The sequence below is a fragment of the Malaclemys terrapin genome, chromosome 6, assembly GCF_027887155.1.
Source record: "Malaclemys terrapin pileata isolate rMalTer1 chromosome 6, rMalTer1.hap1, whole genome shotgun sequence".
Classification (NCBI taxonomy): Eukaryota; Metazoa; Chordata; order Testudines; family Emydidae; genus Malaclemys; species Malaclemys terrapin.
The window spans coordinates 2988220-3132398 of record NC_071510.1 but is presented as its reverse complement, the minus strand read 5'-3'; the positions used below and the strand labels follow the sequence as shown (position 1 = coordinate 3132398).

Genomic DNA, 144179 nt, shown 5'->3' with positions numbered 1-144179 from the left:
AAGTCTTAATAAGTAGATTGGTAATGCTAGAAAATCTGTTATGGGCTTGTCTCAAATTCAAAGGGTAGGAAACATCCCATTCCTATAGGTCTGAAAGAAGATTAATTGATTGGTCTCATATGAACCTGAAAGCCATTAAGAGCATGGAGGATGAAAAGCAATTCAAACTGCTTTATTGCCATTTTCTAGTAAAGTGCCAGTTTAGACTCTGGACTTACTGTGAAGCAGCAGGTTTCCAGATATTGACTGTGCTGGCATGTGCTCCTGGAAAAGAGGAAATGACTAGTTCCTAGAAGCAGAAACATCTGCTCAAATCATATAGGCTTGCTGGCTGAGGCCAGACAGTGGGAACACTAAAAAAGTTCATGTGCTTTGCTAGCCACACCAACTGGTGTCACCACCGTGAGGAAAGGAACATGGGGCCACAGTGGTGGATAGGCCTGTTACTGCGGGGGGAGCTAATGCTCTTTTAGCAAAAATGGACCATTTTATGGAACATATGGTGTCGGGGGGGGTGTTATATGTGAAATAAAGGAAGTATTAATATCCACATCTTATCGCTGGAGAAAAGGGGCATAACGAGACAAAGCAACTTGTCTGAAGAGAAGGCTATGAGAGAGCTGGGGCTTGAGCTCCTGGACTCTCAGTCTTGGGCCTTAAGCACACAGTCGGCCTTCATCTTGGGAATGGTGGGTCCCCCTGTTTTCATTGTAGAAACAAATACAGGCAATGGGGTTGTTGTTTTTTCCCCCTCACTTACACTGGTATAAATGAAGAATAACTCTATTGATGTAAAATGTGGTCCAAATGAGAGGAGAATCAGGTCGCTATGCAATCCCTGTTAAAAATACTTCCGTCTCCCTCTAAGCTCCCCCACATAGTTCAACTTTATTTGTACTACTGAGCAAATCAATCCTGGAGGTGACCACCACTGTTCTACTATAGCTCCATGCTCACAGTGACTGAGTCGCTTAGAAAAACCTCTGCTGCTTTTCATCTTCTGCCTGAAGAGAATACATAGTCTTTTCTTTTTTTCATTTGCACAAGGAAAAATGATGCAAAAAACCAGCAAGAATTCCCAAGAAGATTAAAGGAAATAAAGGCTGAAGACAGAGGGTGAGATGCAATCCTGTGCACAGGCCAACTCAGGGAGGTCCCAATCCTCCACAGACTCATGCCCATGCTGAACTTTACACGCTGTGAGTTCCCCCATGGAAGTCAACAGTGACTAAAGCTAAGCAGGTGCATAAGTCTTTGCAGGGTCAAGGCCATCAGTAGTGCCTGGGCCTTGTGTACAGGAATGAGTCTGACCCAGAGAGAAGGAAAGAGGGTAATGAATTTGTGGGTCTGATTGTGCAGTTGTATTCCTTCCTGTTCAGGATTAAATGTAAATTTTCCTACCTTGGGGCCAGTCCTGCAGCCCTTGATCCTGTGAGTAGTCCCACTGAAGTCACAGGAGCTACTAATATGAGGAAGAGCAACAGGATTATGCCCTACTTTGAGCACTGGTGAAACTGGTTTTAAGGCCCCGATTCATCAAAGCACTCCAGCATATGATTAATTTTAAGGAGATATGGGCCTTAATAATGTGGTTAAAATTAAACAAGTGTTTGAGAGCTTTACTGAATTGGGACATCAGTGAGGGTTGCTATTCGATCAGTCAGATGCGACATACATTGAACTAACTAAAATTAGTCCATCACTATATTTTATTTTTTCCAAAAGTCCTAGACTATGCACTGTATTCAGTCATGGAAATTTTCATTTTCATTTTTTTTTCTAGCCATCTGCAAGTAAATATTGATTTTTAGCTTTGTAAGTATTTGAGTCGATAGTAAGTCTTTTTATTTCCCTCCCTAAAGTTTCTTAACACCTTTTGTGTATTAAGAATACATATTAACTATAAAGAACTTCTGGTGCTTTCAGAGTTCAAGCAAAAATGAAAATCAATTTCTGTTAAAATTTCCAGTTGCTTCAAACCAGGGTTAAAATGAAAAGGAGAAGTTTAGCTTGTGTATGTGATAGAAAAAAGAACAGTTGCTAATCACTTTCACCACAAAGATGTACGTATTGTCCACTTTTTGGCCATTGAGAAATTCAGAAGCATAAGTAATAACAGATTTCTTTTTTTAAATTTCTTTTTTGTTCAGCATTCAGGGTGCATTTCCAAAGAGAAGACTCTGACCATGTATGAGAGAATGAGAAGCAGAGAGAGAGAGAGAGATTTAATTTTGTTCCGCAGATTCAGATCTATGGATTATACCAGTTTATTGCCTTGAAAAAAAAAACCCACCATAAGATCATTTGCATCACTGCTGCTAACAGATTAGCCCAGTGTCAACTGAAAAACTTATCAATGCTTATCCGGTCTTTAATATATGCGGACATGCTCTCTGCTTTATGGTCTTGAACACTGTCAGTCACGTCCATTCATCCAGATGTTCCAACTGCAAAATATTTAACAACCCTTTTGCAATGTACCTATCAATCATAATATAAACAGAAACAGTTGATCTTCCTTCTGATTTTTAATCCTTTCCCCCTTTCTATCCAGAAGCACTGCTTAACCTAAAACCTTAATCTGTAAACTTGAAAAGTCATAGTCACTTGCCTTCATAACCTTGTTAGTTTTATTGCTGGAGCATCAGAAGTACTATTTTTTTAACCATGTGCTAAGCCACAACTTTAGCACTGCAGCCTCCATGTCTTCTCATCCTGAGACTTGTATTGTGGCTTTGGTTAGCTTAGCAACTGGAGCGCTTTCTAATTTTAGATTACCTGTTCATCACCGGGTAAGCCATACCCAGGAAACAAGGGCTAACCAAGAACAAAAGCATGAATTGAACTAACTTTTGGCAAATTATGTTTAAGGAAGAAAAGTAAAGCCATGTACATCAAATGGCCAGTCAAGCATCTGGATGAAATGCTGGCCACAGTGAAGTCAATGGAAGTTTTGCCATTAACTTCAAAGAGGCCAGGATTTCACCTCAGATGTTTAGTGGATTCTTAGGATGGAATATCAGATGCACTTATCATTGGTTTTACTCTGCTCCCAGTGACTTCACCTTAATCTCACCCCTATTTTTGTTTATTAACATAGCTACTCAGTCTCACAGGTACCCAGAAACTTTGAGGGTACATTGTAGTGAAGCGAAGACTCACTGGCGCAGCGCCTCCTGGTGGTCGTCTTGGGAATTAGCTCAACTCCAGCTCCGGTGCGCCCTCTGCTGGCTGGTATCTTGCCCACCTCAGGTCCCTTGTCCCTTCTGGACCCCGGTGCCCCTTTACCTCAGGGTTCTGCCCCAGCAGTACCTCCACTCTCTGGGTCTCCCCTCCCTCTAAGCCCACCTTGCCACAGTGGCTACTGCCAGTCATCATTTAACCCCCCCTTCCCTGGGGCAGACTGCAGTCTGTACTGGCCACTCATCACTGGCAAGGGGGTTGGACCAACTGCCTCTGCCCATCCCTGGGCCACACCTCCGCAGCCCCAGGACCTGTTTAGGCCTTAACAAGGCCTCAGCCTGGGGTTTTATGAGGCTGGAGCTCCCCAGCACCCTTGCCCTATTCCCCAGCACTGCTCCAGTTCACGTACCTTCCTCTCAGGCAGCTAGCCGTTCCCACTTCAGGGCTTGAGTGAGACTCCCCCAGATCCTGGCCCCCAGCCCTCTTATCAGGGCCAGCTGGGCCCTAATTGAGCTGGCCACAGCTGTGGCTGCTTCCCCAATCAGCCTAGCTTGGCTGCTTTAACCAGGAGTGGGGCAACCGCCCCACTACATACATCTACCCTGCAAAAGAAACCCTGTGGCTGTGAGTCTCAGAGCCCAAGTCAGTTGATCATGCTAGGGAGCTAAAAATAGTGGAGTAGACATTCCCAGTGTGGCTCTGAGAGCCATCCCCTTGCCGGGTTTCAGAGCATGAGCTCCAGCCCAATCAGGAATGTCTATACAACTATTTTAGCTCCAAAGCATGAGCCTTGCGAGCCTGAGTCAGTTGACCTGGACTCTGAGACTTGCTGCCATGGTTTTGCTTTTATTTTTTTGCAGTGGAGACATACCCTTTGGGGCATCCTTTTCCCTCCAATTCCCACTTTCCATTCTTGCAGCCCCTTTCTGCTACCATCCATTTGCACTGGATGGATTTCCCTATGGAGTCTTTTAATGCTGCCTCTCAATCAACTGGAAGGATTCCTGTAAAGATTCTCCATCTATGCAGACTAGGTGCCGTCCTTGCAGCATTCCTCACTACCACCAGCTTGTGGAGTGCGAGACAAGGCAGCGGAATAATTCTGTAGAGTGCCATGGAGTGGCTACTAATGAAACACCAGGTTCTAGTATCTTGGGATACTACTTATAAAAAATTGCCATAGTTACTAGAGCTGATCAGAAAAAATCTTTTTTTCTTTGTGGAAAGTTTCATTGAAAATTAATGTTTTGTTTTGTTTTGTTTTAATTGAAATTTTCAGTGGACAATTTCAACTTTTTGTTCAAAAACCAAAAAATTCAGTTGGGGAATTTTAGAGGAAAGTAGACACTTTCCATGAGACTTTTCATTTGTTTGTGTTTTGATGGAACCATTTCTACCAGCCCTAGTAGTCTGGCTTGATAAAGAAATATAATTGAGGAAGAGAATATGGGAAAGGAGGAGTACATCGTGACTTATACTGAAGTCAAAGAGTCTTCATGTGAATATGAGTGTAGGAAGGGCCTACAAATACCATCATCAGCATACAGAAGTTTCTGGAACCATGTGGTATAAGGTGCCACAACCTCATCTCATGTAAATGGATATAGTTCCACTCTAGTTATTGGAGCTGCATCTTTATATATCAGCTGAGGATCTGGCTGTATAAATGCAAATATATATATATATATGTACACATCTACCCCGATATAACGTGACCCGATATAACATGAATTCAGATATAACGCGGTAAAGCAGTGCTCTGGGGGAGGGGGGCTGCGCACTCCGGCAGATTAAAGCAAGTTTGATATAATGCGGTTTCACCTATAACGCGTAAGATTTTTTGGCTCCCGAGGACAGCGTTATATCAGGGTAGAGGTGTATATATATCCCACGACAAATACAGCTGGCTCGGCTTCTCGTTTCATCCAGCATGTGAGAAACCCTTAAATTTGCCCTAAAGATATTTCATTATTAGATGTTCAGTATAGTAATAACTTGAGGGCCTGTCCTGTTAATTTAATCATAAACCATACCATGGGATACTAAAGAACTTGGTATTCAGCTTAAAGGATTTATTTGGGACATAGGAATTTCCTCCTAAATAATGATATATCAACCAAAGTAGAAGACCTGTATTCCTGGTGTTGAGATGTTGCAGTCTGATTTGTATGATTGTGATATTTTTCAGTTTTATACATAAATTGCACTCCTGGTGGGAAATTCACAATACCAACATGTTTTAACTCTGAGATTCTACCAATAAATCCATACCCATTATGATTACTAATACTATTTATTATTTGTATTACAGTAGTGTCAGTCAGGAATGGGGCTCCATTTTGCTAAACAATCAGTTAGAATTCTCTAGCAGTGATATTTGACAAACAATCTAAACCGAAACAAACAAACATTACAATATTATTAAAGAATGTGGGAATACTGTTGGAAATGTTTATATTCATAGAATCCCAGGCGATTGGCTAGAATGGTCCTTTTAGATCAACTGCTCCAGCCTCCCACTTCAAGTAGTAAAGGACTTACAGGACAGTAAATCCATGAAGTATGTATGGCATCTTGCTTCTCATGAAAGATCTAAAAATTTCAGTCCAAAATTTAATATCAGAGAATGGTATCTTATCAGCTTATTGTCCTTTAATTGGACAAATTAGAATTTTCACCCATTCCCAAATCAATTCTTTTCACTCAATGGAATTTGAAATGGAAAACTAAGATTAATTTTTATAGGAATCAAAGTACAGGCCTCCACAACATAAGCAAAACCAACCTGGGATCAAGCTCCTTACTGCATAATAGAAGATCTAAACATGCAGGATTCTGTGGGCCTCAAGGGGTTGAGATGATATTCACTGTCCCAAGTGTTAGTAATACCTATTCCTGAAAACTATTTTGCCAAAATAGAACAGGTGATCTCTTCATTTCTATAGAGCTATCAACACTTTATTGAACATGGATAGAGGACACTTGAGCTTGCCAAAATTCTGACATTATCAAATGGACTTTAGCAATCCTAGCCAAAATCAGTTCATTGGCTGGTTGAAGTTCTAATCTTTTCTATATATGTTTCTGCACCATGCTCATCACTGTAGTATCTGTGCACTTTCCGGTAGTGAATTAAGCAACATGACTAACATGTGTTGCATGTTTGTTCCTTCATCCTCTCCCCAGGGGGAGAAGTGTTTGCAGTGTTTTCTTTTGGAATTTTTATATCTATATCTTTTATACCTATATCTTTCTATCTGTATATATATACACACACACACATGTTGCTATATGTTTATGTTAGAGAATGCAAGGTCAAAGAAATGTGCCTTGCAGTTAGAGCAGAAGATGTTGAGGTTCGTGATGGTCCTGTAGGAATATATTCCACAGCCTTGGGCCAGCCCCTAAGAAAGCTCTGTCTCCTGCCCGGATGAACTTTATTCTTATTATAGAAAGTTTATTTGTGCCAGAAAAGTGGAGTAAATTCTCTATCATGAAAAACAGTGGCGATCATAGGAAAAAGAGACCCTTGAACGTTCCTCTGTGATGATCCAGAGATTGAAGGATCCCTTTTCAAAAAGGCGTAAGTAGAGGCATATAGGGAAGAGAAGGTCGGTCCTAGGATCAGTTTGGAGGTGGAGATGTAGGAGCTAAAATTCTGAAAAGGATTAGAGGGAGGGGCTATACAATGCAGGAATAATCACAGTGGGTGGATGCAACAGAAAGGTCACAGAACTCTGCATGACTCTCTTGCCTTGCATAAATGATAGTTGATTGCAGGGGGGCTGGAAGAGTTTTTATAGTGGGGGGTGCTGAGAGCCATTGAACCAAACTCTAAACCCTGTATATAATGGAAACCACTTCCAGCCACCCCTAGTTCCAGCACCTATGGTTGGGTGACCTGTTAAAGTATGCAGTACAGCAGGCAAGGTTATGATGCGGGTGGGATTACAAGAGGCCTTGTAGAGGTTGGTCACAAAAAGGCTCCTCAATTGTCCAGAATACTGAGTCTCATTGAAATACAGCTCCTTCTCACTGGAACAAGGCAGGAGGTTCGCGCCCCCCCTCCACCGCTGCAGAGATAGTGTGCCAGATGTGGGGGAAACAGGGTAGAAAAGACAGATGCCCACAGGTCAGTAGCCTTGCTGAAAAATAAACGGTGGGTGCTGAAAACAATGCCAGTGGGACTACCCGCAAAATAAGGTACCTCTTAAGAGTAGCAGAATTGGGCCTTTAGAGTCTGATCCAAATCCTAATGTAATCAATGGAAAGACTTCCATTCATTTCAATGGGCGTACCAAATAATGCATTATTCATGAAATACATTACTTAGAGAATAGTATGTGAGCAATTCTATACAATGGGAATGAAATTACAATGGTGCTGCCCCAGAATGCATAGTGAACCTCTTTAAATATAACTCCTATTACAGGAAGTCTTTGAGCTGGGCCCCAACCCTTCCCACAGCAACACAGAACATCTGTGAGCAAACCAGACAATAGTACCCTGCAAGCCACAATATCTGGCATGCTACATTGGTTTCAGTTGCACAACTCAGAAATGAATGAGGAAATCCAGGTTAAGCTATACCTGTTTATTTCTGAGCTGCAATCAGTCTTCTTTGACAAATGAGCCAGATTAATAAATGAGGAATCAAAAGCAGATGGGACACACCAATGGCACTGCAAAAATTATCAACACCATCTCCCAATCAGCCCATCAATATCTGAAAACATTTGGTAGGGAGATGGGATAGTCGATTCATACTTTAAAAAGGTGCATTGCTGCTCAGGCACTTCCCTTATTTGAGTTTGAAAAATGCAAGGCCTTGACCTTCCACAAGAGCAATAGCTATATGGTGGGAGAGCCACAAGGAAGCACTGGTTTCGGAGGGGTAGCCATGTTAGTCTGTATCAGCAAAACCAACGAGGAGTCCTTGTGGCACCTTAGAGACTAGCACATTTATTTGGGCATAAGCTCTCGTGGGCTAAAACCCACTTCATCAGATGCGTGGAGTGGAACATACAGTAGGGAGGTATAAATATACAGCACATGAAAAGACGGGAGTTGCCTTACCAAGTGAGGGGTCAGTGCTAACGAGGCCAATTCAATCAGGGTGGATGTGGCCCATTCCCAACAGTTGACTAGAAGGGGTGAATATCAACAGAGGGGAAAATATTTTTTGTGGTGCTAACCAGGAAGCACTGTTATCCTGTCTCCCCAAATTATGAGTCTGAGCTGGAACTTGGTTTTTTCTCAGCATGGGGGTCTCAGCCTGGCCAAGCACTGCACATTCTGGCCCCGGTTCGGCAAAGCACTTCAACACGGGCTTGCCTTTTTGTGGGTGGGTGTGAAGTCCATGGGACCGCTCACGTGCTTAAAGTTAAGAATCTGCTTAAATGCTTGGTTGGCTCAAGGCCTTGGCGCTTTGCAAGATCGTGTGCAAAATAAGCAGATCCTGCATTAACAGCACGGATCCTTCTCCACTTTGTGCTGCTGATTGCTTCAGGTGCTAAAAGTGTGAGCATTCGAAACTGCAGGAGCCAGTGCAATAATTTGCAGACTACATGATTAACTTCTAATTTATCTTATCTGACCACACCTACATGTGCCTTAAATTGAACCCAGAAACTAGCTTTCCTACTACTCATATCTTTCCTCATGCTAGGTGGTTTGAGCATTGGCCTGCCCAACCTGGGGTTGAGAGTTCAATCCTTGAGGAGGCCATTTAGGTAACTGGGGTAAAAATCTGTCTGGGAATGGGTCCTGCTTTGAACAGGGGGTTGGACTAGATGACCTCCTGATAGTCTAGGATGTTGGAAGGCTAAATTTAGTTTTGGAGAATTTTAACTTTCCTAGTGCACCATTTAACTACAGTGGTTACTTCAGGTTTTTCTTTGTCTGCTCTTTGTACATCCCTTGATGTGGCATTCTGGATTTATTGGTAAGTAAACCAGGTTTGATGATACTCCCTTGAGAAACTTTGTTCAATTAATCTTTGCCTGCTGTTTCTGAATGGCCTACCTATCTTCTCAGGCTTATTCTAAGGAGTGAATTCATTTTATCTTATAGTGATTGTTGTAATACAACACAAATACTTATATCAATGTAACCCTTCTGCCAGGTGCAGCCAGCAGCAACAAGGGCTGGGTTCAGTATTTAGGGGTTCCTTTTCAATAATACAACACAAAACCAGCTCGAGCCCCCACCCAGTGACCTGGGACAATTACACAGCACCCCCTGGGTGCCTCTAAGAAGCAATACTTCCCCTCTCGCAAGCACAGAGTCTGAGTGTAACAAAAACTTTTAATAAAAGGAGAGAAGTAACTCGGCATTAATTTTGGGAAAACACCACAATTAGGGTTCATAAACAAAGACCCACCCCCAAGTAAGTTGGACAGAGTCCTTTTCCCCTCAGGTTCTTAAGTCCAGCAACCCAAAAGTCCCTTCAACGTGCCCGTCCCTTCTCTGTACCCCACTCTCAGTTGCTGTCCTCGGCCAGTACAGCCCCAGAGTTCAGAGGTTCATGCAGATCATCCCCGTAGGGGAGTGTGAATGGGAGGTGAGGCACGATCCTGAAGCTGTTGCAAAGGCCATTGCTGTTATATGGCATGCTCAGCTTGGAAGGATCTGATAGTCAACAGCAGTTTGCAAATACAATTATCTGATATCCCTCAGGTCTGAAGCCGTAACACCAAAGGCCAGCCCAGTGTGACTCGAAGGCCCACACATTACTGAACCCCGAGTCCAGCTGATGGGTTCCTAGGGAACTGGGGTTTGCCTCACTTGTGGGCAACAAGGCCATTTCTGGTGACACTGCCCATTTATGGATTATAGTTATGTACAAGCATGGACTGCAGATAGCCAGGTTCAGAAAAAGGGACCAGGGAAAATGTTAGTCCCGTTATAAGTGGATGGAGTAATCATGAAGGGACTGATGGACTCTGGCTGCAGCCGCACCCTGATCAGGGAAGGCTGATGGGGCTCAGATGGAAGCAAAGAGGGATAAACTACCTACAGTGTATCCACAGAAACATATGGCCCTACCCAACGAGAGAGGTGAGGTTGACATCCAAAACCATACCATGATGGTACAGGCCAGAGTGGCCAAAGACCTGGCCTACCCAGTCATCCTGGGGTCTCACTAGAGGTTTTTTGAAGCGGTTGTCCAGAGATGGGGTGGTGCATCGCTACTGGAGGCAGAATCAAGACCAGAAGACCCTGGAAAGCCGGAGAAGACCGCAGTGACTGAGGAAGAGCGCCACTAGGGGAGTGCCCCAATAGGATTCGAGGAATTAGGGGAAGGACCGTCCTCACAGGTGAATGACCACACAATGGGGCCTAACCAGAGAAATAAGGTCCCATCACCACCCCTCAACAGGGACTTGCTGTCTAGCAAGCCAGACTTTGTAGAAGAACAAAGGAATGATCCAACCTTGGACTGGATTTATGAAAAGAACCCCCAGTCAGATTGCACAATATTAAATCCTTAGCTCTTGAAATAATGGCCCCATTTTATGCCGGTTGAGGAAAGGGCGTATTGGGCCATGAAGGACCCCAAGTTGGGGAAGGTGAGGATGCAGCTGCTTGTGCGGAGGAAGTTCTAAAGGTCCATGTGATATCATGGGGGGGGGCACTTGGGAAGAGAAAAGACACTCAACATAGTGACTATGCAGTTCTCTTGGCCAAGTATCCACTCAGAGATGGGAGACTTTGCGTGATTCAGACGAAAAGCTGAGTGCCAGTGGACAAATCAGAAAAAGGTCCCACTGCTACCACTGTCCCATCATACCTGTTCCCTTTGAAAGGATATGTATGGACCTGGTGAGCCCGTTAGAAAAAGTCCATGGCCATGTACAAAGACCTGAATTATGCCAGCAGGTACCACAAAGTCATCCCACTCCGGTCCGCTACAGCGGTCATAGTTAGCGATGAGTTCCTGAAGGTATTGTCCCAGGTGGGGATCCCCAAATAGATGCTAACAGATCAGGCAACCAACTTCATCTCACAATTAATGAAGGAGCTGTGCAACCTGCAGTGGGTCAAGTCTTTAAAACATTGATACACTACCCTCAAACTGACGGATTAGTGGAGTGGTTCAACAAGACATTGAAGAATGTTGAGTAAATTTCTAGCCACTAATCCCTGGCACTAGGACTGCCTGATCCCATCTCTTCTGTAAGCCATCCACACAAGGTTCTCCAACATCTAGTGGCTTCTCCCCATTCAAGTCATTATCTGGGAGGCAGCTCTAGGGAGTTCTGGATCTCCTCCACAAGATGTCACAAGGCAGTTACAACACCTCGTTGGCAGAGTCCAAGCCCTAGTGGAATGCCCCATCCTCTCCAACAAGAAGCAAGTTCACCATTGCTTGGAATTGGCAGGGTACTATTGGCAATTCATCCCAAACTTCACTACCATTACTCCTCATTGATGGACCTGGTAAAGAGTTTAGTGTCCAAGAAAATCTGTTGGATGAAGAGCTGTGAGAAGGCATTCAAAGCATTGAACGACCAGCTGAGTCAGGAACTGGTGTTGTTCCACCCAGATTTTGTGAAGCTGCTTATTGTACAGGCTGATACATCTGACATTGGGCTCAGAGCAGTACTGTCTCAAGAATTTGGAGGAGATGAGTATCCCATTCTCTTTCTCAGTAGAAAGTTGTTTCCCTGGGAGCTGGCATATGCACTCATTGAGAGAGGGGCCCTGGCAGTAAAATGGGCGGTTGATGCCATGTGATATCACTTGCAGGGGCAGCCCTTCTACCTAGTAACTGACCATGCACCACTCTGATGGCTGAACTCTACAAAAGACCACAACCCATGCATCATGCAGTGGTACCTCTCACTGCAGCCATGTAGTTTCCTGGTGTCCCACCATGCAGGCATGGGAAATAAAAATGTCAATTTCTGGGACCCAGTGGAGAGGGAGGGCCTGGGTCCCCCTATGACACCCCCATAGACCCAGATGTGTGTGGAAATCTGAAGATCCCTGGCTTACAGTCGGGACAGGTATCTCTAATGCTCTGATTGAGATGCAAGGGGATGGAAAACAGGTGCTGTAACTGCTAGGCCACCTGGCTCTCTGAGCCCTCTACCACAGGCATACTTGCCTTTAGGTGTTTTCAAAACGCATGTGTCAGTATAAATTGGAATCATAGAATATCAGGGTTGGAAGGGACCTCAGGAGGTCATCTAGTCCAACCCCTTGCTCAAAGCAGGACCAATCCCCAGACAGATTTTTGCCCCAGATCCTTAAATGGTCCCCTCAAGGATTGAACTCACATCCCTGGGTTTAATAGTCCAATGCTCAAACCACTGAGCTATCCCTCCCCGATTATTAATAACAAACCTGTTATATATTCTAATGCCTTTATGGTCCCCAATTTTGGTAGGACATATTCCTGGAGTTTTCATCATGACATAATATTTAATTAAAGATTAGTCTTTAATTCCTGGAGACTCCAGAATAGTCCTGGAGTCTCCAGGCAACCTAGGTGCTTTTCTTGGTAATTTGATGTCATATTTAAAATTAGCCTAAAGTTAAAAAAGAGAAGTAGAAATAAAATAGAATAGAATACAAAACAAAGTGTATGGTTTCTTGGCAAAAAAAAAAAAAAGAAAAGAAAAAGAAAAAAAAGTTGTGATATCAAAGAAGATTCAGGCATGACCAGGCCATTGATAACATTGGTAGCAACCCGAAGAGAGCAGGCTAAGAAAGCTGTGGTGGGTGTCATCTTTGACTGAAGGCATTTAACATAATTAAGAAGGTGAGGAATTCAATGTCTATTCTCTTGATTGTTCAAGCTATAAAGTATAGTCATTGAATCTCTTGTTTCCATTAGGTAAAATTCCAGAGTCATCTAAGTTCATCAACTTCTTTGCATCACATGATTCTTTGTATTGTGGCCTGACACCATCCATTATTTAGATTGTTCAGTTTTGGGCAGGGTTGGATATCCAGGGTCAGAAGAAGGTAGAAGAATTTAGGAGAGCCTTGCACACAATGGAGAGTGGTGGTAGCTGCATGTGGCTTGGCTGGGCAGTAGTCTTGACTGACAGAGTGTCTGGAAATCAGAAGGGTTCTGAAGTTGAAATGGCCAAATGCCGTGCACAGAATGGAAAGAACAGGGATTCCTCTTGAACTAGAAGAGGAATAAGACTTACCATGTGTCCTGATCAAAAGGTTTGTGCACTTGGGGGCAGGGATCAGACAAGACAACTTGCCTAAGGCCTTGTCTACACAGAGAAATTGACTATAGCGGAATTAATTATTATCAATCTCCCTGTGTAGACCAGCCCTTAGTGAAGCAATGGAATCTCTCCCAGATAGGAGATGTGAGGTTGGCTAAAGCTTTTGGTTAGGGTAGAACTGTGGAAGCTCAGTTGAAGAAGTGAGCGGCAGAAGGGTTTGATTCTTGGCAAAGAAATAGCAAAACTGCTTCTTACAGATGGAAAGAGTTTGAGCTAAGAAATGTGAATATTTCAGACATTGAAGCAGAATTCCACATGTTATATTAGTTGTATTTATCATTTGTTGTTCAGGTTTGTGCCTCTCTCTACGTTGTTACTCTCAAGGAAATCAGAGTGATTGCTTGATTTCAGTAATAAGGGAATGATTATGTAAATTTCCAAAACACTAAAACTTTGTTGGGCTGGTTTTCAGTTCCTACAAATCTTCATGTTCAGTGGAGTACGGCTGATGTACATCAGCTGAGCACATCACCCACCCAGTAGTCCCTGTAAGTATGATAGTATAAGAACAAGACCAATTGAGAAGTTTAGTGTTCTATGCACATGGCTGAGGTCCCATGTACTCACCCGCACGCCAGGCCTAACTTCTGCTGCAAGATTCTTGGATTCCTGTGTCCCACACTCAAAATTATGTGACAACCTGATTTACATTTAAAATATTGAGGCTTCCAATGAATTATATATGAAGATAATTAATATACTTGGTACACAAGTCCCTGTGGTATTTATACGGATATAAAATTAAATTAATGCAGACCCCACAAGTTTTTGTAAGGATGACACCTAACTGCATCATAAAAGTTATCAGGGGATTTTAGTACCTGGAGCCTTTCTCACCTGGAGAAGCATGGAATTATGGAATAAAGCAACTAGCTGGATATTTCTGTGGCAATCCTCAAAAGGGAAATAGTTTAAAATGCTGATTGGAATGCCTTGAAAATGTTCAATTTCTGAAATGTTGATGCAAAAAAGGGGACATATTTTCCAGACACTTTACAAATGTTCCCACTTGTAGACCATCTGTAATGCTGACACTTGAGACTGAAGCCTAATGATGACAACTTAACACCCCATTGAAATGAATGGGGCTGTTCACGCCTCTCAGAGCTTGCCCTACACTTAAAACTTTAGAACAACCTAGGTCTGGTCTACACTACAGACCTATATCAGTATCACTACGTCACCAAGGTGTGTGAAAAATCCACACCCGAGAGCAACATAGTTATACTGACCTAACCCCCATTGTAGAAAGCGCTATGGCAGTGGGAGAGCTTCTCCTGATGACATAGCTACCGCCTCTCATGGAGGTGGATTATCTAAGCCAATGGAAGAGCTCTCTCCTGTCGGCTTAGAGCATCTTCATTAAACCGCTACAGCACTGCAGCTGCATCGGTGTAGACCCGCCTCTAGCTATGTCACTCAGAAATGTGAGCCATGTAGTTAAGCTGACCTAAGCCCTGTTATAGACACCGCTAGGTCAATGGAAGAAGTCTGCCATCGACCTAGCTACCACCTCTTGAGGGGGTGGATTTACTACACTGATGGAAAACACCCTTCCATCGCTGTAGCAAGTGTCTACACTAGAGCTTCAGCACTGCCACTGTGCCACTGGAGCCCTTGTAGTACAGACATAGCTAAAGCAAATCCTGTATCAGTTTACCCTTGAAAATGGGAATAAAGTGTTTCTTTGCAATCATAAAGGCCAAAGGACGAGAAGCAGGGTGATATGGTGTAGGAGAAGAAAAGAAACAGGGGAGTTTAAGGGAAATGGTCACCCTCTTCGAATAAAGATGTATCCTTTGGGATCTAAGGAGGAAAGACTTGTGTACATATCAAGCCTGAATCCATCCTGATAGATGTAAGAGAACAGTAAGCGTTGTTCACACTGCAAGTTGTGATGGGAAGGCTTGGTGACAAGTCAGAGAGTAACGTAAACAGTAGAACTGGGAGGAAAAATTCCAATGGAACCTTTTTTGTGTGGAATTTGCTGATTTGCAGAGACACTTCTCTTTTGGCACAGTTCTGATGTGTTTCCTGCCAGCTTGCCGTCTGAGCTTCTCGACAGCCCACCTGGTGGACTGTTGGGGAGTCTGAGCTTTCAGGCTATGAACTCCTTAGCAGGCCAGGTTTGCAGGGCTCCCTGGCTCCAGTTCCTCGGCACCCCGCCTGGCAGGCTGACGGAGAGCCAGGAAGCCCTGGGAGTCCTGGCTCACAGATCCTTGGCAGCCCAAAATACCAGGATTTCCAGGGTCCAAATCAGAACAAAACCAAATTCTGATACAATTAAATACTCCATGAAACAGAATTCACTTTCTCTACCCAGCTCTCGTAAACAGCCCTGTTGTCCCCATTGTCTCTGTAGCTGAAGGAGACAAAATCCTGGCAAATCTGGTGGGGAGAGAATGGCAGAGAAGGTGGACTCTGCCTTGGGTGTGGATCTAGTTTCTATAAACAGGGACACACTACTCAGAACATGTGCTGTAGTATTCCTTTGACTCAAAGTGGAAAAACCAAAAATGGTTAGGTTGCATGCCAAACGCCTGTGACGTGAACCATGTACTCTTTAGTACATATTAGTTGAAGCCCCTCTAAGGTTTTCCATGGTATTTTTGCTCAGGGATAAGGTCAAACAGCAGTTACTCGTGTACCCTTTTCAGAGGCAACTTTTGTCTTCTGTGCTTGAGAAAATGTGGCTTTCAGTCCGGTTCTAGCCAAGTTGTTCTTAAAACTGTGGACTTAGCCATGACTGCCAAAATATAGCACTTGAGTGGGGATCTCCTCCTCTTCACAATACTGTTCTCCTTAGTGAATGAGGGCGGCAGCGATGGAACCCTCCCCTTATTTTAGCCCAGAATATTGTAACATCAGGGGAATCTGAGGAATGAGGTGAGACCACATTGTCTAAAACTCCAACCAATTTTAATGCAGTCAGAGCATTCACACTGTAGTGCCAGCCTCTCCTAGAGCTGGTGACAGGTGGCACCACCATGTGTTTGCATTCCGCCCCCTCTCACTACACACCCGTAGTGGTGTGGTGTAGATCACTCCCCTATCAAAAGGCTTCAAGATAGACTTATCTCATCTCTCCATTCTTAGAGCAGCTTCCATATCTAATCTCATATCACTGTAGTGCCTGCTGCAGGTTTCAATAGCAAACACTTCTCCTACATAGGCTGGTTGGGACCTTAGAGTAAAACACCTTTTTGTGACGTATCAGAGTATTTACAATATGTTCCTGTGGAAGCACATTGTGTGTCATGAAAACTCATTCAGATACCTCTTGGGAAAAGAAGAGGAAGTTTAATTAAAGTGTATAGTAGCAGATTGAAAGTTGGAGCACCTGGAAGCTAAGGTACTTAAATTAGGTATATGTACCAAACTAAAAAGAAAAGGATAGATACGTTGCTCTAAATTCAGCCTTAGTGTATCTTCACAGGAGCCAATGTGAATCCAATAATAGGTCTTGATAGTAAAGTCACGATCTGCAATGGAAAGTAGCCGTAGGATGAGCTTTATTGCAAATGCTGGCTCATTAAGGGCTGATTTTCTGTCCACTCTAACACCCTCAAAGTCTTCCTGAAGATGACTGATAGTTTTGCATACATATTTAAAGGCGGAATTTGACCCTGAGCTGCCACCTCTCCAGTAAACATGTTGTGAAGGGATTGGCCACCATTCCCAAGCTTCTTGTGTCAATGGGACCTATTAAGCGTTTTGAAACGATATTCATAGAATCATAGAATATCAGGGTTGGAAGGGACCTCAAGAGGTCATCTAGTCCAACCCCCTGCTCAAAGCAGGACCAATTCCCAACGATATTGAGAGGATGTTGCCAAAAACTATTGAGCCTCTTCTGTGGAAACTTCAGTACAGAAAGCCTAGATTTTAGAATCTATCTGCTATAAATTGTGAAGTAGTTCTTGGATACTATATGGCAGCGCCTCTCCTTTTAAATACACTGTACCTATGTGGTGTGGGACTGTCTCGCTATTAGCTAGCCCACATTTCATGAGTAACAATGTAGCGATGGTGCTAATGTTATGAATGGTGTCTTTTTGTTCCACTTCTGTAGGACAGTTATCTTGAGAGATACAACAACACTGCAAACTACAGGTAACTGTAAAGAATAGGACTTGAAACATGTTTCTGCTTTGTGCACAGTATAGAGGTGGTAGGAATAGGATACTATAGAAGAAAGCAGCTTTGAAATGTGGTAGATGAAAATAACTTAATGTGGAGAGAAACACAGTAGTAGGCTATCGTTTAAAAAGTAAGAAAACAAGAATGGCTTCAGACAATTGAATACACTAGGAAAAGAGCAGACTAGGTATGAGAAAAAGAACTTTAATTGACTTTAAAAATAGAGTAAAGGAAACATCAGTGAAGGAGGTATGTGTAACTTCAATGCATAAATGTCTACAAGCAAAAAGAGAAATAAAAGCCTTCTATCTGAAATAGCTGGTAAAGACTCATTAACTCCATTAGAATAATGAGCCAGGCCATCTGGTTTAAAATGGTGGTGTAGCCCTTGAAGTCAATGGAACTAGCCAATTGACACCACGCTGAGGTTGTGTCTGATAATGTGGTGAATTAGAATGGAAAAATATACACCGGAAGTACATAATAATGTAATAGGGACGCAATCGTTAATACAGATAAATGGATAAAAACATGGATGCGCGAGATCTTGGACTTGTGTTGGTTATAAATTTGAGACTTTTTACAACTAGGGCTAAAAGAGGGCTGAGAGAGAACTGCCTTAAGCAATGTTTATAAATGTATTCAGGTAAACAAACAAAACAAAACCCCACAATCAATCAATGACCCACCCCCACCAAAAAGTCTTGGAGGCTGAACTTGTCAGCCCTCAGCAAGCCTCATTGTTGGAAAAACAAGACTCGTCTCACACACCCCTTTGGACTGTGCAGCTTTCTCATGTGGGCATCTTTACGCTTACAAGGGGAAGTGAACTGGAGCTGAGTTGCACTAAGGACGAGATCAAAAGCAAGGGAAGAAATAACATGACTACTAGGAAATCTGACCCATAGGTTGAAGCAGTTCAAAAATAGGTAATAAAATGTACTGGTTCGCAGTACAGCTGCAGAGAGTTAGGGGCTGTGTGATAATCAATGCTGAAAATGTTTCAAAGAAGAGAGGAGCCAGAGCACAAAACAACTGAAACTTGGGATAAAATCATAACCATATATGTATGAATAAAAATATTCTTAAACCCTATATATCCCGACAGTTAATTCAATATTATCAGGTGCATAGCCAAAGTGGGTCTTGCTCATTTTAATAATAGCTTTAAAACCCAAAGATATCTCTAATGGCAGCAATGTTAGATAGGGAGTGGATCTCAAATCTATCGGAGGCTGTATATTATAAGGTAGAATAAGGTTAACAGAATAAAATGGGAGATTTGAATGGCATATGGTCACATACATTAAAAGAAAAAGGGAAATATCAGAGAGTCATATCTCTGATTGTTTGAGGGAGGTGCACATGCAGCATCCAGATCAGAAATTGAGAGAGAACACTGTGCATTGCTTTTCCTATGTTCTGCATGGAAAGGCAAGCAAAGATAACACTGTATTGAATTACATGTGACTTATAAAATTCTCAGTAAGAACTGCCTTTTTAATTTCAGGATAAATGTCATTGGGATATTGATTACTAAATATGGCCAGACAACATAGACTGCACCATAAAATCCAACCATTTCAGAAACTGAATTATTTCACAAATCACTCAGTATTTATTCATACCAAATGGCAAAATCAAACTCTCTCTGAGTCCTCCTGCTAGCGAGTGTAATATAATGTTGCGATATACTGCGAAGATAATGGAATGTTCAGCAAGAAATTGACTGCTGATGTCATGGTCCAGAAGGTCAGATGTTTTAAAGAGTGACCACAATTTCAGTCCTTCTGACACCATCTAAAACCCTTCAGAAAGGTACATTTTACTGAAATGTGAGTAAATCTAGCAGGGTTTGAAAGACTGAATTGCATAATAATTACTTTGAAATCCTTAGATGAAAGATATTCTGTGGGATAGGTACAAAATGCTTGCAAGCTTTAATTAAAGGCTCATGGTCACTGGTGTTTAGATATGCACCTTTACAACTATCTTTTAAAAAAAATCAAGTTGGTCATTAAAAGAGAACACAAGGAAGCTAGGGTACCTGGTGGGAAATTACTTATTTAAAGATCTGGGGCAACTGGTGATTACTGCCTTATCAAGAAAGAGCTCAGCTTTCAGTTAGGTCCCCGTCCAGTTCCCACTAAACCTCACTCCAGGAAGGGCTCTGGTTGGTGATTATTCCTTCAAACCCCACACAGGGGGTTTTGCTGTGGTAATGAGTTCATCACTGCTTCAGCTCTGAACTAGCTCCCAAGTCTTCAGGGACCTCCAAGGGCCAAAGACCTGTCAACCCTTCCCTAAAGATTGTTCCCGCGCTCTTGGACCACAGGTCCTGTCTGTTTGCTGGCTTACAAAGAAGACACAAATCAGTTTTAACTCAGGCTATTTAACCAAAAACCCTTCTTTGTCTGTTGTTCCCCTCCCTGGAGAATCCAGTTTGAAGTAGTATAGGCGAGTCTCCTCAGAAAGTGGTAGCTCTCTGGAGCTGTTACAACCTGAGTGAATGTGTCTAGCTACCTCCCAGTGCTCTTAGCTCCTGGAGGGGCTATCGTCCCCCTTCCCTAAAGCAATATATACAGGTTTAACTTCATTCAATTAGATTTGTCCTGCAGATTGCAGGATCTGTCATGTCTGTCATAAATGTCAACTCTAGGAACATGGCTGGAGATAATACGGTGGCCGCCTAAAACTCAACCAGTGAATGAGCAAGCTCTGTGCCTTTGTTTCACTAAATAAGATGCTCCTGGATCGGTTCTGTGGTATACACTAACTAGGCACAAGATAGGGAACTTTTCTGAACGGAGTCAAAATGAGTGGCCTGGTCAAAATTTTTCTATCAAGCTGGGTTTTGATGGAAAATTGGGTTTTTGACTAAATTAACATTTTCATGGAAAGTGTCTGATTTTCAAGTAAAACTGCGATTTTGTTGAAAAACTGAAAATTTACTGCACAGGGAGGAAATCCCTACTTTTTGGCCTGCACTAGTGATCTGTACATTCGTCAGATAGTGAGCTGATATCAAATGCCAATCCAATACCATTCCCTCCCAACAAGTTTCCTTTACAACATTCCCCATGTCCCAAAGAGCAGATCGTTCTCGATGTCTGTAAAGTATCTAGCAGATGCTGGAGGACTCTGTAAATAATAACCCTTCATTAATCGTATAACTAATCACATGCTTGCAGCAATTATATCTGATATCTTCCAAAAACAATGTTAAAAGAACTAAGGTTTCTGAAAAACTTTTGTAGCTCTCTCAGGAGCAGGAATTCTGGATTATATAGACAAGTTTTTACTTGAAGATGTTAAACAAAGAAAATCCAGTGGGTGTCCCTGTTCCTCACACAGGTGGGTGGAGTCTCTCTGCTTCTTTCCAACCAGTCTTCCAAGTTCTTCATAATAATGAAATCTCTGGATATTAAAGAAGTAAATTCTTTGCCTGGGTAAAAGAACAGTATATTCTAATCTTCTCAGAGATGAGTGTGAAACTCTCTTAATACCTGCAGACTGTGATATTCATAGACTCATAGACTCATAGACATTAAGGTCAGAAGGGACCATTATGATCATCTGGTCTGACCCCCTGCATGCTGCAGGCCGCAAGACCCTTCCCTGGACTCTACCGTTGAAGTCCCCAATCCTGTGTTTTAGTGACTTCAATCGGCTTAGACCCTCCTGCTAGTGATCCCTGCCCCATGCTGCGGAGGAAGGCGAAAAACCTCCAGAGGCTCAGCCAATCTACCCTGGAGGAAAATTCCTTCCCGACCCCAAATATTCAAGAGAAGGGGAATGTTAGTCAGGTCCTCAGTGGAAAAAATGAGAAGCTAGTTTGCCAGGCCTGGTCTACACTAACCAGGTCAACATAGCTACAACAATCAGAGGTGTGAAATATTTTATGCCCCTGGGCACTGTAACTATGCTTGGTGTAGAAGCAGTTAGGTCTATGGAAGAATGCTTCCATCACCCTAGCTACCATCACTCAAGGAGGTGGCATTCCGACAGCAAAGGAAAAACACCTTCCATCATTGTAGGCTGCATATACACCACAGGATTATGACAGCATAGCTACAGCACCGTAGCTATAGTCCCTGTAGTGTAGACATCAGATTAAGGCATTGGAAGCCTCTGTGGTGTAGGATAAAAGGACTCTTAAGGAGAAAAGTATAAATAGAAGTTTCCTGGCACTCCTATCAAATTTATTCTTACCTGATTTGTGAAAAGGGGCATCATCCGCTCTACTGGTAAAGAGTACTAATTAGGGGAACTAATTTCAGAACTACTTGCTACATCAAATTCAGAAAGGAATAACTTCATGGATGTCCAACCAAGACTTGGTCTACACTAACAATTTATGTCTGTATAACTACATGGAAAAGCTACACCCATGAGCGACACAGTTATACTGGCATAACCCCCGGTGTAGACAGCACTATGTCAACAGGAGAGCTTCTCCCGTCATCATAGCTACTGCCTCTCAGGGAGGTGGAGTGCCAAAACCAACAGGAGACATTCTCCCATCTTGACAAAGTGCTACAGCCACACAGCTGCAGCGCTGTAAGTGTAGACGAGCCCTGAGCAACCAAATGATTTAACTCATCAGCAGAGGACTGGCATAACTAAGCTCATTATTTTAACAGTGAAATGTTGGGCTTGATGCAAAAATTATTCTATGAATTCCTGTGGCCTGTGTTATATAGGTGGTCAGACTAGGTGATCAGCATGGTCCCTTCTGGCCTTAAAAATCTATGAATCTATGAAATCAGCAGAATTATGCTGATATCAGAACATGAGGCCCTTCTAGCAACTGAAGCCTTTTTTTGCCAGTTATAAAGTAAAAAGGGGGGTGTATTTCTTCTCTTCATCACAGCACAGGTAGGATTATAGGTGATAATACTGATAGTAACTCCTCCTTGGTCAAGGGAAGTATGATATTTCTGAAATTACAAGTTCTAAAATGTCATTCCACTTTCTTGGCTGGGATACATTACTATGGATTCAGAGATAGTGGCAATATTCCTTCTTTGTCTTCCACTCAGTTCCCTCCTGTTACTTGTTTAAAAGGTTTTTGGAATGTCTCTGTGCTCCCAGATGGTCTTTCATCTGTAGATTTGTCTCTTCTATAAAGTTCCTGGGTTTGGAGTACCAAGCAGACTAATGGAACATCCTAATACTTGTTTTGCTTCTACTTGCATAGCAAGATGAGTGGGTCATATTGGTATGTTACTGTAGTTTTACATATGTATTATCTTACGTAAATAGATCAGTAATCCCAATCTATCCTGTCTACAACAGTAGCCAGCACCAGATATTTCAGAGGAAAATGTAAAACATCTCATATGGACACCTATGCCATAAAAGGCCTTGGGAGATCTGGGTCCCAAAGCAGGAATGTTTATTTTATCCTATTAATGAAACTACTGACATTCTTGTAAATGTCTAATCCTTTCTAAAATTCAACCAAACTCTTTGCATTGATGATATCTTGTGGCAGTGAATTCCACAGATTGACTATGCACTAGGTTTTGAAATGCCCTTTTCTCAGTTTCAAATCTGTTGTCTTCTAACTGAATGCTCCTTTCCTTCCTATTATGAGAGAGGAAAATAGACAGTCACCATTCACTGACAGTCACCATTCATTACCCAACTCCTCCAAATGTAATAGTCCTAAACATTTTAAGCTCTCTTCACTATGAAAGTTTTTGTAAGAATCTAAATACTTTTTTTGTCCTTTCCTTGACTTCTCCCATTTCTGCTCCAGTAATGTTGAGATGGGGTAATGAGAAATAAACATAGCATTGAAGGTGATGGCGTATTGTTGATTTATATATGTGTAATTCCAATATCATCCTTTACCCCTTTCTTAATATCCCCATACATCTTATTTGCACATTTGTTGTTGTTTACTGGTTCTCATGAGCCATTACAGTTAATTTAGAAAAAAGAACAGGAGTACTTGTGGCACCTTAGAGACTAACAAATCAGTGGCTAAGGTGCCACAAGTACTCCTGTTCTTTTTGCAGATACAGACTAACACAGCTGCTACCCTGAAACCAGTTAATTTAGACTTCATCAACGTGCATGAGTGGTTGAAAAACTGGAAGAACAATGTATGGTACCTTGAATTTCCTCTGGTGTTGTGCTTCTTAGCCACCTACCTTGGCCAGGTCTTTCTAGTTCTCATTATTCCTTTATACCAAAAATGAAAAGTTTATTATTTTAATCGGACCTGAACCAATTCCCATCATAGTCCACAGGAAAACTTCCATTGGCTTCAAGAGGAACAAGAGTAATGCTGTAGTGTTAGATAGTAACCGTTCTGGTGAAACAAGATTTCCATTTTAAAAACAAACAAAAACTGAACTAGGTCTGAGCTCCTATGTGGAATGATGGGACAACAAAAATATTACAGGGACAGAAGATGCACATCTACAGAGGATTTAGGTTCTTGTAATAGATTTTGCTGGTTTCCTACAGATTCAGTGCTTTCATTTTTAAAAATTATGCTTCTAGGCCCTTTGGTTGTGAAGGTAACCTTCAGAATGTAAACAAAAGCATTGTTGTCTTGGTGAGTCATCAGAGACCGAAATGCCAGCACCAAGAGAAGTGCAAACTTTCCTCCTTCCTCTTAATGGGCTGATAATTTGAGAGGCTAATTAGGATCACTTACGTGTCAACACAGTTAACCTTTTTATTGCTGATCACCATACCTGAGACTCTCCGTTTATGTGGTCATCTCGGGTGGATGGACCCACCTGTCACATCTTGACACTTCATCCCTTTTACATTCCTAAGAAGAGGGCTGTAAGTTTTGACAGTCAGACACACTTTCATTTACTGTATTGGGCTACTTGATGAACTTGCTATTTTCCTTCTGTAGGTAAACTGCTGCCTCATTAGCTAAAATCTTGGGTCTCCTGACTGCAGTTTGTGTAATTGTGTACATTTCCTATACAGCTCACTTGAACAGTCAATATTTGTGTAATAAGGCTAAGCAGAACAGATAATAGAAACACAGTAGATAACTAAAAATTTGGGGGCATGGCAGTATCTACAGATGTTAATAAAATTCCTCCAGATTTCTATTTTTCATGATTCATTGTTTTCAGGAACATAGGAATTGTCATACAGAACCAGACCAGTGGGTCCATCTAGTCCAGGAGTCTCTCTCCGCAAGTGGCCAGCACCAGTTGCTTCAAAGAAAGATGGGAAGAAACTCTGCAGAAGGAAGTTATGGATTAACCTGTCCACAGGGACAATGTCTTCCTAACTCCCATTAGCCAGGGTTTAGTTTGTGCCTTGAAGCAGGAGGGTTTTATATCCCTTCCACCTCAAGAAACCTTCTGCTAAACTTGACTTCCATTAGTACACGTGTCATCTCTTGTCTTAAAGGGGAACTGATGGGTGGCTCATTCATTTATTTGAGAGGGGATATTTTAGCAAACGCTTCCCCTTTTTAGTCCCCTGAGACATCTGAGGGGGAAACAGCTGCATCTTCCTTGTGTCTTATAGTCAAGACTCGTGCTCTTTGTGGGGAGAGGCCACAAGAAAATGACGGCAGCCCTCTGCCCTGGCGATTGAACTAGATTCTAGGACCGAGAGGCCAGATCCGTTCAAGGGCTGAGATTTTGAGGGGCACCCCAGTGAAAAGAAGCAATCGAGAAACTACCTCACTGAAGATTTTTGTCCCAGGCTTGATGTCGAGCCTCCATCCTGATGTACGGTTGTTATTTTCCTGGAGTGAAGCCTGACAGAGGAGTCAGGGGTTCTTTTCATCCCATTAAAGACAAAGAGGTACATTATCCGCTCCGCCGCCGAAGGGACGTCAAAGATCCTGGAAAAGTCCCGGCGTTCTCTTCAAGCCGAGGGCTGATTTATAGAAACTTGCTGCCAGAACACATGCACATCCTGGCAGCCGGAAAGCCAGTCCCTCCCTTCCCTAATGTTCTTTTATCAGCTTCCTAGGAGGTGTCCGCTTCATTTGTCTGCGTGAAACCACCAGAGTCCGTGTGAATTCCCATGGGATTTTCAGAAAGCGGCTGAGTCCCACAGCGCTCCTTCTGCCCAGCAATTCTCCTTCCTCCCATTTCTACAGCACTTGGTGGGAATTCTCGCTTTCGTGGTTTAAGTGGGAGGAAGAGTTAATGGGAGAATTCTGCTTTTTGCTTTAACTGAGAACGCTGTGAGGGATGAAGGAGCTCATGGGAGACGCTATATTGTTTTCTTATCTGATGGTTACATGGCATGATCTGATTAGCCTTTGTCTCCATTTCTCGCTTGTTCTTTAGCTGTTGAGTTGGGATATTAAAGAGGACGGAGCTGTAATAAACCACCTCCATATCTCGAATAAAACCCTGGCACCTTTAAGATCCTCTCCGTCCCGCCCTCCAACCACAAAAGGTTCTTCCTGTTCGCCCAAACTAAAGCCCGATCAAAAGAACCTTTAATTACAGTTCTACTTCCTCTCCTAGCCATAGGAAGCACAACACAGCTTGAGGACTAGAGAAATGCCAATGATGAATGGTCATGTCCTTGCACTTAGATTGCTGTGGCATCACTACAATGTATTGATTTTGCGAGACGGTACCCCTCCCAGCCCTAGATTACAGCCGGAGGGGTTTCTGATTTGGAATGGAAAGAAGGAGTGGAGGTGGGGTTGGAATTATTTGCAAAAGAGGTGGCTCGGAACGATTTTTGGAAAATTACACTAAACAAAAAATCAGGGTATAGCAACTTCATCTTTGCTTTCATGCCTTCAACATCATGACACCTGATTATTATGAACCTTGATTGTTACTTTCCAAGGTTTAAAATGTTCAGCGACAGACGTGCAGACAACTTGGGGTTGGAAGGTGTAAAAAGTTATTTTAAGTAGGGGATTTTTCCCAGTCAAAACATTTCAGATCTAGAAAGTAATGTTGGTGCTCGGTATTACAAGCTCTCTTTTTCCTACATGCTTATGAGTAATGAAAAACTAGCAATGGCAGAGTCTTTATTTCCGGGAGAAGACTTCAAAATACGTGCCAGCAATGGACAATTCGAGTCTCTTTCCTCCACATCAAATGCAGGCTGGAAGGGGGATTAAAAACCAACCACGTGGTGAATCTGGTTTTATACTTTGCAACCTCCAGCTCCATTATGTTCTTTACCCAGCTCAGGAAAGATTAGCCTCTAGATGGATGTGTCTGAGGGAATCAGCTCAGGGGCACATCTGCATGCAGGAACCGGTTTTTGCCAGGGCTGGTAGAAAGCTATGACCCAGCAGGCGAGATCCATGCGAGCGGGCTGTCTCAGCACCGCCAGGGCTAATGAGCGCTTCTGTGCAGGAGGCGGTGTGAAGGCACCAGCTTGGAATGGGAAGCTCTTTAGATCGCTTCTCCCCCCTCCACGTCCTCGCGCTGGCCTCTCAGTGACTCCATGTCCCAAACCTTAACTTTGTAACCACCTTCCCTCCTCTTAATCTCCTCCAGCTTCACCACCTCCTCTATCAGCATCATCTTCTCCTCCTCCTCCATCTCTTTCTTTTCCTCTCTCCTCCCTCCCTTTCCCCCCTCTTCTTGCCTTTTCCTCCTCTCTCTTTCTCCTTCTCTTTTTTCCTCCTCTTCCCCTCCACGTTGTTGTTGTTGTTAGAAAGGCTTCGTGCACCCCCTGGTGCTCTTGCGTTTTGTGTGGTAGGAGAGGAGATTGTCTTCTTTCTCTCTCTCCCTCTGGTTGCTCATTATTCAGAGAGAGACACAGAGGGTGAGAGAGAGAGGGAGAGAGAGACGGATATCTCAGGTCATCTGCAGCTGCCGCAGCAAGCCAGTGAAGGAGAGGGGGGAAAAAGCAGGGAAAGATGGCGATCCTCCATTGCTGAGACCTGGCAAGGAGCACATGAGACTCACATAACAACTTCCACAACAAACACAAGAAGAAGAGCTAGACACAGAGGAGGAGGAGAAGAAGAAAGCAGCAGCAGCAGCTTCGGGACGCTACGGTAAGTTCTTGCAATTAAAATCCATCTCCGGTTTGGCTTTGGAGAGATCATCTCTCTCTCTCTCGCCCGTATTTTTCTTTCTTTCTTTCTTTCTACCACCCCTTCTTCCTCTGAAATCCATTCATTCGACCAAGGGAGGAAGGCGAGGAGGAAAAGAAAAAAAGGGGGGGTGTTTTGTTTGAAAGAGAGAGAGAAGTCTCCTGCATGGAGAAGGAGGAGGAGGTGCTGGTGCTGGTGGGAGGAGGAAGGCGGTTAATTAATTTTTTGTTGTTGTTGTTGTTGCATTAAGGGGGGGGATATGGGGCGATAAGTGAGAGATCAGCAGAGCTGGGGGGATGGATGGATGTGTGTATGTGTTAGGACTGGATGGTGCCTGGGTGTGTGGACTTGGATCAGAGACGGGAGAGACACAGAGGAGAGAAAAGCTCCGTGCTGGCACGACCCAGGCAATCGGGTGACCTCTTTCTTTTTCTTTCTCTCCTTCCTTCTCTCCTCTTCCTCCTCCCCTGGTGCAACGCTGGTCCCTCGCCCAGGTATTTGCCTCCTCGCCCCCCCCTTCCCTCCGCCTCTCCTGAAGTTGGGATGTGGGGGTCTCCGGCTGGGTCTCCGGGGGGGCTGGTGGTTTCTGAAGGGGGTTGCTTGGAGGAGGACAGCGTTAGCTGGAGAGGAGAAGCCATTACACACGCTCCTGCTCTCCTCTGAGAGGGAGAGAGAGAAGGGAGGAGGAAAGAGCCTCACTTCTTGCTCAGTTCCCCGGGTGTCTCTGTCTTCCAGTCACACAGGGAAGAAAGAGCCTCCCCCCAGCAGCTTTCCCTCCTCTCCCTTTCCCTTCCTTTATCTCCCTGTCCTCCATTTGCAAGCTGTCTGCTTTGGTTCCAGTCCAGACTCCACAACACAAAGCTCCCCCCCCCCCCCCATGCAGACACAGTCTCCAAGCTTTTTATGTCTCCTGGAGTAACCTTTCTTTTCCTCTTAGCATTGTAGTTTCTACCCTACACAGAGTGAGATCCTCCTGAAGCTCCCTATAGATGAGATATGATAGGATCCCTCCCTCCTCTCCTCCTTTTTAAACAAAACAAAAAAAAAGTTTCATTTGTTTTAATGTCAGCAACTGGAAAGACCTTCAAGTTTGGGGGCTTTCTGCTGCTGCTTTTCGTGTGTGTCTGTTTGTCTCATGAAGCGGCTTGCATGTCTAAGAGGAAGTGACTAGTTTGGCAGAGAGCTGTGATCTGAGTCAGGTAAGCCATGTCATGTTCTGTAGCTCCACCAGAAAATGGAGGAGAGAGAGAGAGAGAGCAGGCTCCCAGTAGACAAAGCTGAGATGGGAAGGGCTCATTATGGATGTCTCTCCATTTTTTGAAGCTTTGCTGGCAATGGCTGGCTTAATCCTAGTTTATTTTTTCCCTTAAGGGTTCTTCAGTTTTTCAGTGTGCAACCTTTTGAGGGTTCTTCTCTGTGACTTCATTCTATAAGGAAATGGAAGAAATTTCCATTTCTCATCCACACAGAGAAACACATCCTCAGGTTTTTTTCTCTCCAATTTTTCATATTGAAGTCAACCTTTGAGATTTTTCTTCTGGTTGAACTTCATGGGATTTGAGATGTTGATTCAGTTGGCCAAAGACCTAATTTTTCTTAAGTATTTGGAGGTAAGTGTCTATCACTTGAGGCTGATCAGGTTCTTCTGCAGAACACCATGAAATGTCAGTCATTAAGGTGCTAAGGGGATGTCGGTAGCCTTGTATTGAGCTTTTTCATTTCTGAGGCTCACCAACATTCCTTCTTTTGGATACAGTATACATTAAAATGAAACATTTTTGCCAACTAATTTGGTTACATGTTTACAATGTCACAAAGCTTTTAGAGGTGCCTTGGGGCAGGCTAGGAAGGTGAAGGTTCTTAAGGTACCATAAAAGATACGGTTTCTCATGGAGGTTTCTCTTTTTCTTCATGTTGTCTGACTTAAAAACATCCAACAACTTTCATGTTTTCAGTGTCTTAAAAATGCTTATTTCTGAAACTGTCTAGCAACATTGGTGTTCTGGTTTATTTTTAATGTCATTATGGAAACCTAAGATCTTAAAAAAATATGATGGCATATTTCCTCAAAGCTTATTTCTTTTCACCTTTTTATATGGAATAGTTTAGGATAGCCTTAAAAAGAGGATGGCAGGTGTCCCATCACCCTCTGCCCACCAACCTTTGCAGATTGGTTGCAGAGTTTATGCAGTTCTTCAAAAGTGCAAACTGGAATCCTAAAACATTGCAGCATTTAAAGGAGCTACAATATACAGTTTGAAAGCATGGGTCAGTAGAGAGGTGTGAGTAATGTGCTTTGTACTGCGTTCAGAATATTTGGAAGAGCTCAAGAAAGCAATATGGTGGTCGTAGGATAAAATACACACAAAAGTAGAAATACTTGGAGATGGTAGTTGTTGGAGTAGAACTTGGTGATTGCAGCTGCTAGAAGATTTTAAAAAACACGTTCCTGATCACTTCCAATTTTTTTGACATGGTAGTACCCGTGCAATATGTTCTACGTGTAACATTTTAGGTGGTGTGGTTCCAGAATTTTGGTTGCCAGTGTGTCTGGTTCAGTTTCTGAAAGGCTGCAAACATGTGTGTCTTTCTTTGAAACACCATTTTTGTGGGATGAACTTTGGAACACTAATTTCAGATGTGTTTAAGGTTACACTGAAACTGAATAAAAAACAAGGAAAATCCATTTACTGTCTGATCAGTGGTATGGGCCTGAATCGGTGACCACTGAAGTAAATGAAAAGGCCCTCATTTAATTCCATAAGTTTGGTTTTGGTTCTCATTGTCCTTCTTCCATCCCTGTAACTGTGAAACTATTTTTAGATAGATACATTCCATAGCCAAAAAAGCAGTGAATTTCTAAAATGAGAGAAACCAAAGGGTTTGTTCTGAGCTTAAGTTCATTGCTATAGAATAGTAGTTCTCAAACTTTTGTACTGGTGACCCCTTTCACATAGCAAGCCTCTGAGTGCGACCCCCCCTTATAAATTAAAAACACTTTAATACCATTATAAATGCTGGAGGCAAAGTGGGGTTTGGGGTGGAGGCTGACAACTCGTGACCCCCCATGTAATAACCTCACGACCCCGAGTTTGAGAACCATTGCTATAGAACATGAAAAGTGTTATCCTGCAGTAGATATGAGATTTAAGATGAAGTACCTTAAGGGAGGGCTGACTATACATGTTGTAGTGATGGCAATGTAGAAAATCCTAAATTAGTCACTATGAATGTAAAATACCACACAACACTCTTCATGTTTGGAGGGACATGGCCTTATTCTCACAAGAATGTTCCTTCTAGTGAAGATACTTACCTTGGATATTTCCAAGCAGGAACTGAAATTCACATCACAGTAAATGGACTTGATAAGTATTGAAAAGGTGGTAAACCTTAAAGTAACTTCAGAAAGAATGTCTTATTTTCTAATAGGGGTACCTCACAATTGTTCTCTTGACTTTGATGCTCTGTTCCTTGGTTTACACAATAATTAATTACAAACCTAATAAAAGCACATATCACCATGAGCTGTGCTGTTGAAGAACATGGAATGTAAAAAAAGCTCTATTGAATATTTCAAGTTGGTAGAGAGAAGAGATGCTGTTTCACTATCCAGAAAAAATGAAAAAGTATTAATGTGTATATATAATGAGTTCAGAATGTGAACAATCTGATGTGAGTGCAAAATTGGTTGGTTGATATGGAAACTAGAACAATCACAAGCAGAAGTGTAAGATTTTTGGGGGGTGGATTTATTGTTGTAACTCAATAAAGCTAAAAAGAGATTTAATCATGTTACTGCATTGGTTTGTGACTTAAAGGAAGACTGGTATTTGGAAGCCATTAACTGATTGTGAGGATGGCTGATAAGTATTAGGAGAAAATGCTCCACATAGATACTTAGACATCTGGCAGATGTTATGCTGGGCCCTAAGGAATGGACAGTTTAATTTTAGCTCTAGAAAGGAAATAGGAAGTACTAAAATCTTATTATAGGTCAAGCTACAGTTTGAGGAAGGTTATTCCAAAAAACAAAGATACTTCTTGAAATGCCGAACTCTCAGAAACAGAGTAGTGAGCAAAAAGCTACTCCCATGATAGTTGTGTGGACTTTCTATAGAGCACATGTAGGTTTACAATAAGAATTAAGATTGTTCTATTCTGCTTTAATACTATCTATGTATGTTGTTGCAGGTAATTTCTCAAATTAAGCTAAAGAACACTGCTTTGTAGTTTTTAAACTGCGAAAGAAGGACGTAATCTGTAAAATTGGTAAATAACTATGTAATATTCCTTAACCAGCTTTGTCCTATTATAAATCTATAATTGACCAAACTCAGGGAAGAAAAATACACACCTAGTTGTATACTAACCAAAAATAACAACACTTTGTTAAGCGAAAATGCTGCAAAGAGTAATTTGGGGAGGTGGACTAGTTGTAGGGAAGAAAAGTTTGTAGAGCGCATCAAGTTTTTGTGTAATTTTAAGTTAATTTGTTTTAGTGAACTTGTGCTATCGTTCTGTCACACCAGGGAGGAAGCCTTATAGCAATATTTATCTGGAAGGTTCCAGTAAGCTCTCTTGGACTGAAAGAATACATTTTATAAACTGTTCCAAGTCTTCTACCAGTGACAGAATTCTATAATTTTCATTAATAATGAAGAGAGTGGATTTGTTCTGAACTTCTAGTTGGTGGCTTCCAAAAAGATATCTGTTCCCATTAGTCTAAACATCAGTGTTTCTTCAAACACAGTGGAGCATTGAACTATCCTGCTGGTGACAGGAAATGATTCTTATGGAAATCTTTCAGATAATAGTAAATGTAATATGAGCCCCTGGGATTTGAAGACCAAACCTTGAAAGTATTAACTAAAGAATGTTGGGGGGGAGAGAGGGGAGCCCACTTTACACTTCAATCTGCTAAAGTAATTCTGAAGAAAAAACAGGGCTGAGATAGGAGTTAAGACTGCTTAAATGTTCTAAAATGTTTAAGACCAAGGAACACAAATTCTTTAATCTAAGAGGGTCTGAAGAAGGTGGTGTGATGCAAGTCTTCAGTTGCTGGCAGAGACATAGTTAACATTGTAAACGGTTGAACTTCAGCATGGCACTTCTCCAAACGAGTTGACTGTTGAAAATAAAATGTTCCAGAAGAACTGGGAGAACAGGAAAGAAGTTAAAATAGCGTGGTTTGTATGCCAGTGCTGAAAGAAGAAAAAGGGGGAGGAAGGGAGATAGCTTGACTTATGATAATTATCTTGTTGGTTGTAGTGAAAAGGGTTTAGTGGAAGCTTCCAAATGAGGAGACTTGATTTATAAGAATTCAGACTTCCTTTATGCCTTGTATTTTGGAAGCATTCTTTTGTCTACTCAGCTTATTTTTGGGAGGTTGAAAACACTGGGGGGGAAAAGTCAAATGAGGTTCTTTTTTCTTTTTCTTTTTTTTCTTTTAACTTTGGAAAGAAGACCACAAGATTTAACATTTTGCCATTGTTGTCTTAGAGTTCTGTGAAGCTTCGTGTTGCAGTACAAACACAGCATTAGAGAAGCTTTGAGATTCGGCAAAAGTGGATCTTCGTTTTCCAGGTACTTGCAAGTACCCAGGCTCATTTGTGGATTTTATTTTTACTGTATTCTATCTTCAGCAAGAATACTTTCATTGGTAGAATTGCTTTGTTCAGCTTGGGGCACTGTCTTATTATTGCAATATTCTCAAACCATTCTTGACTAATTGCTAATTGAATAAACTTTTCTTAAGCTATATTTGGAAAGAACTCTCCCCTCCCTCCCCCCATGGTGGAAGGTTAGGACCACTTGGTATTTATTCTCTAGACATAACCCACTCTCTTTTTTCAATTAATTGAATGTCAATCCCGGATAGAGCAACAAAAAGCTGTGTCTTCTGACCTCCCTTTTTCTCCTTGTGCTGAAAACCCCAATGTTTTTGGACAATCTGCATGCAGTTGGTGAAACCATGGAAGATGAACATGCACAGTTGGCCCCTGAAGGGGGTTCATGATGTACCTGGGTGAGGCTGGTGTTGTAAAGGCTTAGTATTTTGTGATAAGGGTGGGCTAGGAAGATCCCTCAAGGAAGCCGAGCTGTTGGGACTATTTTGTGCTAAAAGAGAGTACAGGCAAGAGATCCTGAGGCACATAGCTATTCTCTCAGATGGGGAGTCACATACTTTCCTTCTAAGAATAAAAGCTTGATGATGGAGTCTGGGCAAAGAGCTGTCGTCACAGCAACAATGTCATCAGTGATTAGAAAGGACTTACAGAAAACTTAACTGGGTAATGACTGAGGGTACGTCTTCACTTACCGGAGGGTCCGGCGGCAGGCAATCGATGTTCTGGGATCGATTTATCGCGTCTGGTTATTAACGTAGCTGAATTTGCGTACCTTAGTCCGAAGTAGGGCTTAGTGGGGACAAGGCCTATTTCAAGGCTAATGTAGTGAAAGCCAAATAACTCTAGAAGCACTTGATTGACCTGCATCACCACAAGGGAGTAGGCCTGTCAATTTAAGAATCCAGTTTTCACTGTGGATGATGCTTATATTTTTAATTGGGAAGAAGATAAAACTGAATTGTTAGGTTTGTGCTGAAGTCTATGGGACTCTCCCAGGATCCTGTGGGTATGGGGAACAATTAACCTTCACCCCATACATTGTGGGTCTGCCTTTTCCCTTCTCTGATGAATGCTATATGTTTGCAGTTTAATAATTTACCAATTGTTAAGAAAAGGAATGGGTACCAGCATAATATGGCATGTTTGCAAGAGATCTTACAAGCACATCTTCGATCCTGATCTGAAGATTAAGAAATAGGATATTTAAACCATTGCATTGCTATTGCTAATGAAAAGCTTTGGAAGGGACCTGAGAATTAGAATCCCAGCTGCTGTCAAGGTAGAGGAAATAAGGCCTTCAAAGGATGCAAGGATTAGAGTGTCAGGAAAAGCAAACAGTAGCATAAGCACAAGTAGAAAATAGGCAGGGCTGTGCAGCCAACAGAAAAGTAGGCTAAGGCATGCCGTAATTATGTGTAGTGGAAACTTGCTGGTAATAGAGCAATTGCGTGGGGTAGAGAGGCATTAAAATGATTTGTGAGACAAAACAAAGCAGATGTTAAGAGGCAGAATGATATAGGAAGACTGAGAGAAATCTGTGCTCATGATAAATGAGGGAGAAGACTTTACTGAAATATACTAAAAATGGAATTTTCTGATATATATATATAGAAAGAGAGAGAGAGAGAGAGTATCTCTTTCCAAGATCTACTGGACAGTAAGGGCTTCACTGCACCAGCTGAACGAGCAAACTCTCCTCTCCCCCTCCCCTGGTGTCTTTTTGGGTCAAACTGTTTTACTTTGGGATGACATCACTGATCGTCGGATGAATTACCTTCCGGAACATTCTGGATGGAGATTAAATGGGCCAAAACTGCTGGAATACAACAAAGTGGACATTGATTGCAATGCTAATGGATTCAAACCATGATGGTTTGTTGTAGGGGGCCCATAAAAGACTTCCCTTCCACATATTGCCAAAATGTCTCTGATTATTGGCTAAGATAGAAGTGCGTGCGTATTGGAGGTGGGGGGTCTGGGGAAATGGGAAGAAAAATCCTGTACTTTTGTTGCAAATGAAATTTTTTGAATTATTGCTTAAAAAGGGAAACAAAATAGCTAAGATGCAAGAGTTCATGTGCTTGGAGATTCAGATCAAGAGGGCAGTGCCATTTTACTTGTAGAGCATGGTATATTTACCTTTTAACTACTTGAAAGTTAGTTATCTGTTGAAGACTTTAATTTAGTGTTTAGTTGGGAAAGGGATCATTAATAAAGGGCTCACTGAAGTCTGAATGTCAGAGTTCAGCTGTCTGGTGATGAAACTAAAAGAAAAGTAAACATTTTTTTCCCTTTCTGCCTCCTTCCTCCTGTAGTTAATTTAAAATTGACAGCTCCAAGAATTCCACATTTCCTAACTTGGGCTAAACAAAAGTTCTAGAATAACTCATGAAGTTGATTAATTCACTGAAGGTTTCTGCTAACCAATATATGAAGTGGACATTCCAATGTCTGTTTTTTTTTAAAAAAAGTAGATCAGAAACAGGAATCAAATAATCAGTGGGGTCATTGAGGATCAAGGTGTTAAAGGAGCACTCACAGAAGACAAGGCCATTGCGGAGAAGCTAAATGAATTCTTTGCATCAGTCCTCACTGCTGAGGAACTGTGCCAGATTAAGGTGTCAAAGGAGGAGGTTTTGGAACAAACTGATAAATTAAACAGTAGTAAGGTCTGAGGTACTCACCCAAGAGTTCTGAAGGAACTCAAATATGAAATTGCAGAACTACTAACTGTGGTATGTAACCTATCGCTTAAATTACTTCTGTACCAGATGACTGGAGGATAGCTAATGTAACGCCAATTTTTAAAAAAGGCTCCAGAGGTGATCCTGGCAATTATAGGCCAGTAAATCTAACTTCAGTACCAGGCAAACTGGTTGAAACTATAGTAAAGAACAGAATTATCAGATACATAGATGAATACAATATGTTGGGAAAGAGTCAACAAGCCTTTTGTAAAGGGAAATCATGCCTCACCAATCAGAGTTCTTTGAGGGGGTCAACAAAGGGTGAACAAGGGTGGATAAAGTGTACTTGGACTTTGAGAAAGCCTTTGACAAGGTTCCTCACCAAAGGTTAAGAAGGAAGGTGCTCTCATGGATCAGTAACTGGTTAAAAGACAGGAAACAAAGAATTTCCTTTGTCAGTGGTCAGTTTTCACAGTGGAGAGAGTTAATAGCAGGGTCCCCCAAGGTCTGTTCTGGGACCAGTGCTGTTCAACATATTCATAAATGACCTGGGAAAAGGGGTAAACAGTGATGTGTTAAAGTTTGCAGATGATACAAAATTATTCAATACAGTTAAGTCCAAAGCTGACTGTAAAGTGTTACAAAGGGCTCTCACTAAACTGGGTGATAGGGTGACAAAATGGCAGATGAAATTCAATGTTGATGTATGGAAAGTAATGCACATCAGAAAACATAATCTCAACTATACATACAAAGTGATAGGTTCTAAATTATCTGTTACACTCAAGAAAGAAATTTTGGAGTCATTGTGGATAGTTCTCGGAAAACATCTGCCCAATGTGGAGCAGCAATCAAAAAAGTAAACAAAGTTAGGAACCGTTAGGAAATATCATAATGCCACTATATAAATCCATGTTACGCCCACATCTTGAATACTGTGTGCAGTTCTGTTTGCCCCATTTCAAAAAAGATATGTTAGAATTGGAAAAAGTACAGGGAAAGGCAACAAAAATGATTAGGGGTATGGAGCAGCTTCCATATGAGGAGAGATTATAAAAACTGGGACTGTTCAGCACAGAAAAGAGACAACTGAAGGGATATATATTAAAGATCTATAAAAATCATGAATGGTGTGGAGAAAGTGAATAAGGAAGTGTTATTGATCTCGTCACATAACACAAGAACCCCAGGGGTCAGCTAATGGAATTAATAGCCAGTAGGTTTAAAGCAAACCAAAGGAGGTCCTTCTTCACACAACACAGTCAACCAGCGGAACTCTGCCATGCGATGTTGTGAAGGCCAGAACTATACCAGGGTTCAAAAAAGAACTGGATAAGTTCATGGAGGCTAGGTCCATCAATGGCTACCAGCCAAGATGTTCGGGGATGCGACTGCATGCTCTGGGTGTCCCTAGGCCTCTGACTGACAGGTTCTGGGACTGGATGACAGGGAATGGATCACTTGGTGATTGCCTGTTCTGTTCATTCCCTTTGAAGCATCTGGGCATTGGCCACTGTCGGAAGACACGATACTGGGCTGGCTGGACCATTGGTCTGATCCTGTATGGCCATTCTTATGTTCTTATAAACTTCTGAGATCATACGGAGGAATGATGGTTAAGGCACAGAGCAATAAGTCAAACATGAGTTTTTGTTCCCGGCTCTGCCAGACGCTTCCTGTGTGAAGCTGGACAAATCATTTGTGACCAAAATATCAAAAGTAGCCAGACTTTTTTTTTTCGGTTGAGTGCCTAACTTGAGACCTTTTGGGCCTGGTTTCTTCAGAGGTGCTGAACACTCCTAGCTCTCATCAGCTTCAGCTGGAGTTGTGGTTGCTCAATGCTTCTGAAAATTGGGTTGAAGTGATCTCTGGTGGAACTGAGGAATCCAGTATTAGTGGTTGTTTCTGGAAATTTTGTCCCTAATCACTCTAAAAAACAGGGATAAATAACACTTATCCATGTCAGAAGGGATATTGAGAGGCTAAACTCACAGGGCCAGATTCTGCCACTTTTACTCATTTTGAAATAGAAATAGTTAGCATCCCCTTCAGAGTAAGGAACTATTCACTGTGTGCCAAGAGGAGCAGAATCGGGACCATTGCTTGTTAAGCTCTCTGAGACCCTGGGATGGAAGGTGCTATAGAAGCCCACAAGTTTCATTATTTATCATTTAGCACCACTGGGCTACCACGCAAGTACTCATCCAGTGAACCTTTAGTTGTGCTGACTGATCATCTGTTTTCAGATGTGTATTACTAGCTAGGGTTTGTAAGGAAGAGGAGACTAAAAATATACACACTGTGTCTATGTAACTCTTTATTTGGTAGTGGCTTGGTAGGGCTGAGCAGCTCAGGAAGGGAGCAGCAACAAAGGGGTAGGTGTCAGTAGTCTGCTGTTCTACTAGAATCAGTATTTTCCTCTGTGTTTATTTTGTTTTGCGAAAAGCATGGGGGGAAAATGACAGAGAATTGAAAAACAGAAATACTGATACTGTCTCGTTCTGGTGAACAGAAAGTTCTCATCTTTGCATTTCAGTTTTTCTCTTGCTTGTCTTTGTTTTGGTAATTTGCGCTGGCTACAGGATATAGAGGTACCACTATTGGCAGGTTCTGAAACCCACATGTGTAGTAGGACCAGTTCAGATATTTTGGACAGTCCTCCATTCAGTTTAAGGAAATTAGCGAGTGTTAAATATTACAAGAGTATCCAGAGAGTTCTCAGTCTAATTAATTAGCTCCTGACTGCTAAATGGTTGCTATCCTCTTAGTACAGTTCCAAAGGCCAGAGCTTACAATGAAGCAAGGAAGTGCTTCAGTTCCTGGTCAGAAGTGCATCTGAAAGTTAAATCTTGTAATATCAAGTCTACTTGTATCAATTCCTTTTGGTCTATTGATCTTTTATCTTCTGTTGGGGGGAGGAAATGGGGAGAAAGGATATCAGCTTTCAGCTTTGTCAGGTCATAGAGAGGTCAAGTTCCCTTGTCTACGATGAAGCATATTGTGTGAAACAGCATTGTGTATGATAGTAGTTATGTAGAGAGACTATAACTTTATCAGGCCCCCTGGAGGTAAATATTACTTACAGCCATTAAGTGAATCAACATATACAGTGCCTCTTCTGGCCTCTTGGCCCAGTGGTTGTAGGATAGGAAAAATAAAAAGCATGCCTCTTTGGAGGTTATAGCTGACTAGCTAAGCAATTAGTTTACTGGACACTTTCCGTTAGATAAAGAAAAAGTTCCTTCTCAGAAGTATGTGGACTCTGCCATCAGATGCTCTATTATCAGGTAAGATCTGGTAGACGTTTCATTCAAGGACAGAATATTATTACTTGCTGAAACTGTTGGGAGGAATGAGTCAATATATTGGGGTCTCCCAACTACATGAATAAATAAGTACACCTGAAATGTTCTTTTAAATTAATGTATCAGATCATAGATTACAGAGCAATAACACAAGTGTTAGCATACCATACACCTTTCTTTCCACTCCCCCTTCCTCAATGTACTCCATAGATCTCAATAAGGAGGAATATAAGGCTTTCAATGTGCTATGCTATCAGGAGGTCACAAGGAATCATGTTAAAACTGTTAATATTTTAATTATGGTTTCACAACTAGAAAATGCAATCCAACCTAAAGCCTGGAATCAGAAGTTGCAGTGGCAGGGTGGCACTTGACTTGAAATGAGCAAACCAAATCTTATATGCAAATGAACATGAAACTTTTTCTGCTTTTTACTTGCACCATTTAAACACTTGGCTGTCCTCCCGTTTTCCAGTGCTAAATGGCTCTCCATAGGTTTATTCATGTAGCTTCAGTGATGTACAGTAATGTAGGGTCTGCTTACCCGTGTTCCGATCTTCTCTGTGGAGATGTTTATTTTAAGAGTTCATGTCTACTTAGTTTTGCTAATACTGTACTGTAATATCAGATGGACTGTTGAGACCTCAAGGGGTGAGTAAGCTATTTTTAGTGTGTTTGAAGGGTAGATGATGTTTCAGATTATGGAATGACTTTCTGGAGGGTTCATTACCGTATACTGAAGTTTAGTATGCCATGGCAATGGAGTTCAGTCATATGATTATGATGAGGTAGTATCTTAACTGGGACATAAAAAATGGAGAACATTTACTTTCTTCTATCTGGGAAATTTTAAAGGTAGATGGAGCTAAATTGCTACACTGGATATTCTTACACTTGCCATCTAAATATAGTGAGAACTTCTAGTCTTCTTTACAGGTGAAATAAGCAGCCTGTTGACAGCAATGCTTGCTATTCTGTAGCCCACAAGTTTACCCCCAAAATCAGAGGAAGCTTCATATCCAGATGGCTTTTTAATTGGTCAGACCCCTTTGCTACCTTTCCATGTTCTGGTTACTAGAGTATGATGGAAAACAGCAGATGAGGACTTATCCTGCAAAAGCTTATTTGTGTGTAGCTTATTCATGTGAGCTGTCCCAGTGATTTGATTGAATTTCAGTATGATTACTCATGTGAGTAAATGTGTGGTGGACCAGACCCTTAGTTCCACAGAGTGTGACTCTTGGGGTTTGCAGTGATGCACTTGGAAATGACATCTTAAATGCGAAATGCACTTAATTTTCAACAGCTACCACCTAAATACGTAAGTTGTTCATTGGTGCTTGCGGATGGGGATACTGATGGAGTTCATTTACACTCTCTAACAAGTGCTAATGCAATAGATAATTCTTTCACTTCTATTCATACTGCCCTTGTGTTTTGCATTCCTACACTTTGCATTTTGGTTTGGGGGTAGGGTAGTGCAATTTGGCATTTGTCTGATAAATACTTAAGTTGGATTTCATTTACTGCCTGCATATCCCTGAGGTGTGATTTCATATAAGGATGAAGCTTAAAAGAACTTTTCCTTTGTTCTGTTGAGTGTGCACTCAGTAGATAGTGTTCATATACTTCATATCACCTGTATTTATAATGGTGTTTCTGGAAGCTGGGGGTTTTGACAAGTTACTTTATAAAGAGCTGGTTTTGAATTATAAGTGATTATGATAGATACTAATGTAGTTGTCAATGAAAATTGATCAGGGAAAATGCTACCAGGGCCCTTTGTAATTAGAGGTGTGTGTATGTACATAATATAAGTTGCTATCCATGTGGTTGTACTGCTATGGTACTTAATCTGGCAGATCATTTAAATATTTACTCCAAAAGATCTTGTTCCCTGTTGGTGTGAAGCAGTATTTCCAGTTATTTTTATCTTAGCAACCCTGTTGGAGATGAACCAGACATTCTGCTGTAAACTGTCCCTGCGTTTTGATAGAATTTAATAAAATAAAGTTTAATGGTTTGATCCCAAGGGGAGAACAGACCATCTGGTTAACAGAAGGTTAGGCCGAGTAATGTATTGCTGAGAGTGGCACAAACCAACCAAGAATATCTGGTAATGTGTCCAGTTGCTGCATGTATTAAGCATTGAAATGGTGCTTTCAGATCTGCAGAGCCAGCAGTCCTGTTACCACTGCTGTGACGCAGGAGATAATTCTGTTGGGCAAGCAGCAGCATGGGGGTGGATCTACAGTACAGGATGTGTAATGTCAACATGAAGCATTGGAGCTGGCAGTAAGAAGGAAAGCAGCCATTTCATGCCAGTGCAGGAAGCCTAAATAGATTTTTCCCTCTGCATCTTCTCCTTTTATGTTGCTTTCATTTCAGTATTACATGATTACCTTGTGCTTTGTCATCTGAAAACTTCAGCCCAGCAGGATTTCATTTCTTTCTCTTTTTGAACCTGTCGTTTTAAACAACTGAAGTATACTCCAAAAGCATGTATGATGGGTAAAAAAGGGGGGGTTGAACAAATCTGGAGAATGAGAAGGGTTTAGTCATGTGAGTCTTGAGCTTCAGATGAAGTTTCATTGTAGATCCTTTTGTCTTTAGTGCAGAGACAGTTTGTTCAAAAGCAGCAATCATTTGAGAACATTGTACTGCAGCTGTGAAGTGAAGAAGGGTACAGAATATTGCAAGTGATACTGCATAGACTTTGCAATTATGTAATTGCTAAGTAACCATAGACAACCGTCACAATTGTCTTTGCTTTCCCTCTTAACAGGGAAGTCCTACAGTTTAAGGGTTCTTTTTCCCTTTTTGTAAAAGCCAGAGGCAAATTAACCCTCTAAAAGCCAAATACAATCACTGGAGTGAATAAATTTGCAGGAGGAGACTTCATAAATGAACTTGCCCGGCACTCTCTTGACTCAGACTGCAAAAGCCTAGTGGCTTGCAGTGTTGTGGATTCTTCTGTCAGCTGAATAGGAAATGTCTCTTTCTTTTTTTAAACCGGAGACACCTTCCTGTAGTCACAGCATGGAGTATACCAGAGCTTACTCAGTAATGGGCATGGCAGAGCTGTGCTTCATAACCAGAGCCCTCTCAATTTCTGTTGCCTGTTCAGTGGGATTTTGAAGGAATACTATTACAGCCTAACTTGAATGAATACTTGTCTTGGATGCTGTTTTGTGGTAGCCCTGCAAGGTATGACTAGCTTCAGACGTTCCTGAGAGCTGATGACAGAAGTAATCAACCCACAGGTATGTTTTTCCAGTAGCATTTTGGGGATGGGAGGAGATGTACATAAAACGAGATCGGTCTAGGAAGACTGTTTGTTCTGTGCTCTAATAACTTCATCCCTTCACCCTTCTGCTCACTCCACTGGCTCCATTCAGAAGATTTTTGGTTGAAGTACTGCAAGGCTAGGACTTGTGCTTACAGTATATATTTGTGGTTGTTTTTAAAGCTCAGCTAAAAATGACACTGAACAATTTATCTGGAACTGGAATGGCATTTCCCAATGCAGAACTTCTTCTTAGTTATGTAAAATAATCCCAGGTTGCAGTAGTTATTTCTGTACTAGGCAGTTCAAGGATATATCTGAGCCAAGAGAACTTACTTTAATAATAGAAGATACGGTTCCTTCATCGCATCTTGTATAATTCTCACTCTACAAACCTTTGTTTTCCATTGGCTGGTTGTGTTGTGTTTTCAGTATTATTTGACAACTTCCTAGCACACTTTGGATGAACTCACAATCAGGTGTGTTTTCCCCATCATAAATAAGAAATAATGTTTCATGTTGTTCCCAGATTTTTGCTTGGGATATTTTCCTTCAAACTTCTTTGTGTTGTAGAAATGCTCTAAAGAAATCTTATTTGACTTTTTTTTAAACAAAAAAAGTGATTCACTGAGAGAATGGCTGATTATAAATAACTTCTAAAATAATATCTTACCCATAGCAAAGTTGGCAGTCTTCCATTGAGTTAGCCTGTTTCAGCAAGGAGCTCTGGCTTAAGATATAAAGCAATCTGCAGGGACATATGATCGCACATACTGGCTGTTTTCTGTGTTATCATCACTTGCTCTAGCTGATGACTGGGAATTACAACCATTGTCCGAAAGACCAGTGGAATCCACAGTACATGACACCAGAGGAATGGGCGTGACCTATAAGTATTGAGTAGGTAGGATGCTAGACAGCTTCTTAAGGATTTTGGAGTTCATAGTGAGTCTTCATGGCACAGTGTTGTGGAGCAGTCATCTAAGTGAATGTTCTTAATAGATATCCTTTTTTGTTTCTGGCATTAAATACACAAAACAGGTAACACTAGGCAAAGGATGTCTTGATGATGACTCTGTGATTGCTTGTAGGAATTGTGATCTGTACATAACGACAACATACCTTCCTGGGAGATCTCTCCTCCCTGTGGTTTCTAATGCCTGTGGTGATAGTGTGGGAGATCAAAGTGAAGATTTGTAATGTAGTGACTTTAGAAAGAAGACACTGTGCAGTTACATAAAAATATTACCCAAAAGAAAATAAGGAACGTAGCATAAAAAGAGTCAGTATGCATTATTCTGAAGATATCACAAGACCAACATTAATGTCCTCATATGTTCCACTTTATGCTTTGATTACACTCACATGGCTTGGTAGTGACTTCATCTAAAGCTCTCAAAGTATAATACTTGTTTGTGGTTTATGGCAATCCAGCAGCCATATTATCTCAGCATTTATCTGAGAAGCTTCAGTAACTACCATGTACAAAATTATTTACAGGTTATATACTAGTACATAGAAACTTGGCAAATGATCTTTTTATTTCCATGAGGAGATTGGACTCCTCAACTCATCTCCTACTTTAGCCGGACTAAGTGCTTATATATAGCTACCTAATATTCATCAAAATTTAAACTCATCCTATGGCACCTTCTGAATTTCTGTTCCGTGGCACTTGTAATAATAACTGTAGGTTTCTGATAAAACAGCCTCTCTTTATTGGCCTCTGTGTTGCATGTGGTGTGGCACACAGTATTCTAGTAGGGTAGCACACGTAAAACAGAAGAGCAAAACCTGTTGGGTGAATACAGGTTGAAGATGCCAACGGTGATGTTGGATGGTGGTTTCCTCTCCCTTCCCTCCCCCCTATTTTCAGAAAATGCAATATTTGACAAGTATCAAAGGGGAAGCCGTGTTAGTCTGGATCTTTAAAAGCAGCAAAGAGTGAATATTCACCCACGAAAGCTCATGCTCCTATACGTCTGTTAGTCTATAAGGTGCCACAGGACTCTTTGTTGCCAATATTTGACAGATCACTAACTTTTGTGTCATGCCATTGAGATAGATACATATCACTGAAAAAATAAAACCATGAAGAACTTAGTCAAAAACACTGATCACAAATCCTGAACAAAATTTATATTTTGCAAATGCTGCAATGATTCAGAGGTTGTTTATCTGGGCGATAACTTGTGTGCCTATGAAGGAGAAGTATGGACTAAGACAAGATGGTAACACACCTTCCCCATGGTATTCTATTCTACACTGAGAGATGCATGTTTTCAAAGATGAAATTGTGGGAATGTAGAGTAATGAGGGATGGATGGTATTTCTCCACAAACTGCAGGAACTGTTGGAGCCTGTTCTCTACTGTTCTCTGAGCCAGGCTAAAATGCTCAGATGTGGGGGAGTCCATCATCTCTGTTTCTGAACTGGATGCTTCTGCACTTAAAAATGAGTTTAACCATTCTAAATTGGGCATGACCAGAAGCTTTCAAACGTGGGTGACCTTGCAGCTTTAGCAAAATCCACTGGAACTGTTAGCTTCAACCTTACTGAAGGACACATTCTGAAGAGCTAGCCCATTAAGCAAGCTTTTGAAGGGTGTGCTCCGCAGAGCAGCTTCCTGTTATTTGGTTAATGGTTGACCTAGTTCTATTGCCATATGCTTCCTGGAATGGATTCTAATATAAAGTATGTGCTAAAGCAAGACTGGGATAATAGCAGGAAAGTCAAAGCCTTTATGTAACAGTAATCATGTTACTGCTAGTATATTTTGGAGGATACTGTGGTTGCTAAAAATGGCAATGTATTCTCCAGGAACTGTTTACTGATTCTGATTGCAAACTGTTGAGTATTAATCAAGCCCATTTATAATGTTTCATTTTATGTTTTTTTCAGAATCACCTTTGTACAAAAGGTTTGCATCAGTAATTCTCATGTGCATGTGTATATGTGTGAGGCTGAAGTTAGGGACTGAAGCACTCTGATTGAATTTATAGCTGCAAGGAAAGATTAGATTAGATTTGGTTAAAAGCACGTGATTTTTCCTGTGGTGGGATATTTTTTTTCATTGCAAACCATAGATTAGTAAATCCGTTGTTGTTGTTGTTGTTGTTTAAAGTCTGGCTAGAAGCCAGAATCTGAGAGTTAAGACATTTACCTGGATTCAGCTATACTAGGGCACATAATTTAAAGATAAGTAAATATACAAGAAACCATGGTGGATAGCGTTCAGTCTTTGAGCAGAATTTTTAGTCTGCAACCAAGTGAGGTTCTGAAGAACCTACAGATCTTGCTTTCTGGTTGAAGTGAAGACTCTTTCCATAATGAGGGGGGGCTGTTTTGTTTTAATGGTATTGGTCACCTTCTGTTGTGCAGACTGGCACCAACATAGAATCATAGAATATCAGAGTTGGAAGGGACCTCAAGAGGTCATCATGGCTGTTAGTGCAACTTGATCAAAACAAAGGAAGATGCCACTGCTGCAAGACTTGAGAGGTCTGAAGCAGCTCCTTCCTGAGGAAATGCAGGCGGAAACAATCTGACTTCTCTTTACCATTGTCTTTAAGGTGCAGAAGGGTTAACAAGGAAAGGAGGTTGAGTTCACCTTCTAAAAGGTATTTCCCATCCTCTCCCCTCTCTCATGTTAAATGAGGAAATACAGAGTAAGGAAATAGAGTGGGGGAGAGAGCAAGCAAGCAAATATTCACCAGCAACTACACACCACACCACAGAAACATCAACCCAGGAACCTATCCCTGTAGCAAACCTCGTTGCCTACTCTGTCCCCATATCTACTCTGGAAACAGCATCACAGGACCCAACCACATCAGCCACACCATCAGGGGCTCATTCACCTGCACATCCACTAATGTCATATATGCCATCATGTGCCAGCAATGCCCCTCTGCCATGTACATTGGCCAAACCGGACAGTCCCTCCGCAAAAGAATAAATGGACACAAATCGGACATCAGGAATGGTAACATACATAAGCCAGTAAGTGAACACTTCAATCTCCCTGGTCATTCTATTACAGATTTAAAAGTCACCATCATTGAACAAAAAAACTTCAGAAACAGACTTCAAAGAGAAACAGCAGAACTAAAATTCATTTGCAAATTCAACACCATTAATCTGGGCTTGAATAGGGACTGGGAGTGGCTGGCTCACTACAGAAGCAGCTTTTCCTCTCCTGGAATTGACACCTCCTCATCTATTATTGGGAGTGGACTACATCCACCCTGATTGAATTGGCTCTGTCAACACTGGTTCTCCACTTGTGAAGTAACTCCCTGCTCTCCATGTGTCAGTATATAATGCCTGCATCTGTAACTTTCACTCTATGCATCCGAAGAAGTGAGGTTTTTACTCACGAAAGCTTATGCCCAAATAAATCTGTTAGTCTTTAAGGTGCCACCAGACTCCTTGTTGTTTAAGCAAGCAATAGTTATGAAGTTGTGGAACCTCTCTCTGTTGACACACTTAACTGTATTGTAATAGGGAACTGTGGCAATGGACCAGTAGTATTGAATATGTCCTTGTGTCTCTGTGTATTAATGCTTGTCTAGGACAACATCTATCTGGCATTTTGAGAAGTTGGTGGAAAGAACTAAGCCTGTCTTGAAAGGTTGGGCAGAAAGTGTTATGAGTGAGGAAATCCACTGATCATGACGTGTTACTGAGAAGTGGTTAAGGACTTGCCTACGTGGGGAAAACTGACCGATGTAGGTATTCCACTATAATGTATTGATTCTGGAGTAACTCCCTCATGTGGACATGCTAGTTCAGACTAAAAGTGACCCTGATTCCAGAATAATTACTCCACTCAAAGAATAAAGTAATTTTTATTTAGGCATGGCAGAATTCAGTTTCTATATTTTGTATAATTTCAGTGGATAATATTGATGTTTGTTTATTTTTAAGCATTTTTTTTAGTGATTTTTAAATTTTCACAGTTGCAGGAAATTATGGGTGGGGGAATCAGAAAATAATTTAATGACAGTAGCTATTAATATTCAAAAACCTACAGCTTTATAACCATTCAAATCAATGTCACATGTCAAAATATACAAAGTAAATATCCTTAAATCAAACTCTTAAGTTCTCAAGCAGCATTTTTCTTATTTTGCCTATCTGTAAATTTCTATCATCATCAATGGAAATATTTTTTCGTCAGTTTGTATGTGTAAGGTGAAATTGACTTTTACTGATATTTACAGATAAAAATCTAACTCTTCCCAGCCTAGTTTTATTCCAGAATAGTGTGTCTACATGGGCAGCTATACGGAAGTAGCTATTGCAGAATAGCTACATAAGTCATTTCTCTCCCCTATAGACAAGTCCTTAGGTTGCTGATTAGAAGAGTGGCTATGAACGTCTACTTTGGTTGTCCCAGCAGAGCTGGCCTTGGTTTAAAGCCTGGCTGAGTTTTAGGAGTATGATGTCGTTTATGTTCAAATCCATGCTTTAGAAATAATAATGAAAAAAAATTAAAAGATGAATGTTAAAGTGGGAGTGTGTATAGAATTCAGGGCTGCTGCACATTCCAAAGCCACAATGACTGACTCCCAGCCTCAAGGGGGTTTCTGCTGAAAAATTAGGAGGACTACGTAGTAAGCTCTGGCAGCCCTAGAGTTGTTTAGACTTTTGTGTGTTGCCTCATCTGGAAGGATTGTTGCCTTTATCATTATAAAAGTTTCTGAGCATGGCTTCTCAGACTTAGATGCTTAAGATTATTCTTCCATGGGGAGAACCATTTTCCGTTGGATCCAACTCCACAGACCATTGTGGCTCAAGAAGGCAGAATCAGACTCATCAGTCATGTACTCGGGACCAAGCTCTGTCCCTCCTGAAGAGCTTGCCAGCTTTGCACCAGGGAGCAAGAATCCTTCAAACAAAAATTAAAGACCCTCTTTACCCAAATTTCTAAACTGGACTTTTAAACCAGGCTTCTCTGACCTTGGGGACCTGCAGGAGCATTGCCCCAGGGGATCTTATCCTTATTCTCTCTTTCTCAAGGCCCCTCTGCTTCAGAGGCACTGCTCCAGGGCCTGTCCTCCATCCTACACCATGGCACCAAGTTACCATGGTAAAGGCACCAAAGAAAAGTTCCAAGGCCTTAGATCTAAGAATGTAAGTATGTTGCCTGCCTGTTTCACCTGCTTGAAAACCTGCACTAAGGTCTCAACCCATCGGCACAAGCAGATACTCGGAGGGTTCAGCTTCAGCTACCTTCCTCCAGTTCTGGAACTGGATTCCCAGCAGAATGTTCTGCAGACTCTGCGGCCTCCCTATCTGCCCCTGTTGGAAGTGCAGCCAAAAAATGCCAGGCAAACCTTCAGGAGCCAGCAAAGATGCCTACTTCCCCAGACCATGGCTCTGGCAACAGAAGAAAATAAACACATCCACTTGGCTAAAGTTCAAATACTGGTGTGGGGGCAAGAATAATTCTTCCAGATCAGCCCAAATCTCAGAAACTCAGGATTTTTCTCCAAAACAGCCAGGACTTAAACCTGGAGGCAAAAACACTGAAAAGACAAATATCGGTCTTGTGCTACGTGCAGCCACAGTCAATTGTATCTTCAAGAGACCTTAGTGACCTTCCTATTGACACCTCAGCAAGTATAGAAGCCACCCCAATGTTTTTAAACCATTCACAAAACCATCTTTTTGAGCCAGCACGAGTTGTATTTCCTAACAATTGAAGTAGCAGTTTTTTAAATAGAAGCTCTCCAGACAGAAGAATATCAGAACTAGTGGTTCTTTTCTGTGGAGTCATAATACAGTACCTTCACACAGAAAAAGGCATACCAAGAAAAGACATAGCTTTTATACCAAAATAAATGCCATATTCCATAAATACCAGGAAGTTGTTGCATTCCTTGCATTTTGTCCAGATTGTATTCATGAAAAAGATAAACAACAGCATAGCCTAGACAGCTGGAGAGCCATGAAATATCTATGTTGCACAAAACCATTTACAGAGAGTCCTGTGACACCTTTAAGACTAACAGATGTATTGGAGCATAAGCTTTTGTGGGTAAGTATCCACTTCGTCTGACGAAGGTGCCACAGGACTCTGTTACTTTTTACAGATCCAGACTAACACGGCTACCCCTCTGATACTTAAAACCATTTACAAGAACAATGGCGTTTTGAGCTCTGATTCATCCTCTCAGTCAGAGGAAAGAAGGCATCCACAGTGTCGATTGCCAAATGGTGCTAAGAGGCCTATAAATGTATCCTTGAAAGATTATGGCAAAATTATGGTCAGTTAAGACAATATGCAGCATAAGGCCAACCTGAGGAGAGGGAGGGGGAAGTCAGAAGAGCGTAATGTCTGTCACATGGACCATCTTTATATTATTCACTTTTCATTGGGACTAAGTTGTTGGGTGAATTCCTCAGATGACATACTCAAAGGTTTATCCAAGTGGAACCACCTGCTTTCTTATTCTTGCTGTTTCATTAGAGGAAGGAAAGGGGAGGGAAAGAATTCCTTGTACTCAAAGTACAGATGAGACCTTGAGCTAACCAGCCATTTTGTTCTGGAGCCACGAAGCATTTTTCTGGGTTTGCAGGGCAGAAATAAGCACTGACTTCCTTTCAATAGATCAACCAGATAATGTGAGTGGGATGGCCTAACAGCCTTTAATCCTAAGGAGAATATCAAATATCTCCTTTGAATGCCACCTCAAACCAAAGCATTCTAAAAGGGTTACCGTTACCAAATGTTTAAAGAGATTTCTCCTCTTTTCTTATCTCCTCCCTGGCAATACTTCAGATTTTTTAAAAAAGAGAAATGTATCTAGACATAGGAACTATCATCCCAATACCATCCTCAGAGCGATGACCTAGATGTCTTCTTTAGGTTGTCTCTAGTCCTGTAACAATTCTATCTTCATTCAGTCTATATCTGAAATAGAAATAAGATTTGAAAATATTCACTGACTCATTCAAGAAATTATTCTGCCTTACCTCTTTACATCCTCCATAGAGCTCCATAGAGCTCCCTTTCTCCCCATTATTCTTGCGTATGAATGTAGGCCAGGAGTATCAGTTATTTTTTATCAAGGTATAATCAAGGTCCAGACTCTAGAGAAAATAAAATAATAATAATAATAATAATAATAATAACCCAATTATGATAATAAGTAAATAAAAAGATTTTGGAGTCTGTTCAAAAGCATCTGGCAGTCTGGATTTGGCCCCCGGTCCACCTGTTGACTACCTCTGATGTAGGCCATACTTACAAGTAGGGGGGACTGGGAAGCAGTGGCACTGAAAAGAATGCAGAGATAGATAACCAACTAAACATGAAGGCTAAGTGTGAAGCTCTGGCTAAAAGGGCTATCATAATCTTTGGATGTATGAACAGGGAAATATTCAGTGGGAGATGATACTACCTCTACTGATGAAATCACTACTGAAAAAGTGTATTCAGTTCGGGGGTCAACACTGTGTAATCTAAACAAAGGCATAACAAGATCCTATGGCTGGAAGCTGAAGCTAGAAGACTTAGAATTAGAATTAAGGCACACATTTTTAACAGTGAGGATAACTAACCATTGGAATAGCTCACAAAGGCACTGGCTCAGGAAAGCATTTTAGCACATGCTTAAGTGCTTTCCAGAATCAAGGTCTAAAGGGTGTGTGTGGTACATTCTTCATCACTTTGAGACTTAATATCTTGATTTTTTTTTTAAGGTGCCCCTGTCTTTTTCTAAAATAAGTTTTACGTCAGACACGAGTCCTTCATCTCAATGTAGAAATAGCTGGTTGAAATTCTATGGCCAGCGCACTGCAGGGCACAGGCGCTGGTTTCCAACTTTCCCCAGGCGTGCTCAACCTAGGGTTACCATATTTTAATTTTTAAAAAGGAGGACACTCCATGGGGCCCCGGCCCCGCCCCAACTCCGCCCCTTCCCCACCCCCGCCCCAACTCTGCCCCCTCCCCTGAATACTCCACCCCTGCTCCTCCCCCTCCCCTGCTTCCCACAAATCAAATGTTCGCGGGAAGCCTGAAACAGGGAGGCAGCAGGTAAGCTAGGGCTGGGGCGGGTTGTGGTGCGGCGCGGCCCAGTCCGGCCCCCTTGGCTGAGCGGCTCGCTCTGGCCCCGGCGTCTCCCGCCCGGCTTGGGCCCTGGGGCGCCGGCCCCCGGCCAAGTGCCCGCGGCCCCGGCCCAGCACCGTGCCCCCGGCCCCGGCCCAGCCCCGCCTGCCCCGGCCGAGCACCGCCGGGCCCTCCCTCACTATTTTCCCGGACATGTCTGGCTTTTTGGGATTTCCCCCGGACGGGGATTTGAGGCCCAAAAAGCCGGACATGTCTGGGAAAATCCGGAGGTATGGTAACCCTAGCTCAATCCCCGCTCCACCCCAGGCCCTGCCCCCACTCCAACCCTTTCCCCAAGACCCCACCCTGCCCCATCTCTTCCCAGACTCTTCCCACCCTGTTCCGCTCCCTCCCCTAAGTGCACCCCATTCCTGCTCCTCCCCCTCCCTTCCAGCGCCTCCTGCACGCCATGGAACAGCTAATCCGCAGCAGGCGAGGGCACTGCGGGGGAGGGGAGTTTGGCTGCCGGTGGGTGCTAAGCACCCACTAATTTTTTTGGAGCACCCTCTGAGTTGGTTCCTATGCTGCAAGGGGTCAAACTAGATGATACAGTGGCTCATTCATTCAGCAGATTCCCAGGAATCTCTCTGCATTCCTCATCAAGTGACAGCTGGATAGCAGTGGGCACAGGTCCGCTGCTTCATAGGAACAAAGGAGACAGATCTGGATTACACAGCCACCAGAATCCTCTCTCACTGGAGAGGCGGTGTTTGCCTGCCAGAGCAGCATACACAGGAGGTAAGCAAATCATCAAGGCTGACTAAGCACTGGAACACGTTATCTAGGGAGGTTGTGGAATCCCTGTTGTTGGAGGTTTTTAAGAACCTGTTAGACAAACACCTGTCAGGATGGTCTAAGTTTACTTAATCCTGTCTCAGAGTGGGGCGTGGGGAGAGACCTCTTGAGATCCCTTCCAACCCTACATTTCTATGATTCTAGATCAGAGGTGGGCAAACTATGGCTCCCAGCCGGGGAGGCTCGTCCCCGGCTCCTCCCCTGCTGTCCCCCCTCCCCTGTAGCCTCAGCTCGTCGTGCTGCCAGCACTCTGGGCAGCGGGGCTGTGAGCTCCTGCTGGGCAGCGCGGCGGTGTGGCTGGCTCTAGCTGAGCAGTGCGGCTTCCAAACATGCTGCTCTGAGCTGCATGGTAAGGGGCAGGGGGTCCTGGGGGGCAGTCAGGACAGGAAGCAGGGGGTGGTTCAATGGGGCAGAGGTTTGGGGGGGGTTCAGAGGACAGGGAATGGGGGTTGGATAGGTGTGGGAGTCCCAGGGGGCCTGTCAGGGGGGTGTGGGGGGGTGGATAGGGGTAGGGACAGTCAGGGGACAGGGAGCAAGGGGAGTTGGATAGGGGGTGGGGTCCTGGGGGAGGAGATGGTCAGGGGACAAGGAGCAGGGTGTGTGTGTGTGTGTGTGTGTGTGTGTGAGGGGGGCGGGAAGTGGGAGGGTGCAGATAGGGGGCAGGGGTCAGAATGTTTGGGGAGGCACAGCCTTCCTTACCCAGCCCTCCATACAGTTTTGGAACCCCGATGTGGCCCTCAGGCCAAAAAGTTTGCCCACACCTGTTCTAGATGCCTTCTCCTCCATAGGGACGGATAGTCATGTGTGCTTTGACCCTGTTTCTCCTAATCACCATGAAAATGTGACAGGAGAATCATAGCCATTTCCCCAAACCAGAAACTTAGTTTCTTCAAGAATCTTCTTCACGAGGAATCCGCTCAGTTACCTGCACTTTTGCAGATTTGATTTTTCAGCCTGAAACTGGAGAGTCTGAATCTTCAGTTATCTCTGTGGTGGCTGCGGCATAAAAACTAGCCTGGAATAGAGTTCAGCAACATGGTTGCTCCTGGAAATTGGCTATTAAAGTCTCGGAAACCTATAATGAGAGCATTTCAAGCAGACTTGAGGGACTTGTTCAGTTTGTTTATAGATCTCAGCCTAAATATGTTCCAAATGTCTGTCCGTCATCCCTTGTTGTCTCATGGATGATCTCAATATTGGATTTAAGCTTCAATTACCTAAAGTTTCAGTCTCTGTCCTTCGTCGTTATGAATCAAAGACTACTAGTATCAGGTTTGTCTTCACATCTTCAGTTTCTTTGTAACTGTTGCTCAATCAAATCTCCCAATGGAAGAATGATGCATCAACCTGATTCCATAAGACATCTTTTAATCATCTAGTGAGGCTTTGCTGTACGTGTCTATCTCCTTTCTTACAGCTGTTACTTGTGCAGCCAGAGTAAATGAGTGGGGATTCTCCAGTTGATAGAGCTTCTATTGTAATTTCAGCTTTGGAATTCATCTTTGGGAACCAAAGTGCAATGCTGCAGCAGTCTAGCTGGCTGAGTCAGAATTCAAAGGGGGAAAGAAGGGGAGGAAAAAAGCCTGAGCTGTCTTTGTTTTTGTTTTGGAATGAGCAAATCTAAGCCACGAGTAATATCCTGACCAGTGAATGTCTTTAGTTAAGAAAAGTTAAAATCAAAGGTAGGCGGAAGAACTTTCCACTTGGCTGTGCTTTTAGCACTTCTATGAAAATCCTACTTTCAGATCTGGTTGTGACTGAGAAGATGAAACCTTTGTCTCTGACCTGAATGTTTACTTTCCGATCTTCTACTATTTAGGTCTGCAGATTTAGCTCAACTGAGTTTGTAGAAACCCAACTTAAAAAAAAAATTCGGTGATCTTGCATTGCAGGTGTCTAGATGTGTAAGATATGAGATAAAGTTAGTTAAATTGTCAGCTCTGGGACAAGGCTCATCAGGAGGGATATGGCACCAAGGTTTGGATTACACAGACCTGAAGACCCATTGCAGGCTCTGTGGAGATGGATACTAGACAAATACAGTCAGGTAAGAAATCTTTTTATTTTATTTTCTATTTGCGCCTCTCCTTTCACACACCTCTCCCCTCCCCCACTCTTCCCCCCAGCAACCACCACCACTGTGCCATAAAGGATCTAGTCACTTAAGGTCCGTTCCTTAGCTGGTATAAATTGGCAGAGCTCCATTGAAGTTTCTAAGCTGCACACTGCAGAAATCTCTAAAGGTATAACATGCAACATTCCAAGACTTGCACAAAATTCTGCAGTTAATAAAATAGAGAAATGGGGTGAGGGTGATACATGAATTAGTCAAAACTATCTTGCTGTGATCTTTGTTTTACGGGTGAGGCACAGGGGAGGAAAAGCCTCAAAGCATAAGAGAGGACTTTGCTCCTGTTCTGCTTGGTGGCTTGCATGTGGCTTTGATTTTTTTTTTTTTTTTTTTTAACTGATAGCAGAAGAGTATCCAACCTTCAGGAATGAAGCCCTTCAATGCGGACTATGTGACTGGATCCAAAGTTTAAAAATAAAATACCAGGCTGCCTTTCTGAGGATCCAGACATACATGCACACACACACACAATCTTGATTGACCAAAGTTATGTCAGTTACTAAGTACAAAGGAAAGGACAATGAGAACCAAAAGGGAGTCTTGTTCCTTAAAAAGAAAGAGGAAGTAATTTAATACTTCTGTACCTTCAGATGCCAATGCTCCTCCTCTTCAAGTGAACTGAGAGACAGCAGCGACAGTTGCTTGCTAGACTGAGTTCATTGGTGTTGTCTGTCTGGCTTTCCTTCCCCCCTCCATACATACTCCTCCCCCCCCAAACACATTTCCCCCCCTCACCCCCCCCCCCCCACCCCCGTTTCCTTTGTGTTACTGGGTGATAGGTCTGAGTGGAGCAGCTACTTTTCAAAACATGCTCCTTTGCAAAAGTAAAGTCAAACAATTAAAAGGAAAAAGCAGAAGAGGCTTTGACCTGGTCCTGATCATAGTGGAGCCAGTGCACTAACCATGTTCAGAGGAAGAAGTAGAAGAAATCAAGGAGCCATCTTACTACTCTATGGCTGCCTTACCTGGTAGGAGGTGGCCAACATTTACCCTTTCCACAGATCTAGGAGATGAGAGCACCTTCAGAAAAAAGGACAGATCTCCCCTTAGGGCAACTCTAAATCAGGGAAACCTAAAACTTATTAAACTAATAACAGATGGGGAGGGTAAGAAGAGGGAAGATATGAGCACTCATTTAGAACAGAATCAAGATGTTAAAATTAATCAAGGAACCAAGAGAAGAAATAATTTAATTGCTGTGACAAAGTTCCTCCTCTATCTTGGTGGGTCCTGCGCTTATTGGCGGATTTTCTTGCCTCAGAGATTCACCATGTGCGTTGGGGAACAGCCCAGAGACCTTCCCCTCTGGAAGAACCCACAATCCAGGTCAACTGGGAGGTTTGGGGGGAACCCGGGCCCGCCCTCTACTCCGGGTTCCAGCCCAGGGCCCTGTAGACTGCAGCTGTCTATAGTGCCTCCTGTAACAGCTGCATGACAGCTACAACTCTCTGGGCTACTTCCCCATGGCCTCCTCCAAACACCTTCCTTATTCTCACCACAGGACCTTCCTCCTGGTGTCTGATAACGCTTGTGCTCCTCAGTCCTCCAGCAGCACACCCTCTCAGCTCCTTGCGCCTCTTGCTCCCAACTCCTCACACTCACACCACAAACTGAAGTGAGCTCCTTTTAAAATCCAGGTGCCCTGATTAGCCTGCCTTAATTGATTCTAGCAGCTTCTTCTTAATTGGCTCCAGGAGCCCTAATTAGCCTGCCTGCCTTAACTGGTTCTAGCAGGTTCCTGATTACTCTAGTCAGCCCCTGCTCTGGTCACTCAGGGAACAGAAAACTACTCATCCAGTGACCAGTATATTTGCCCTCTACCAGACTCCTGTACCTCACTGGTCTGGGTCTGTCACATTGCCTATGGACACCAATGCTAGGAACCTGGGTAACAAATAAGGGGAATTGGAATTGCTCATTTTAAAAGCATAAATTCAATCTAGGTGGTAGTAGTAAAACCTGAAATAGTAGTAGTAGTAAAAACAAAGCCCTGGCTGGGATGATTTAGTTGGAAATTGGTCCTGCTTTGAGCAGGGGGTTGAACTAGATGACCTCCTGAGGTCCCTTCCAACCCTGATATTCTATGATTCTAACCTGGTGGAATGTTAAAATCAACGGTTATAAATTATTTCAGAACGATCGAGTAGGCAAAAGGGGAGGGGGAGTTGCACTCTGTCAAAAATGACTTTACCTATTTCTGAGTCAGAAGAAAATGATTTTGAATGCCTATGGATCAGTGTCGTAACAGGTGAAGCACAAGATGAGGTATTAGTTGGTGACTGCTACAAACACCAAATCACACTAGGGAACAGGATGACCGTATGCACCTATCTATAATGTGTAGGGAAGAAAGCTGCATGATCATGGGGGATTTCAATTTGAGTGAAATATGCTGGAGGTCTCATGCTGTCAGTACTAAAACATCATTGAAATTTCTAAGACTGAGAGATGACAATTTCCTAACTCAGAAAGTATAGCCACCAGCAAAGGGGAATTCTATATGACACCTCATCTTGATAGATAAAGATGAACTTATCACAGAACTAAAAATTAATGGTAGCTTAGGTACAAGTGTTCATGACTTCATCACATTTATAATGTGCAAGCAGAATAAAGTCCAGAACAGTCATTATATATACAGTCGATGCTTTAAAAGGGCCAATTTCACAAAGCTGAAAACAATTATGAGCCAAATCAGCTGGGAGGAAGAATTTAATCAGAAATAGGAGAATGATTATAGAGAATTATTTACTTTATTAGATGCCCAAAAAGCCACTGTCAAGGAATAAAGCCGTTTAGTTAAAAAACTAACCTGGTTTAGAGGGGAAGTGAAGGCAGCTATAAAAATAATATATAACAAACACAAGAAAGGGGAAGTTATTAGTGATGAATATAAATTAGAAGCTAGGAAATGTAGGGAAGCAAAGGGACACAAGGAGAAAATCTATGGCCAGCAGAGTTAAGGACAAGGAGAAGGACTTTTTAGGTATGTTAGGAACAAAAAGATTCTTGACAACAGTATTGGTCCATTACTAGATTGAAATTGTAAAATTAATAATAATAACACAGGTCTACAATTTTTGAGAAGTCGTCTGCTTCAGAGATAAAATGTGCTATTTATTATGTATTTTGATGTGATGAATTCAAATATGACAAATAAAACAACTGATTGGCTACTGTTTCTAAGATATTTAAGTTTTTACATTTTATGTCTATGTATATTGTGTAGATAGTAAAGTTTTAATCATAAATTGTAAACCTAGGTCTTTTCATGTGTTTAGGGTTGCTTTACATGATAATATTTTACCTGTCCTGTTTATGGAACACTTTAAAAATCAGCAAAAAGGTTGTATAAATAAAATTTATTATGAAACAAAAGGCAAAAAACTATTCTGTACATAGTTTAGTCCTATTCAGTGTCTACTCAGCGCTTCTTGGCTTGTCTCTTTTATTCATTAAATGGAGCATCTCTTGTCACTGTCCAGCAATAGTCTGCAAGCATTGATGGGCTCCATTTGCCCTGATAGCGTTTCTCCATTGTTGCAATGTCCTGGTGAAATTGCTCACCGTGCTCGTCGCTCACTGCTCCGCAGTTCAGTGGAAAAAAAATCTAGATGAGAGTGCAAAAAATGTATCTTTAGTGACATGTTGCAACCAAGGCTTTTGTATGCCTTGAGTAGGTTTTCCACCAACAACCTGTAGTTGTCTGCCTTGTTGTTTCAGAGAAAATTTATTGCCACTAACTGGAAGGTTTTCCATGCTGTCTTTTCCTTGCCACACAGTGCATGGTCAAATGCATCATCTCGAAGAAGTTCACGAATCTGAGGACCAACAAAGACACCTTCCTTTATCTTAGCTTCACTTAACCTTGGAAATTTTCCATGGAGGTACTTGAAAGCTGCTTGTGTTTTGTTAATGGCCTTGACAAAGTTCTTCATCAGACGCAGCTTGATGTGTAAGGGTGGTAACAAAATCTTCCTTGATTCAACGAGTGGTGGATGCTGAACACTTTTCCTCCCAGGCTCCAATGACTGTCGGAGTGGCCAATCTTTCTTGATGTAGTGGGAATCTCTTGCACGACTATCCCATTCACAGAGAAAACAGCAGTACTTTGTGTATCCAGTCTACAGACCAAGCAAGAGAGCAACAACCTTCAGATCGCTACAAAGTTGCCACTTATGTTGGTCATAGTTTATGCACCTCAAAAGTTGTTTCATGTTGTCATAGGTTTCCTTCATATGGACTGCATGACCAACTGGAATTGATGGCAAAACATGGCCATTATGCAGTAAAACAGCTTTAAGACTTGTCTTCGATGAATCAATGAACAGTCTCCACTCATCTGGATCGTGAACGATGTTGAGGGCTGCCATCACACCATCGATGTTGTTGCCGGCTACAAGATCACCTTCCATGAAGAAGAATGGGACAAGATCCTTTTGACGGTCACGGAACATGGAAACCCTAACATCACCTGCCAGGAGATTCCACTGCTGTAGTCTGGAGCCCAACAGCTCTGCCTTACTCTTGGGTAGTTCCAAATCCCTGACAAGGTCATTCAGTTCACCTTGTGTTATGAGGTGTGGTTCAGAGGAGGAGGATGGGAGAAAATGTGGGTCCTGTGACATTGATGGTTCAGGACCAGAAGTTTCATCCTCTTCCTCTTCCTCATCTGACTCAAGTGAGAATGATTCTGGTGCCTCAGGAACCGGCAGTCCTTCTCCGTGGGGTACTGGGCGTATAGCTGATGGAATGTTTGGATAATGCACAGTCCACTTTTTCTTCTTTGATACACCTTTCCCAACTGGAGGCACCATGCGGAAGTAACAATTGCTGGTATGATCTGTTGGCTCTCTCCAAATCATTGGCACTGCAAAAGGCATAGATTTCCTTTTCCTGTTCAACCACTGGCGAAGATTTGTTGCACAAGTGTTGCAGCATATGTGTGGGGCCCAACTCTTGTCCTGATCTCCAATTTTGCAGCCAAAATAAAGGTGATATGCTTTCTTAACCATAATGGTTATACTGCGCTTTTGTGATGCAAAAGTCACTTTACCACAAACATAGCAGAAGTTATCTGCACTGTTCACACAAGTACGAGGCATCTCTGCTCACTTTGGCTAAACAGAAATGTGTCCCTTTGCAAAATCAAACACTGACAAATAAGAGAGCACGGCACTGTATGATTTCTAGAGCTGATATAGGGCAATTTGTTCAGCAGAGTGATGTAAGCTTCGTTATGATTGCATCATCCATGACTTCTAGGAATAACATGATGCAATTCATATCATGTATGACGTAATACCAGCTTCAGCTTGCATCATTCATTGTTTTGCCTAAAAAGCAAGAACTGTCCAAACCCAGTCATAGATTTATTCATAGATCCAGTCAAAGATGTATTTTAGTCATTTCTGGTTTAAATTGAGATCCCTTCCCTTTATAACTCACTTATCCTCCGCCATTCCCAAGTCAAGGGTCGTTTATACTGACCCAATAGCATATCTTGAAAACTAGAGCCAATCAACAATTTTAAGCATCATTTTCGTTCTCAGTGACCCAGAATTAGTAAAGTTTGACTACATTTATTTCAGAAGCATTTTGGCTGTAGAGCAGTGTAATGCAGAAAATGCAGAAGTGTTCAATAAACATTTCTGTTCTGTATTTGGGAAAAAAAGCAGATGTCTCATCATATCATAACAACACTCTTTTTTTCTTTTCTCCCCCTTCCCCCTTCCATTTCACTAGTATCTCAGAAGGACGTTAAATAGCAACTATGGAAGTTAGACATTTTTAAATTGGCAAGTCCAGATAACTTGTATCCAAGAGTTTGAAAAGAGGAGCTCACTGGCCCATTAATTTTGATATTTCAATAAGTCTTGGAACACTGGGGAAGTTCCAGAAAACTGGAAGAAAGCTAATGTTGTGCAAATACTTAAAAAGGGTAATTATAGGTTTCTCAGTCTGCCATTGATCCTGGGCAAAATAATAGAGCAGCTCATATGGGACTTGATTAATAAAGAATTAAAGGAGGGTAATATAATTTAATGCCAATCAACATGGGTTTATGTAAAACAGATCCTGTCAAACTTGATATCTTTTTTTGATACGATTACAAGTTTGGTTGATAAAGGTAATAGTGTTGATGTAAAACACTTTTATATGATGTTTGACTTGGTACTTCATGGCATTTTGATTTAAAAAAATAGAATGATATAAAATTAACATGGCATAGATTAAATGGATAAAAAGCTGGCTAACAGATAGGTCTCAATGTATCTGTGAATGGGGAATCATAACTGAATGGTGTGTTTCTACTGGGGTCCCACAGATATCTGTTCTTGGCCTGAAACTATTTAATTTTTATATCAGTGACCTGGAAGAAAACATCAAAATCACTGATAAAGTTTGCAGATGACACAAATTAGGGGAGTGATAAATAATGAGGAGGACAGGTTATTAATACTGGGCATGAGCAAACAACATGCATTTTACAATTGCTACATGTAAATGTGTATAGGAACAAAGAATATAGGCCATATTTACAGGATGGGGGACTCTATTATGGGAACAGTGACTCTGAAAAGGATCGTGGTGAATATTCAGCTGAACTGAGCTCCCAGTGTGATGCTGTGGTCAAAAGGGCTAATGCCATCCTTGGATGCATAAAAATGGGAATCTCAAGTACAGGTAGAGAGGTTATTTTATCTCTGTCTTCAGTATTCGACTGCTGCTGGAATACTGTGTCCAGTTCTGGTTTCCACAATACAAGAAGGATGTTGATAAATTGAAGAGGGTTTGGAGAAGAGCCACGAGAATGATTTAAGGATTAGAAAACCTGCCTTACAGTGATAGACTCAAGGAGCTCAATCTATTTAGCTTAACAAAGAGAAGGCGAAGGGGTGACTTGATGACAGTCTAAGTACCTACATGGGGAACAAATATTTAATAATGGAGTCTTCAATCTAGCAGGGAAAGGAATAACACGATCCAATGGCTGGAAGTTAAAACTAGAGAAATACAGACTTGGAATAAGGCATACATTTTTAACTGTGAAAGTAATTGGAACAATTTACGTAGGGTTGTGGTGGATTCTCCACCACTCACAATTTTAAAACCAAGATGGGATGTTTTTCTAAAAGATCTACTCTAGAATTATTTTGGGGAAGTTCTGTGTTCTGTGTTATAAAGGCCGGATGATCACAATGGTCTCTTCTGGCTTTGGAATTGATGAGACTAAAAACTAGAAAAATCTCCCTAACACTGGGATGTGTTGTGTTGTGTGAATAGGTTTCTAATGGAAATGGTAACATCTTTAAAACTGATCTCAAGATAGTGCTAAAAAACTCCAGAGCACAATTCTGTCTTTAGGAGGAAGGCAGGGGAAGAGATGGAAGAGACACAGTAGGTCATTTAGCCTAATTGTTATGATTCTATGAAGTTGCCAGTTCTGTGATGGTCTCCATTCTTCCTGCCAGCTTCCCCCCCGTTCCTCCCCGCCCCCCAGAAGCTGCTGCTCAATCTGCTACTGCCAAACCCTACCTAGCAATTCACTATGAATGGAACTGGCAAAGAGTGGGGAGCCCACTAGCCCCCATGAAGAAACCTGACATCTTTTCCACTCTGACTTCGGCAGTCCAAGAGCCAGTCAGTTGACTTGGCTCAGTGAGAAAGGAGCTAGGCTTGCTACCCACTCACAGTATGATGGTTCCTTCAGGAATGACATCAGCCACACAGAACTTACTCCTAGCTAGGGGTTTAGTGAATGGGAGATGGTCCTCTTCTGGCTGTACCCCTTGCCACCTGGACAGTGAAGATGTAATCTCCCTGTTTGCCTTGTCCACCCCACAGTAAATATAAATTGGAACACCTAACCTTTTAGCTTGCCCCTCTCAGACTGCGGTAGCTGCTGTTGGTGTCTTGATCTGTTGTTGGGTAAAAACCCGAAGAAGTTTTGCCATTTGATGTCTTCTCTCTAGGAAAAATCTCAAATCTGCAGCTCCCAGCAACATACATATACCGTGCTACGTTAATTTTCCTTTGTCAACAATGCAGGGAATGTCTCTGGGGTCTCGGGATCAAGCCTGTCCATTGTTATCCCTTCAGAGAAGTGCTACACCAGTAATGTGTTTGATAAGAAGAGAGAGAGTGGGGTGTGCAAGAGGGGAGGCTGTTGGGAAGTTTGGATTATTCCAGATCTGTGTCTGTGCATAGAACTTGGATTCATAGTGAGCAGACTGCAGAGTCCCAGTTTGAGTTCCATGACTTCTTGCAGGCCTCAATTCAAGTTTGCAGAAAAAGATTTGTGGGATAGCTACCTTTCTACACGATGCGATCTCAGTGGCACCTACACGTGTGGCATGGCATTATGAGCTACAAGAGCTCTGTTGCTTTGGCTATGTTGTGGAAGCAATTGTTCTCCTGGTCAATCCTTGGACCACAAGCCTTTAATGATATTTGAGAACTAAAGGTAGCTGTGAGAAAATCCCAGTGTCCAATGAAAGTGGTAGGAGTGCTTCAAAAATGGAAGCCTTTCTTGAAGATATTCTAGCCTACGCTTTCAAGAGACACGGTTCTCTCTCTCAATGCAATTTGAACCTTTTTGAATGAACAAACCATAAGGGCCTTGCTTTTTGTTTAACAGTGAATGGCAGGTGCAGCCACCAGCATTTGGAAAAAACGAACTGTTGGATTTGTTCCCACACGTTTTTGAGGGGTGCGGGGGGGGGGAAACCCAAGGATATTGGAGATGTCGATGCACAAGCAGCATGGTCTAGTGGACAGGGACCTGGAGTAGGAGTCTGGAAACCAGGATTCTGTTGCAGGCCCTGCCACTGACCTTCTCTGTGACCTTGGGCAAGTCACTTCCCCGTCTCCATCTATTTAGAGTGCAACATCTTCATGGCATGGACTATCTCTTACTTTCTGTTTTTGGATAGGTCCTACCACAATGGGGCCTCAATCTCTGAGGCCTGTAGGCTACTGTAATACAAATAATTAGCAACAGGGTAGGGGAATATTTGTAGCTGTACAGACATTATTTGATAAATTTAACCCTCTCTTTCCATTCCTGTTGTATCCTCAACAGGGTAGGATTTTTGTGGTTCTGTTCACTATTCCAAAATGTAGGCAAATATTTCAGCCTGTGAGCTAGTTGTGAATTGTTAACATGGACTGCATGGCTCGATCTTCAATGAGTTGGTGGTGGTATACGATTAGTCCCGGAGTATTGTTTCTGCTCCTTGGTTGGAAGCTTTATAAATGAGATTTCAACATGTCCCCGTGAACACTTCCGGCATGAACCGCTGAGTCAGTGAATTCACATGAATATGAAACTTTCACTTTCCACATTCTTGCAGACAAACCCAACCTCCCCCCCCCCCCCCCCCCATATGTGTATGAATGCTTTCAGGAAATGAATGAAAGGAGATGCAAATATGTCTAAGCATATTTGTGGTTTTTATTCACACAAATATTCACCAATAATTTCTGGAGTATTAGCCCATGTCTAGAATGAACTCTAAATATTTTAGAGTTTCACTTTTGATTATGCTTTACCTTTGGTATAGTGTTACAGGCTGGGTTGGCATGTAAACAAGAGGGCCCACAAAACAGATTGGTATTTACATTTGGGTCTCATACAGTTCACATAACCATCTTTGCAATGAAAGACCAGTGAATTGGCAGGCCTGAATAGAAAGTGGTGTTACTGAACATTGTGTCTGACTCGCAGTGCAATCAGTTAAGATCTTATTTGAAATGGATGCCCTTGATAATAACACAGAGAGGTCTATTGTCATTTCCTATATGGGATCATCCATTGGTCCATTTTCCCTTGTACTTGTAAGCATGCATCCAGAGCCTTAGCTGCTGTAAATAAATAATCATCAGTCCAGTGGAGTGAGGCTGACTTCCACCAATTGAAGCTCTGGCCCACATGGTTTTTTAATTCTTTATTCCTCAGTTCTTAACATGATTTTTTTAGAAATGCAACGCCATCTTAAATCCTGAGAGAGCCTATGCATAATGCATGTTCTACAGCACAATGTCACAACAATATGTGCATTACAAACCATTGCCATCTCCTCATCTGTGGCCAGTGGAGGTGGAGGGTTCCAGTGCTGTGAAGTGCTATTCAGTCTGCCAAGTGCAAGTGGTGAGGAGGAAAGTTCGGGGATTTGTTTTCCCGTGGGTGGAACATTATTTTATTTTCCAACTAGTTGCATAACCATCAATAAAACCAATCTAAGTCATACCCTTTTTGTGTTGGAATACAGTAGTGTAATTTCTGCAGCACATCCTGTTTACCGTCGTGGAACATTCTCTCTTGTTTAACTGCCTAACCCAAGGATTCTCCTCTTTGTTTTCAGAGCATCTCTCCTGAAGGTTTCAGGTACCCTGAATGGTACCGTGATGTATTATGTACTGTATGTATCTCACTGGGCTTGAAACTTCTGTTGGGTGTCCTAGTCATGGGCGTTTGGTTTGGTTTTGTTAAATGAAGAATTGCAAGTGTCATCTTTGCCATCTGACTACTGTGATCACTGTGTGAGACTTTCCTCATCCTTTTGTACCTATCTATTCTGTCTGCATCTGGTGTGCCCCGAAGACCTGAAGACTGAAGAATATTCTAGAAGAGCGTGCCAAGATAAACTACCCAAGACTGCTGCAGGGATTGTAGGTTGTATGAGACCATGCTGAGAGGGAAGGACTGAGAATGAGAGGAGTGGCCATCTTGCTAATACTAAATGGGTGTTACACATGCACATCCTGCAGAGAATTTGTCTTATTTCTGTCTTGGTGAAGGAGTTTGCTAATACTTTTGGCAGCTAAGAGTGTTTTTTTTCCTCTTCCATTGTTGAACAATGTTACAACAACCCCAGGTAGCTAATAGCACTGTGGTAACTGCAGCAGTTGTTTCACATGGAGAATTAATATTACAGCAGCTGAAAACGAGAAGGATAACCAGCACCTTGTGACCAGGGCCATGGACCAAAGTGAGTGTTCATGGGCCACTGGTGGTCTGCAGAATGATAGCTGGGAAGGTCTGTTCTATGGTGGTCTATTTCTGATTTGCATTTTTAAACTTATGATGGTGTAAAGAGTCAGACTTTCAGGCCAAAACCTTAGAAAATGCTGCTTCTATTCTCTTGGCACTTTGCTTTGTGGCTCTTCTCAGACTTATCTTCATCACTTTTAATAATTACATCTGAAAATAAAATGCAAATACAAATCTAGCGTTTTCCCTCACCGCGCCCTGTAGAGTAGTGGAAGGCAGCACTTTTCTTGGATTGATCTGAATGTCTTGGGACATATATCTTCCGGGCATTTTTTTTTTTCTTTTGGATAAGTTCCCACTGTTGATTAAGCACATTCATGAGAGCTTTCCAAAGAATCCTCTGAGACCCATCAATGCATTTTCTTTTGTTAGGGGAGGAAAAGTGAAAATCTGTTCCTGTGTTCACCTTGCCTTAAAGAAAGCATTCTCACAGGACAGATTTGTTTTTCTTTTTTCCTTAAAAAATAAACATATACATTAAAATTGAGGTAATCTGTATAATCTGAAGATTAACCAGAACACCTAAAATGAAGACAACTGAAATACCTACAGGGCATCTCTCAGATGGGCAGTCCTATAGATTTATTTTCTTTCTTTCTCCCCCCCACCCTCCTAGAGAAGACACGCCTATTTATTTTGAATAGGAGATGTGGGCAAAGTCTGAAATTGATGATGGTCCAAGGTGGCTAATAGAATTAATGAACCATTAGTAAATTATTAGCAGCTGTTTGTCTAATTCACTAGTAATGTAGAAAGATCAGCTGTGGGTGAAACATGTAAGAATAAGGAATCCAGAGTACGGTTACTTCATTGGGATCTGTCTTTCAGTTGTGATAAAATCCTAAGCTCAAGAAGTTTCAATGCAAGTGAGGTAAATAAAATGTAGATCTAGATAGAGATACATATTTAATTTTTAAATTTGTACTAATTTGCATATTTATTGTTAATGGAGTATGGTTTGGGTATCTGACCTCTAGCTTCAAAATGTTTTACCAGCTTCAATCCAGCATCCTGATCATACAAACAAAATTAACCCACTATATTCTCAAAGTAGGAAAAAATTTAAGATGATAGTGGGTCAGCTTTAATCTTGAAATTGATTCTATTTGCTTAATTTAATATTCCAATTCATTTACAGTCTCTTTATTTTTCCTGCTTTTGTATCTTATGGGTTTGTACTCCTACTGTACCTCTGTAGTGTCTACAAACTTGTAGTGATTCTGTCTTTTGTAAGGATGCAGTCAGTAATAATCTCTGATTACCTCCCTTAGCTATGGGCCTCATTTACAAAGAAAGTCTTAGGTATTTTTTCCTTTTTATGGCCTATTTCCTTTTTGGATATTTCTTTGAAGAAAGAAAAAGAAATTGGATCTCAGTGACTGACCCTCAAAGAGCTTATTTAAGGCAGAAAGGAATAAACTGGGACAGAACTCCTCCATTAGAGCTCTGGCATCTTACCTTTTTTGATATAAGTCAGTTTAAAGATGTTCCTCTTCTTAACTTGATTGTGCTTGGAGCAGTTAAGGGAGGAGGACAGGTAGCCTCTATTGGAGTATAGTGATTTGACAGATGAGAAGTGAAGTTGATGGAGATGATTTGTTCTGGAGACTGTTTTGAACAATCACCTGTGTAATGGAATGCACACGTCTTTGGCTGAAGACACCCTTTTTATGGGGCAGGGCAAGGCCATGCTGCTTTTACTTACTTTAATGTGTCCAATGCCTCTCTAGTCAAAAGATTTGCTGGCTGGAGATGTTCCATTAACCTCAGTCAATGAGCTAGTATTGTGAGCTATTACTGGCAATGCTATCATTTTTAATTTTAATTTTTTTTTAATTTAATTTGTTTTAAGTACAGAACAGAGTTTTGTTTAGTTTTGTCTAGACAACATATGGTGCCTGTGTGTTATACAAATTACAAAAGTTGACCCAAAACTTATTGCCCTTTTAAAAACACTTTACGCAGAGTCTTCCTATACCAGCTTGCAGAAACTGGTGCTGATTCACTCCTTTCAGTGAGTGGAGGCAGAAGGAAAAAAAATGAGCTGAATGAGCCAGCAAGATTCTCATGGAGTATGAGGGTCTGATGTCATCAGAACTTAATGTTTCCCTTCTCCAAGAGGTGAAAGCCGCCCCTTTCATTCTAATGCAGATTTCCTTCTCTTGAAGAGTTGAAACTTCTAGTGGGCAGAGAGTAGGGGCCACAAAGAGATCCTGGAGATGCTGTCTTTAGAGTTGGTGGAATGTTCCAACTACAATTGGCATCCACCTCATGGCACTGGGGTCATGAAACGAACCTGTTGCTTTTCACAAAGTCTTTCCTCAAGGGGCAGAGCTTTCTCTTGGACACCAGCAGGGGTTCCTGTTCATGCTAGTTCAATCTACTCAATGGCATTGGTGGTCAGTAGAGTCAAGAGTGAGACTTGATGGCTGTTGGTAACCTCCATCCCCAAAGAGACAAAGGAACGGCCCCTGACTAGATGCAGCAAAGTGGTCTTGAGAGGGCTTTTGTGTAACCCAGTGTTAACACTGGTCCAGGTAAGTGCTAATGGCAGTTTGTCAAATACTCCATCTTTTGAAGTGCACTGGGAAGTAAACTGGCTGAACTGTTTTCTCTGATCCTGCCTGAGACTATGACTAGGAAGAGATCCTTGCTGGTATTTTGCCAGAACTCAATGGGCAAATGATATTGCGTCCTGTGTTTCATTATAAACTGATCAGCAGTATGTTGCATCGACCTCAGGAAACTTGTTGGCCAGTTGGCAGAAGATTCCACTCTTTGTCCAAGGCATGTGGCATTTCAGGAGACTTTAGGATATCAGGAAATAAGCATTGCATTAAAGTAGTAGTGAGAGGAATGCTTGCTAAGATTGTGGTGAAGAGTAGAGAAATTGCTGTTTCTACCTGAGGACTTGAAGCCTAATCAAAATAGTCATCTTTAGAGACTTCCTGTTCCCTAGGGAAACTTCAGCCACTGACAGTACTCCTAGGCCTTAGACATATGACATGGGCTCTGAATCTTAGTGAGATAACACTACACAGCATATAGGCTGCCCCTTACTTGGCTTTGTCAACCAGGTTCCAATTTAATTGGACTTATTGGTGCCCTGGAACATGGCTGGTGGTTGGCAATGCTTAGGTTTTATCACTTGCAATTTGGACAGTTACAGGGTTACTTGCTAGTAACTACCCTTTCTCATCCTCCGTGGAAGGCTTCTAGACAGATCAACTCTTTTGAAATAGGAGTAATAAGATGATCAATCTTTACAGGCATCTAGAGCTTTTGGAATGCTGATTAAGAAAACCACACCCTCCACTCTAGAGGCCTCACTTAGTTGAGTTCATGGGGAAGACACTTAGTTCAGTTCATGCTCATGAAGAAAGGAGTCCGTAGAATGAAGTCTTGATGCTCTCCAGGGAACTGATCCATGTGTAGTTCTGGGTTTCAGCCCATGCTTTGAACTTCATCCAGCTAGGAGCCTAGTACTCGTACCCAACTGGGCATTGCATAGCACTTGTTAGAAACAACCCCAGGAATTTATTTAGGTGTTCCGGCCACAGTATTAGTTTGTGTCTCTTCCCCTTCCTCACATCCCCCAGTTTAGAAATCCTCTGGTAGCACTGATGCAATATAGTATCAGTGCTATATTGATGGGTCTAGATTTCAAGGTGGCAGATGGAACACTTCTCCAGCAGAACTCCCGTTTGTGTAGTCTTTGAGAGGCATATCTTTTCATTATTCTGTGTTCTTCCTTGTTGAGGATTTTTGTAAGCATCAGGACCAGATTTGAGCTCTGCTTTTTGGCTTGGAATCAGTATGCTGGCTGACCTTGGGGAAATGGAACCTCCTGTTTTATAGCCATCACAAAGTTTCACATCCCTGGGTCCATAAAATAATGTAGTATTTCAGGGATCTTTATTTATCTCACAAATACATGAGCTGGGCCTAGCTGTGTCATCAGTTTGAAGAGTAAAGTCTACATACGGCATGTGGCCTGTGTAAATCAAGCTTCTTGGATACTAAAATCAGACTTTCCTAATGCACACACGTAGCGTATCAATCATGCATCCTAAGCAGTCAGACCTTTATAACTGTGACTGGGACAAATGGTCAGATGGCTGGGTTAGGAAGTATCTGTGTCTGTCTATTGTAGGGATCACTATGAGCAGCAGAGTAACCGGAGATGAATGTACAGTTCTTCTGTGTGATGTTTCTGCCCTTCCTTATTCTTTGGACTGTTTTGCAGAGAGCATTATCCTGCTAGCTATAGCCAGTTCACCACAGAGGGAACCTGATTATATAACCTGGTAGTCCTGACTTGGGTTCACTGTTGAGTTTCTTGGCAAGACAGCAACTTTAATGAGGTTCTGCCATGCTGAAGAGTCTTGTAACACATTATGTAATGAGCTGCTAGAGGAAACTATTTGCAGGGCACAACAAGTAGTTTTATTGGTTCTACAAAACCCGGCTTTATGCTGCTGTGTTCCTGAGCACTGTCTCCAGGCACCTTATGTATTAACTATAAATACACAGAGTGTGTGCTCTTGTAACAGTTTGCATGGTGCAAATTGGCATTTATGGTGACCCTCCAACTTGCTATTAATAAAAAAGAGCTTTCAGTTGTTTTCTACGATGTGAGAAGTACACTCAGGAGGCTGGTGCAAAAAGCCAAGTCAGTTTAGTTGTTTGGCTCTGGTACCAGAGTGTTCACAGGAGGGCCAATGAACCAGCAGCCTCTTGCAAGAGAATGTCTGTTATTGAGAAGTCAGTCGGGTGCCACTGAGGTAGTCAGTTTTCCTTGAGCACTGAGCACGTGAATAGGACAACTGGCCTCATTTGCCCTCTAGATGTTCTCCATTGTCCTGTTCCTGTCATCACCCGTTCCTCTTGGGCTCTTACAAAATGTATTAGCTTAATGTTTCCTTTGGAAGATGGTTTTGTCTAATAGCATCTTCCTCTGAAAGGCACTTACTAGAATCTCAAACCTGGCTTAATAGAGTTTCCCTGGAGGGTTTTCTCCAGGAAGAGGATTCAGTACTTTTATTTATTCACCTGCTGGGAAGAGGAAGCAAACCCTCCTGTCTGGGCTTGTATAGGAGAACTAAAGGAACCTGCTAGGAAATTACCTTTTCCCCTTCTGAGTAAAGCAGTTGTTGGATCTTCTTGCAATATATGCTCAAGGAAGTATTCTACGTATTGATTCCAGGGAATTTCCTTTTACCTAGAGAGAGAGAGTGTCTCCTCCCTCCCACCCCCCTCTCCCCAGCTACAGTTATCCAATAACACAGGTAAGGAACTACCTAAATTTTTAGGGAAGAAAAAGTGCATTATATCCACATCTTTCTGGAGGATCAAATTCTTCTCATTCACCTCTCCAGACATAGGTGCTGGAACTAGGCATGTGGGGGGTGCTGCCGCACCATCTGGCTTCAAGTAGTTTCCATCGTATACAGGATTTACAGTTTGGTTCAATGACTCTTAGCATCCCTATTATGTAAATTGTTCCAGCACCCCTGTCTCCAGACCCTTTTTGGTATTGTAAGGGTAACTGTCTTCCCCAAGGCATTCTTCTGAGGGTCTTCTTTTATCCTTTGAATTACATGGCAGCGATGACTGAGATTGCAACTTTTTGGAGGTCAAACAGGCCTGAGCATCTAATTTTGGGAGACTTGTAAACAATGTTTCTGTGTTTGTTCTTGTTATGATGAAGTCTGGTTGCCCAAGGCCCGAGTTTGCACTTGGTTTCTGGCAACTGGACTTCAATAGATGAAGGCTGAGAGAGGTGTCCAGAACCAAACTTTGTAGCTTTTAATAAACTCCCTCAATTTTTTTTTTTTTAATTAAGATGTGGCAGCATATCTGCAGTCTGCCTTTAATTTTACAATTTTGAAATATCCTCCAGGAATTCAGACAGGAACTTCAGCTGTTTTTAAAGGAGAAGTCATTCTTCTTATTCATATGTTTGGAATCCTGAGGCGAAAAATCCATTGAATTATTATCATGAAAACTGCCTGTATTAGGGCAGTTCGAACTAGTAAAACCATCTGGTGTTCTCATGGAATTCAAGTAACCTATGTCTAAACACACCCCTACCCACCCACACTCCCCCCTGGTTTCTTTCCAAGTAGCACTTTGGTTCAAAATTATTTTAGATCATTTTGGGCTTTGTCTTCAATGCCAAATTAAAGTGTGTTGACCACCGGATAACTAAGAGATGTGTTAGCTGTCCCACTGTAAAACCCAAGTTGTGACAAAGCACTGTTTGTTTTGACTGCAAGGTAGCTAGGCAAAGTGAACTGTAGGTGTAGGCATGTTGTGGACCTTGCCTGGGTACCTTGCAGTAGAAACAACAGTGGATTGTCTCCACTAGGGTTTTAAACTGGGATAGTTAACAAGTGTCAGTTATCCTGCTGTAGCTGAAACCCATCTTTCTTGCAGTGAAGATATAGCCTTGGAGAACAGGTTGAGCCAGTAACACTTTATCTATTGCTCTGACCTGTTTGCAGTAGTGGTTTCTGTATGTGTGAGTGTCAAGGTCTCAAGAAGAAAACACCCTTTTCTGAGAATTTAAGTTCTTGCTCACTGAAAGGTCTAAGTACTTTATGTCCCAACTCCCAACGCTGTTGTTGTGAAGTTTCTCTCTGTCTCATCAAAATACAGTTCTCACATAGGATTTTTTTCCTTTTAAGGATAGAAGGTTTTGCAAGCTGTCTAGTAGCTTGAAAACTCTCTTATTAGCATTGCACTGACCTAATGTTATAAATGATTTGTATGTGACATGGACTCACACACTGTAAAGGGCCAAATTAAGCACGGGTATAAGTGGATGCAACTCCACTGACAAGAAAAAAGATGCAACTCAATTGACCAGAATAGAAGTTAGCTGTGTGTCTGTCTCTGTGTGTGAGTGTGCTCACATGCATTTCTTGCTCCTTGTGGAGCTTCATAGTGCCTGGTTTTTATAACAATGTAGTCAACCAGAATTTCAGCATATACTAGAAAAAAGAAGAACAGGAGTACTTGTGGCACCTTAGAGACTAACAAATTTATTGGAGCATAAGCTTTCGTGGACTACAGCCCACTTCTTCGGATGCATATAGAATGGAACATATATTGAGGAGATATATATACACACATACAGAGAGCATGAACAGGTGGGAGTTGTCTTACCAACTCTGAGAGGCCAATTAATTAAGAGAAAAAAAACTTTTGAAGTGATAATCAAGCTAGCCCAGTACAGACAGTTTGATAATAAGTGTGAGAGTACTTACAAGGGGAGATAGAGTCAATGTTTGTAATGGCTTAGCCATTCCCAGTCCTTATTCAAACCGGAGTTGATTGTGTCTAGTTTGCATATCAATTCTAGCTCTGCAGTCTCTCTTTGGAGTCTGTTTTTGAAGTTTTTCTGTTGTAATATAGCCACCCGCAGGTCTGTCACTGAATGACCAGACAGGTTAAAGTGTTCTCCCACTGGTTTTTGAGTATTTTGATTCCTGATGTCAGATTTGTGTCCATTAATTCTTTTGCGTAGAGACTGTCCGGTTTGGCCAATGTACATGGCAGAGGGGCATTGCTGGCACATGATGGCATATATCACATTGGTAGATGTGCAGGTGAACGAGCCCCTGATGGTATGGCTGATGTGATTAGGTCCTATGATGATGTCACTTGAATAGATATGTGGACAGAGTTGGCATCGGGGTTTGTTACAAGGATAGGTTCCTGGGGTAGTGGTTTTGTTCAGTGATGTGTGGTTGCTGGTGAGTATTTGCTTTAGGTTGGGGGGTTGTCTGTAAGCGAGGACAGGTCTGTCTCCCAAGATCTGTGAGAGTAAAGGATCATCTTTCAGGATAGGTTGTAGATCTCTGATGATGCGCTGGAGAGGTTTTAGTTGGGGGCTGAAGGTGACAGCTAGTGGTGTTCTGTTATTTTCTTTGTTGGGCCTGTCTTGTAGGAGGTGACTTCTGGGTACTCGTCTGGCTCTGTCAATCTGTTTTTTCACTTCAGCAGGTGGGTATTGTAGTTTTAAGAATGCTTGATAGAGATCTTGTAGGTGCTTGTCTCTATCCGAGGGATTGGAGCAAATGCGGTTATATCTTAGAGCTTGGCTGTAGACAATGGATCGTGTGGTGTGTCCTGGATGGAAGCTGGAGGCATGTAAGTGTAGCGGTCAGTAGGTTTCCAGTATAGGGTGGTATTGATGTGACCATCGCTTATTAGCACAGTAGTGTCCAGGAAATGGACCGCTTGTGTGGATTGATCTAGGCTGAGGTTGATGGTGGGATGGAAATTATTGAAATCATAGTGAAATTCCTCAAGGGCTTCTTTTCCATGGGTCCAGATGATGAAGATGTCATCAATGTAGCGCAAGTAGAGTAGGGGCGTTAGGGGACGAGAGCTAAGGAAGCGTTGTTCTAAGTCAGCCATAAAAATGTTGGCATATTGTGGGGCCATGTGGGTACCCATAGCAGTGCCGCTGACTTGAAGGTATATATTGTCCCCAAATGTGAAATAGTTGTGGGTGAGGACAAAATCACAAAGTTCAGCCACCAGGTTAGCTGTGACATTATCAGGGATACTGTTCCTGCATATACTAGGTAGACTTCATTGTGTGAAACCTGGCTTGAAGCTCATGCCACATTCAAAAGATTGTCTAAAATGTATATCCAAACACTAGCAGGGGGTGTTTAGGTCTTTTATTGCTGTTATTCAAATTGTGGTTTTATTGTTTTTTGTTCCTGGGGTATAGCGCATCTCTGATCACAATAGTTCCTTTTCCTGAAACCTTTGTTTTGTGACACTTTTGTATCTTGCTGAATTTCTTGATTATTCATGCTGTCTTATATGTTATGCCTTTTCAATATGGGTAAATTGAGATCACATAGGAAGCTGGATAAGTACTTAATGGCCAAAATGTGGTGATGCTGCATGTATGACCATCATACACAGTCAACTTGAATTGTGTTTGACTGATGGATGCAGCTATTTTTTATACATTTTGTTTTCAAAACGTAATGCAGAAGACTTAACCATTGGGTTAACATACAGGGAGTTTGACTGTCTAGTCTATACCATGTACTGAAGGCAGAATTTAGCTTTAGAGTCTACACTATATCCAAACTGGAACCCTGAATTAACTAAGGAAGTGGGCTACTGCAACCTATGTAATACCATCAAAACCCACAAAAATGAAAAAGATAAGGAAAGAAAATAGATTTTATTTTTCATTCCTAATACAAAATGGAAGAAAAAAAATCCGACAAAGGTCCTGAGAGGATTGAGGTTGCTGCTAAAGAAACCACTTTAGGTTGTCTTTGAAAGAAACCACTGACTCAAGTGAGATTGCATGGATATAACTGAGGGCACAAATTTGGTCTTTCATTTCCTCATTATTTCTATTCTGTGAAGAATATAAATGACAAGACACACCCTTTTTATAGCACCCTTCAGGCTTACATTTCTCAAGCATGTCAGCTTTTCCATTGCTAGAAAGTCCCATAGTTTTATTCAATGGGTCATTTAATCTTGGTGTTTTGAATGGTTAAATGTAGATAGTGTTTTAAAAAAATCAACTTAAGAAAATAAGATCAGAAGCCACACATGCATGGGCTAAATAAAGCATTTCACTAGTAATCTAATCTATAGTAGGAGACAGTTCTGCAGCTGTAAAATACTGGCATCTTTTAAAATCTAGATTTCTGTGTCAGGAAAAAACGTATACCCTATGGTGTTACTCGTGAGATTTCAAGTTCTATTTCTTGAAGATTTTGTAATGTCTATAATTAGGTGCTGGTGAATCACATTGCTGTAGTGTTTCATAGTTTATTTCTGGGAGGTTAAGCTCCAACAGACCAAAAGAAAAAAAAAGACCAATGCTGAGGCCTCCTGCACTTTGTCAGAGGAGAAGTTTGCTCAAATGCACGAATCCAATCTCTACTAAAACCCTTTGTTCATGCTGATCTGTTTGGCCAAGTAAAATGAGTCTCCAAGGAAATTTTGTCAAGTTGTAGCAGGTTTAGCAGCGGTGCGTCTGTAATAAACTGTACAACCCTAGGGTGGCTTTGTATCAGCTTCACCTTGGCAATAAATAAAATTTAAAGTGAACAAAATGAAAACTGTGTTTGCCTTCTGTTTGCTAGGTCTAAAGACGCTTCTGATCTTCTGAATGTTGGAAAACTCAGAAAATTGGAATACTCATTTTTAAATGTGGTGATACTAAAATTGAGCTGGATGGATGTTCTGTGTGTGCTCAGCATGACCTTTTCAGTTGTGGTTGTTCATGTACGTATTCTTAACTTGTAGAAGCACTGTTGACTCCATCTCAAAACAGAACAGATGGGTAGTCAACCCTAGAAGCTCAGTTTTGAGGTCATAATACTTTAGGCTTCACAATTATTTTGTATTTTGAAGCCAAAACCACACACTTAAAAAAAAAAATAAGTCCCTCAAAACTATTTGTACTGAAGTTCAGTTGTTGCCAAGCTCTAGGAGAAGAAAGGTAGAGAGAATGGGAGACTTCAGCCTGAAGCTTTAAAACTACAAAAACTTGGGAATCAGTTGGCTCAAGTTTTTTTCCAGTTGGAAAATCAGAATGACTCTTTTTTCATATGAAACAGCCATATAATTTAAGAAAAGGTTGCACTCTATGTAGACCAAACAAACGTAGACAAACTTAGACAGTGGTATATTTAATTTCAATTTTTCCCTAGTTGCATGAGGAGAGTAGTCTGACATTAATATGGGTATTTTAGAAGCTAGGATATCGTACTTAGCATGGTCACAAGGCATGGGTTGGAATACTTTAGAGGTCTTGCACTATGTATGGATTCCTTGAATGGTTTGTTATTTTGGGGCTTTTTGATTTTGGTTTGTTTGTTCAAAACTTTGCGTTGGTAGTTCAGAAACTTCCTGTTCTGCTTTTGATTTTGCTGATTTGGTAACAAAAATAAATAAATCTTGCTGTCACAATATTTGAAAAAAAAAAAAAAACAGATTGTGTGTTTACTAAAAAATCAGAATGCAGAAGGCAGTGTTGGTATGTGAACCTACAGAGCAAGATTTGCACAATTGTCCATCATGAGGCAGCAAAGGCAACCTCATGATGGACAATTGTGCAAATCTTGCTTTGTCTCCTTTATTTGGTGCATGTCTTGAGAGTATCAACATCTGCACTGAAAATGTGCTCTTTTTTGCTTGCTGATAGATGGGTCTCTCTCGGTTCCATATCCCTTGCAGACAAGGAAAAAAATAAAGAATGTATCACATTTCAGTTTCTTTGGATAGTTTAGCCCAAACTACAAGTTTCTGGTTTTTTCCTTCACACAGTGCTTGAATTTTAAAGAGAAATGTGTAAATAGTAAGGCAAACTGCCTCACAAAATAAGTTACATTGTGATTTCAGTGCATGCCTTGGTGAAAACATCCGATTGAAGGCCATTCAACTGTACCTGAGGATGTTTGTTCCTTTCATCTGCTGTGAGATTAACCTCTTCTATGACTCAGTGCTGCTTTTGTGGGAGAGGCCTTAGTAACATTAAAGCTAGAACCTATTAGAAAGGCTCTTTCGTCATTTTTTAAAAAAATCTGTAGCTTTTACTGATCTCCTAACCCTTTAATTTGCTTTGTAGCAGAACAAGGAGACTGCTGGTTTGAGTTTGTCTAGACAACAGCTAGCTAGCATCCTTGAGAATAACTTCAGAAAGTGGCAGAATATTAAAGAATTGTAACTTTATATAATATAGATGCTCTAACTGTGCACTGCTGAAACCATTGCGTTTATCTTGTTCAGAACCTCAATTTTTCTTCCTTCAGGTTTTTATTTTGTAAACTGGTCTAAAAGTTCCCAAAAGAGACACAGTAGCAAGCCTTTTGTTATGTTCTTTCTAAAGTGACTGAAGTTTTAAGGAAAAAGGTTTTTGTTTTTCCTCTCTTCCACACAATGGAGCTTCAGAGAACCTCTTTTAAAAGGAATAGCTACAGCCTTTGTGTTGAAGGGTGTGTCTGCTGGCAGAGTTTGCTGAAGCAGACAGGCTGGCTGGTGATTAACAAAGGTCATTAGACTTTGGAATCTGGCAAGCAGAGTCAGATGGTATGTCTTCTGTGCATAGAAGGACGACTCTCAAGAGGCTGAGGCATTCTGGAGGGTTCCTTCCCCCCATACCCCTCCCCGTTTCAGAGGGCATGCTGTGTGCTGCTTCAGTCTGTAGGACAGTTTGGACAAGTGTCTTGCTTCAGTAATACTGTTGTGCTGGAACTAATTAACACATTTATCATTCATGGGATAAAAGAACCTTCAGAGATCTTTGCAAATGATCAGTTAGGGAGAAAAGGTGCTGTTTCTGACAGGGCATGGGAACAGCTAATTCTCTGTTGAAAAAGGCAAATCATAAGAAGAAGGCAAGCAGTGTTCTTATGATGATGCTTTTTCTAGCATCAACCTAGCCAAAAAAAAAAAAAAAAAAATCGTGTGTGCTTGAGATGAAGCTCAGATAAGTGAGGCCATGTTGTGCACAAGCTAGAAGCTCTCAGCCTCTGAGTGCATGAGTTGTCTGAGCTAAAATGGCTGCCCCTAAAGCTCAGAGGACTAGGGCAGCTTAGTGAGTCTTAAAGCTTCAGTGACGCAGGAGCTCATATCTCTTGAAAGTGTGATAAACACATTCAGCAGAGCTGTGGCTTGTTTGGCTGAGATGAAAGGACTAAGCTTTGGGGGATGGGCAGTGAAAACTGGATGATCTGCTTTTCTGTGAAGTGCTCTAAATGCAGGAGTCGTCTGCTCCATGGAAAAAAATTGTTTTCAGGTCTAATGGACTGTGCTAAAGGAGACGTGGGGTGGGGCTTCACTCACTGCTGTAATTTGATCCAGAGCAGAGATAGCAACCTCTTCCACACAATTTGGTCTGGTACTTGCACGAAAAAACTTGAGAATCTTGATTATTGTGTCTTTGCTAGCTGGAAAGAAGCTGGTGCAGTGTTCCTTTTCTTGATGGGGGACTAAGGAGAAAAAGGACAAAATCCCGTGTGCACAGTAGTGTAGGTAAACATCTGGAGTGTCTGTGTGCTCAGTCTGTCCAGAATTTGACTTGACAGAAGTTTATTTTAGCAGGCTATCAGGAGGAACGTTCTTGTATGTAAAATCCTGATGCAATGCCCTCTTTTATTGCATTGACATAATATTATTGGACTTTGATCTTGCTGTAGAAGTAATTTTATATTCTACAATAAATGAATGGAATTTTCATCATAAAATATTTTGGCTGCCGTTCCCTCTATCAGACCTCTGGAAGTCCTAGGTTAATGTAGCCCAGTGGAGCATGTGGGAAACTTAAAGAAGTAATTCATTCCTTAAGATAATAAGTTGCTACTGTGCCCAAGAAACATATGAAGTAGGAGGACCTCTGTCTCTGACTTTTTCCCCCTGTGTTTATATATTCTTTCTTCTACAGCAGTCCATAAATTTTGAGCACAGAGGCAAATTCTCCCCCAGAATTATGTCTCACTAGATTAACTGGTCATGTACTGAACTACAGTACTTGACTTTACCAAGATCAGTGTGTCACGTTGTATATCAAATTAGGGTTTGTTGAGGAATCCTAGGAAGTCATGAAACTTTGGAGACTTTTTTATTCTTATTTCCATTGTGCTGTTGCAATGTTTTTATTAAATGAGAGCAGAAATCCCTTCCTCTCCCATCCACCACCCCATCAAAATCCTGATCCCAGAGACAAGGTATAACTCTGAGCATAGTTATGGGAAGTCCAGCCAAGAATGTAGCTCTCTTGTGTGTTTGGTGGAATTGTTTAGGGGTTGTGCAACAATCTATCAAAAGTTAATGTATCCAGATCTTTCACTGCCATAATGTCTCTTTTTTCCATCAAGGTCAAAACTGACTAGATGTTTAAACTAATTGAAAATGCAAGTTTCCAGTGGAGGCTTTTTAGTCTTTGGCAGTGAAGTAGTCAGTAGTTGTCGAATCTACAGGAAGGTTAGTGCTGGTCGAAAAGAGGCAGAAATGTTGTTTTCTAATAGTAAACCTCAATGCGTGAATGGCTGGAAGTAATGGAGCTGCTCAAATCACGTGTGCTTCCCTCGTCTTTATTTGAGACAGACTGTCAATGTAACAATAAGCCCATATAGGAAGAACCTGAGTAAGGGAAAAGCCAAGAAGGCATGGTCTACTGAATCAACATCCATTTGTCAGAAGGCTTGAATATTTGTAGAGCCCAGCTCAGCAACTCGTGAGCCATTTAGGTAGGACTTTCTGTTAATTTGAATTTCCTTGATGCCTTTCAACATATTGAGTAAAAGTTGAGTTTCTGCTTCTGTAATGTTAGCATTTCTGGAGGTTACTAAATCTTATTGCTGACAAGCTTGATTTTATTTATTAGTCACAGTTCACTGAATGGTGTTTCTGTAACAAGTGCTTCTCCCACATTCCTTTTCTTTCAGAATTTCCTGATGTAAAAGTATTATCCAGGACCATGGAGGTGCTGCAGTGCGATGGCTGCGATTTTCGAGCTCCATCCTATGAAGACCTTAAAGCTCACATTCAAGATGTTCACACTGCTTTTTTGCAGCCAACAGATGTTTCTGAGGAAAGTCCTAGCCAGCCAAGGTCTGGCTCCATGAATGCTAGCAACCAGACAGAGGTCGAATTTTCTTCTGTAAAGGATGAATTTACAATTGCAGATGAAATTGCAGGTAAACATAAACCCCTCTTTCTTGTTGCCTGTCTTGGCATATTTTAATTTGTAATTTTCATTAATTTTATTGTAATGACAGGAAAGTGAGCTTTGTCTAGTTACTGCCTTATCGGTTCTGATTACTGCTTTGTATGTAACCACTGAAATGGGGCTTTATCTGTTTTTTTTTATCATCAAGAATTTTAGAAGTAGGGTTTTTTTGGTGAACTTCTGAAACTAGTGTGTTTATTTAAAGAAACTTTTATTTTAGAAGTAATACATATTCCACGTTATGTCCCACATATCAGAGTTTCGCAGTAGGTACAGAAGAGAATCATAAATGAGATAGTTCAGTGCACTGCGTGCATTGGAATACTGATGTACCCAAAGGGATGTGATTTTTGTTGAATATTGTATTATATCATTGAGTGGTAGGTGGGGAAGAAATTGTATGTATTTATTTCTTGTGTTTTTTTTTTTTTCTTTTAGGGCAAAATGCAGCTCAGATGGGGACTGGAAGTTATTATAGCCATAGCCAGAGTTTTTATAGCCAGCACATGGCCCCAAATCCTAAACCAACAAATAAGTTTTTCCAGTGCAAATTCTGTGTGCGTTACTTCAGATCCAAAAACCTTCTCATAGAACATACCCGAAAAGTGCATGGCACACAAGCTGGAGGGAGCTCGGTGGGGCCGCCTGCTGCTGGATCCTTAAATTACAACATCATGATGCATGAAGGGTTTGGCAAAGTTTTCTCATGCCAGTTCTGCACCTATAAATCACCAAGGCGTGCAAGGATTATTAAGCACCAGAAAATGTATCACAAAAATAATCTAAAGGAGAGTTCAACTCCCCCTGCTGCTGCAGCTGCCATATCTGAATCAGCATCTGCATCCGTGCCGGTGCAGGAATCCTGCAAGGAGCTGCCTGCTGAAGTAGTAGAGCGTAGCATCTTGGAATCCATGGTCAAGCCTTTAACAAAGTCCAGGGGCAATTTTTGCTGCGAATGGTGTAGCTATCAGACCCCTCGAAGGGAACGCTGGTGTGACCACATGATGAAGAAGCATCGCAGCATGGTAAAAATACTGTCAAGCCTGAGACAGCAACAGGATGGAACCGGATTGCCTGATGTGCAGAACAAGAGTGCGCCGAACTCCGCCCCAAACTCCAACTATATCTCTATGAATGCTACAGGACGTGAGATGCCGAATGCCAATGTCTCAAACTTCAGAGGCTCTATGAGTAACTCCCTTATCAGACCCAATTCTTCTACATCTTCAAAGTTTTCTTCTGTGTCTTATCCTCAAATGAAGCCTAAGTCACCTCATAACTCTGGTATGGTTAATTTGTCTGACAGATCCCGCTATGGAATAGCTGACATGACAAATTCTTCTGCTGACCTGGAAACTAATAGTATGCTAAATGACTCTAGCTCTGATGAAGAGCTAAATGAAATAGACAGTGAGAACGGCTTGAACTCCATGGATCACCAGACCTCAGGAATGTCTGCAGAGCAGCTGATGGGATCTGATGGTAACAAATTATTGGAAACAAAGGGGATACCCTTTAGAAGATACATGAACAGGTTCCAGTGTCCTTTTTGCCCTTTCCTCACTATGCACCGCCGAAGCATCTCCCGCCATATTGAGAACATCCACTTGTCTGGGAAGACGGCTGTATACAAGTGCGATGAATGTCCTTTCACTTGTAAGAGTTCATTAAAACTTGGAGCTCATAAACAATGTCATACAGGTACAACATCAGATTGGGATGCTGTGAATTCCCAGAGTGAAAGCATAGCCTCCTCTCTGAATGAAAGCACAGTGTCTTATGAAAGTGGAAATATAAATGGCAGGAAGTCAGGTGGAATGATGGAATCCGTGCAGCAGCAACAGCAACAGTCACCTCAACCCCACTCGCAGCACCCCTATAAATGCACGCTGTGCAACTACTCCACAACTACTTTGAAAGGTCTCCGAGTTCATCAACAACACAAGCATTCTTTTTGTGATAACTTGCCAAAATACGAGGGACCGTCATCCAATGCTCCACAGGAGAGTGAGGTGGATGCCCATGCTGCCTCCAGCACTGTGAAGAAAAGCCAGACCTCAATTCTTGGGTTATCATCTAAAAATAACTTTGTAGCTAAGGCCTCTCGAAAATTGACAAATGACTTTCCCCTCGATCTATCACCGGTGAAGAAGCGAACTAGAATTGATGAAATAGCTAGCAACTTACAGAGCAAAATCAACCAAAACAAGCAACAAGAAGATGCAGTGATTAATGTAGAGGATGACGAAGAGGAGGAGGAAGACAATGAAGTGGAGATAGAAGTAGAATTGGACAAGGAAGAAGAACAAACAGAGCCATTGATGGAGGTGTCTAGTTCCTATGCACCCCAGCAAATGTGGGGAAGAGATACTAATGATTCTCAGAAGGAGACTAATTTCAGGAACATGCCACATGATTATAATTCCACCAATGGGGCAGAAATTGAGCTAACTTTATCTGAAGATGAGGAAGATTATTACTGCTCTTCTGTCAACATGAAGGATCATCAAGGGCCTAATGCATCTCTTTTGGGCAGCCAGTCGAGTATGTATGGATCTGATCAAAACAGTGAAAATGCAGAGTTTAATGATTCTGGACGGCTTTATTATTGCAAACACTGTGACTTTAGCAACAAATCTGCCAGGAGTGTTAGCACCCACTACCAACGGATGCACCCTTACATTAAGTTCAGCTTTAGGTATATCTTGGACCCTAATGATCACAGTGCTGTGTACAGATGCCTTGAATGTTACATTGACTACACCAACTTTGAAGACCTGCAGCAGCATTATGGTGAGCATCATCCTGAAGCTATGAATGTACTCAACTTTGATCATTCCGATCTGATCTACCGCTGCCGCTTTTGCTCTTACACTAGCCCGAATGTTAGAAGCTTGATGCCGCACTACCAAAGAATGCACCCAACTGTTAAAATTAACAATGCAATGATATTTTCAAGCTACGTAGTCGAGCAGCAAGAAGGGTTAAATGCAGAGTCACAAACACTGAGAGAGATCTTGAATTCTGCTCCCAAGACCATGGCAACTTCCACCCCAGTGGCCCGCGGGGCTGGCGTGCCTGCTACATTTAACAAAAATGCTTCGAAGAGTTTTAGTCCAGAATGTGAAAATCAGAAAGAGCCTTCAGTTAATAGCGTTGTGGTGTATGACTGCGATGTGTGTTCGTTTGCAAGTCCTAACATGCATTCTGTTCTGGTGCATTATCAGAAAAAACACCCTGAAGAAAAGGCTTCATATTTCAGGATTCAGAAGACCATGCGGGTGGTGTCTGTCGACCGGGGTTCTGCCTTGGCTCAACTGTCCTTTGAGCTGGGAACTCCCATCTCCCCCAAACTGTCCAACATGGCTTCGCAGCCACCACCTCCCCCACCACCACCACCAGACCTCACCACTGAACTCTACTACTGCAAGCACTGTTCATATAGCAACCGCTCGGTGGTGGGAGTGCTCGTCCACTATCAGAAAAGGCATCCAGAAATAAAGGTCACTGCGAAATACATTAGGCAGACCCCCCCCACAGCAGCAATGATGAGGGGTGGTGAAATGCCACCTGGCATTCAGAGGCCACCAGCATCTATGCAGCTGAACAGGGGCAGCTCTGAGAGCTCTGTGGCTCCCCTTGAGAATGAAATGTTCTTCTGTCAGCATTGTGATTATGGAAATCGGACCGTTAAAGGCGTGCTCATTCATTATCAAAAGAAGCATCGTGACTTCAAAGCCAACGCAGATGTGATCAGGCAGCACACGGCCACAATTAGGAGCCTTTGCGATCGTGGCCAGAAAAAATTGTCCAGCAGCATGCCTGCGCCCACTTCCAATGCAGAGCGGGACAAGGCTAAACTAAGAGCTCTCAAATGCCGGCAGTGTTCCTACACGTCGCCTTATTTTTATGCACTGAGGAAGCATATTAAGAAAGACCACCCAAGCCTGAAGGCCACAGTTACATCCATTTTACGATGGGCATTTTTGGATGGCTTAATAGAAGCTGGTTATCACTGTGAATGGTGTATTTATTCACATACAGAGCCTAGCGGTTTGCTCGTGCATTACCAAAGGAGACATCCTGAGCATTATGTTGACTATACATACATGGCCACTAAACTCTGGGCAGGTCCAGATCCTTCCCCTCCAGCCCTAGTGATGCAATCAGAGGCAAAAACCTATAAATGCAGAGACTGCATTTTTGAAGCATCTTCCATTTGGGATATTACGAATCACTATCAGGCTTTTCATCCTTGGGCCATGAATGGGGATGAATCTGTGTTGCTGGATATCATCAAGGAGAAAGATGCTGCTGAGAAAGCTGGGACCCAGTCCGATGAAGTCGGGACCAGGGTTAATTCTGAAGAGCAGATAACCACATCACAGATGGAACAGGATGTCGATTGTGCAGAAGATTCCAGCCTTCCCCAGGAAAAAAATGTCCAGCTGGCCTCTGCAAACCCTGCAATATCCTCCACGCCGTATCAGTGCACGGTGTGTCAGTCTGAATACAACAACTTGCACGGCCTCCTGACGCATTATGGCAAAAAACATCCTGGCATGAAAGTTAAAGCTGCAGATTTTGCACAGGACATAGACATTAACCCAGGAGCCGTGTACAAGTGCAGGCATTGCCCATACATTAATACACGCATCCACGGTGTCCTTACACACTACCAGAAACGGCATCCGTCAATAAAGGTCACCGCTGAGGATTTTGTGCATGACGTGGAGCAGTCTAATGACATGGCCCAGAATGATGTGGAAGAAACGAGTAGGATTTTCAAGCAAGGGTATGGTGCTTACAGATGCAAATTATGCCCTTATACCCATGGCACTTTGGAAAAGCTTAAAATTCACTATGAAAAATACCACAACCAACCTGAATTTGACGTATTTGCGCAGTCACCGCCGAAGGTGTCTGCATCCATGGAGCTGGAGGGTACCCCCGAAATAAAGGCTTCTCCGGAAATTGCTGCTGAGGACATCGGAGAAGTCACCGTGCCAGCTTCTCATTTCTCCAGCTCTCATCTCGTGTCTCACACGGTGTTCCGCTGCCAGCTGTGCAAATATTTCTGCTCCACCCGGAAGGGGATAGCCAGGCACTACCGCATCAAACACAACAATGTCCGGGCGCAGCCCGAAGGCAAAAACAACCTCTTCAAATGCGCTTTGTGTTCCTACACAAACCCCATCCGCAAAGGGCTTGCTGCACACTACCAGAAACGGCACGACATTGACGCTTATTACACTCATTGTCTGGCAGCCTCCAGGACGGTAAGTGACAAGCCCAGTAAAGTGATCATTCCGTCTCCTCCCAAAGACACCTCTCCTCAATTGAGCGAGGAGCTGAGGAGGGCAGTGGAAAAGAAAAAGTGCTCGCTTTGTTCCTTCCAGTCCTTTAGCAAAAAGGGCATTGTGTCCCACTACATGAAGCGTCACCCTGGTGTTTTCCCTAAGAAGCAGCATGCGAGCAAACTGGGGGGCTACTTTACCGCTGTGTATGCTGATGAGCATGAAAAGCAGACTCTAGGAGAGGAGAGAAATGATTTTGAAAAGCCCGAGGTGGAGAATGAGGCTCAGGAAATCGAGTGGCTTCCTTTCAGGTGCATAAAATGTTTCAAACTGTCCTTCAGCACAGCCGAGCTGCTGTGTATGCATTACACTGACCACCACAGCAAAGATTTGAAGAGAGACTTTACCATACTGGGATGTGGCACCCGTTCTCAGAGCTCTGCCTACCAGTGCAAGCACTGTGATAGTAAACTGCATAGCATGGCAGAACTGACCTCACACTTGAACAGTCACAATGAGGAATTCCAGAAGCGTGCCAAACGTCAAGAGAGGAGGAAACAGCTTTTGAGCAAGCAGAAATATGCAGATGGTGCTTTTGCAGATTTCAAACAAGAGAGGGTAAGAGAGAGTGTGTGTGTGTGTTCTCTCAACACCCCCCCACCCCCACCCCTCCCTGGCTGCTTATTATTAGTGTCCACATGCATGTGCTCTTTGGCAGCCAAACAGCTACAGGCAAGCAAGTGACTTAGTGTGCCGATGAGTTCTATAAATCAATGGAACGTTCTAGCTCGATTACACCCCCGCCCCCCTTCTGTATCCCTTTCCAGAGCTTCCTAGGGGATTTCTGTTTCCTCCTCTCCTCCTGGGAGTAGTCTCCTTATCTGGCACTTAATTATGTGACTTTCTATTACAAGGCCCCTGGCCTCTGTCTTTTTCCCAATCCCCCCAGTCATCATCCCTTGTAATAACACCAATTTCTTTCTCAGGAATAGCCTACTCAATAAGGCTCGGTGTCAGCATAATGTGGGTAATATAGCTGACAGGGGGCCTCAACCAAAGCCTATTAATATCAATGGGCATCTCTCTAGTGACTTCAGGCTTTGGATCAGGCCCCGTATGAACTTTGGACCAAATTTTGTTCTGTTTCACTGGTGTAAATCTGGAGTAACTACTTACCATTGTGAAGGAGTGACTCATAGTTTATATTGGAGTCACCCAATGGCATAATTTGGCCTTGTAATTAAAAATTAATAAAGCTCTGTCATTAGGCAGAAATTCAGAGTTCATACTATGCAAATGTTTTACCTGCATATTTTAAAGGCATTAACAAGGGGTAATTGAAAACTTGAGAGGAGATTTTGCAAAGCAGCCTAAGGGATTTAAACACATATTATCCATCTATGTTAATGGATGTGTATGTATCATAGAATCTTAGAATATCAGGGTTGGAAGGGACCTCAGGAGGTCATCTAGTCCCACCCCCTGCTCAAAGCAGGACCAGCCCCAACTAAATCATCCCAGCCAGGGCTTTGTCAAGCCTGACCTTAAAAACCTCTAAGGATGGAGATTCCACCACCTCCCTAGGTAACCCATTCCAGTGCTTCACCACCCCGCCTAGTGAAAAAGTTTTTCCTAATATCCAACCTAGACCTCCCCCACTGCAACTTGAGACCATTGCTCCATGTTCTGTCATCTGGTACCACTGAGAACAGTCTAGATCCATCCTCCTTCAGGTAGTTGAAAGCAGCTATCAAATCCCCCCTCATTCTTCTCTTCTGCTGACTAAACAATCCCAGTTCCCTCAGCCTCTCCTCATAAGTCATGTGCTCCAGACCCCTAATCATTTTTGTTGCCCTCTGCTGGACTTTTCCCATTTTTTCCACATTCTTCTTGTAGTGTGGGGCCCAAAACTGGATACAGTACTCCAGATGAGGCCTCACTGGTGCCGAATAGAGGGGAATGATCACGTTCCTCGATCTGGTGGCAATGCCTCTACTTATACAGCCCAAAATGCCATTAGCCTTCTTGGCAACAAGGCTAAGTCATTTAGGGTGCTTTGCAAAATCTGTACCTCTGTTCTTAAAGTGCCAAGAGAGTGGGCTTTTTCTTTTCTGTTTGAACAAACAAAAATGGCTTGCCTAATGGTTTTTGGTTTTAAAATCCATGCTGTTGCAAGGTATGTTTGTAATCTCTCTCTCGTTTTTGGTTAAGTTAGTTCTGGAAGCAAATTTCAGTGTATATGTTGATTATACTGATGTGTTCCAACAGACGTTCGGTCACTTGGAAGATGTATCAAAATTTAAGGAGAGAAAAGTTGTTGGATACAAATGTAAATTTTGCGTGGAAGTTCATCCCACCCTTCGAGCCATCTGTAATCACCTTCGCAAGCATGTTCAGTATGGGAATGTCTCTTCTGTGACAGCTACCGTAAAGGTGAGAATTACAAGAACTGGCCATGTGTTTGTTTGAGATTAAGGCCTGATCAAAAAGCTCACTGAAGCCGGTGGGCAGACTTTCTCATTAAATTCAATTTGGATTAGGTACTGATTTACTAAGACCATCATCCAAATCTAATGAACAGTTTTCTGTGTTGTCTCTGGATTATTTTAATGCTAGATTTTTCAGATGTTAGTTGCAACTTTCTTCTACCTTTGATTCAGGACATGAAGACTATTTTTTGCCACTGAGTATATCCCATTTCTCTTGCATAAAGGAATTTGTCTTGTCCATGGTAGAAAGCATAGGCCTCTGAGCAGGAAGCTCTTGTCCAGCTATTCTGGGCTACTTTTTTACTGTCTTTGCCTCTGAAGGCAAAATTTTCAGAAGAGGAAACCTGAAGTGTGTGTACATACAAATGTACATGAAATTGTGTGTTACGTGCTTGCATGCATAGTTACAATGACATAAGTAAACTGGGTATTTGTATCTGCAAACAGCCATTCAGATGGCTAACTAGTCATTTACCTGAACCATTGGCCCAACTAAAGAGGCTAATTGTAAATTCACTTTATTTTTCATGTGCAAATGGACTTTTGCTTCTAGGAAATCTGGTGTGCAGGGGAGGACTGGGGGTTACTACCTCACAGCCGATTCTTCAGGATATCAACTGGGGAGTGTGCCTGCAATCATGCTGCAGGAGCTGTGAACACATTCCTTTTGCTGCAGTGAGAATTCAGAGTGGGTTGAGTAGCAGAGCTGACCCCACAATCCCCTGTTTCATAACCGCTACTGCATACTGCTATAGAGCAACTAAATCCAGAAAGGTCTGAACTGCTCTACCTAAGAGGGCTTTTATTATTTTGTTGTCCTTTCAGTGTCCTCCCCTTTTGCTTACGTGATGCTACAAAAGAGATTGTCCCTTTTCTCCTACCCAGCTATCCTTTTCAAGTGTAGCCTACAGGATCGTCGCCATCTTTTTGAGCAAAAGGAAATTACTTAAGTAGTTGAGCAAGAAAGTTGAAAACCAAGATCAAATGAATGTGGGGCCACCCTCTCAACCCATTTTCAGCTGTTGATCACAACAAAATATGTGCCATGATGAATAAGATTAAGGGAGGGGAACAGGAAACAGGTAACTGTTTCTGAAGAGGAGTAGTGTTTTCTTAGAGTGCCTGTTGTTTCTCGTGAATTTAGTGCTGGTGGAAAGTGTCTGCTCAGCAGCCCTTGAAAGGGGAGGTCTGGGTTAGTCCAGAGGCAAGGACAATGCAAGTTTCCTCCATACCACCATCCTCTATGTCTCTAACCTGTTTTAGGGGATCCACCTCCAGGGCTTAGATGGTTGTTAGCTCAGTTTCTACTCCAATTCCATGGCTTTTGTGCTGACATTGACAATAGTACTTAGGGCCAGTTGTGAGAGTTAGTCTTTTTTTAGATTAGATTTGAAACTGTGGGACCTTTTCCCGAAGAAAGCCATTGATGATATGGGAGCGGTGCAGGGATATCTTTAGAACATAGATGTAGTGGGATTCCAGGAGACATTCTGAAAAGGGAATCTTAGTAAAGTTAACACATGGGGAAGACCCAAGGCAGAAGGGAGAGAGAATTGATGGCTTTGGGGGGGTATGTGTTTTTTAGCAGGAAGCGGAAGATTCTTCAAACACAACTTTGGAGGGTTTTGAGGGAGCAAAAGACCATGGCATGGTGGAATTTACAGAAGCTGAATCTGGAGCATCCTTGGAAGATGAAACCAGGCCTGGGGGCTACCACTGCAGCCAGTGTGACCGGGTTTTGATGTCTATGCAGGGTCTGCGATCTCATGAGAGAAGTCATTTGGCTCTGGCCATGTTTACCCGTGAAGACAAGTACAGCTGCCAGTATTGCTCCTTTGTCTCTGCTTTCAGGCACAAGTAAGTTTTTGCAATAGAAGTACAGACCAGTGATACTGCTTTCATATGTGCTGACATTACAGGGAGCACTGTACACTTGAAAACTGGACACCTTTACTGTTTAATTGCTTTCCCCCCCTTTTTTCTAGTTTTCGGGTATTCACATTCTTCTGAGTCCCCTTACCAATGTCTCTGATTCTTTTCATATTTTTTTTTTTAAAATGTTCAGTCTCCTTTTTTCTGTGGGGGGAAGAACACACACAAACAAAAGCGGCAAACTTCCTACACAGAGGAAACAATGAAACTGACCTTCTTCACAGTGCTGTCAAATTCATGAAATAAACAGGAAAGAAAAGAGGGAAATATTCATAAATAAGGAACCTGGGTGTTACCTGTAGCAACAGTTTTCAGATAGCAGTGTGATATTTTTGTTGTTGGAAGTGGAGTTTTGTTGGATTGATTTAGAGAGATGTAGTCTCTTTAATGCTGAGCAGTTCTCAAGAGCTGAACTTATTGTGGTATGTAAATTGTTCTATGAAAACATTATCCACAAGAGTACAGGGCTCTTCTCTGAATGAGTTCCACAACATACTCCATTTTCTGATGCAACAAATTAGGTGTTAGCAGAACTAAGCAAACTTCTCACAAAGTATGTGGTAAAGGTTTTCTTAGACTGGGGGGAGAGGTAGCTTCTTAATTGGCTTTTTAAACTTACATTTCTTTGCGGTGGGCCTTAAAAAAGTATTTTGTAGGATTTCTCCCCCCCCCCCACCCCAACCCCCATGGACAGGCTTGAGAACACATGCATGCTTCATCTATCCTCCAAGGAGACACCTACTCATCCAGCGAAGGAGGGAAAATCCATGCTCTGTTCTGTCTGAAAAATTTGTGGCATCATCCACAACATCGTAAGTCAGGATTAAGTGTGTCTGCTCTGCAACCAAATCCATACCTAGGGAGAGAGCAGGATACAGAAAACAAATCTTGTGTTCTAGACAGGCGACACTTCCACCAGCACCCCAAGCCAGGTTATAACCATAATCTGTTTTACAGGCTCGGAGAGGTAAAAGGACAGGGCATCCCCCAGGGCGGGTGTGGTGGGCACAGGGGCTGCTTCTGAGCAGAGACATTCCCATACTGAACCTGCAGGCCCTGGCAGAACTGCATTGGTGGAATACAGATTGTGTCACTTTAAAAGTGTAGCGAGAACCTTTGCTCTCTGTACTAAAATACCCCCTCCACCCCCGCTCACACACACAACTCTAGCACTGAGGTTGCCTGCACTCTTCCCTGGCAAGTGTTATACTTGCTCTTGAGTGAAGAAAGTGCTGGGATTAAATAGGGAGGATCAAGGTGGAGTTCTGTGAATTTGTGGTTGCCATAGAAATAGGTGCAATCTACCTCATCTCTTCAACTTGGGTAAAATAGATAATTGGGAGAGAGGAAAATCCGTAGTGCAAGCTTAAAAAAAAAAAAAAACTAAAGAAAAACTGATTGGAAGAGAATCTTGGAGGTGGGGCCTATGGTTTGAGTTTAATTGTATGCGGTCCTGTATGGACTAGTATTCTATATTATACGTCTCTGGACTGGCAATCTGTTTTAATTGTTAAGCAAGTTTGTTTCCGTGTCAGGTATTTAAAATGGGGTTTTGTTATATGAAGTATCGACACAAATGGATGCTCAGCATATTTTATTCATTGAGCAGATACGTTAATTTCACTGGAATGACAGTAATTATATCTCCTTACTGAATTTACAATAAAATTATTTTGCTATGAAGTGCTCCTGTAAATAAAGACGTACTGTATATTTGGTTACTATCCAGTGTTAATTTGAATGGACTAAGTGTGCAGCTTTTGCACCGTTGGACAGGCATTTTCATAGGTCAGGCTCTTTTTGTGGTAGTACAGGATGAAAAATGCAGCAGGAATCCCTGCATTGTGTGTGAAGCTGCTGATATTTAGTATGAATTTGCCAATTTAAGTGAAATATAAGCAAATTTGAAAATAAAACGGAAGCACTTCTGAGGCTAAAGGCTATTTCCCCCTCCCATTAGTCTATTGCCATGCACCGCGTGCGCACGCAGGCTGAAACTAGGATAAGAGTCAAAAGTTTTAACGTGCCATGAGAAGAGGCTGTTGTTGGGATGTGTCTAGCCCAGCCTAAAGTGGTGCTTGCTCTCTTGAGATTTGTGGACTCAGGAAGATCGGCTGGTTTAGAGAAGCTTCCACACTCCAGGGTTCTGAGTCAAACGTTATGATGATCGCCTAGTGCTTCATTCTTCTAAATCAAATGTAATTCTGGGTTGAGCTGTTATATAAAGATTGATTAGAAAGAGTCTGGAATCTGAAAGGGTTTCTTACCCCCCCTCTCTTGCTTTGACTTCTCACAAAGAAGATCCTAGCATAGATGTTCCCTGCTACCCACCCTTTCTTCTTGGGCTCCATGCACTGTCTCCCAAATCTCTCTCTCAAACCATCTTTTTTTGCTCCTGGAACTCCATGGTTGGCTCCTGCACAGCCTGCTGGCATCTTCCCCAGAACAGACCAACCAGTTTCTATTCTCTTTGCCAAAAGGAGGCTTCCACAGTAGAGCAGGTTGAAAAATGTCAAAACTTGCTGATTGGAGGGGGAAATGGGGCAAACTTTTCACAAAGACTCTTGCTAAACCCAAAATTGCTGTCTTGTGTTTTTGTTTTTTTTAACCAGCTCGGTTCCATAGCACCTATCCTGTTTAACTCTGGATAAGATTAACACCAGATTTTTCCCAATTATCCTGTTTAAGTGGCTTGCATTCTGTATAACGTTGGGCTCAGTTCTCCCACCCTTCCTCATGCTAGATACTACCTTGCTTTGCAAGTTGCCTCATTGGATTAAGGTGGTACCCAGCATGACGAAGGGTAGCAGAGTATGGCCCATTATGCTTTCAGCCTGGCATATGAAGTAGTAGCTGAAGTTATTTAATATTTTATGTTTCCTTTTTCTGCTCTCCCTTGCCAAGTTTGGATCGCCATATGCAGACTCATCACGGACACCATAAACCATTCCGTTGCAAACTCTGCCCATTCAAGTCCTCCTATAATAGCCGTCTGAAAACTCATATACTCAAAGCTCATGCTGGTAAGTCTCTGTCAATTTTATGATGCAGCAGCTATAACAGATGTCTTACTCTTTGTTGGTCAGTGCCACTGTACCAGTTAAACTTTTCATTGCCAGTTTTGGGTGGGATTTTCAAAGGTGGTTCAGTATTAAATTCCCTGCTGCCATTAAATTCAGTGAGAGTCTTAACGTTGACTTCAGAGGGAGCAGAATTAGGCCAACACTGAGCACGTCTGAAAATCCCACACTTTTGTTTCTAAAAGTGTGCTCAGTCATTCAGCTTCTAGTGTTGGTGGCCAGACAAGTCTGATACTCACATGTTGATGATCTGCTGTTCTGATCTGTTTATATTTTAAATGACTCCTGAAATGAGCTGGGATTTGCATTTTGGACTGTCATGTGTTGGCTTCAATGTGCAAACTGAACGGTGAGCCAGATTCTCAGCTGGCTTAGACTGGCATAGCTCCATTGGTGGAAATAGAGCTTATGCTGACTTACACAAGTTGAGGAGTGAAGTATTTTATAGCCCTTTGCCCTGTTGTATAGAATATGAAAACACAACCAACACACTTGTGATACGGGAATTGGGAAAGTGATACAGGGGAGGGAAAGGATCACAGCAAAATATTGCACCTGTGACTGTCTAAAGGTATGAGACACAAGATCGTTCAGAGACTGATCTTGGTTTTCTGGCCTCAGCCATGTGACATTTCTGCATTAAAAAGGTTATCACAGGACTGGGGTCAATATCTACTTACTCCTTTAGCTACTGTTACAAATTCCTTTTAATTAAAAAAAAAAAAAAGGCAAATCAAATCAAATGCAGATAAGTAGACTGTCAACCAAAACAAACCACCACACAGTAATCTAGCTAATTACTAAAACCCAATGGTGTTGGACATCTGTCAGTAACTACATCTCTGAACCTCCAGGGATTGCTGATAAATAAATAAATGGAGATCTCCCATCTCCTAGAACTGGAAGGGACCTTGAAAGGTCATCGAGTCCAGCCCCCTGCCTTCACTAGCAGGACCAAGTACTGATTTTGCCCCAGATCCCTAAATGGCCCCCTCAAGGACTGAACTCACAACCCTGGGTTTAGCAGGCCAATGCTCAAACCACTGAGCTATCCATCCCCCCCATGATCACATGGTCACATCTTGTTCTCATAGCAGTTCCTTCTGCCTGTTCTGCAATGGTACAATTAATAAAATAAAATTGGTTGTAGTACACTAACAAGAAGTTAATCTTTCCTGTTAAATTTAAATAGATCAAAATTAACCTTGGATGAAGGGCAGTCAGGAGTCGCCTATAGTTTTGCTGCTGCTCTTCATTCTGTTTCCAATATTGATTGCAGATTTCACGCTTGCGTACCTTATCTTCAATGACAGCATTCGTGCCAGGCCCTGTTCTTACACCTATCAGTATACGGCTAGGCACTGTGAATTAGTTTTAACGTTTCTGACCTCACGCTGTGTGGTATTATGAGATGGTGTCCTTTGTACAGAATCCCATTTTAAGCAGCTATTTCAGTTTGTATAGTCCCAATAAGTTTTCATGTGTGGAAGTGCCTGGGTGCTTTTTGTTGGCCGTCCATTTAGAATTAATCTCTCAAGCTGTTGTACGGTTGGGCTATTTTGTATTTCTTGTTTGAGCTTGTCAAAATTTTGTTTAAAAATTTGTAAGTGAGCCATATTTCCTCCAAACTCCTTTTTCTGTAGATTCTTGATTTTGCTATATGTAGGTGATCTTGAAACCATGTCTGCTCTGAGAAATTCCTTACAGGGCCTGTATCTCACATTATGCAAGTACTTTTGGAATTTCATGGTCACTTTCTGGAGTGTAGGTGGCGCTTTGCACAATGGTTTGTGTAATAGTTTCCAAAGTTTCATGGTCTATTTCTGCCTCAATCAGTGTCTACCAAATAGACATTCATGAAACCGAATAATTATTTTTTTCAATCTAAGCATAGCTCAGTTATGTTTTAGTCAGTCCTCTGGAAACACAAGTAATCACCTTCCGGGAAGGCTACCCCCCAACCCATGTGAGTTTGAATCAACCAAGATCTTAGATTCTTTCTAATCTCAAAATATTCCAGGTTTAGCGCTTCCATGACAACTTTTTTTTTTAAATTAAATTCCCAAAACTTTTTCTCTCCCTGATCAGACCTGTGCTAATCTGAACAAATTTAGAAGTGAATTTGCTTAGATAAGGAATTCTGGGTCTTTCCATTTGTACAGTTAGTTGCCTTCATCTTTCTGGCTCTGGTCAAACTCCGTTTGTCACGGAGTACGTACTTTACATTCACTCCTATCTGGTATTTGTTCCTGTTCAATGTAAGGTTCTTTCTTTGGCATGTTACGGAATGTTATGTGGTGCCTCTCGTTGTGTTGTTGTCTTCACCCCAAATCAGCAGATTGTTAAACTATTACTTCCACCCGATCCACATTCTAAATAATCTAGATCATGATGCTTTGGTACATCTCAGGATCTGAGACAGTCCCAAAGGGATATCATTTAAATATATAGATATATATCTGCAAAATGGGGAGTTGAAGATAGATCTTTGTAGTTTTTCTATTGTCAGACCTACCAAAAGTCTTGCCTTGCATCCAAAACTGAAAGTACACTTGCATTTTGAAGTCCTAGATAAAACCACCTCAGCTGTTCTCATAGAGTAGTGCTTATGTTTGATAACTTTATTCAAATCTTCTTGATCCATTACAGTACTTAACTTGTTTGAGTTCATTGTGATGTCCTTAATGTTAATAAAGTCAGTCGGTGCCTGTATTTATTCAATAACATCTAATTTTACCATCTCATGAAGCTCATCCTTCTTGCTCACTGTATTTTGGACAGCATGCTGGTGCCTATGTCAATGGGATGCATTATATCCTTAATGCATCCTGTCCCACTAAGCAACCAATTATATTCTGGAAGAATTACATTTGCATATCGTCTGTAAATGTGTTTTACACCTTTTGTTAATCAGCATTTGCAGATGGGACCACATGGGAATTCTTGTTCCACTACTTCGTACACGGAGTGGTCTGTCCTTCTCCAGATACACCAGTATGGGTTTGCCAGGTGGTCTTGTTTTGTGTCTTACACTAAAGAAGCTTAGTTGTTGTTGTTGTTTTTTAATTTTAGCACAGAGTGGTCACTAATCTTTTTGTGTATGCTTGCTGTGATTATGTTGCACTGAGCTCCAGTGTATATTTTCAAATTCTCTTTTTGTTTATTTCCATGTCACAAACCCAATCTGTTCCAGAACCTTATTTTCTAAATTTATGAAGAGACCCTCCCCCACTCAAAAGAATTGTTTCTGCATCTTCATTATCAACGCTTTGTCCTCCAGCTTAATGTTCATAAATATTTTACACTTATTTTTGTTCTGTTTTTTTGTGGTTTGTTTGTAACCCATGCTTACTCGGTGTGGTGCTTTGTTCTCCCTTCCAGATAAGAGCGATACTTGCATATGTAACACCACAACCCTCATGTTGGACAACTTTGCTTTGTGTTCCAATTGCCTCTGCACTTACTGCAAACAAATCTGGTCTTTGCAATTTGTTTATCCTTGTATTCCATCTTTATGGCTTGGAATGTACTAAGAATTACAAGCACTTCTGTTCTTTCACTTCTTCTTAATGCTTTCCATAACACAGTTTTTGCTAGCCTTACAAATATCCACTTTTCCTAGTATTGTCATGTCCATTTCTTGTAATAACCTTACCTTGTTCTGGTTATCACTTATACCAGTGACTTAGCTTTGTTACGTGGTGACCAATGATCTTGCATGGCAGCAGGTTTCATGTAAGGAAAATGTACCTTTCCCAAATTGCCTGGATCGCCGTATTCTTGAAGATTTTGAAGGATTTTGGCTAGCATCTTGTAATGCCCTTCATGTTCCTTCTGTAATGCTTCTGGACCTGCTACATGTAGCAGTATGGGAGGATTCCACCCTCTCCAATTACTGTGAAAGGCCTCTTGCTTCCAAGAAAATTTGGAAGTCCTGTACCCACCTCTTCCAGCTCTCTTTCAGCCTGAGGGATTCAATCAGCTCCATTTCGCCAAAGATTGTTTTCTTCCAACACCATGCAACAAAGTTGTGATGCACGGAAGTGCTGATGAGAGGCTGGTCTTTATTTGCTGGCCTCTAGTCATGTGACAAGGGGGCCAGGGTTTCAAAAGGGCAATATCTTTGTCAGATGGCAGGTGTCACTATCCATAGACTCCAGTACCGACTGTTCCAACAGGAAAACTAAATAGCTGGTTTTCTTTGGAACCAGTCTTGCACCAGAGGAGTCAATGGGAGTTTTGCCATTGAGTTCGGTAGGAGAAGGATGGGGCCCCATTATTTCTTTTGTGAGCTGATGACTTGCCTGTATTTCGCTCACCCAGGTGAACATGCCTACAAATGCTCCTCCTGCTCATTTTCCACCATGACAATCAGCCAGCTGAAAGAGCACTCCTTGAAAGTGCATGGGAAAGCACTGACACTACCAAGACCCCGCATTGTCAGCCTTGTAGCCTCACTCGCCCAACACGCCTCCAAGAACCACACTCCTGCTGAAGAAGTGGAGGACTCTAATGGTAAGAGGTGCCTCAGAGCAAGAACCTAACTGTCTAAAGTGCTGTTTACACACCCACCCACAAACATATATATTAAGGCAACAGCCTGCCCCAAAGGCAGTTTCTTCGATCACTTTGTAAAGGAAAATCTGAGGTTGCTTCTAAAATGAGAATAAATTTTGTTTGAAGTATGTGATCTACAGAAGCACCTCACTAATTCATGCTCCTCTAACTTGTCCAGCCCATAACTGATACTCAGGGTATGTGAGGGTGTTTTTACTCCTCAGCAAAGTTTTATGGGGGAGATTTTTAAAGACACAATTACATTCTCAACTCCCACTGAGAATCAGTGGGAACAGGATATCTAACTCATTCTCTATGCCTCTGAAAATCTCCCCCTAAAAGCTACAGGGTGTGTAGAAAAGAAGTCCAAAATATTGGCTGTATCAGGATGGTGAGTAAAGATGGTGAGTGAAGTAGAAGAGACATTATTTTCCCACCCTCCTGCCTCCCTTAAGCTCATTGTAAGAGCAGCAGGCTGCTCGGGGCTCTGGGAATTTTGGTCAGTGTGGTTGAATAGAGCAGATGCAGAAGTGGAGTATGGATGCTATAGATGACACAGACCCTAGCAAGCTTACAGGGAGATAATGCCGCTACAGGGTCAAGCGCCACATCTTGAACCCCCCAGGCCAGCAAGGGAGTTGGTACTTAGTCAAGAAACTACTATGGTTCCCGCGTGAGCCATATTGACAAGGAAAAAAGATGCACAAGGAGCTGGGCAGAAGTCCCAGCTCTCTGGTGATCTTCAAAGGTTGTCTGGGATTTCCTCAGATCAGATTTTCCATGGAAGAGTTAGAAAGGAAGGAATGTAATATTGTTCCAAATATTCCATAGAATGTTCTAACTATTTGGGGTTTTTTTGTTGAAACAAAAAGTTTCATTTCTACGGGGGAATGAGAAAGAATGAAAGAGGACTAAACCCAGAGGCAGAAACCCCAAAAGACTAAAATAGAAACTAAATTTTTCAAAGAAAACTTGTAAAGATGTGAACAGCACAAACATGTTCCAAAAAGGCTGTTGTTTTCTTTTTTTCAAAAACACCTTTTCAATGAGACAGTTTTGACCAGCCCAGTTCAGATCCCTTCCTTTCACAGGGAATACTGACTGAGCTTCTACTAATATCATTTTTGCTAATATTTTACTCATTGGACTAGTTAGTATCTCTGGTGTGCATTATTGTGTTTTTAAAAAACATTTCTCTGACTCTTCGGATTTGAAAACTCAGTCGTTATCAATGGCTCTACCAATCTTTAATGTGAATTAGCAAGGTTCGACTAATGATGAAGGAATCAAGAAATGCATAGAGACAATGTTATGGGCTTTGGAAGGATGATGCGTTTGCTTTCTGTTGCTCATACTCAGAGCTCCAAGTCATGATTACAGGAGCAAGGCATGAATTACAATTATCCTCTGTAGCCTGTTATGTTTTCAGTACTGTAGTCTTTTTATTTTTAAAGAGGAGTGGATATTAGTTAAAGGGTTCTGGTTTAAAAAGTTTTAGGTACACTGAAACTCACTCATTATCATAGGAGGTCTCTGTTAAACAGTCCAGATTTGTATTTTGACAGAGGCCAAGACACAATTTGTCCCAAATAGCTTGATTGTCTTTAAACTAGGTTAATAGTTGAATGACTTTAACTAATAAAATCCACCAGCAGCCAATTAGAAGAGCGCAGGTGAAGTAATAATCCTATGAACAGTCTCAGCGTTGCTTAGGAAAGGAATAACCTGCTTTAAGTAATTTTCTTGACATTGCGGAGTTGGTTACAGACCAAATTAACGATCAATCTGCTTTTGATATGGTTCATTTTGGATTTTTAGAAGTGGCTGAATAGAGTTCCATGTAACTCAGACCTGTAAGCTGCAGGTGATGCGTGGAATAGATAAATGATTGGTCAGAATAATGGAAAGCAGGCAGTCCATGTGAAAGGCGCTATTATGCCCCACTGGGGGAAGTATTAAGTGGGGTTCACACAATACACAGTAGTTGGACCTCCACTGTTCTAATAGATATAAATAACCTTCCCCTGGGCTGGCTATAATCTGGTTAATTTGCTGATGACACAAAATTGGATCAGCGTGAGGGTACGTGGCAAGCATGGATACTGTATCAAATGAATTTGGACTTGTTTCATGAATCAGTAGCTATATGGCAACAAAGTACAATTGAAAGCTTATAAATTAGGCCCAGTTAGTATGGCATGTGCATTGAAATGAATGGAACAGAACTAGAGCAGGATGGCTTGAAAGAGATGTGGGAATGGACAATGTGGAGCCTGAAAGAGTAAATTATAGGAGGGGTGCACAGGCAAAATAGCGAAATGCACATTTGCCGCAGCCTTGCTGGAATAAAATGGTTCTGTGACGAGCGCCCAGGAGAAATGTTGCCTCCAGTTCAGGCAGAAGTTGTTTCCTAAGGCACCACTTTTAAAGGTCCAAAGAAACACATTTAGGCTGGTCCATGCATTACAAGGCAGGAAGGAATTTAAATCTGTACGACTCATTTATTTTAGCTTTTTATTGGGAGCAATGAGCACAGCTTTACAGTGTATGTCCTGGAGCTGGGAACTTTGAGTGAGTAGACTTCTAGGTCGCTTTCGGTGGTCCGGTCCTTATTGGCTGTGTCGTCAGTAAAAAGAAGTTTTATGCCTCCAATGCTGGTATAAACTGGTCCAGGTCAGCAGTGAGCAGTTGTTTGGAGGTCTGTGGTGAAATGAACTGATGAACTGTGTTGGTGGTGAGGCGAAGGCCTAAACAGGCATAGAGCCAGAACTGCCCTCTCAATTCCTAGAGGTGTAGGATCAGGTCAGCACTGAGTCTTATTAATGAGACAACATGGGAAGCTGATCCTATTTGTACCATGCCTGGTTAGGGACTTCCATATGTGCACAATATTTCTGATATAGAAGGTGATTGTCGCCATGTTACCAAGTGCTCCTTAGATGGGAATTGGAACATTCTGTAAGCAAAAAATCCCCCCCCCCCCACTATTTATTTATTAGGAAGTTTTAATAGCTTGCCATGTAAATATCAGAGACAAAACAATAATCATCGCAAGGCTGAGCTTTCGTTTAGAGAAACATTCTACAGCAGTATGATCATCAGAGCTCTCTATTTAACAGGGTTTTACCATGTCAGTGAGCATCTTTACACTACCCCCAACCTATCAGCGATTGTATTACACTGAGTGACATCTCTGAATACACGCATTGACCTGACTAGGCATGTCTGTCTAATGTTAATATTAAAAAAAATATATATTGGACAGGAAGCACCAAATTCTTTTGAAAAACAAAAAGGAAAGGCCTGTGGAAATATTGTACATTAAAGTGCAGTCTTGTGTGTAGCATAATCACATGTAGTATGTTGCTGTTTTAAACAATAATAATCCAGATAAAGGGCCAAATCCACAGCTGTGACACTACTGAGTGTCAGTGGAGCTACGCTGTTTTACACCTTTCCTTCTGGTTGTTTTGAATTAGAAAGTCCGGTCCTGTCTGGCCTTGAGGAACGGATAGTGACTGGCATGCTTGTAAAATTATGACATCACAAGACTAAGGAGACTCAAAACTAAGCATTTGAGAGTTTGGCTTTTTGTTTTTGTGTTTTGTCAAACTGTTTTTGTGTGTTTGGTGGGTTTCTTTAGACCTCTATTTCACTTCCAAGTCTAAGGAGCAGTTTGGAGAAAGGATGTCTTTTGGCTCTGTCTCTAGTAAGGCAACCCACGCTAGTTTGTTACACCAGCACAAACTCGTCATGAAGACACACAACTCTGGTGCAAAGTGGGGCTTTACATCTGTGCAGTTTAATCCAGTAATACACAGATGTAAGTTACACTGGTGTACCTAAAACAGTGCAAATTTCCTTACTGTAGGCAGGGCCTGAATTAAAGATTAATTACCCCTTCTTTCAGGGTGAGAGGTCATACTACACATGCTCGGAGATCCTCCAGCAAAACTAGGGAAAGCCTGATTGGACTTCCCAAGGCAGTACCACACCCTGCTCCATCCCTTTTAAAGATGGGAGGAAGCATAAATCTTTCAGTTTGCCTGCAAGTAGTTACACTAGACCGGGGCTTAAGTGTTTGCAGGACTGAACCTGAAAATCCTAGCCAAGAGAAGCTTCTGAGACCTGTAAATCGGGCTGTGTCTTCCATGCAAGTTCCAGTCCTAAACAAATATATTTGGAAGTTGAAGGCAATGTTATTTCATTTTAAAAAGGAGAGAGACCGAGAAGTACATGAGTGGGTCCTATAACATTTTTAAAAAAAATACCCAACAGCTTAATAAATGGGTTGGCATTTTTATAATTATTTCATGCACATTGTACTTAAAAACAAAGTCATCATGGCTGCTCACCCATGCTCTCTTTGAGTGATACTTATTTTTTTGAATAGCCTGATTGGTTTTTGGTGGGACTGCAAAGAAAGATACTATTCTATATGAGTAAGGTTGGCAGAATCTGGAGATACCCTTTGGAAGCAATACAATGCACTTTATGCATTCTCCTGCGACTCAGTGGTCATCCCCTTCCCTCCACGCATGCCAAGAAAAATATTTGCCCATCATAAATACAGGCACACATTACAGAACACGTACAAAGTCAGTAATGTTCAAAACAGAAGCTTTTTTGAGTTTTACTTTATGGTATGCATCAGTGTGTTCACTTTTTTTTTTTTTTTTTAAAGCAGCAACTCAAAACAGACCCAACACCTCAATGTCAAAAAAATAAAATAAAAAGCAGATGTGATGATAATGAAATTCACTAAGCAGCAATATCTGAGCTCCATCATTGTCCAAAGCACCCAATCCCATGTATTCCAGCTATTCTTGAACTTTGTTATTTTCCTTTTGATAAAGGCCATTGCCTCAGCTGGAGACTGAAATATAAAGACGTGTCTGTCTTGGTTCACCGGAGCCTGGCTGGGCATAGAACTGCTTAACTGAGTCCCCTCTTTTAAGCTGTTGCTTGAAAGGTGCAAATCCGTTTTTTCCCCCTCCCATCCCCTTTTCAGAAGTGATGCTGCATAGTCCGGAAAAATACCTATCTCCTGCTCTTTGCCATCTGAAATCCCCTTGGGCTCAGAGGGTCTTCCAACTAGTTATTAAAGGAAGTTGACGTGGCAGCAGAACCACGCAAGAAGCCTGGTGAGGAGAGGGGTTCTCAGAAGACCAGCAAGACAAGAACAGATCCATTGAGTTGCACATAGCTAGTGATCCACTTTTCCCACACAAAAAAACAACAACCTGTCCGGGCAGATCCTTCAGCATACTCAGAGACTTCAGGTACCCCTTGATTTTTTGTGTAGGCCTTAGTTTCTAGCTCATCTTTTATCTTTTAGGTGCAGTGTTGTCCTCCTTCAAAGTGTTTTAATAGCCTCCCGTCCAGAGGTCTCTAAATCTATCACTCATAAGGCCAGTCGTTTAATTTTCACTTCAGTTATTTCTCTAATTTTGTTTGTTTGTTTTGCTAGTAGCAGCTAGTGCTTTTTGGATGTCACACAGTCTTTTTTATATAAGGATTCCACACTTGTAGTCTATTGCATTGTTAAGTTTCAAAAGACTGATATCATAGTATGTTTCATAGGAACATTGTTGCTGTGGGAACATGGAAGTATCCTTTTCGCTGCATGGGTCTCACAGTTTTTGAAAGAAATCCTTTGAAGTTGGCAGTCCTTTATTTGGCTTCCATTTGATTGGGAAGGCACAGAACCAGTGAGGACAAAAGTGCAAGTTTAAACAAAGCTTAAGGCATAATTGCTTAAATTGCAAGGCGAGTTGGATGTGCAACTGCACAGAATATCTTTGGTGATCAGATAACATGGTGTGATGAACATGCTATTAAAACAAGTGGATGTCTCCATGTGCACACGCACAGTCACATTTGATAGGTATATCTGCACACTTGATACTGAACTCTTAGGGGTGGGTTGTGTATATTTGTGCTGATTTCAATGAAAGTGTGAGTCAGAACAGTTACTGCCCTTGCACAGTAAAAGACTGTCAGTTGTTACTAACCTAGGTCCCAGTTTAAGAAAGCACTTAAACATGTCCTTAACTTTACAGCATATTGAACTCTAGTAAAGTACTTGCAGTGCATGAAGTTAAGCATATGCATAATTCTTTGCTCAGGTCCTTAATTTTGCTGGTTTAGTGTTGGACTTTTTTTCATCTAAAAAAAACCACTTTGGTTTTGATTACTATTCTCCTAAAATTTATCCTTTTTAAAGCGAAACACTTTGCATTTATTTAGCATAGAGAAACTCCTAAACTGGAGAATTGCTTATGATTTGTCTTTGCGTTATTACAACTTAAAGATGTCCAGAAAGACTTCAAACAACAAAGCAAAAACTTTGAAGGCTGAAATAAATAAAAATATTTCTTTTCGAAATGGTTTCTTGCAAAGATCTGGTCTTACATCAAATGTTTACTACAAAGTCAGAAACCACTGAAGATAGTGGTTTAGTGGCTTGATTAAGATTGACAGACCTTAACTATAGTTTTGATCAAGGGCACTGCTGCAATGTAAAACTCCTTTATGCATTTTTATATTTTATACCCAACCCAAAATTTGAATGAAAAATTGTGTGGCTAATGTATTGCATTATGATTCTGAAAGGAAGTTAGCCTGGAGACTTAAATGATTTTTTTTCAGGGTGGTGACATGTAAAATTGTATATACAAGCCTGAGGTGGTCATAGGAAGCTATTTCCCCAATAAAATTGGTTGAGGGTTTTTTAAAATTATTTTTAAACTAATGCTCTGGGGTTCACTTTAAGCCAGCAAGTGCATTTTGACAGTATTATACAGATTTGTAAAGTACACAAGAGGAACACATCTTAGTCACCTTTCAGAGAGCGAGAGAGAGAAGCTGAAGGGAAAAAAGTAGTCAAAAGATATGGAGAATGACAGTGATTGCTTAAAAATAAAACACTTTGCTTTCACTATCACTTAAAAAAACCAAACAAACCAGCCTGAAAATAGCGAAGGTGCAGTTTTCAGAATCATTCGGCATTGGTCTAACTTTCCTACCATTGAAGTTAATGAGCGTTTGCTCTGAGGAGCTGCCACACTCTCTCAATCCTTCTTGTGTTTGATGATGGCCCAAAATGCAGTACAAGTGATGCCAGTGCTAGAATTCCGATTAGTGCAAAGCCTTTGTATCTATTTGCTTGCCTGAGGTCGCATGGGAAGGAGTGGCTCCAGTATGTCATCCCCTGTGTTTGGGCTAGGGTTGCCAACTTCGTAATATTTAAAAACCAGACACTTCAGCAAGAGTGCCAGAACCTCCCGAGGCCCCGCCTCTTCCCTCCCGAGGCCCCGCCTCTTCCCTCCCGAGGCCCCAACCCCATTTGCTCCTCTTCCCTCTCCACCCCCAGTTGCTCGCTGCTTTTCCCCTCTTCATAGAATATCAGGATTGGAAGGGACCTCAGGAGGTCATCTAGTCCAACCCCCTGCTCAAAGCAGGACCAATCCCCAACTAAATTATCCCAGCCAGGGCTTTGTCAAGTCTGACCTTAAAAATCTCTAAGGAAGGAGATTCCACCACCTCCCTAGGGAACCCATTCCAGTGCTTCACCACCCTCCTAGTGAAAATTTTTTTCCTGATATCCAACCTAAACCTCCCCCACTGCAACTTGAGACCATTGCTCCTTGTTCTGTCATCTGCTACCACTGAGAACAGTCTAGATCCATCCTCTTTGGAACCCCCTTCAGGTAGCTGAAAGCAGCTATCAAATCCCCCCCTCATTCTTCTCTTCTGCAGACTAAATAATCCCAGTTCCCTCAGACTCTCCTCATAAGTCATGTGCTCCAGCCCCCTAATCATTTTTGTTGCCCTCCGCTGGACTCTTTCCAATTTTTCCACATCCTTCTTGTAGGGTGGGGCCCAAAACTAGACACAGTACTTCAGATGAGGCCTGACCAATGTCGAATAGAGGGGAATGATCACATCCTTCGATTTGCTGGCAGTGCCCCTACTTATACAGCCCAAAATGCCGCTAGCTTTCTTGGCAACAAGGGCACACTGTCGACTCATATCCAGCTTCTCGTCCACTGTAACCCCTAGGTCCTTTTCTGCAGAACTGCTGCCTAGCCATTCGGTCCCTAGTCTGTAGCGGAGCATGGGATTCTTCCTTCCTAAGTGCAGGACTCTGCACTTGTCCTTGTTAAACCTCATCAGGTTTCTTTTGGCCCAATCCTCTTCCCCCGTTTCTCTCCCCCTCTGCTCAGGTTGGGAGGGACTCAACGGTGGAGCTGGGGCATGGAACTGCAGCTGCCCGATGCAGGTGGGCGGTGGCCTGACTGAGTAGGTGCTGGCACGGGTTATGATCTGGTGCCTCCCCGCCTTCTCCACCTGCATTAACCAGACTTTTGGTGTCCGGTCAGTAGATCTGACCAGACACTGTCAGATCCCCTTTTCGACTGGACTTTCGAGTCCAAAAGCAGACACCTGGCCACCTTAGTTAAGGCCCTTCATTACTGCTGCTTTGTACTGCTCTAGCACCTTCCATCAAAGAATCTCGAAGAGCTTTGTAAAGGACGGTCAGCTTTATGTCCATTTGATGTGTGAGGACATAGGTGCAGAGAGGTTAATATCAACATTTTTGTGCCTGGGTGCCTAAAGTTTTGACACCTATGGCACCTACATACTTATTTAGGCATCTAAATTTGTAGTTTGCTTCTTCAAGTGTCAGTGAAATTTTAGCACTGAAATGTGGCACTTGTGTTTGAAAATATTGACCAAAGTGGCTTGACTAAGGTTGCACAGCAAATCATGGCAAAGTCAGGAATAGAACATGTGTCTCCCGATACTCAATTTATTGACAGTAACCGTGTGGGGATCGAAGTGTGGATGGTCAGACCTAGTGGTCAGAGCCAGAGTTAGACGCTAGGAACCAAAGCCAGAGCCGGAGTTGGAATTAGGATCACACCAAGGGTTGAGACTGGAGTCAGGGTCAGTATTTATGCCAAAGGTTAAGCCAGAATCAGTATCAGGCGTCATGCTGAGGGTCAGGACTTGAGTCAGAGAGCCATGCCAAGGATTGATTCGGAACCAGGGAACAGTGCCCGTGGTCAAGCCAGAGTCGTAGCCTAGTACTGCATCAGGTCAGGAGTTCACTCAGTTGCTCAGACAACTTCCTGTTCCTCTTTCTGGTTTTAGAATTGCACCCAGGCCAATCAGAGGGGCTGAACACCAGGCCAGTTGGTGGAGCTGGACATCTGCTCCAATCAGGAGCTTCGTGGACAGTGTCTCTGGTGGGCCAGAGTTCTGCCAGTCCCCTCCCATGCTGGTTCTGGAGAGCTGTTGGGTGGCAGTCATGGTCTGGGTGCTGCTTGGGGACTTGTGGGACCAAATTCAAGACCCAGGATCCTTCACACCTTGCCCAGGTGTCCACTATTAATCTTGATATTCTCCAGAGCAAGTTTAGTCATAGTAACAGGAATTGCCAGACTGGATCGGACTGGGTGTCCATCTAATCCAGAGGAAGGTGCAAGAAACCATGTAACTGGCAATTAAGGAATAACCTGCTCTTGGGGGAAGTTTCTTTCTAACACCCAATAGTTAGACATTGTGTTAAGCCTTGAAGCACAGGGCTTAAATGTAGGAAATGCAGTTCAGTGACTGTAGTTTGTGTATATGTGTTTGTACAGATACACACACAAACCCAGAACAATGAAGAAACATTTAAATACTTTGTGTTTGATGATCATAGAATATCAGGGTTGGAAGGGACCTCAGGAGGTCATCTAGTCCAACCCCCTGCTCAAAGCAGGACCAATCCTGAGACAGATTTTTGCCCCAGATCCTTAGATGGCCCCCTCAAGGATTGAATTCTTAACCCTGGGTTTAGCAGGCCAATGCTCAAACCACTGAGCTATCCCTCTCCCCCGCCTTGCCTTGCCTTGCCTGATCATGCTTATTAAACAGGAAGGGAATCGCAGAGCAGACTAAAATAAGTCTGAGATGGTTACAAGTTCATAAGACACACCTCAGCCCTTTACACTTGGAATGAGGAATGAATGGTAGATGGAAAATTTACATAAATTAAGAAACTAACCATTATTGATCACGCCCAATCATTGAATGGTTAAATCTATATCTCACTAGATCTACTTAGTGTCTAACCTCTCTGCTTTGCTTTTTCCATCTAGTCCCAAGTGGCCCAATTCATCCCTTGTGTAACTTCATTTGCCGTACTGGAGCTGCACCATGAATGCAATTGGCTCAAGAGATTAGAAACAAATGCACAACTTTTATTTTAAAATCTTTGGAGACAGTGTGTGTATTGAGATCTGACATTTGAAATACAAATACGTTTTGTTTATTTCTTAGTCCTACCTCAGTTTAGACTGTGGAATTTTTATCACTTGAATAACAAACTGTGTAAATACATGGTTGAAACCTGACCTATGTATTGAACTGTTAAGCCATTACATCCAGGTGGCAGCATACTCCCAGCCTACTGCAGTGCTCAGACTTTAAACAGCAGTCTCTGACTAAACATAGGTGCCACACACTCAAGCAGGTAATTCAAATATGTAAAGTTGTTCGGCATGCATCAGTCCTATATAATGAGGAAAATCACAGTGAAGAAAACCCATTCTACGCTAGAATTCCTCTCTGGCCTGAAAAAATACTAAGTAGGGAGCATGTTGCAGAAAAATGATTGGAATAATCTGAGTTTTAAAGAATGGAATTGTGTTTGGCATAAAATAATAATAAACAATTTTTGAGGTAAAGTTGAAGGATAATAAGCTAAAAATAAAACCAAGAAAGCAGCGTGGGGGAGAGAGGGGATAAAGAAGCAACAGAATTAATGGCCCAAGACTGAATGGATACACAGAGAGCAGTGTCCTTCCTACCTAGAATTGATCATTCCAAAGCAGCACTTTTGTAGAGCAGCATAGGGATGCAGATAGTGCTGCTGGCCACGTTGTACCTACTCTGTGGATAAATAGAGGCCTTGAATGCCAATGTTAATAGAAATTCCTGGCAGTATAGGAAACTTTATAATAGGAGGGGACAGGAAGCTCTTTGGTTGGTCCCCTCCCTGCAGATAAAAATAATATGGTACAACTTCTTCCTCCAATTACTTTTCTCTCTTCTGAAATGTATATAGTTCCCATTGCTTTTCCTTGTAATTGATCATATAGTGTATTATTACTACTGTATACCTGATCCTGTGCCCAGTGAAAAATCAATTGGAGAACTCCCATAGACTTCAATGGGGAGCAGTATGGGTCCCTCGCTGTGTTAAATAATTTTACCTTCTGAGTTTCACCTTCTAAATTCCTTTTGTTATTTTCCTCTCCTTAAATTAAGTGCATGACCTTTCTAAAAAAGTGATTCTGACAGTAGCACAAGGAGTTGTGCAACATCTATCCCCTCTTTGTTGCGTTCAGAGTTACGTGTGTGTCTATAACTCAAAAGAAAAAAGGAGATTAAAAGTTACAAAGGAGCATGGATATAGTCTCTCCAGCCTTTTTATTTGAACAACTAAGATCCTACAGTCTGTGTAGCTTTCTGGTTGCCCTCTGCTGTACCTTCTATAAATCTATAATATCCTTTTTAATGTTAAAAAAATGGCCAGAACTGATCAAAGCATTCCAAATGTGGTCTTGATACACAGTGCTGGAATAACTTCCTCCAGTGTATATTCAGTTCTTTTTTTTTTTTTAAATACATCCTCAAATGTCAATTGTTTTTCTCTGCTGCATAAAGCAGTGTGTGGCAGGGTTTTGTTTTCATCCTCTCAGATCTGTCTCCTGGTTATTTCTTGGCAGTGCCTAAATGTTGAGGGCCTGATTGTCATTTGCACCATGGCCACTTCAATGTTGTTCTGACACCGTAAAGGGGCCCCTTTGTGTAAATGAGAATTAAGCCCAATGAGTTCAATTAAAAAAAAAAAATCAATTGGTCATATGAAATTTCCTTGCACTCTCAGTATTTTCCACAAGAACCCATGCTTCAAGTCTGTGTTGAATCCTCAGTCTTCTCACCCTTCTTTTCCTCCCCCACTATGTTTCATCTTCAGAGTGTTTCACTCTCCCACATATTCCTGCTTCAGGTCAGTGATGTGCGGCGTCAAGTGAACAAACGTGTGTCACCTTAGTGATTCTTGTCGAATTCCACTTCCCCACCTTCCCACTTCTCATGCTGTTGCTGCTACATGAGTAGAATATCCTCTCACCGCTGCCTAAGCTGATACTTGGAGTCTGGTTGAGTTTCAGTGGGATTCATATTTTGAAATCACAAAGACTCTTTTCAAAATCCCACCTCGATGTATTTTTACTTGCTCGGTGTCTGGTATCGGATCTTGACTTGGTTTCTTCCTTAGAGGAGAAACCATTTGCTTGTATTTTTTCTTCCTCAAAAAAAATCTGACTGTTCCTTTTTACAGTCTTCCCTTTGTTAATAACATTCTAGGGGCTTCCCCGTTATAGGCTCTCCAATATGCCCCCAATGCTGAAGTTGCTGTTCCTGTTCTGTATTGTCTTGGATCTTTCCATGGTATCCCATTTGTTTCTTGATCTAGTTCATCATACCATTTTTGACCAAAGAGACTTTTAAATACATGTTGAAGTGTCCCAATCTCTCACACTTCCTTTGTTCAAAACTCTGGAGCTGGATAAGAGCTTCTCCAACTGCTGATTTCTTGTTTTATTTCATTCCTCAACCCTCCACAAGAAGATGATCAGTGACTTTGTAGTTTCTGTTCTGGTATGAATTTTACAGGGAAATAATGTCTTTATCCATCTCTCTCTCTTCGGTCATTGATCTATCTCTCGCTATCACTTAGAGGCTAGAGTACTCTTGTTCCTCATGTACTCAGTCTATTGCATCTCTTATGCAATATTCTATTCTCCATCTCTGGCCCTGATTCTGGAAGCACTGAAGCACATGTTTAATGCTAAACACGTGTAGCCCATTGACTTTGGTGTCTGAAAGACTGGGGCACTCATTTGTATTTTATTTTTACTTGTTAGTTTAATTGTTTAATCTTCCTACTGCTTCTCTGTGCCTGACAATTAAATATTTTGCATTCATATCTCTTAGCCTAAACTGGTGTTTGCTCTGATGTGCTTGTGTCGATTGACAAATTTTGTATGTCAGACTTGTATGTGATATTTCAACTTGATTTTCTTGGATTTTCAAGTAAATTATAATATCCTGGGATGAAAAATTAAATTTATTTTTACTTCCTCAAAAATATTCTATTTTTCCTTTTATTAAATAAAAAAACAATTTTTATGCACGTTGGCGCACATACGTTAATTTGCCCAAGACTGGCTATGGAAACTTGGGAATTTTCATTCTTATCTAGTATTTACTGCACTTTTTAATATTTTTTCCTAGTATTTCTCTAGTTTTTCCACAATTCCATGGTATATGTATGAACCTGTTGTTTTCTCTATTGCATCTCTTCCACTTGCTTATTTCAGATATGCTTAATTTCTTTTGGAATAAAGAAATCCTCTTGTACCTTACATATTATATTTATTGTTAATATGTTGTATTAATACAGAAGAGTTTTCTCATTCTCTTGAGTTATGGAAGTCCAGGTGTTTCCCCATAGACTCCTGATACCATAATTTTTAACAAACTCTGTAAACAGTTAATGCCATTATGTATGGCTGTACATACCAGGTATGGTATCATCCGCCAACCATGTGTTGCTCTTTCCAGTGTAAAAAGCAGTAACCAGTCACAACACTGTTGTTTTTCTGTGTTGCTAGGACCTCCTAACTGGGATGGCCAATCTTACTCCTTCCTTTCGTAGGCCTCTTTAATAGAGCATCCAGTATGCACTGGTGTTGCTGAAATGATCTGATTGCATATCCTCCAGGCACTTTGAGTCAACTTTTCAAAAGTGCCTGAGTTCCACTTAAAGCCAATGAGATTTAAGCTCCAAAGTGACTTAGGTGCTTTTGAAAATTTTATCCTGCAATGGTTAGGAAACGTGGTAGGCATGGATGCACAAATATAGTTAGCACATGGCTGTGTTGAATATCCTCACAGCAACTCTTCCCCATCCCACCCTCCAACTTGTACTGCATATAACCAGTTCAGATGATCACTTCACCATGTGTTACGAGCACATCATTTACTTATAGACGGGATTTTCAGAAGCAATCTGTGTTGACCTAACTGCTCCCTTTGAAGTCAATAGTAAAACTTCCATTGATTTCACTGAGAACAGAATTAGGTCAATGGTGAGCACTTTTGACTATCCCCTCCTATAATATAGGCAGGAACTGAGTTATCTGCTAGTTTTATGGCACTGTCTATGCAGTTGGCCTATTGGAAAATCTTACCGGTTACATTTCAAGTCACAATATTTCTACTGTACCCATTGTTCTTCCAAGTTTCATTGTCTCAGTTACGACCAATTCTTCCTTCACGGAGGGGCTACTGCTACTCTTTTTATGTCTGAAAAGTCTATAGTTTGTTTCCAACGTTTGCAGTGGCACAGTGCGGCCTCTGGGTAAAAATCGCTGTTAAAAGCAAATCTCTTTGGGATTTGTTGGACTATTTGACTATTTTGCCCTGGTTGATTTGTTCTCTGCCAGTCGCAGTTTCTGATATCTGTGTACAGAACTGTCCCATATTTTCTTTGTCATGTTAGCCAGTCTCATGTTTTGGATTTGTATTTTAAAAATTGGCTAGTTTTTCTGATCACGTGCTCAGCCCTCGTTCCTGATTGTTTTTCCTTTTATGAATCTTCTAGGGGCTCTCTTTTGGCTTTCTGTATTCCATTATTTAATATCATTTTTTAACTACTCCCTGTCTGCTGAATGTCTTTCTTCTTCTTGCTGGGCTTTGATGCAAACTTGGGATACCATTTTTCTTTACTTTCTTCAAACCTGGATTGCAAGACCCTCTGTCTACTCTGGGCTGAGATTGCAAATGCCTTTTGGGAGTTTGTCCAACCCAACTTCTCCTCTGGATGCAACAAAAGGCTGGTGTGTAATTTGCATCATTAGTGGGGTCCTACCAAATTCACAGTCCATTTTGGTCAATTTTATGGCCAAAGATTTTTAAAAATAGTTCATTTCATTATTTCAGCTATTTAAATCTGAAATTTCACAGTGTTGAAATTGTCGGGGTCCTGACCCAAAAAGGAGTTGTGAGGCAAGGGGGGTTGCAGTATTGCTACCCTTACTTCTGCGCAGCTGCTGGCGGTGCTGCCTTCAGAGCTGGGCACCCGGAGAGCGGCTGCTGGCTGGGAGCCCAGCTCAGAAGGCAGAACTGCCACCAGCAGCAGTGCAGAAGTAAGGATGGCCTGGTATGGCATTGCCACCCTTCTGCGCTGCTGCCTGCAGAGTGGGCCCTCAGTCAGCAGCCACCACTCTCTGGCCACCCAGCTCTGAAGGCAGCAACGCAGAAGTAAGGATGGCATGGTGTGCATTGCATGGTAAGCCACCCTTGCTTCTGTGCTGCTGCTGGCGGGGCTCTGCCTTCAGAGCTGCGCACCTGGCCAACAGCTGCTGCTCTCCGGCTGCCCGGCTGTGGAGGCAGCAGAGAAGTAAGGGTACCCCCCCCAGCTCCTTTTTGGGTCAGGACCCCCAATTTGAGAAACGCTCGTCTCCCCCATGAAATCTGTATAGTATAGGGTAAAAGCGCACACAAGACCAGATTTCACGGTCTGTGGCGCATTTTTCATGGCTGTGAATTTGGTAGGGTCCTAGTCATTCGTTAATACCACCTGCCTATTTACCTTATATCCAGGTCTTTTTGTCTTGCCTCGTTATTATTTAACATTAATATTGTGGTAGTGCTTGGAGGCCTTAATCATGTTGGGACCCTATTGTGCTAGGTGCTGTACAGACATCTAGAGAGAGACAATCCTTGCCCCCAAGTGTAACTCTGGGTGCTTCTAGACCCCCCCCCCCCAATTCCATGGGAGTTAAATAAGTTCTTAAATACGTTGCTGACCAGGGATGGAATTTATTACTCACACACATAAATGTTTTGCTGAGTTGAGGCTATACTACCCCTTCTCCTTTGTATTGAATTACCATTCTTTTGCTCAGAATAAAGAACCTACCCAGTCATTATTGCACCACACCACCTTTTTTTACCCCTAACTCGGCTTTTACCTACATACAGTGCTTGCTGTACTATGCACTAAAGGCTTGATCCAGAGCCCACTGAAGTCAATTATGAGGCTTTCCATTAACTTCAGTGGGCTTTAGATCAGGTACTAAGGGCTTGGTCTAGAGCAGTGGTCTTCAACCTGTGGTCCATGGACCCCTGGGGGTGTCCAGACTGTCTAAGGGGTCCACAAAAGGTTGTCATTACCATAGAACAGTGGTTTCAACCTGAGGTCCATGGACCCCAGACTATGTTTAAGATTTCCAATGGAGGTCCGCACCTCCATTCAAAATTTTTTAGGGGTGCACAAATGAAAAAATTGAAAACCACTGGTCTAGAGCTCATTGAAGTCAATGGAAAGACTCTGTTCCATTCAGTGGCCTTTTGGACTGGGCCCTAAGTGTTCTTGGTAGAATCGTGTCTGTAAACATTCCACCTTTGAACTAGAATATTACATTGTCTGGCAAACTGCTTCTCAGAAATCAACAGAAGCCACATATACACATGTTAATCCTAGTTGTTTTCCTTCAGGAAGAGCTAAATCTTGCACTGCTTAAGGAATCTGAGAGAATTAAAGCATACTGGCAAAGGAAGAGGGGTGAAATATCCATGCAGAGCTGTAGGCATAAATGTTAACATTGTGAGCGTATAATCACAATCTCCAGCGGTGTGTGGATAACTTATTTCTATAAATATTGAAGTGCCGATCAAGTGTAGAATATTTTCATCAAAAGAGCTATAAACCAAAAATAGAAAACAAATGAACACAAATCCAAGTTGAATGAAGAAAATTCAAATACACATTATGTTCCTTTCGGGTATTTCCCATGATAGGAAAGTTGATCTTTGGTTCACCTTTTTCCTCCTGTGGGTTTATAAGAGTGCCTCTTTATTTCTGCAAGTTTCACAGAGCAGATTCCACATAAATATGTAAATACCAGAGTTTACGGCTTCTTCTCTTTTGTTTTTTTGTTTTTGTTTTTTAAATGAGACAGCTGGAGTAATATGCAGCAGACTCTAGGGAGAAGGAAAATATGTAAAATAAAATAAAGTATAATGGATCTTCCAAAAAACCCCACTTCTGGTTAAAAGATTAGCCACATTTTTACCAATGGATAATATTCAAAACATTGATGGGTGAAAATGTGGGCCAGATTCTCAGCTGCTATAAATACGCCCAACTCCATTGGAGTGGATGAAGATGCACCTGTTTATTTCTGCTTAGGATCTGGCCCAGAATGCTGGAGATGTGATGGAAATTGTCAGTCTCCTTGTTGCTAAGTAATGGATCAACAAGGTTTTGTTCAATGATTTACAGGAGGCCTGAATGGCGCGCGCACACAACTGCCTGCTGTGACATCAAAATTATTAGGATGCCAAGCCCTTGTATGGGAGGCTATGTCTAGCTGGGACGTTAGAACGGTTGGGTCACATAACCCAGACGTTAGTCGCTTCCCCCCTTTGAAAGAAAATATACAATGAACTCTTATGACTTACTGGCCAAAAGCAATACAGAGGAGCACGTTGCCTGCTCTCTCTTTAAGGGAGTAATGGCTTTTAGAGAAGGCTGCTTCAGCTCTGAGCTTGCTAGGCCTGTGCTAATGTGGAGGGAATAGGGGGACTGTTTCGAACAAAAGGAAAACAAACCTTGAGGTTTTAAGGGGGCGGGAGGGGGGGACACTGTAAACCACTAATGAAATGGTAAACTTGCTACAGAAAGAATGAATGCACAGATGCTAAATGCTGCATTCTGATCAGGTCTGGGTTCATGAGACTTGGATAGAAGAATGTAGGAGAGAACTTAATGCATTTTACCAGGATCCTTTATGTCTAGTCCTTTGTCCTCACTCTACACCTGGTGATAAACCAAGGGAGGCGTGAGACATTATTTAACTCTTCTCCCTGTTTTGTTTTTTGCCTTGTTTTGTTTATCATTTCTAAAGCCTGTATATTCCCCTTTTTGGCAGGGAGAAAGCAAGCGAGCGTTGTACTCTTTTGAAGACAGGTGGGGAGAAGTCCCCACAGTGAGTGCTATGTAGTGCTGCTTGCTTTTTGTTTGTCTTTACTAATTGGTTAGAATGGATGGTATTAAGTTCCATCGAGTATGGGTGTTAGAGAATTCCTACATATCCTGCCTCAGGGAATTATACTTTGGAAAATTAAGTCTCCATCAAAGCAGGAGGTGGTTTGTACAGTTTGTAGTCCCTCTTCTTCTTTCTCTCTTTTCTTTTCTTTTTTTGAAAAGCTTAAGAAAAGAGCCTTTTGTTTTCTTTTCAGGAAAGTTACACTGAAATTCATCTGTGCGGTATTCATCTGCCTTCATTCGTGCCATTCATGGGCAGCTGTTGGTTATATAGGACAAAGCTGATGAATTCCAAACCTCCACATTCAAAACAGTGTATTGGGAAAGGTTCAAGACCCTTTTTTTTTTTTTTTATGTTGGGAGGAAGGAATTCTGGTTTTCAGTTTGTGTTCTGAGATTTTTCCCTCCTCTTCTCCTTCCCCCCATGCCCCATCAATCTCATTTCTCTGTCATGATATTTTAATGGCATTTAAAATTCTCTTGGACTCCTTAAGACTTGTCTGTATGACATCGATGTTTTTGTCACTGTAGCCAAACTTTAAAAACATCTTTCAAGGAAACCTGATTGGAAATCTCTTTAGTGGGATTTAAGATGAAATATCCTTTTTAATATTGTCTCACTTTTGAACATCAGCCACTGGAGAATATATCTGATTTTTATATTTTAAAATTAAAATCATTTCTAATGTTAGGATGTGAATAGTTAGATATTCTAGTGAATGCTCCATACTGGAACACTTTGTTTTAGCTAGCTTTGCTAAGGGGTTTCTCCAATAATTCCATGAATTTTAGGGGAAATAACTGTAAATGCTTTGGAAAAAAAAATAGGTTACTCATAAACATCAGGGGCTTGATCCTCAGCTGGTGTAAATTAGCATAAATCAATGGAAATGCACCAGTTCACACCAGCTGAAAATCTGTTTTGGATTATGCGTCAAATATAGAAGAATGCACACAGTATATTAACCTGCCTCTATTTCACAGTTTACAGATTTCTTGAAACTAGGCTCCTTTTTATACTGCCTCCATTGTGAAGCCTCTCACTTGATAATTAAAAATAATGATTTCAGTCAACTGCCTTTAATTGTAAAATATAAACTAGATTTGAGATTGTAGAGATGAACAAGTACCATTCTTCCCTCCACACCACTTCTGAAAGAAGTGTCTAAATTTTCATGATTTAGGGCTTGATCTAACTCCAATCAAAGTAAACAGGACTTGGATCAGGTCCTTAAAACCTCACATTCTCTGACCAACTGGTATAACTTCCCCTTCACTTTCTCCCCAGATTCTTCGTACTCCGAACCTCCTGATGTTCAGCAACAGCTGAACCACTACCAGTCAGCAGCTCTGGCCAGGAACAACAACAACATTAGCCCCATCCCACTTTCTGGGGCTGCTGCAGGAGCTGAACAGAAAACTGAAGCCATCCTTAACTGTGAATTTTGTGAATTCTCCTCGGGTTACATTCAGAGCATTCGGCGTCACTACCGTGACAAACATGGAGGAAAGAAACTCTTCAAGTGCAAAGATTGTTCCTTTTATACAGGCTTTAAGTAAGTATTGTACAAAACAGATAAACTGAAATCACTTCTAACACTTTAAAAGACAAGCACTCTGGTTCCTGAGATGGCTGACTGGAGCTGAAGAGAAACATAACAATGGATAATTAGGGAGAAATACATAAGAACTGCCTTTCCAGATCACACCAGGGTTAATCTAATCCACTTTCCTGTCTCTGACAGCATTCACTACTTCCTGCTGAAGAGGAAAGGTGCAAGAAATCCCTGCAATAGGTTGTTACAGAATAGTGTGTCCACAGAGAATGATTCTTCCCGATCATCTGTTGTTAGAGTTGGTTTATGCCTTGAAGCATGAGAGTTTATGGCCCATCAGAAAACTCCTGTGTGTGTTTTTGGAGGACGTTAGAAGCCAGCATGAGACATGAGGAAGGCAGATGTTCTAGTGAAGTTCCCACTGATTGTCTAAAGAAGTCTTTATCATATAACTTTATAATCTCCTCCCTTTTTCTCCATCTAGTTCAGACAGCAGAAGTGAAACACATAACCAAAAGTGTGTGACGGTATATTTGAATATTTCATCAAATCGGTTAAACACCCCCAAAATAAAAACTCAGTTATTTCCATGTATTTCCAGTTCCATGGTTTTAGACTGTTGTTCATCACTTATTATTATTACTCCTTTCTCCAACCAATAACACTGGACAAAACAATACTGTCTTAAATCAACATATTTAATTATATGTTAACACTTGTTGACATGGAAGTTTGCGTTCCTTAATGCAGTGTTTCTCAAGCATTTGGGGATTCGGTCTTTCCTCTCAGGAATGTAGAAAAGTCCCATCCTCTATTCATTATGAAGAGTGAAACACAGCAGAACACCCATTGAAGTCAATGAAAAGACTCCTATTGACTTCATTGGCAACTGGACCAGGCCCAAAGCCAGCAGAGTTTGTCATTTTCTTGCTATCATAGAATCATAGAATCTGATAGGAGGTCATCTAGTCCAACCCCCTGCTCAAAGCACGACCAATCCCCAACTAAATCATCCCAGCCAGGGCTTTGTCAAGCCTGACCTTAAAAACCTCTAAAGAAGGAGATTCCACCACCTCCCTAGGGAACCTATTCTAGTGCTTCACCAGCCTCCTAGTGAAAAAGTTTTTCTTAATATCCAACCTAAGCCTCCCTCACTGCAACTTGAGACCATTACTCCTTGTTCTGTCATCTGGTACCACTGAGAACAGTCTAGATCCAGCCTCTTTGGAACCCCCTTTCAGGTAGTTGAAAGCAGCTATCAAATCCCTCCCTCATTCTTCTCTTCTGCAGACTAAACAATCCGAGTTCCCTCAACCTCTCCTCATAAGTCATGTGCTCCAGCCCCCTAATCATTTTTGTTGCCCTCTGCTGGACTCTTTCCAATTTTTCCACATCCTTCTTGTAGTGTGGAGCCCAAAACTGGACACAGTACTCCAGATGAGGCCTCACCAATGTCGAATAGAGGGGAATGATCAGGTCCCTCAATCTGCTGGCAATGCCCCTACTTATACAGCCCAAAATGCCGTTAGCCTTCTTGGCAACAAGGGCACACTGTTGACTCATATCCAGCTTCTCGTCCACTGTTCTGCAGAACTGCTGCCTAGCCACTTAGTCCCTAGTCTGTAGCAGTGCATGGGATTCTTTCGTCCTAAGTGCAGGACTCTGCACTTGTCCTTGTTGAACCTCATCAGGTTTCTTTTGGCCCAATCCTCTAATTTGTCTAGGTCCCCCTGTATCCTGTCCCTATCCTCCAGCGTATCTACCATTCCTCCCAGTTTAGTATCATCTGCAAACTTGCTGAGGGTGCAATCCATGCCAATCTCCAGATCATTAATGAAGATATTGAACAAAACCGGCCCCAGGACCAACCCTTGGGGTATTCCGCTTGAAACCGGCTGCCAACTAGACATGGAGCCATTGATCACTACCCGTTGAGCTCGACGATCTAGCCAGCTTTCTATCCACCTTATAGTCCAAAGGTCCTTATATCAAGCCAACAGGGACTGTAAATTCCTTAGTGAAGAGTTAAGCAGCTTGCTGCATTTACAGGCTCCATCACTCCGTAATCCAAAATTATTGAACCACTCAAGTTTACCAACGCCTCCTCCACAGCTGGCCTTGTAGCCACATAGGTACATAGTTAACTCTTAGGTATGAGTGTGCAGTGTATCTGTATAACTTGCTGCAAAACATTTTCTGCTAACTAAAGTCTCTTTATATACCAAATCTAGAGCATAGTGTTTCAGCTGTTTTTGAGTTAGGCCCACAAAAGAAAGGTGGCGAGAATGTTTCTGTTGTCAGAATGACATTTATCTTCAGCCTTGTGACTCCAGAACTGTTGAAGGAATTTTGCTCAAATTTTCCAAACATGTTTCGCCTTTGGCAGAGACCAGGCATGGAAGTTTTCAGCCCAAAGACCTCTTTTGAGCATGTGGAATGGAAATTCTTTTGCTGCATTAACTATAGCCCCGTGATCAGTGCAACCACTGCAATAGAATATTTTGTCAGAGTATGTGATGGCTATGTAAGAGTAAATCCTGCAAATACATACACACATGTGTTACTCGTATGAGGAGTCCCACTGAAGTATCGTGTGGTTTTACACAGACAGGAGTAAGTGGCATCTGTAGCACTTTAAATAACAGTTCAGTGATAGAGCTGTGGCACTTGACGTGTAGACCTATGAAATACTGATTTTTATCTCTTCTGCTTCTCCTTACTTTATAGATCTGCTTTTACTATGCACGTGGAAGCTGGGCATTCCGCAGTTCCTGAGGAAGGACCCAAAGACCTTCGCTGTCCTCTTTGCCTGTACCACACCAAATACAAACGTAACATGATTGACCATATAGTCCTGCACAGAGGTAAAGACATCCCTTGTAGTATTTGTGTCTGACAAAGAAAACCTTGAACGATACCTGTTTATTTCAGGCCCATGAAATGAAGTTTTCATCTGAATGTGAACATTAAAATGTTGAGTAGCCCAGAAGCCTTTGCACATATTTTTAGTGATGTATTTTGTTTCTTTTCTATGAAATACAAAGAATTAGACCAAAGTGGATAGAGGGCAGATTTGAAATTTCTGTTTAGAATTTCCACCAGAAATGTTTACCATCATTTGACATCTGGTTAGCATGCGTTATGCTTCTCCTATCACTCTGTGGGGCAAGATAGCACCCTGCTCACCCAGAAACATGTTTACCATATGAATGTATTTCTAATGAGTCCATTATCTAAAAATCTCTGTTCCATATACATTGTTAAAGGATGGGTCTATTCCATCTGCACCGTCCTCTACCCTGGACACCCCAGAAGATCCCATTAGGACTTAAAATATCTTTCTTCACCACGCCTGCATCAACTATACTTTGGAGCAAAAATGGCCAAAACTTTTTAAAACAATTTAGAGCTGACTTCGAGATTATCCTACTCTATTAACCACAGGCTTGTCCAGAAGAGACAGCTGTTTGGACACTCTGGGCTGGGATTCCTGCCGAAAGTTATCACACTTGATGCTTAGAGATGGTCTGTTGGCTGCCTAAATCCAAACCCATGTGTGGGATGGCTCCCTGCCTACTCGCAGGTTAAGCAGAATCTCGCAGTACGATATTGATGCTGAGCAAATGTGGGTTTCAAATGCCATCTTTTCCTGGAGGAGAGTCTTCTTGTGTGGCAGCCCTGTCACACAACGTACTTCACTATATTCTGGGCTGCTTCAGGTTTAGAAAGGCTCCAAACAATGAAGTAGATCAAGTTGATAAGTACTTCCGGCTGTTGGAAAGACTGTATTGAAGGGGCATCTGGGAAGATCATACAGACCTTCCTAGGACTCAAAAGGCATGTGATCGAGCAGACTTGGGAAAAGTGGCCCGCGGGACTATCCTGTCCGGCCCCTGAGCTCCCGGGCAGAGAGCCTAGTCCCCGGCCCCTCCCCTGTAGCCACATCTCAGCGCGGGCCACACTCTGGCTCGCCGCTCCCTCTGGGCAGGGTAGGGAGTGCAGCTTGCTCTGGCCAGGTTTCGTGGCTGCGAGCTCCCACTGCTGGTAAGGGGGCGGGGAGCAGGGGGGTTGGGTAAGGGGGCGGGGGTCCTGGGGGGCAGTCAGGGAGGAGGGGACAGTTGGATGGGGCAGAGGTTTTGGGGGGATGGTCAGGGGATGGGGAACAGGGAGGGTTGGGAGTGGGAGTCCTGGGGGGCTTGTCGGGGGACGGGGGTGTGGATGGGGTCAGGAGGGCAGTCAGGGAGCGCGGGGGGGTTGAATAAGGGGGTGGGATCCTGGGGGGCAGTTAGGGGCAGGGAGTCATGGGAGGGGGTGGTCACGGGACGAGGAGCACAGGGTGGGGGTGTGGATAGAGGTTGGGGAAGTCAGGGGACAGGGAGCGGGGGGTTGGATAGGGGGGTGGAGGTCCCGGGGGGGCGGGGGTTGGATAAGGGGGTGGGGATCCTGGGGGGCAGTTAGGGGCAGGGGGTCCCGGGAGGGGGTGGTCAGGGGATGAGGAGCAGAGGGCGGTTGTATAGGGGGTGGGAGTCCCGGGGGGGCTGTCGGGGCGGGGGTATGGATAGGGGTCGGGACAGGGAGCAGGGGGGTTGGATAGGGGGTGGGGGTCGTGGGAGGGGCGGTCTGGGGACAAGGAGCAGGGGGGTTGGATGGGTCGGGGGTTCTGAGGGTGGCAGTCAGGGGGTGGGAAGTGGGAGGTGGCGGATAGGGGGCGGGGGCCAGGCTGTTTGGGGAGGCACAGCCTTCCCTACCCGCCCTCTATACAGTTGTGCAACCCCAGTGTGGCCCTCGGACCAAAAAGTTTGCCCACCTCTGTGATAGAGCCAGCTCACGGAGTGTAAAAGCTTGGCAGGCAATGGCACTCGGTGCTGAGCTCATCCTCCAAAGGTGTTATCGCACTAGACAGCCCAAGTTTGTTGATCTGCAGGATCCGTCTTCTGTGGCTTTTGAGAAGGAGGTGGGTTAGGCTGTATTTGGGCTGTTAGAGACATCACTGAGGAATGTGTTTATCGGCACTTCTGAGGCATTGATTGGGTCAGAAGAGTTCACTAGGTATAGTTTGTGCAAGTTGTTTTATAGTTTGTGTGAGTTGTTGTTGTCGTCATTACTTGTGTTACCGCACATAGGCGCCCTAGTGAGGTTGTTCTCTGTCCTGTGTTTGTATCTGGACTGTGCGAGTAGGCACAGCTTTTAAAGTGTGAATAAACAAGCGTAGAGAAGAGAATGGGTTGCAGCGCGCTAGACCTGGTTGGAAAACTTCCACTGATGCAAGATTTTTGAGGAAAACTGCAAATGTTCAGTAATCTTTGGTAGCACTTTACATGTTCAAAGCACTGTGCAGATATTAACGAGTTGATCCTCACAACACCCCAAGGGAGCAGGCAGATAACTATTCTGTGAAACTGTGGGTCAGTTCCTTGGCACCACTGCAGCGACTTTGCAACTCTCCAGCCACGTAGAGCAGCCTTGAACCCCTGTCTTGGTGAGTCTTCAGGTAGAGCAGAGCTGCCTGAGTGGCAGCTGTGAAGCATCTCTCTGCCCAGCTGCCAGAACAGTCCCCTAAGAGTTATTGGTGGCTGAAAATAATAGAGACCAGGCCATTTGCTAGATGGGACCGTGTGTGCGCGTTAGCACATTTACGCTCCTTGCAGAGCTGCACTTCTGTTTCCATTTTCCAACAAGCTCTATAAGATAGAGCATCTCTCATCTCAGTTCTAATCTGGCCCTGTGAAAAGAGACACATGTTTTGTCTTTTAATTTTATCCAATTTATCCAGTGCTCCTGTCGTAGATCTCTAGACATACAAAATAAAAACTTGAAAACAAATAAATGAACTTGATAGTCAACACTACTGAAAGACCCCTCCAAAAAAGGGAAAAAAGCATCCAAATTTAATCAAGTTCTTCTACCCTCTCCATGCCCCATCCTCCTTAGGCAAAGCTTCATTGTACATAGGCTTTGTGAGTGTTGTTGCAATGAACCTACAGAAAGACCCTTTTACACCATTCAGGCAGTGTAAAGAGACCTTAGTGAAACTGAGAATTGGGCTTGGGAAGAGTCAGATGATGTCCGCTTTCAAGGGCCCACGAAGAGCGGTTCTTTCATACACATAGCACCCAAATTCTAAAGGACAGCCAGGTCAATACCTGAATCATCCATCCAAGTCCTCCTTCCTGAGAAACATGTGACCAGATCATGTTTGACACTAATAATGGCAGCCTCAGTAGAGCGGTCGAGGGGTTAATGTACTTGGGCACTGAAATACCCTTGCATCTTGAGAGCTAAGCCTTTCTGGACAGGAGTGAGGCATGGGGTGGCTGCCCTGCTGCAGTCTGTTCTGAAGCCATTCCAGAGACGGAAAGAGGGCCTTGGTGTCAGGCTGTCTGTCCAAGCACGAATTTTGCAGGGGGTTGAGGGTGAGTAATGGATGCTGTGCATAAAAACAGTGGAGCTATGCTAATTTACACCAGCTGAGGATCTGGTCTTTTATGTTGATTGGTGCCCTTTCTCCCTCCCCAGCAGATAACGAGTTACAGGTGTACAACCTTGTACTGGCTGGTTCTCACTGTGACGTTCGGGTCTTTGCCATGTGGCACTGAAGGATGAAAACACACTGTAAATCTTGTTTCTGTTGAGATGATGTCCAGAGGCCCCAGTCAGAATGAAAGGTCCCTGATTTCACAGGATGTGGCTGACATTTGGCAGCACATCACCCTCTCTTTAGCCACAGTTAATGGGCGGTGATAGAAGTTGACCATTCACTGGGCTCAAGCCATTATCAGCTAGAGCATGGAATGGCTTGTTAGAGAACTTTAAGCATGGAGTATGTTTCCCATTAAAAGTTATGGGCGCAGGATGTCGTTAGTCTGCCTCTGAGAGCCTTCTGCCATGTGTCACTTACTCAGCTCAATCAGTTACACATCATCAGTGTGGTTTAACTTCCCTTTTATGGGCACAGAGGAGCAGTGATTCTGTGCCCTTTCCTAGTCTGAAGGGGGAGGGAGTTTATAGGACCGGAGCCTGCATTGCAGGCCTACAGTGGTGAGGAGACTTTTGAGTCACTCTTGGGCTTCATGGCAGTCCGATTTGGAGAGCCCTTGGAAGTTCTGTAACTGGAACCGGGGAACTCCAGATCTGTGCCCCGCTCAGCCATTAGCCTTTAATTTAGCCCAGACGATGCCGTTACATTTTACTGGCCATTCTCTGATGTGCTTTCCTATCCGGCATAGGATGAAAGGCTCTGGTATTTTTCCAGTGCTGAAAGCAGCTTTCAAGCCGGATGCCTTGGTTCCACAAGTCCAAATTCACAGAACTCGGAGGGAGCCTTCTAAAATAGTTTTCCTATGCCCCCAAATGTCACAACTTTAAATCCTGTTATCTTGTAGCCTCCCCAACACCACCACCACCACCACTGGGTTTTTTTCTTCCCCTGAAGGGCCATGAGTTGACATTTTTACAGATGGAACAACTGTCACTGGTGCAGGAGCAAATCTTACTTGTTCTGAGCCTTTAGCAAGAATAGCTTTGGGGGAAATTCCACCTTTTGGGTTGGTGTGAGGAGAAGGAAATATTTTGAAATCAGGTTGGTTTGTTTTGTTTTGTTTTAATAAACAGATGCTTGAAGCAGCTGAGGGGTTTGGAATATTTAAATATTTGAAAAATAGATTACTTGGCAGAGAGGGCACATGAAATGGTCAGAGATGCATGATAAATGCATTTATTATATGCATATCATTCCTCTATGGGTGGGGGTGGGGTTGGGGGTGTGTGTAGGAATTCTATCAGTACAATAAATTACTAGAAACCAGGATTACTTTAATGTCTCCAAATGGGAGGCAAGAGACCCCACATTTCCACTTTACCAAAGAAACTGACACATTGGTCTGGATCCACCTCTTGTGTGGCAGAGCTCCGTTGAAATTCAGAGAGCTGCACCAGTTTACATCAGCTGAGAATCGGGCCTACTTCTTTAAAATAAGTCGTTAGTGATTCGCTATGTTAGAAACATTGAACTGCCTCTTAACCTGCAGTCCTTAAGGGATAACAGTCTTAAATTCCTGTGCCCTAGTTCAAAAGGGCAGTTAAGTAATGAAGACCTTTTGGTGACCCTATATTGAATGGGGGATTTCCCCGGTGTGCACACAATACTCAGTGGCCCATAGTGGATGAAGGAACCAAATTGCAGAATTCTAGCTCAGTGGAAATGTGGAAAACTTCTTGTCGGTGACGCTGTTACATGAGTGTGATTGTGTGTTACATACAATATAGACACCTGTCTGTGTGTGAGTAATATTAAAATTCAATAGAATAATTTTTCACTATATATTTAAACTAAAGCGTGAAATGTATATTAACACATTGGGCAGATTGGGATGAAAAACTGAATTGGTAGAATTGAGCCCATGGGTGGGAAATGAAATGGGTGTTCATCTCTAGTCTTAGTCACAGTATTTAAAAGCTAATCTGTACAGCATTTAGCACAGTGGAGTATTGGTCTGTGACTAGAGTACTACAGTAATATTTAAAGGCTCTTATAGAATCATAGAATATCAGGGTTGGAAGGGACCTCAGGAGGTCATCTAGTCCAACCCCCTGCTCAAAGCAGGACCAACCCCAACTAAATCATCCCAGCCAGGGCTTTGTCAAGCTCCCCCCATCTTATCCCACCCTCAAGAAAATGTTTCAAACTACTTGCTGCTAAATGGATTGTATACATACATAGCAAATCTTGTTTCTCGGGGGGAAAGAGGGGGAAGGCTGTTGATACAGTGCTGACTTTTTTTTTAAATGAAAATGCTCTTCTCATCACATTTATCTCAACAGAAGAGCGAGTTGTTCCCATTGAAGTCTGCCGATCCAAACTGTCAAAATACTTGCAGGGAGTAGTTTTCCGCTGTGATAAGTGTACCTTCACCTGCTCCAGTGATGAGAGCTTACAGCAGCACATAGAGAAGCACAATGAACTGAAACCTTACAAATGCCAACTGTGCTACTATGAGACCAAACACACGGAGGAGCTGGACACTCATCTTCGAGATGAGCATAAAGTAAGTTCTTAGCAGGATTTTCTTTGGGACTATGTACACATTGCAAGTGGTAAGTTGACTTGACTTTTAGTAAAGGTAAGTGAGTCAAGATTTGGAAATGACCCCCAGGATGGAATAATTTTTTTGTGAAATTCCTATTTTCCAAAATCTTGTTTGTTTGCAGGGTTTTTTCCTGAATTGTGGGTACCCCTCCTGAGCCATTCAGATACCTGAATGTCTATGTGGAGAATTTACCTTTTTTAATAGTTGTGAAGCAACAATTAAGGCAGTGTGATCCAGTCCCATAAAAGTTGGGAGATTTCAAAAGTTGAAATTGCTCTGGCAATAAATAACATCAACAACATTGCATGTAGTACATATTTTAATAACCGTGTAATACATTTTGGTTTACACTTAAGGAAAAGATAAATAAAAAATACATCATGTGTACATCATGCTAAGTTAAGGGTGCTTTGGCAATATTAATTTTTAGAATTACCTGACTATGGGTGTGACCCAAACCCATTGAAGTTATTAAGTATATGTCCAGTAATATCACTTGGTTTTGGATCAGATCCTATAATTCTAACTCAAGATGTTCTTCGAGGGATGATCCTCTCCAGGATTGAGGCTTTGCATTGCTTCAGCTCAGAATTTTAGGAATACATATTTTTTGTCAGAGTTTGTAGGGAGATAATCACTTAGCTGCTTACCTCCTGTTCCATGCTGGAAATTTACTCCCACTACTTTTGCTAAACAAACCAAAAATGTTATTGACAAAATGAGCACCAAAAGTATCAGCAGAATCTGTTTTGCCCTAAAAGTTATTCCACTGCATTTTAAAAAAACTAGCTCTGTGAACTGAACTGCAATGCGTTTATTTTCCTTATGTCAGCTTGTTAACAATTGGCATGCTTCTCTCCTCTTCTCTTTACTGCTGCTTTAGAATCTTTCTACTCGTCTGCAATATACAATTTTTAGCTCTCCCATTTCCCCCACTGACCACAGCCCAGGTGCTGGGCCAGGATTCACTATTCCCCATGCCTTTGATTGGGTGCTTCATTATGGGAAGATTTTACCCCTGTCCTGGCTCTTACTAGAGATGTATTCTTGTCTCTAGTCATAGCCTAAATAACCCAGCAGTTACTTTGTTCATGCTCTCTCACACTTTTTAAAAATTAGTTATTTCAGACTATTTTGTGCACAGTACTTGTATTTAGCAGTGCTCCTTAGTTGTAGGTAAAAAGAACGAGGAGTACTTGTGGCACCTTAGAGACTAACAAATGTATTTGGGCATAAGCTTTCGTGGGCTAAAACCCACTTCATCGGATGCATGGAGTGGAAAATACAGTAGGGTAGATAGATAGATAGATATACACAGAGAACATGAAAAAATGGGTGTTGCCATACCAACTCTAACGAGACTAATCAATTAAGGTGGGCTATTATCAGCAGGAGAAAAAAAAACTTTTGTTTGTTAGTTGTAGGTGCTGCTGTCATGCTATTGTGTTTATTGTCATTTCTCTGTGGGAAAGCACTTCACTTTGTAAAAGTTTCTCAGATGTAAAGTGACTTGCGCTTTAAATTCATTCCAATTCCCCTCCCAGAAAACAGTCGTGTCAAGCTGTTACTTCATCCAAGGTGCTGCAGGAAATGTTGTCAGTACTGGATCAGAGCCTTGGCATAATGCTGGTGCTACTGGAGGTGCTGTCGTTTCAGATCAATCTGAATCCAAAGTCATGACCACTAGTGGTCATTAAAAATCCCAGGGCGCTGGTCACATAAAAGGTATTAACCCCAGCGTCCTGGTCGTGTTTCATCTTGGGTAATTGTATCTGCGCCTCTGTTGTAAATCTTTGTCCACCGTTTCAGTTGGATACACGAGTTCTTCACTTTCCATCCTGAGCTGTTATGTACTATTGCTGTGAGCTGTTAAATTGCTGGCGCATTTCACGTAAGGGTTAGCTGAATTTGACTGCTGGGTGAAGTGTTCCCTTTATGGTTTGTAAATCAGTTTGTGAAGCACTTAGCAACCCTTTGTAATTAAAATTAATCTGTTATTAATGAGTGAAAATGTACTCACTCGGACAGCAGACATGTATAGTTAAAGGACCCATCTCTCCATGCATTAAACTGAATGAATCATTCTGCTGCACTAGCATGGGGCTATATTAATATGATACCACATCAGATTAGTAATCCCCTGCAATGATGAAGACTATAGAATGCTTGGGGGTTAATAGTGATACCTGTATTATTATTATTAATTAAGTTTAAAACCTGCACATAGGGGAAAAACAAGGAAGGTTCCTCAGCTGACAAGAGGGTTGCAAGGTGAAACATGGAGAAATGCTTTATAAAAAAACATAAGTGAAACAATTAGAGGAGTGTCTAATTGTGTTTCAAGGGAATGGGTATTAACTTGACAGAGTGTTGGTAAAAATGGCCTCTGGCAAATTTTACTCATCAGACATTACTCTGCAAATAGAGGTGTTGGGTTTTTTTTTAATAGACATGAATATTAATTAATGTTTATATTGTTTCTTTTAAGGTGAGTCGTAATTTTGAGCTGGTTGGGCGGGTTAACTTGGATCAGCTGGAACAAATGAAAGGGAAAACTGAGAGCTCCAGCAGTGATGAGGAGGAAAAGGAAGAGGAGATGAGCCCCAAGACCGAAGAGAGAGGTCAGTATTGCTTCCTTTTCTCCCAGGCTGGGCATAGGAATGTCTCTGACAGCCCCATAGAACAAGATGAGCCATTACTCAACAACAGATTTTTCAGGAACCATGGACAGGATGCATGTCGAGAAAAAGCAGATCACATCTAGGCAACTGCGGTCTTTTGTACATGTCAGTAAATTGTTCTGTAGCATGGTAGTCCAGAGGGCTATCAAATTTGTATGTCGGTAACCCATATGCAACCTTGCTGTTCCATGTTAATCCAGTGTGATTGTGATATCAAAGTTAGTGGAGAAATTTATTTTTGGGCCATCATGGTTCTGTTGTCTTGCTCTTCTTTAGCTTTTTTGTCCTCCCCCTCCTTTATGCGTGACTCTCCTTTTTAGAAAAAAGAACAGGAGTACTTGTGGCACCTTAGAAACTAACAAATTTATTAGAGCATAAGCTTTCGTGGGCTACAGCCCACTTCTTCGGATGCATATAGAATGGAACATATATTGAGGAGCTATATATACACACATACAGAGAGCATGAACAGGTGGGAGTTGTCTTACCAACTCTGAGAGGCCAATTAAGTAAGAGAAAAAAAACTTTTGAAGTGATAATCAAGCTAGCCCAATACAGACAGTTTGATAAGAAGTGTGAGAATACTTACAAGGGGAGATAGATTCAATGTTTGTAATGGCTCAGCCATTCCCAGTCCTTATTCAATCCTAAATTGATTGTATCTAGTTTGCATATCAATTCCAGCTCAGCAGTCTCTCGTTGGAGTCTGTTTTTGAAGTTTTTCTGTTGTAAGATAGCCACCCGCAAGTCTGTCATTGAATGGCCAGCCAGGTTAAAGTGTTCTCCCACTGGTTTTTGAGTATTATGATTCCTGATGTCAGATTTGTGTCCATTAATTCTTTTGCGTAGAGACTGTCCGGTTTGGCCAATGTACATGGCAGAGGGGCATTGCTGGCACATGATGGCATATATCACATTGGTAGATGTGCAGGTGAACGAGCCCCTGATGGTATGGCTGATGTGATTAGGCCCTATGATGATGTCACTTGAATAGATATGTGGACAGAGTTGGGATCGGGCTTTGTTACAAGGATAGGTTCCTGAGTCAGTGTTTTTGTTCAGTGATGTGTGGTTGCTGGTGAGTATTTGCTTTAGGTTGGGGAGTTGTCTGTAAGCGAGGACAGGTCTGTCTCCCAAGATCTGTGAGAGTGAGGGATCATCTTTCAGGATAGGTTGTAGATCTTTGATGATGGGCTGGAGAGGTTTTAGTTGGGGGCTGACGGTGACAGCTAGTGGTGTTCTGTTATTTTCTTTGTTGGGCCTGTCTTGTAGGAGGTGACTTCTGGGTACTCGTCTGGCTCGGTCAATCTGTTTTTTCACTTCAGCAGGTGGGTATTGTAGTTTTAAGAATGCTTGATAGAGATCTTGTAGGTGCTTGTCTCTGTCTGAGGGATTGGAGCAAATGCGGTTATATCTTAGAGCTTGGCTGTAGACAATGGGTCGTGTGGTGTGTTCTGGTTGGAAGCTGGAGGCATGTAGGTAAGTGTAGCGGTCAGTAGGTTTCTGGTATAGGGTGATATTTATGTGACCATCGCTTATTAGCACAGTAGTGTCCAGGAAATGGACCGCTTGTGTGGATTGATCTAGGCTGAGGTTCATGGTGGGATGGAAATTATTGAAATCATGGTGGAATTCCTCAAGGTCTTCTTTTCCATGGGTCCAGATGATGAAGATGTCATCAATGTAGCGCAAGTAGAGTAGGGGCGTTAGGGCATGAGAGCTAAGGAAGTGTTGTTCTAAGTCAGCCATAAAAATTTTGGCATACTGTGGGACCATGCGGGTACCCATAGCAGTGCCGCTGACTTGAAGGTATATATTGTCCCCAAATGTGAAATAGTTGTGGGTGAGGACAAAGTCACAAAGTTCAGCCACCAGGTTAGCTGTAACATTATCGGGGATACTGTTCCTGATAGCTTGTAGTCCATCTTTGTGTGGAATACTGGTGTAGAGGGCTTCTACATCCATAGTGGCCAGAATGGTGTTTTCTGGAAGATCACCGATGGATTGTAGTTTCCTCAGGAAGTCAGTGGTGTCTCGAAGATAGCTGGGAGTGCTGGTAGCATAGGGCCTGAGGAGAGAGTCCACATAACCAGACAAGCCTGATGTTAGGGTGCCAATGCCTGAGATGATGGGGCGTCCAGGATTTCCAGGTTTATGGATCTTGGGTAGCAAATAGAATACCCCTGGTCAGGGTTCTAGGCATATGTCTGTACAGATTTGTTCCTGTGCTTTGTCAGGGAGTTTTTTTAGCAGATGGTGTAGTTTCTTTAGGTAATCCTCAGTGGGATCAGAGGATAATGGCCTGTAGAATGTGGTGTTAGAGAGCTGTCTAGCAGCCTCTTGGTCATATTCCAATTTATTCATGATGACGACAGCACCTCCTTTGTCAGCCTTTTTGATTTATGATGTCAGAGTTGTTTCTGAGGCTGTAGATGGCGTTGTGTTCAGCATGGCTGAGGTTATGGGGCAAGTGATGTTGCTTTTCCACAATTTCAGCCTTTGCACGTTAGCGGAAGCAATCTATGTAGAAGTCCAGTCTGTTGTTTCGACCGTCCGGCGGAGCCCTTTTTAGATTCAGGCTGGCTGGAAGCTTTGAAGCAAGAATAACAAAGTGCTCCATTTTGGAAGCACATTACCTATTAAGACTCCAGTTCAGCCACATACTTAAGGATACGTCTAACCTTTAGGATGTGAGTACTCCCATTGGTTGCAATCAGACAATTCACTTGCTTAAAGCTGGGCACTTGGTTAAGTGCGCGGCTGAATCAGGGCCCGAATCACCTGTCAATTTCAGATTACAAGGGCTGTGCAGTTAGAGCTAGGCAACCTGAAACTGAAATTTTTCACATTTTCTGCCAGTGAAATTGACAAAACCTTTCCCAAAAGAGGTGTGTAGTGGGTTTGGGCCGAGGTTCGGCCCTCAGCGGGGCTGTGGGGTGTCCCACCGCCTCGCTCTGGTCCGGCGGCAGTCTGGGACAACAGGCACACAGTTAGGGGCTCAGGCCCATAAGCAGGGGCTGAGTCAAGAGGTCCGAAACCCAGGCCCTTAAGCAAGGGCCAAGGCAAAGTCTATAGCAACCCAGGCCCCAAGTCAGGGCGGGCAGCAAGCAAATAGTCAATCAGTGGCCCAGGCCTTGTAACAGGGTCTGGGTCAGTTTGGGACAGCCCAGGCCCTAGGTCAGGGCGGGGCAGCAAACAAATAGTCAATCTGGTACCCAGCCTCTCTAGGCCAGGGGAAACAGGGGGAGTCTGCCACCCAAGGAGTGGGTGGCAGGGGGGACGCAGGCCCTCCCACTCCATTGCGTCCCAGCCCGGGGCCCTAGCAGCGACGGAAACTCGCTGCTGGCAGTGGGGATCCTGGCTGCAACACACTGACATCGGCTCTGGCAGTGCAGCAGCCAGACTGGGGTTGGCTGCCCCCGGGCTACTTCCACACTCCCCCTCGTAGGGTACCTGGGCCGTACTAGTGTCGTCGGTGCTCTCCACCAGCATTGGCTCCTCTGGGTAGGTAGCGGAGGGCAGGCTCGGCTCTTCCTCAGGGTAGCTGGCACGGGGCAGGCTTGGCCAGTCCTCCTCGGGGTACCGGGCACGGGGCAGGCTTGGCCAGTCCTCCTCGGGGTACCGGGCACGGGGCAGGCTTGGCCAGTCCTCGGGGTACCAGGTGAGAGGTAGGCTCGACCAGCCCAGTGAGTCAGCAGGCCGGTCGCGGCCTGTGGCTATTTTCCAAGCGGGAGCTCGGCCACGGACGTCTGCTCTCTCCACCGGTCTGAGCTCCACTGAGCTCTGCAGGCGGGCTTTTATACTTCCGGGTCGGGGCCGTGACCTTCGAGGGGCGGGCGCTGGACCCGGTGGCTCCGCCCACGTTGGGATTAGGGGAGGTTCAGCTCTCAGCGGGGCTGTGGGGTGTCCCACCACCTCGCTACAGGGTGCCAAGGCAGTACACCCTCAGCCTCTTCTCTCTCTGCCCCAGCTCTGGGGCTGGAGTGGCTGAGTACCCCAACTCTCTGCTTCTCTAGCTCCCAGAGCTGGAGGAGAAGACAAATGTCCTAGCTCTCCGCCTCTTGGGCAAGCAAGTTAGAAGGCTCTTATCAGTTCCACAAATGAAATTCGCAAGAGCCTTCTTGGCAGGCAGGCAGAAAATTCCATATTCATTCTCCCAAAACAGAATTGTTCTCAACCCTTCCTCTGAAAATTCTCACTGTTTTAATGCTTCGTCCTGGTTCGGGAAAACTCTTTTGTTTTAAAATGAGAAATTTTCTTGGGAATTGATTTTTCCATTTTCTGGCCAGCTCTTCTGTGCAGTCCTAGTCTGTTTTACTCAGTAGCACACTCTGTTCCTAAAGCGCTTATCAGAAGGAGAATGACATTATTCTTTTCTGCAGCTGCTGATCCTGGTAATTTAACCAACATTAGTAGGGGAGGGAATACGAAAGAGAAATCTTCTATCCATAATACTGGGCTTTTTCCTTTAATATTTCTAAGTCGATTTAGTGCTTATGTAATTTGCCAGACCAATAGCCCCAGGAACTGAAGTACTCTGTGTATTCTCAGAACCCACCCTATATTTCTATCAACCAGACATAAATGGCAGCCACCGCTAGCCAGGGTTCATTTTGAACTCAAAGGTGAATGCCATTACCAGTTCCCTGTGCCGTCCAGTTCCCACGTCCCATCATGCTGCTGACTGGCAGGTTACCAATTTCTCTACACATCCAGCTAAAGGAATACTGTAAACTTTTTTTTGTGAACTTAAAAAGAATTCAAAATTGCGTTCAAAAGGGATTTCAGAAGGGAAAATACCCACCTCCTTGAAGTTTTTTAAACGTATTGCTGTTGTCTCACAGGCAGCGTATAGAACAGAATGCGGGTTTAGGTTATGTCTTTCATTCCACTGAAATCTCAACATGTTAGCTATTTTAGTGTCATGGCACAATCAGTAGTTAGGACATCGCTTCTTAACAGTTTCTTGTGCTCAGCGAGAACTCATCCAAAGCTTTTTTTTTTTTTTTTTTAATGAGGGCAGACCCATCCCTAGGGGACAGTGAATCGGGGCGACTGCTCTGGGCCCCATGCTTTGGGGGGGCCCCACAGGCCAGCGCAATTAGCTGGCCCCACATGGGCGGTGGGTGAACCGCTGGCCGGGGGAGACTATCCCCAGCCCTGCCCCTTCCACTCGATGGAGAGCGTGTGGTGCTGCTGCAGCCTCCCCAGCCCCGGGAAGGCAGTCGGCGTGGCCCAGCCCCCTCAAGGCCAGTGGCGATGCCGAAGTGGGGCCCTGGGGGGGCGGAGTGTGGGCAGGGCCAGGCCGGCTGTTTGTGGGGACACGGCCTCCCCTACCTACTCCCAGCGCGGTCGGTCCCAGAAGTGACATCACTTCAGGCCTGAACCCCGCAGCCCCCTAGGGATGGCCCTGAATGAGGGGGAGGAGTGTTGGATAAGAAACTACATAGCTCTTATCGAAAAAATGTTCTGTGAGATCTTTGTTGGTGGCCCTAGAGAAATTAAAAAATCAGCAGAAGGGATGTCTTTTCCACAAATACTCAGAAATATGGCATCTGTAAAGGTAAAAGTGTAAGTTAGTGTCAATATAATTAGTCCTGTCAGTTCAACCGTGGGTTTCAGCTGCAGGGCTGAAAGTATCTGCCTATACTGCTATAGCTATAGGACACATCCCCTAACTTGCAGCTGCAGCAGACCTATTAACTTCTTACGTAGACCAACACAGTAAAACATTTATTTTAACTTGTTTTCAGGATACTTAAATCTCTGGATGCTTTTTGTTATGCAAATACAAGATTAGAACTTTCTGGATTGGGGTTTTAATCATCAGGGACAGTAGAAATATCTACATTTCCCAAAGACACTGGTTATAACATGGAGAGTATTTCACCATTTCATATGTATTTTTTTTCACTTGCAGCTGGGTCTCTGCATCTGTGAGTGGCTAAAAATAATCCATGTTTGATCAAACAATGGGTCCATAAATCATACTTTTTTGAGGATTTTATTTACCTGCCATTCTTCGCTGATTCCTCTTTAGGAAATGACCTCTCTTCTCTCCCTTTTAGCTAGTATCAGCTGCAATAGTATCCATTTCATATCTGACATGGTACATACATAGTCTGTGAGAGGCACTGTGGGTAAAATTTTCAAAAGTGCCTTTGTCCAATTTTCAAAATAACATTAGGCACTTTAAAAGTCCAAGTTCCATTGACTTTCAGTGAGACTTAGTCTCCTATGTCACTAGGCATTTTTGAAAATTTTACTCTACATCTCGTGCCAGGGACTGGACTTTGCATAAGAGGCCTCTTTCACCTGTAAGTACCATGAATGAAATTTTGCCCAGCTCCCACACAGAGAGAAGTTAGAAAAAACCATAAGTGCTCTTGCTGGAAGTTTGTAGTATAACACTATTTTTATTTCTTAGAATTTAGAACAGTTACACACAAGAACCCAAAAACACACAGAGAGAGAAAGCAGGCTGCTCCCTAAAACAAAGAGGCACAACTCTCCCCATCTTACGGTAGCCTCGCTGTCTGTAGACTGACTGCTGTTAGGCCCAAATCTCATGCTTCCCTATAAAGCCCCCATAGCCTGCAAGCAGGACCAGGAAAATCCCCTAAAATTTGAAGTGACCGCCTGTAATTTTACCCCAGTTTTCACTACACCACCGCCCCACTCGAGTCAGTGACTCGCCATGAGCTAGGTTGTGACTTGGCCTACAAGTCAGCACAGGGGAGTAAGAATCCCTGTCACATCCTTATGTGGGCTACTGGAACCACAGGATCCACGCGTGCAGGAGTGCAACCACATATTGCTCCCTGAAGAAGATGGGTGAAGGGTGGCAAAGAATGGATGGAGCCCAGGTACAACATCTCAGCACAGATAAGCTGTTGTGTGCGGGGCTGGGGGAAAGGAATAACTTGGTGTAGGACAGTAGAGAATTAACCCCTCCCCCCAGGAGCAACAGGGGGGAAGGGAGGGCTGATGTTCCTTTCCTGGGATGCTTCTGGGATAGAGCAGCGACGTGCCACCCCTTGCTAGAAGTAGTGTCCTAGACGCACAGTCTGCCCCTGTGAACTTCTATCCTTTAATCTTAGAACTCAGATGGTGAAATGATTCATGCAGAGGCAAACAAGCAATGTATGCCCACAAAATAACACGCCGTCAAAGGCAGTCAGGTGTCGTGTGTATGCAAAATATCCTTTTTCCCTTGGAACCGTGGCATATACCCAGCTTGGTAGATCTGAGATGACCTTACTGCTTTGATTTGTAATTCAGGGAGCCATCCACATTCACAGACCTTAAAACCAAAGTGACAAGGAAGTCTTGGGGAGTGGGAGAGGAGAACATGATCTGTTCCGAAAGGGTGGAGGAGTTCCTAAGCTAACGCTCATTAATGTTAATGGGAATTACAAGTCTAAATCCCCCTCATGCAGTTCAACAAAATGCATTTGTCTGCACCTCCTCTGCACAGACCCAGAATAAATTTCCCATTGGCTACTGTACTCTAGGTGCATTCTTGCACAGAAGAGCAGCTATTGCCTCCAAAACTTCTTACCCTCAGTAGGGTGGTAGACTAATCCTGGTGCAGAGATGAGGTTTTATAGTGGTGCTTATAAATTTGCACCACACACACAAGTGTGTATGACCAAGCTTAGGGGCCAGAGCCTCAACTGGTGTAAACTGGCCTGGTGCCATTGACTCCATGCTGATTCACATCAGCTGAGGATCTGGCCCCATGGAGCTTAGTCATATAATGAAGTGCTGCATCCTATGAAATCTGAAGCCAGTTCTCCTTCCAGGGGAAAAGGATAAAAGCTGCATAAAGGAACCTTCCCTCTACAATTTAAACAACTGATGAAGGTTACAAACTCGTCGCAACACACATCCGTACCAAACACGCACACAGAGAATGGGAGTGAGTGTGTGGGTAATTTTGAGTCATAGCTTGAACTTGAATGGACTAAATTTTAAAGTGAAGAAACCAGACGAGCAGAGATCAAAATGGAACGAAGCAAAATCCCTTTTCTTTCATTATGTAGTTGAGGAGGAGTCAGAAAGGCATTCTGTTGATTTCTTGCTCAAGATAATCCCTGCTAAGGAATTAATGCTCTGAACAGATGGTGCTGTCTCATTTCCAGTGAAAAGAATCAACCGAGATAGTCCGTGCAATTCTTTTTAATGACTTGTGTGGCGATCTTCTTAATTTGTGAGTGAAGGTTTCATCTTTTGTTAAAGCTGGCGCCATTCATGAAGGGCTGAGTGTCCGCAGCCTCCCCTGACTTCAGCTGAAGTTGTAGGTGCTCTGCACTTCTGCAGATCAGGGCAGTGGCATTTTGTGTAAAAGATTAGGGTGGGAGGAAACACCTATCCAATTAACAGGGTTCAGTGGTAGCCGTGTTAGTCTGTATCAGCAAAAACAACAAGGAGTTCTTGTGGCACCTTAGAGAATAACAAATTTATTTGGGCATAAGCTCTCGTGGGCTAAAATGGTATCAGGTACTGCTTTACACGTGAGATATTATATACATGGGCATGAGGGACTTGTATATGGGGATCAGATGCCTACTATAATGAGACTGCATAGCCCAAAATTTGCTTTGTGACTGAAAAATGTATTTAGACTTTTATTTATTTGCTTTCTTACAAGCTGTTCTACATTAAGCTTCCCTCATAAAATTGATTTTGAACTCTGAGGGAGATATGCGTGTTCTCTAGCCACTGAAATGTGGAGAAAGGGGATGTACCTACCTGTGGGTGGCAAACTTCATCACATGTTTTGAAGATGGGGAGCAGGAATCTTGAGCTGCAAAGTGTGTGGTGAGAGTTTGAGCCAGTTTTTTTTAAAGGATTCCCCTCCACTCACATACACCCTTTCAGAAGGATAGCGGAGGAGGCCACACGAGCTTATCGCAATTGTCCCTTCTGGCCATAACATGGATGAATCTGTGAATGACATTTCTTTTACTCTTTCCCAGATTCCATGATGTTCTCTGACAGTGGTGCTCCTGAGAAGCGTTTTCCATGTGAGTTTTGTGGGAGGTCATTTACAGAGGGCTCTGAGTGGGAACGGCACGTACTGAGACATGGCATGTAAGTTTGTTTACAGACTACTTTTCATCACAGCTGAAGGCAACAGTAGATTTTTGTTTCTCCCCACCCCAAGCCTAGTAAAGGCAAACACAGGGAGGTGAACAAATAATTCTGGCAAGTCACCATAGGAGTCATTGTGTGAAATTCTCTGGTCTGTGATATAAAGGAGGTCAAACTAGACAATCATAATGGTCCCTTCTGGGCTTAACATTATGTATCTAGTGAACCCATAATTCCAAGGTGGCTATGGTACTCAGAATGGTTCAGAACCAAAACCTCAGTCCAACTCTATTGCCCCATTATTGGGGGGATGGGGTGGCTGGATTCAAACTCCAGATGTGAGTGTATTCCCTTGCGACTCCAGGCCTGGATCAGATTCCAGGCTTGAAGGAACCTCTCTTTGCGATATGGCCCAAGATGGCAGAAGTCTCACAAGCACAGCGCATCTTCAGAAACTTCCACCAGTTTGGTTCAGAATTTTGTGTGAACAGCTCCAGGAATACAGTGCCATCTAATCCAAACTTGAATCCTGAAACCAGATTGGCCTTTAACCTGACCTCAGAATCCAGTCCTGATCTGAACACCACTTCATTGACCTAATGAAGCTGGATACTACTGTTGCCATTTTCAAGCTCATAGGCCAGCATTGAAGATGCCTACAAATCATTGTGCACTTTCCGCATGGGCTCCACTCTTTTGGTTTCCCTTTCTATTCTTTGTCTTAGAACACTGATATTAAACTAGGGTTATCATAGTCAAACATTTAAAAAAGAGGACACTCCACGGGGCCCTGGTCCCGCCCCTGGCCCCGCCCCAACCCTGCCCCTGGTCCCGCCCCAACCCCGCCCCTTCTCCAACTCCTTCCCCAAAGTCTCTGCCCCCTCCTTTGAGCACCCCGCATTCCCCCTCCTCCCTCCCACTCTGATCTTGATTGGGGGTTGCTAAGTGCTTCCCTGCTCCCCACTCGCCCTGCAGTCCCTGCACCCCCCCCTCCTGCCCTGCACCCCCTGCCCCTGCAGCCTCTATGCCCCTGCCTGCCCTGCTCCTCCTCGCTCTGCACCCCCCCCATCCCTGCAGCCTCTGTGCCCCCTGCTCCCCATTCACCCTGCATCCTCTGCACCCCCCGACCCCTGCAGCCTTTGTGCCCCTGCTCCCCACTCACCCTGCAGCCCCTGCACCCCCCGCCCCTGCAGCCTCTGCACCCCCTGCCTGCCCTGCTCCTGCAGCCTCTATGCCCCTGCCTGCCCTGCTCCTCCTCGCCCTGTAGCCTCTGCTCCCCCACTCACCCGGCAGAGGGAGAGCTGCGGGCTCCACGTGGACTCAAACGCTGTTCTGTGCTGCTTTGCGGGGGAGGGGAAGGGACTCTGGCTGCTAGAGGCCCCAGTGGCTGCGAGCGGCTTTCAATCAGACCCCGCCATCCAATCAGCCGAGCCGCACTCTGCATGAGGGGAAGGGGGAAATCCCGGACATTTCTACTTGATTAGAAATCCCCCCCGGACAGCCATTTAATGCTGAAAAAGCCGGACATGTCCGGGGAAACCCGGACGGATGGTAACCCTAATTAAACTTACGGTAAATTATGTGCACAAAAGTTTTGAAATCTTCAGGCAGAGGACATCTTTCTAAAAGTCCTACTCTGAGGTTAATAGCAAATGATTTTAAATTGTGCACTCATTAATAGCAGTCCACACTGTGGCACGTGGATGGTGCAGTCAGCGGTGGGGTTTGGTACACTCGTTTGCCTTTGAGAATATTTTTGCTTGAAATCTCTTAAATGCTCCTTATGTACTCCAAAATGGAGGGTTCTTGCAACATTGCTGTCACTTGGAAGACGTGTTAATGTAGTTTTTGTATATCGCTAGACTGACAATCTTTTGGGTAGGGTTACCATATTTTAGGGTCCCCAAAAGAGGTCGCTGCTGGGGGGAGGGGGGGAGCTGAAGAGGGGGGGACAGTTGGGAGTGCTGGAGGGGGCATTTGGGGGGTACTGAGGCTGTGTGTGTGTACCAGGGGGTGCTAGAAGGGATACCTAGGGTGGGTGTACTAGTAGGGCATTTGGGGGGTGTTTGCAGGGATACTCACAGGAGGTGAGAGGCAGTGTCGCTCCCTGCCAGGGTGGCTGGTGCAAACCCAGGATGCAGTGACAGCCATCAATCAGCGCCTCCTTGTAGGACCCCTTGCCGCAGGGCTGAGGGCCTGGGGTGGGTGGGATCCAGCAGCTGTGACTGCAGGGAAATGGACCAATTGGGGCTCTTTCTGAGCTGCCATGACTGCTTTGCAAAAATCCCGGACGTTGCCAGTTGTTTGAAAACTCTGCCTAGACGTATGATAACCCTGCTTTTGGGGATAACAAACACCTCCGTTTTCTTACCCTGTATCATGTCTATTTAGATAGTCTCTGCCCTAAAGTGCTTACACTGTGTTTGATAGCACCTATTGCAGTGGGGCTTTATAATCGTAATGATGAGTGTACCGAGTTTAAAGATTGCAGCTCATAAGGCACCTCAGTGGTTGAAAAACCATTAGCCTTTTTAGATTGTTCACTCTTCAGGGATGGACTGTCTTCACACTCCCAGACCTAGCACACTTTGGGACCAATTCTAATACAAATGATGAGTACAAGGGAAAAGGGGAAGGGGGGTGACCTTTCAGTGACCTCTAATGAAAAGGTCAAACATCAAATTTGGGATTGTTCCTGGCCCTTATGTTCAGCAGCCCATAATGAATAAGTACCAAATGTCAAACTCTGTGAATACACAGAAATTAGTGTTTCATTCTGTCACTTGTCCTGTTGCAAGCATATGTATCATAATAGATGTTGGAGGTTTGACTAGTTGTATTCTCTCTGAATGTCGTTAGAGGAAAAGCGAGTTGTTTTTCCCTGCTGCAGTAAGTAAAGGAGGGCTTTGTGGGTCTCATTGTAAAGTTCTCCACTTTCTGTTGCTCGAATTTCCAGGGCCCTGAATGAAAGTAAGCGAGGGATCAGTGAGGATGACCAGCCGAAGGAGAACACAGAGGAAGATGTTAAGGTACCCTCAGCAGAAGAAAAGGAAAGCAGTGAGGAAATGGTGGACTTTTCCCACAAGAATGAAACTGCAGTCCTTGGTGTGGCTGCCGATAAATCTCTCCAAGAGAACACAGAGGCCAAAAACGAATAAGCATTTGGTGTGATTTTTAATTAACCTACTTGAACAGTGATGAAAGGGGTGGGGGGTGGGCTGAAGGAAGAAACAAAGCTGCTTTTAGGACTGAATGATCTATTTTCAAAGCACTGGTACCTGTGTGAGTGTGTGTATATTAAAGTTATTTAAATGATGGAATAAGTGGCTCCATTACATCACTGCATCTTTTCTTCTGGATTTTGACAATGGGAAGTTACATTCATCTTGGACTAACGAAGCAACTTCCCGGGTTCCTACATTACACAATGTGCTTTGCAATGGAGACTTGGATTGTTTGAGAACGGAAGCGTCGTGAGCGTGGAAGAAGGGGGGACAACTTTTTGACGCACAAATTTCAGTGCGTTTTTCTAGTTTTAATACATTACACTTTTCCAGACAGAATGCAACTGCTTTAGAAAAGAAAAGAAAGGATTAAAAAAAAAACTGCTTTGCATAAAACAGTCACCTGTTTCTTAGTACCTCAAAATTAACCAAGGGAAATCTCTGCATTTGTCAGTACTACCTGTTGTCGTTGTGGTTAAATGTAGAGACTGCTGGCTGAGATGGTGAATGGAGGAAGAAAAAAAAGAAGTTTTAAAGAAAGGAAAACAAATTGTGCTTAAAATCCCAGTGTGGGTTTTATTTCTTAAAATACTGTGATTTTTTAATTATTTTAGTAAAAAAAAAATACAAAAAAAAAAGAGAGAGAGACTTTAATTCCTAGATAACTGTTTGTGAATTGTCATCCTTTATTCCAGGTAAGCTGTTTGTTAGTATTCAACTATAATTTTAGGGTTTGATAGATTCATGTGACTGATTGTGCGGTTTTGTTTGCCACATGTTTGTTTTCTATCTGCCTGAGGTGTTACAAATACAGCACAATTAAGTTTCTCATGTAAAATTATTTCTTTTTCAATGGGGGGGGGGAAGGAGACTTGTTCTTGCGAACAAATTTTTTTAAAACATATGGAAATAACAAAGAAGTTTAACTTTTTTTAAAAATTTAAACTAAAGAACCAAACTTACGGCACAGCTATGCAGCTTGCGGACCAGCCACTTAGGTCCTCATAACCATTCTGTTGCTTGTCAAATTAACATTGATCAGTCTCACGCCAGTAACTTTTTGTTAAGATTGGCTGCCTTTTTGTATGTGGTGTGTGGTTTTTTGTTTTTGTGCGGTGGGGAGGTGGGAGGGGGTCTCCTGATAACACAGGTTTTTGCAAGGGGAGGTGAAATAGTTACATACTACATGGAGCTTGAATCTAACTCGAGTCAAGATGGGAGTTGCTATTTTTCCCTCCTCCTTAGCATGAGGGGAGCAGCATAGAATAAATAGGAATCTACACCCATGGGGAAGGATCCTGTACTCTTTTTTATTTTTTTCCCCTTTGGTGAAACACCCACTGAAGTCTATGGGAGTTTAGCCTGAGTAAGGAGTGCAGAATCCAGGCCCATGGTATGTTCTGACCGTGAACAAAAAAAGAGTTTCTTTCCAAAAAGTAGAAAGTACTTGACTGAAACCTAGTTTTAGAAATGCATGTGTCTCTTTGTTTGTTTTTTTGTTTTTGGGGGGATGTATTGGGAGGGAGGGAAAAAGACAGGAAGCTGGTTAGAAGACGGCATCCCACAGAGCTTCACATAAAATTGATGGCAAAAATGTTGCATTTGTGGAATAAGTGCTACTTGAAAAGCATGGTGTTTTTGCTTTTAAGGATTCATCTTTTGGGGGTTTCTTTGGAGGTGGGAGGGAGCATCGTGTGGAAAACACAGCAGAGGGACAAGTATAAATACACATTTTGTGTCTGTATTTGTTTTTTTAATTGGCCTCATTTCAAATGTATTTAAACAGTTCCATACCTGGATTGGGTGTTTGTAATGGTTACCAAAAACGAAAAAGAAAAAAAAAAATGAAATAAATGATTGTGACATGCTTTTATCACTACTTTATTTTTCAAATAACATGTAAATATTGTAATCCATTGGATTTTGTTTTGCTAACCTGTTAATAAAAATATGGGACCATTATCCTTTTAACAAGCCTAGAATGTCATATATTTCTTTTTTCTCTCCTCCCCCTCCTCCCCCCAATGTATACCTGATATATTGTGGATACCACATTTTAGATGCATTATTATGAATTCTGTTAACTGTAATGATGACATAGAATTGAAAATAACATTTTTTTTCATTGTTTAATTTATACAGAGGACTTTTTCAAAGTTTGACAGAAGGAAATAAATAGCAAAATGCTAACCCATTGCCTCCAGCACTCAGTATTTCCTGATTTTAAATTACTGCTTACTGATGGGGGAGGCGGAGGATTGTTGCACTGATGGGTTTGGGTGGTTTTTTTTTTTTTTTTTTAAAGGCAATGAAAATGAATAAAGACTTTTTAAAAATGTGTGTGTGTGTGTATAGTTCTATCATAAGTACTTTTAATGGCCCCCATTACTGTAGTTTTTGTCCCTTTCAACATTCTGGGGGGGAGGGATAGCTCAGTGGTTTGGCATTGGCCTGCTAAACCCGGCATTGTGAGTTCAATCCTTGAGGGGGCCATTTAGAATCTGGGGCAAAAATCTGTTTGGGGATTGGTCCTGCTTTGAGCAGGGGGTTGGACTAGATGATCTTCTGAGGTCCCTTCCAACCCTGAATATTCTATGATCTGAGGATCTCTCTGATGCTTAATTGATTTTGCACTTTACCTTGGGCAAAGATGATTTCAGCCAACTGTGGCTG

At 42.5% G+C, this 144179-nt stretch overlaps 1 protein-coding gene across 6 annotated transcripts; it reads left to right on the top strand.

Annotated features, from left to right (window-relative positions):
• The first annotated feature begins 26891 nt into the window (after positions 1–26891).
• On the top strand, positions 26892–143712 carry ZNF462 (zinc finger protein 462). Of its 6 annotated transcripts, none has more exons than XM_054031669.1 (13): positions 26892–27555; positions 80047–80298; positions 80769–86245; positions 87896–88060; positions 89702–89973; positions 92953–93071; positions 97452–97643; positions 117152–117419; positions 120147–120283; positions 126240–126463; positions 128994–129126; positions 138168–138282; positions 141239–143712. In XM_054031669.1, exons 2-13 carry the CDS (start codon positions 80079–80081, stop codon positions 141438–141440), a joined length of 7524 nt encoding a protein of 2507 aa, XP_053887644.1. In that variant the 5' UTR covers positions 26892–27555; positions 80047–80078; the 3' UTR covers positions 141441–143712. The 6 variants fall into 6 exon arrangements, with proteins under 6 accessions (XP_053887644.1, XP_053887646.1, XP_053887645.1 ...); XM_054031671.1 differs by lacking the exon at positions 26892–27555 and adding an exon at positions 28539–28793; XM_054031670.1 differs by lacking the exon at positions 26892–27555 and adding an exon at positions 79390–79848.
• The last annotated feature ends 467 nt before the right edge of the window (positions 143713–144179 follow it).

What these genes read in the sequence shown, in the direction of transcription:
- ZNF462 (XM_054031669.1), top strand. Translation starts at nt 80,079, where the DNA reads ATGGAGGTGCTGCAGTGCGATGGCTGCGATTTTCGAGCTCCATCCTAT. An exon ending in CCCCAAGACCGAAGAGAGAG is followed by an intron (nt 129,127 to 138,167) that starts GTCAGTATTGCT and finishes ACTCTTTCCCAG; the next exon opens with ATTCCATGATGTTCTCTGAC. An exon ending in CACGTACTGAGACATGGCAT is followed by an intron (nt 138,283 to 141,238) that starts GTAAGTTTGTTT and finishes TCGAATTTCCAG; the next exon opens with GGCCCTGAATGAAAGTAAGC.